Raw genomic sequence first — 120,079 nt, 5'->3', positions numbered from 1 at the left:
CTCAGCCATTTAAAGAAATCATAATCTAACACATACCTAGCTAGATTACTTACTAAAAGTTCTAAGACTCCATTCCTGTTCTGTCCCTGGCAAGAGCAGCATACAGACAGACACAGACCCTTTGTTTTTCTCCCTCCTCCCAGCTTTTGAAAGTATCTTGTCTCCTCATTGGTCATTTTGGTCAGGTGCCAGCGAGGTTACCTTTAGCTTCTTAACCCTTTACAGGTGAGAGGAGCTTTCCCCTGGCCAGGAGGGATTTCAAAGGGGTTTACCCTTCCCTTTATATTTATGACACAGCTGAACTAGCAAAACTGCATTTCTGTCAGTATAGTTTACTCCAGCTAGAAAGAGCAACATAAGCCATATTGGCAGAAGCATGGTTTTTCTGGTATCGCTTTTGCTTTTGCCAGCACAGCTATGTCAGTAAAATACCATATCCCCTCATATCCCTGATTGACATAGACAGCCTTAATCTTTTTGTGTCCTCCTTTATTTCAGCGTCATGGCCATTTTCTGTGTTTAGATATATGTAGCTGTGTTGATCTAATGCAACAGCAAGGCTAAAGCAGAAGAAACAAAAACAACATTGCAAAGATACTATAGACACAAAATACTGATAAAATTTGCAGACAGTCTGCTTGCCTTTCCTGGAGTATAACATCTAATTTAAGAAAACTTTAGCACTTTAGCTGAGTATTTCCAAATTTTCTAATAATCAGGGGTTTTATCTAAATGTTAGTACAACATTCTAATTTAAAATGTTTGTATTTTAATGTGAATTTTGATTCTCTTTATTTTCATTTTTAAATAGTTACAATATTGTAATATATGTAATTACAACCTTAATTTTATCTTAATGATAGGCCATTTCACATGTATACCACCTTCTGTCCAAAATCTGTGTGTAATACTCAGTAAACTATCACTCACCTACATATAAAACAATTAAATTTCACCACTTAAATTATACGTTCTTATTTAGATTGTAGGTTCTTTGGGGCAAGGACGGTCTTTTTGTTCTGTGTTTGTACAGTATCTAGTGCAGTGTGATCCTGGTCCATGACTTGGCTCTGATGTGCTACAATAATACAAATAATAAATAATAATGAGAACAGTTTGCATCTTAGAAGTTATGTTAGGCAGAAACTCTGCCTTCAGCTCCACTCTTGAGGCCTCATCCAAAGCCATAAAGCCATTGGGAGTCTTTTCATTGACTTCAGTGGGCTTTGGATCAGGCTCTTAAAGACCTTAGAAACTCTGCAGGAGTCCCAGCCCCAGCATCTCTCTTTGATCTTGCACAGTGTATAATCTTTGAAGGCTCCCTAGCACTTCTGTCCATGTGGAGCAAAAGGGACACCCAAAAGCTGCCAGGACACAGACTAAGGAGACCCAACAAGACAAGGCAGCCTATAGATTTTATAAATTGTGGTGTAACAGATACACTTTTGCTCCTGGCTGCTCACGGTCTGGAATTTAAAAGACCCACAGGTGGTCGGTCTTTCTGTAGCATTTATAAACCCTGCATAAGTCCCTGCCAGCTACCCTGTATTTAAAAAAATCTGTGGGACACCCTGCAGAGTTATCGCAGGCTAACATTAAAACATAGCAGATAACTAATCCACCAAACATTCTACAAATGATCAAATCAGTTCTCATCAATGACAACAAAACAGACCAAATCTGGGATTTCCAGGCTGTGTCATTTTTGAGATCAGCCATTCTTAAAAAATGTTGTCAAAAGTGAAAAAACCCACAATTTAAAATGGTTGCATTTAACAGATCTCTTGTTGGTTGCCTGCAACATTTCTCAAAAAAACCCAAATCCCTCCTCTGTCAGAAGATTATACATGAGAGACTTCTGGTGGATTGATTTAGATTTGGTAGCTACTAGAATTGGGTGGTATGTGGCTTATCCTTTGCTATGGAAAAACTAGAGTCTCTGGGTTTGTCTACATGGGGAAATTATTCTGGAATAAGGTAAGGTATTAATGTAAACTGCTATCTGTGCAACTTTGAGTCTAAGGAGTCCCAATCCAGTATCCTGTTCCCTAGGCCACACTACCTTTCAAATGAGAAATGATGTAACACTTCTCTCAGCATTTGAAATGAACCTCAATTTTATTAACTGTTTTGTTTGTTTTCATGCACCTCTGCATTTCCTGCACCTCAGGCATGAAGGCATTTGGTTTGTTTTATACTAGGGCTTGATTCCCTTCTGGTGGAGCAGAAGAATATTGCCCTCCTGCATCACCTCAAGCTGGCACTTCATGCCCAGAGGAGGGCAGATGGTGGTTTTGCTGGGGAAGGTCAGTTTTAAATTGTGGTTGAAACCCCATGGAGGCTACCCTAAGGGTAGCAAATTGATTCATCTCACCAGCACCCTAACCACATCCTTCTCTGACATGTACCAGCCATTCTGGGGACTTCAGTGACCAAATCCAGGCCCTTTCAATCAAAGTGGATGTTGTAGGTGTCTTATGCCACCACAATCACCATCTGAGTGGACTGTTTGCTCCTAGGAGCATGGTATGCTGCCTACAGGCTGAATCTAGCTCTGCACGCAGAACTGCTGTGAGAATAGGGGTTTATGTGCCCCTTCCTGAGGTCCTGCCCCTTCCACCCCCTGTCACCTGCTGGAGCCCTGAGCCCTCATGCCCTGCCCCGAACCATCCTGTCCCACCCCCGTGGCTGGAGGAGCTCCAGCCGAACCGCCCCAGGCCACCGGCCAACCCGAGCTTTGGCCCAGCCGCCCTGACCCCTGGCCTGGGTTAGGGGAGGCTTAGCCTTAGCTCTTAACCATTCCTTCAGTTTTCATACCATTGTTAATCTCCCCAGCCTGAATTTCCCCAGTCAGTACATTGCTGTACATCATTTAATGAGACATTTCTCCAGTCATCATTATTCCAGATCAGTGGAAGCAAATCCCTGTCTCCTGACTGCTTTAACTAAGTATCTCACACACGACTGTCTTTCCAGTCTGATCCAGTTTAACAGTCTGGTTTTCTCTTACTACATCCCTAATCTGGGGAGATGGATATAAATCTTGAGCCAAACTCCATAGGGCTTCTCTTGCATGTTCTTTTCACTATTTGTGCAAAGTGTTCTTGAACCAGTTGGTTGTCATTGCCAAGCAAACAGCTTAGAGGTAACACTGAAAAATAGAAAGCAGGCCCAGGGGAGGAAGTTTCAAGACTCCCCCTGGTTCTTGTTCACTTTCTTCATTTGAGAAATTCACAAAGCTAATGAGAGATCATTGCTGGAGGGTACATGTGAATAACCTCTGATCTTTAGGAAACAGTGACAAGCTTTCAAGCCAGGTGATTCTTTGCATCACTTTACATTTTCAAGGCTATCTGCACAAGAAAAAGGCTTAGGAACTTCTTGGTAAAAGTGGAGATTCTCCTTTTCATTTCTAGGCCCTACAAATTGGGCTGGCTGGACTGCGGCTGTGGGATTGGTAGCCTCCTGAAAGACAGGCTCGGAAGATTTTTGTCCTTCAAGGAGTTTACAATCTAAATCAGAAACAGACAATGCAGTTCAGGCAGAGGGCTCAGGTTCAGTTTTACCTAGGTGCAGCTTTTTAAGGAGATCCCCTCCACCCCCCACCTTAAAATGGGATTTGAATGAAGTGAGGTTGTTTGGCACCAGAGACAGGAGAGTGCTTCAAAGACAGGATGGATGGCTTGTAGTGAAAGCACTTGACCGGAACAGAGTAGATGTGAGTTCTGCTACTGACTCTGTCACAGAGTTCATGTGAGACTTGGATCAAATCACTCAGGCCCTGTTCCAGCTAAGCATAGGCTTAACTCTAAGCACGTGAGAAGTCTCACTGATTTAAGTGAGGTTATTCGTGTGCTCAAAGTTAAGTATATGCTTAAATGCTTCGCTGGATCAGGTCTCAATCTCTCTGTGTCTCAAACCCCTTATCTGTAAGATGGGGACCGTGCTTCCCTAGCAAATAGGGGTGTCATGAAGATAAATTAAGTGACATTTGTGAGTAAATACATGAAACAGGTAAAGAGTGAAGGTCATGTGCAAACTGAGAATTTTAATAAAATCTGCTGTTCTCAGCCAATTAAAGTGTTTTGTCCCCTCCGCATTGCGTTATAAAGGTAAAATTTTATTAATGGACTTCAAAAGGGTTGGGATTCACAGTTCTGGGCCAATAGGTAGCCATATCAAACGGAGCAAAAACTGAATTACCTGTATATAGAATTTCACCATTTGTGAACTCTAGTCAAGAGACAGTTTCCTCTCTTGAACTCCAGTCTCTAAAACCCATAAATAATTTCCTATCTGCAGGCACTTCTTGGTATTTAGATGATAAATCCAAAGGCTTCTGTGCTAAGGTGAATATCATTACTTGTTTGGCACATGTATTATACTATATTAGCTCAAACAACAAGAAAGAAAAATATTTACCTTTGTTTTCTCTCCAGCTTGATTTGTGGTATGTCACAGTGCCACCTGGTGGAAAAGAAAATACGTGCTTTAGTAAGGATTTCTCTTACACTGCCAAGTTGTTTCTGGAAACAAAAGCCTTTATTATTACATTTGTATTGCAGTCGTGTATAGAAGACCCAGACAGGGATCAGGGCCTATTGTGCTAGGCACTGTGCATGCGTGTGTGAGCGTACACCCATACAATGTTTCTTTATTGATATTTACATAGATAATTACATTTAAAAAGAAACCTTCAAGTGTATGTCACTGCTTGAAATCATGTACAGAGTTTTATTCCGTCAAAATACAATGGGTCAAATTGATCCCTTGAGTTACACCAGAGGTGAAATTTACTCCGTGTATACAACTCAGTGTATACATCATGCATTGTTTTGTGTTTGTACAGCACCTAACATAATGGGGCACATGTCCATGACTGGGACTCCTAGGTGCCAACGCAATACAAATAATAAATAATAATTCATTAGTATATAAGAATCACCCCATATAAACAAAATATAACTATATTATGGCCTTAAATTTTTTCTCCTGAACTTAGACACTGGTGCGTACCTATGCACCAACTCCCAAGGGCAGGGGCGTGTGCAGGAATTTAAATTTGGATGCTTTTGGATGGGCACATTCTGTGTCCCTGCTGCAGCCCTGCAGGAGCTCGCTCTCCCGGCTGCAGCCCTGGGGCCGGAGAAGTTCTGTGCTCCTGTTGATTACTAGAGGGGAGGAGAGAAGGGAGTGCCCCTGCTTTCCCGCCTTTGTACACAGCCCTGCCTGAGGGGCATACAAGCTCTTTACGCTCATGAAAGGGAGCTCAGCACTGTGACATATTGGAAACTGTATTAAAATGACAGGTTTCAGAGTAACAGCCGTGTTAGTCTGTCTTCGCAAAAAGAAAAGGAGTACTTGTGGCACCTTAGAGACTAACCAATTTATAAATTTCTTTTCTTTTTGTATTAAAACGATAAGCTATTACTTTAGATGTTCCGTTCTTTCCCCTGGTCCTGCTTGCAGGCTAGGGAACTCTGCAGGGAAGTGTGTGAGGTGGGCCTAACAGTAGCAGTCAGTCTGCAAAGAGCAGCTTAGAGTAAGGTGAGTGGGGGAGCTGTCTTTCTTTTAGGAAGCATCCAGCTTCATGTGTCTCTATTTTTGGGTTCTTGTGTATCTGGCTTCTAAAGTCTAAGCAGTAAAGCAGGGTTGTGTTGCAAGCTTCCAGTAAGAGTATTTTATGCTTTGTATCTAATTTCTTGGTGAGGATACTGTGAAGGTAACAAGCACAAGCTTGACCAATGCTGAGGACTTTGATGCTGGCATATTCCAGAACAGCTCCAGGGTCAGGCCGTGAGGAGTTGTTGAAGGGAAGGAGTGAGCTTTGTTCCACAAACGGCTTCAGTTGGTATATTCAGGGTACTCTGTCTCTTTTTAAATTAAATACCACAGCCCTGATTTCTGTCTGGGGCTTCATCAGCCTTTTCCGATATTGTGGACACAAAGTTACAAGTTCAATTGTACCAATTTAGGTGCTCGACTAACAGATTGTGCCGGATTATCTACAAGTTAATTAGATGTCTAAACAGATGACATTGCAGGGATAATTAATTGAATCTGCAATTTTAGACCCCCGGGTTACTGGAGGCCATTTTAGAAAATTGAGCTTCCTAAAATTTAACATCTATTGATCTTCCTTAGAATTTGTTTAAGTAAGCTATTTAGGAAAGGTACTGTGTCTTTGGGCTTGTCCACATGCAGGCTTGCATCAGTTTAATGAAACTGGTTTAGTTAAATCATTGTAAACCCCTGTGTGGATACTCCTATATTAGTCTGATTGGCTTATTTCAGTTTAGTTTAAATATTTTCCTAATAAATATAAGAGAGATCAAAATAAGGCACTCTTAAACTGAAAATGTGTCCATTCAACCTTTTGCAGCAGTACAAAGTCACAGCGTAAGTTAAACTGGTGCAACTTCCCAGTAGGCAAGCCCTTTGTATGTGTTTGTAAAGTACCTAGCAAAATGTATGTTAGGGCTTCCTGGTGCTACCAAATATAGATATTTTTAAAATAGTGATAATTATAACATCAATAATTTTAAAAGTTAATGGGATCAGTAGACAACCTATTGTCATTTCATGTATAGCCTAACCAAGCATTTCAACTCAGATGATATTTTGGGTTTGTATGTGGCTTAGGGTTGCCAACTTTCTAATTGCACAAAACCGAACACCCCTTCCCTGCCCCTTCCCCAAGGCTCCACCCCTTCTCGGAGGCCCCGGCCCCACTTGCTCCATCCCTCCTCACTCCGTCGCTCACTCTACCCAGGATGAGGCGTTTGGGGTGCAGGAGAGTGCTGGGGCGGGGGGTTGGGGTGCAGGGGGGTTGAGGGCTCTGGCTGGGGGTGTAGGCTCTGGGGTGGGGCCCAGGATGAGGGGCTTGGGATACTGGGTCCCAGTGGTGTTTACGGCAGCTCCCAGGAAGCCACCAGGTCCCTGCAGCCCCTAGATGCATGGACAGCCAGGGAGGCTCTGTGCACTGTCCCTGCAGCTCCTATTCATAGTTCCCAGCCAATGGGAGCTGTGGAGCCTCCCTTGGGGCAGGAGCAGCACACGGAGCCTCCCTGGCTGCCCATGCATTTAGGGGCTGCAGGGACCTGGTGGCCCTACCAGGAGCCGCATGGAGCCAGGGCAGGAAGGGAGCCTGCCTTAGCTCTGGGCCCCCGCTGTACCGCCGACCGGACATTCAACGGCCCAGTTGGCAGCCACCAGGGTTCCTTTTTGACCGGGCATTCCAGTCGAAAACTAGACACCTGGCAACCCTTACCAAATTCATGGTCCATTTTGGTCAATTTCACGGTTGTAGGATTTTAAAAATCGTACATTTCATGGTTTCAGAAATTTAAATCTGAAATTTCACCGTGTTGTAATTGTAGGAGGTCCCAAAAAGGAGTTGTGGGGTGGGGGTCACAAGGTTATTGTGTGGGGTTGCAGTACTGCTTCCTTCAGTGGTGCTGCCTTCAGAGCTGGGCAGATGGAGAGCAGTGGCTGCTGGCAGGGACCCCAGCTCTGAAAGCAGAGCTGCCGCCAACAGCAGCACAGAGGTAAGGATGGCATGGTATGGTATTATCACCCTTAATTCCATGCTGCTGCCTTCAGAGCTGGACCCTCAGCCAGCAGCTGCCACTCTCCGGCTGCCCAGCTCTGAAGGCAGCAGTGCAGAAGTAAGGATGGCATAGTATGGTATTGCCATCTTTATTTCTGTGCTTCTGCTCGTGGGGTGCTGCCTTCAAGCTGGGCGCCTGGCCAAAAGCCCTGCTCTCCGGCCATGCAGCTCTGAAGGCAGCTCAGAAATAAGGGTGTCAATACCGCGGCCCCTCCATAAAATAACCTTCCGACCCTCCCACTGCCCTCTTTTGCGTCAGGACCCCCAGTTTGAGAAACACTGGTCTTCCCCCTGTGAAATCTGTATAGTGTAGGGTAAAATCACACAAAAGACCAGATTTCACAGGGGGGAGACCAGATTTCATGGTTCGTGATGTGTTTTTCATGGCCGCGAATTTGGTAGGGCCCTACTTATATGGCCGCATGTACCATATTTGGAAACAGTTATTAAAAACGGTCTCGGCTAACATGGTTGTGCTGGCCAGTGTGGACTATTTGTTAAAGATGTTTTAAGAAAGTTATTCTCCACCACACCAATCAGCACAGCTGTGTTACCTGAAGCCATTTTTAAAAACAGTGATTAAAAATGGTTTCATCATAAGAGAAAATACAAACAGGGCTCCTCTCTCTCTCTCTCTCTCTCTCTCTTTCGCTCTTCCTCATTCACCATAATAGCAGGATAAGATCACTCCACTTAGTTTTCTTTTCAATGATAAGGAGTCATGTGCCCTTTCATTGGTCGGCACCTTTGTCTGAGTGGTTTAATAAGAAACTGTTAAATAGATGTTGTGCAATTTCAAGACAAGTGATCCAGGAAGCCCCAAAGCCATAGAATGGATGGATTATAAACAAGGATTTTATTAACACTTAGAACATAGAAAACTTCCGCATTTCAATCTGGCATCTAAAATCCAAGGAATCTATGAGGCTGAGACAAGAAAAGTAGCAGACTGCCAGATGAAACTATTGTTGAAGCTATGAGGAACTTTAACCTGTGGAAGCCTAAGATAGTCAGTCTTATTTCTGTTTACTGCATATGGATTTCTACAGTATATTGTTCTTTCCTGATTAATTGTCAGAATTTATGTACAGGTGGCCTGGTAAGTTTTGGAAAAAATTATACTTAACTCTTAGATATATGATGGTTGTTACCACAATTAGCATTTTCTAATGCAAACCACTTTATTTGAAATTGTACGTAAAGAATCTATGTGAGCAAAACTGGGGGCTGAAATGATGTTTTTAAAATTGAGTTTGCAGTGGAAAAATGGATATCGTATCTATTAAAGGGGAAACCCAATTAATCATATTCCATCTGAATTTTATTTCCCCTCTGTTACAATGACACATCAGATTATTATAACTAGAAGAGACTACAGGAAAAAAAACAAACAAAAATTATTTTTTTTCAGTTTCTTTTTTAATAGACTATCTAATCTACAGCTTTTGCTGTAAAATTAGCTAGTCAAAATAGCCTTCTATTTGTATGGGTCTTTCAGACAGCAACATGGAAGAATAAAACATTTTAAAAATAGGAAAGTGTAATTGTAAAATCACAACAATTGGCAGGGGACTTAAGTGCAGAAGTGGTATCTAAAACTGTCTAGCTTTCAAGTTGTTGGTGTCCCTTTAAGTAGAAGAGTGGGTTGTTATATCTTTAATCTTATGTTTTTGCAGTGTTCCTTTGGGTAGTGAAGTGGAATTTATTTGTTTTCCTTCTGCTGATGCATAAAGATGATAAGCCCAAACTCTTACTGAAACCTGATCAATAACTATGCTTCAAATTTCATTTTTATTTGGCTTACTATGTTGACTGATCTTGTCTAGAAGACCATGTACTTGTGCTCTGTAGAAATGATTTTGTGTGTCTTCTGACTAATTAGCTCTGTCAGTACTGAAAAATATACTGATTATGGACATGAAATGTACAGGATGGGTGTACCAGGTACACAATCTTATTAAAATGGCCAGTCTTTAAAACCTGTTTCTGATGCATAAAAGAGCCCTGGCAGCAGTGAAAGGGTTACTCATCTTTCCTGCTATGAGCTTAGGATGTAATAATATCCCGAACAAGGATTCTCTGATTAATTTTTAAATAAATTCTTGATGAGAAATGCTCTGTCACTCTTCATAGCACTCTTCTTTAAAAGCCAAACATGTGGCATCCATGTTCCATATGCCACTTAAAAATATTGTGACAGGTACTGAAATGAGAAAAAGCTGGTCTCAAAGTCAGTACAGTTCAAAGTTTCCATTTCCCCATCCAAAGGGTACATGTGTGATCACACCTGCTGTGGGACTGTTTTGCATCAGAGGAGGGTTCTTAACCATTGCCACTCTATACGCCTCTTATCCTGCAAATGCTTGTGCATGTTCAACTTCTCTCATGAGACTAGTCCTATGCTTAGAGTTCAGCACATGCCGTAAGCGTTTGTAGGATCAAGTCCTATGACCCCACATTCACCTACTCAAAGCTGGTTAGATGCATCCCAGAATCATTTGCACTTCTGAAGAGGTGCTAATCTCGCACACTTCAAACTATGTGCTCTGGGAATAGGAACCATAGTTCTGAGGCACTTTTGGTACCAGAAGAGAATCAGTTGCCATGTGATTAGGTACAGCCATTTCAGAAGGAGGCCAGAAGAAAAGCATTTGTTTTAAAGAAACAAAATCTAGAACACGCATTTTGGAGGTCAGACCCAGTTGGACTTGTGCCATTTGTGTTCCAGGTTTGTTTATGAAGCATTTATTATTGTCTCAGTAAATCAGAATAAATCGGAGACCGCTCAGAAAAGAGTCACAAGAATGATTAAAGGATTGGAAAACATGCCTTATAGGGGCTCAATCTATGTAGCTTAGCAAAGACAAGGTTAATCACAGTATATAAATACATAGGGAATGGGAATTTGATAATGGGATCTTTAATTTAGAGACAATAGTATAGCAAGACCCAATAGCTGGAAGTTGAAGCTAGACAAATTCAGACTGGAAATAAGGCATAACATTTTAACACTGAAGATAATTAACCAGTAGAACAATTTACAGAGTGTCCTGGTGGATTCTCCGTCGCTAGCAATTTTTAAATCAAGATTTGAAGTTCTTTTAAAAGATATGCAGTAGTTCAAAAGGAATTATTTTGGGGAAGCTCAGTGGCCTTCAGGAAGTCAGACTGGATGATCAAACTATTCCCTTCTGGCCTTAGAATCTATGAATCAGGAGACAAAGGTCCACATTCCTCCTTGAGATAACTTAATTGGCTCCGGCTGACTCCACCAACTTCCAGATCCTAATGAGTCTATGATTCAAGCAAGCAAGAAGCAATTGACATTTCAATAATGGTTTTAAAAGTTTCATGTGAGGGGGAAAAAAATGGAAGGAAGGAAGGAAAATGCTGCTATTTTGCTATTTTTTTTTTAGTGGAGGAAGTACTGAATATCTAAACTAACTTATAAATACATATATTTTTTCATTTACAGGAAGGAGAGCTTGTCATTAATACTTGCAATGTTAGTGACATCAGTGTAGCTGTGAGTAATGGTTTGCATTGTTACTTATATTATTTCTGTGTAGATAACTAGGGTGCAATGGTCACATTATCTGGTTATAGCTTTGTCAACATGGTGGATCATATTAAGACTTGACGTAAGTGGTGGCAATTCCCTTGATTACAGAGGAGTTACATCTAATTAGTGCAGGCCTGAATTTGGCATATTCTTAAAAAGACAGAGGTTATTTTTTTAAAAGTAAATTTGCCATAGTGGAGCATAGGTGCTCTATTCAGGCTCCTATTTCAATTCAGGGTCTACAAAATTCAGAATGAAGAAATATTTGAGATAAATTGAGTCCCCATCAGAATCAGTGCTTCCATGTATAGGGTGACCATATTTCCTAAAGTACAAATGGGATGGCCCGGGGCTTGCCCGAGCTTGCCCCCCACCTCCACCCTCCCGGCCAGCAGGGCTTTACAGAGCTGCTGCCACTTGGGGCTGGAGCTGACTCCCCCTTTCACCCCCCCATGCCATCCAGGCTGGGGCTGAGCATCCGAGCCCTGTGCTGATGAAGTCTGGGGCTGACCCCCACAAGCTCCATGCCTTCTGTGGCTGGGACTGGGGTTGAGTGGCCAAGCTCCATGCTTCTGGACTCTGGGCCTGGGCCTGGGTCCCGCTGCCTGGCGCCTCGTGTTGCCACCCCCACCCCCAATGTTCCTCTGTGCCCCACTTCCGGTTGCGCTCGACGTTTTTTGTAAACTGAGCATTTGTTCGTTTGCTCTTGCCAATTGATCAGTTTGCAAGAGCAAACTGGACAAATGCCCAAGAAATCAAAGATGTCAAAGAAATCAGGACATCCAGCACGGAACTTAAAAAGGGGACTGTCCCGGCCAAAATGGGAAGTATGGTCACCCCACCCATGAGAGGCACATAATTGTTACTATTGCATTCTGGGTAGTCTAGTGAATTTAAAATAACACACCCATTTTATTTTCTCATAAATCTGACAGGGAGGAAACTGAAAATACTATTTTTAAGATGTTGTGTTAGACTTCTATAGAGCTATAAATGTTTGGGTTTATACTGGAGATCTCTACCAGTTAACACAAACTTTTGATGGGGTGATTTTTGGAAGGAGTAGCAGCCTTCAGGAGAGGTTCCCTTAGAGATCTTGGATCTCTAGCACAGTTCATCTTGATAGCCACAGGCCCCTTAAAGGCTCATTCCCACTTATTTGCTGGATGCATGGAGGATTCAATCATCAGTGTTATCCACAATCTCTAGTGAATTACAGTCTCTCTGCAAATGGCCTCGGGTACGGCTGGGGTTGGGGGTGGGGGGAAAGGGGAGGTGGCAGGGGTCATAGAATCATAGAATATCAGGGTTGGAAGGGACCTCAGAGGTCATCTAGTCCAACCCCCTGCTCAAAGCAGGACCAATCCCCAATTAAATCATCCCAGCCAGGGCTTTGTCAAGCCTGACCTTAAAAACTTCTAAGGAAGGCGATTCCACCACCTCCCTAGGTAATGCATTCCAGTGTTTCACCATACTCCTAATGAAAAAGTTTTTCCTAATAGCCAACCTAAACCTCCTGCACTACAACTTGAGACCATTACTCCTCGTTCTGTCATCTGCTACCACTGAGAACAGTCTAGATCCATCCTCTTTGGAACCCCCTTTCAGGTAGTTGAAAGCAGTTATCAAATTCCCCCTCATTCTTCTCTTCCGCAGACTAAACAATCCCAGTTCTCTCAGCCTCTCCTCATAAGTCATGTGTTCCAGTCCCCTAATCATTTTTGTTGCCCTTCACTGGACGCTTTCCAATTTTTCCACATCCTTCTTGTAGTGTGGGGCCCAAAACTGGACACAGTACTTCAGATGAGGCCTCACCAATGTCGAATAGAGGGAAACGATCACGTCCCTTGATCTGCTGGCAATGCCCCTACTTATACAGCCCAAAATGTCACTGGCCTTCTTGGCAACAACAGCATACTGTTGACTCATATCCAGCTTCTCATCCACTGTAACCCCTAGGTCCTTTTCTGCAGAACTGCTGCCTAGCCATTCAGTCCCTAGTCTGTAGCAGTGCATGGGATTCTTCCGTCCTAAGTGATCATGTGAGCATGAAAAGCTAGATAGTCACAATGTTTACTTGGCCATGCAGCAGTGCCCCCTTACTCACCTAGGTGTCTTTGCTCAGATCGAGAGTTGTCAATTATCATGATTTTCTTACCCTTTGTGATTTTGGTGTTTTTCTTAAAGCCCCAGCTCTTGGAGTCAGGTGATTGTGAAAGAATGTCAACTTTCTTTTTTTTAAAAAAAGGAAGTTTGTAGAGTTCCTGGATGGAGAGAAAAGATTTAAATGTAATTAACACAATTTCAAAACCAGAAGATAATAAAAAAATCCAACATTTATTATTATTTTTTTTAAGTCTCATGATGTTAAGCCAATGTTATGATTTTTGGAGGGTCTGTTTGTGAATGTTTTGGGCTGTTTATGGCAAATTTGTTCCTTCTCTCTCTATCAGTGAGTCAGGAGTAGACTTGAAAGGACCACTTGCTCCACCCTGGCCAGATCAAGGAAAGAGCTTTATGATGGGGGTGAATTAATTAATTTACTTCCTTCCTGGAGCAAAAGAGAAACTGGGGCTCCCTTGGCCAAAATTCATTCTTTGCTTTGTTCCTGGAGCTTTGCAGCAGGTACCATCCCTCTCTCAGGGCAAAGTGTAAAGCTACAGTCTAGACCAAAATGATGGACTTGCACACCAGCCATTACAGTAACCTCAGTCAGGATGGCCGTGGCAAGGTCCTGTCTAGAAGTGGCTGTGTGGATCACTCACACAAACTTCTGTGTTTATTCATTATATTAATTTTTAGGGGAAACTTTCAGGAGTTTTATCTGTCTATCTAGGCCCCATTACCACAGTGTCTAAGCATCTCAAAGTCTTTGACGTATTTATCTTCACGAGGTAGAGAAGTGCTGTTACCCCATTTTACACATGGGGAACTGATGCATAGAAAGTCTACATTTGCCCAAGGTAATATCAGAAGTCTGTGGCAGAGCAAGAAATTGACCCTAGGTTTCCCAGGTTAGCATCCTAACCACTGGACCATCCTTCTTCCTTATTTGTCTGACTGCAGCTTTTTAAAAATACTAACTATTCACTGTCTTTCTTGCAGTGCACACAGGGATGTCGATTTTGGAATGCAACAGTACAAAAAAGCTGCTCACTGCAATGTGTAAGTACTGTATTAGTCATGGTTCCACTTCCTATGCTTTGATTTTGTCTGATAAATTATCCAAAAGTATTCTACCAAACCAGTCTTTTTATAATAAAAAATGTAATAGCCATAATTTTTTCCCCAGTAAGTTGATATGTTTCTTATTGGAATATGTAACATCATATTATTAGTTCAGAAGTCTTTGAAATAGAGTACATTAACTTGGGAACCACTAGTTGTTGGCAAGGGGGTACCTTCACAATACAAACCTGCATTATGTCTGCCACAGTGTGGTGGGAACAGAGAACACTAACATTCAATGAAAATTAAACTCCCCTGCTGGGTTTTCAGTCTGTTAAATTGTCAGTGTTCAACACCTTTCTGCACCAGGCCCTTTTAGACTCCTATCTGTACAATCCATGTTATCACCATGTTTCCTGCTGTTAACCAATAGTATCTGGACAAGAACTAGCACAGGTTCTGGGACAGTTGCCAGGGAAAAGTTTGAAGTCGCTTTCTCTCTGAGGGGAGCTGGGTTCCTTTTCTTGAAAAATCTGGAGTTCAGTCAGACTTGGCGTAATTCAAATGCTGGCCTTCCAGTTTTGAATTTGGATTTTCTTCTTTTTAGCCATTTGTCACTGAAAAGCTTTTGCTGTGTACTCTCTGTGTGTAAGAAATGTCTGATGATACTACCTTATTTGGACTATTGAAGGACTATATTCCTGCTAAGCATATCTCTTTTTGTTTGCTTCTCTACAGAATCAGACCTACGTCAGAGCATGTGAGGTAAGTTAAATACCGATGAGACCAGTATAAACACCCTAAAATGATAACTTCAGTTCACACAGCAGAATGAAACACAGCTAAGATTCCCAAAATTTTAAATCCAGGTGTCTGATTGTGTTGTGCAAACCCTGTGGCATTACATCACTGTTTTCTTGTTAAAAACATAAGATACACAGTGTACATTGGCCCAGAAGTGAAGCTTGAATGTAGATGTGTATGGATGAGATTTTCAAACAGGGGCATAGATTTTCTTTTTAATTTTAAGCCTGTGAAGGAGAAAAGATGGTCTGGTGGCTAAAGACTGGACTGGGACTGAGTTCTGTTCTTGGCTATGCCACAGATTTCCTGTGTGATTTTGGGTAACATGTTAATCTCTGTGGGCCTCAGTGTCCCTTCTGTAAAATGGGGTAATAACTCTTTTCCTCACAGGGACATTATGAGGCTACTTCATTGATGTATGTGAGTTGCTCAGATACTGCCGTGCTGACTGCCATAGAAAATGTCTATAAACAAGCAATGCAATATTCTCACAGCTGTTGAATAGTATCTTTTCCCAAGAGTAGTCCCATTAAAGTTAGTGGGAGCACTAATGGAATAAGGTGCTACTCAACATGAATAAGGGTGCCAGAATCTGGCACTTAAAGGGGGAACTTCCACCAATAAGGATTTCTTGGTTTCATGGGGAATAGATGGCAAATTTGCTTTTAAAAACCTCCAGGGAAATTTTTTTTTTATTATTCTTCTCAGCAAGAGCCAAAATCAGTTTTAGGGCTGTAGCAATTAATGTTCAGTAGGAAAAGGAAGAAGGAAAACATGAAATAAAGAAAAAAGACAGGAAATATGTCTGTTGAATGGAGCACTTTACAGTTTCTTCAAAGCAGTACAAACCAGTTGATGCGCATATGTTTAAAGAGAAGGTGTGCCCATAGCCTAAACATTCTTGACTGTCAATGATTAAGACATTATGTAGACCTGCAGCTGACAGTTTGTAAAGGATCAACACTAGGGTGACCATATTTCCTATGCTGAATACGGGACACCTGGTAAAATTACTCATATTCAAGTGAGTTCAATGGCAATCAATCAGAACTATGCAGTACAAACATTCAAATTCACATCAAGTTGACTGAGCCCCTGTTTAAAAAGAAATACTGCATAGTTGGATTCTTTTTATTTACCTTCTTATCTTTAAGGCTTTAGGGTTCACACGGGGAGGGGTGACCGCCCCACTCCCATACACCTCTCTCACGGGGTGTGGGGGGGCGACAAACCAATCCGACTCTCTCTGCCCTCCATGCCTGGCTGGGCCCCCGGGATGGACCCACCTCTCCTGGTACCTGGTGCTGTATCTTCCTGAGGCAACATGTGGTGCTAGGAGGGGTGGGACACAGGATCACATGCCCCCCTCCCCAGATTTCTGCCAGGTTCACACCAGAATGTGGCCAGCAGCAGCCTTTTGGCACTGTGTGGGAGGGAGGGGACGGGAGCTAGAAGGTATGACCTGGCCCATGTCTTTGCAGCGCTCATCTCTGCTTTCCCGACTTTGTCCGTCCCCGTCCCCCCCCCCGCCCCATATGTGGCTGGAAGCAGCTTGTCCCTTCCTGCCTGCACAGTGTTGAAAGGCAGCTAACACCTCCAGGCTGCTACTGGCCACCGACATATCCCAGCTGCCCTGGCTACAGTGCAGGCTGGAAGGGGTTGAGCCCTAACGATGCATTGTGCACCAGGGCCCAGGGAACCTCACTGCAGGGGCTTCATGGAAACCGGCCAGAGAGGTGACTCAGCAGGGGAGGGTGCCTGGGGCTCTGGGGGCAGGACACAGGGCAGGGGTGGTGGTGGTGAAGAGGATACTATGCCCCTCTCCCAGGGGCTGCTGTGGAGCCTGCAGGTTCGGGGTGGGCACAGGATAGAAATTGCTTCCTCTCCCCCCACCCCCATGCTCCAGAGCTTACCTGAGTGGCAGAGAGGCTTCTCTGTACTGCGCTGTGCGGGGCTTTGCCACATGCAGGGCTTGGCTCCTCCTAGCCAGCACCCTGGGCCAGAGGATCTTGGGCTTTCCCTGGATCTGGCCAGCAGCAGGACTCCCCAGTACTGATGCGGAGGGGGGAGGGGGGAAGAAAATACCAGACAATTTTCCCATTTTTAAGAAAAAGTCTGGACACCTACAAGAGGGCTTAAATATGGGATTGTCCCTTTAAAAATGGGACAACTGGTCACCCAATTCAACGCTGTCCTAGCAGCACACAGAAGCATGACTGCTGGTATTTGTACTGTTTGCTTTTCCTTTACCAAGATATTTCTCTTGGAAACATTGTGCCTTGCTAATAATATTAAAACACAAAGAGCCACTTCTTTAATGCATGAACTTGGGAAATAAACCTCTACTTTGTGCTAGGACAATTTTCTCTTATCAGTTTCAGTGAGCTGCAGGAAGTGTGTACAGTTGAATCTTTGAAAGTTACCAAGACAAACAATGCCACCTAATATAGCACATCACCTTAATGACCCCAAAGTTAATTATTACTTGAGAGTTGTTTGCTGTATGAACAGAGATTATAAAGCTGGGACATTTTATCTTCTTCAGCTTTTGTAAGCCAGACAATCTTGCAGTGTAAATGACCCTAAATAAAATACAGCAAAGCAAATGCATTCTCACGGTGGGGGAGCTTTGTCTGGACTGGCATAAAAAACAGGATAGTAGCTCCTTTAAGGGTTCCCCTCCTTTGGGAATCGGGAGGGGGAGGGGAGAGGAGAAGGCATCACCTGAATTGATGGGCAGGCCGGTGGGACTCAGGTAAGCGATTGGCCCCTGCACACCTGGGGGAATGTATATAAATCCTGCCCCTCCAGCCTGAGCCCCCTCTCATTCCTGACTAGCAGTCAGAAAGGCAAGCTGGAGTTATTGCTTATTTAGTTATTGACTTTCAGTGAGACTCAGGCTTCTATGTGCTTAAGTCACGATTAAAAGTAGGCTTAGGATTGTCGGTCATTTGGGTGCCTTAGAAAGTTTTACCCTCCGCGTCTCAGTTCAGTGGAGCTGTAAAATAGAGCTAATGAGGCTTCCTTTGTCTATCTTCTCTATTTAGATGGTAAGCTCTTTGGGGCAGAGGCTCTCTACTTACGATATACATATTCAGTGTGGGCTGCATTGGGGCTCCGGGGGTGGTTAAGACCTATAGACACAACTATAACACAGACAAAAAATAATAACAAGAAGTTAGATGGTAGATGTGTTTTTAAAGAAACTTCTAATACAGCGTATTGACCAAGAGCAAGAAGCATTTGTGAGAAATAGGTGGAGCAAGAAGGGCTGGGCTCAGTGTTCAGGCCTTCTCATCAATAGTAAGTTAAATGGGCTATATTCTGCTTCCCTTCCTCAGATATTCTCACTGAAGTCTTAAATGTGTAAAGTGAGCAGGAATTGTCCCCAGATTTCTGCATTGCAGCAAATGGGCAATATAGGGAATACAGAGCCTGATCTAATGCCCATTGAAATCAATGGAAAGACTGACAGGTTTCAGAGTAGCAGCCGTGTTAGTCTATATTCGCAAAAAGAAAAGGAGGACTTGTGGCACCTTAGAGACTAACCAATTTATTTGAGCATAAGCTTTCGTGAGCTACAGCTCACTTCATCGGCCGATGAAGTGAGCTGTAGCTCACGAAAGCTTATGCTCAAATAAATTGGTTAGTCTCTAAGGTGCCACAAGTCCTCCTTTTCTTAATGGAAAGACTGCCATTGATGCCAATAGATTTTTGGAATGAGCCTAAGGTGTTAATGTTTTTAGAATGAATATAACTACTTTTGTGGTATTCCTGTGTATTAGAAATGTGTCTGGATGCTTCTAACAAGACATCCCATTGAAGCAATACTAACTGGCAAGCTCTCTGTCTTATACAGAGAGTTTCCTGTAAGTTTGGCTGCAGCTGTGCAGAGGAAGCTTATGGTGCTGAAGTACAAGGTAAGCATGGACATAGTGCTGTGTAGTAACCCAGGGTCTGCTGAACTCATTTCTAGGAGTATCCTTTTGCTTTTGTTATATGATTTTCTTTGAACAGGGCCAGGAAAGTCTTGTTCCTTTTCTGATTCTTACACAGCTAGTGTAGCTTAAAAGTAAAGAGATGGCTGCTGTATTCCAGAAACTTGGGAATTTTTGGATATAAATGCAGAAGTTTATGGTGGGATTTTCAAATGCACTCAGCTATGGCCCAACTCTGCTTCTGTTGAAATTAATGGTAAAAACTCCTTTTGATTTCCATGGGAGTAATTAGGCCAATGCTTAGTGCATTTGAATCCCACCCTGACTGATCTATGTATGAGTGCTGGAACAATTTGTCTCATGGAGGTGCTGAGAGCCACTGAACCAAACTGAAAACCCTGTATTTGTTGGAAACCAATTCAAGCTGGGGGTGCGGCAGCAGCTTCAGCACCCCTAGTTCCAGCACCTATGGATCTACCCGATCTGACTGGAAAAATTTAGGGATTTCCATTCAGCAAAGCTTTATAGTAAAAGCTTTGCTGAGCGCTGTATCATAATAAAAATATATTGAAGCGTTCGCATGCTGCCCATTGCTTTGGGAACTTGATGCCTCACATTCAGTTTCAAAACAAGCATGTATATACTAAATATGGGTGATACCAGGGGAAGAAGATTTATATAAAGTTGCACAGTGAACCCATGCTTTGCCTGAATGGAAATATATTCAAAGGCATGACTGAACAGGTACACTTTACTTTGTGTCCTAATATGATCAAACCCTGTCTCTGACAAGATGTCGGACAGCAAGTGACACAACTGGTTGCATTCTTCTGAAAAGTTTTGCTGTCAGCCCCAGAAAGGTAAATCGGAGGGACTAAAAGCACGAATGCCCCACATCAGATCTTCCCAGCTATGACAGGACATAGGGAGGGAGCCATATTGCGATGGTTTTAAGTTACAGTATAATTCTGGCATTCCACAAATATGCATTGAGAAAAGCAGCCCTGATTTTGTTTATGGACTAGGGACTTCACTTAAACCAAACCAAACCAATTAAGAAAGTATTTCTGATTTTGTCACACATAGTACTTTCATCCTGGTTGCAAAATTCTAAGTAGAATGGTATCAACATTTTAAATGGAAGATGTCCTATTCTTTATTCCGTGTCTAGTTTCTGTAGTGTCTGTCATCTGCAAGTTCATCATTTGACAGGTCATCCAATCATGACCTTCCACAGGATCATTTAAATATTGGTCCCCAATCCAGCAAAACACTAAGCATATGCGATAGTAAAACACTTCACTGGGACTATGCATGTGCTCAAAATTAAACACATGCATTAGTGCTTTGCTGGTTTGGGGACCAGTATTTTAAAACATGTGTTTAACTTTGAGCATCCGAGTAATCCCATTGAAGCATGTACGTGACTGCACACGTGCTTAACCTTAAGCACATGCTTTAATGTTTTGATGGAAGGGATTTCCCTTCAAAGTTCTACCCATCACTGAGTGGAGAAGGAAGTGAGGACAGTAAAGAAATGGACAGATCTCCCAAAGCTTCCAATTAAGGGATATAGCTTAACATAATAGGCCAGATTCACCACTAACATAGATAGGTATATCTCCATTAACTTCAGTATAGCTGCACCCACTTACACCAGTGATGCGTTTGGCCCAGTTAATATTAATATCAATTGTCTTATAACATTACTGTGGTTCATTCTGTAACTCTTTTCCTGATATGCATGTTTTCCATGTTTTTATCAGCTTCACAACTGCTGAATGTGCCAGGTCCCTGGGGCAAGATGCACTTTACTTTTACCCAATGTACTAGGTGTGTCACCACCAAAGTGTATTCCAGCTGAACATCAACCCTTCAGAGAATGCTGCTGCATTCTCCTACTGCCCAGAAGCTGCCACAGAATACCACTGGGAGAGGATTAATGACTTAAGCCCTGTTCATGTTTTATTGGTTTTTCCCCTCAGATTATTTGAACTCACCCACAGCACCATTTGCATCTACCATTGGAAGCCACAACGTGGCACTGAGGTGGAAGTCGGCTAATATCTCTGGGGTGACATATATTATTCAGTGGAAGTACAGTCAGCTCCCTGGAGACTGGAGGTATGCTGAGGTAAGGGAGGACAAAATAAGTTCCAACTTATTTTTTAAATTAATCTTTTAATAAAACAACCTAGTCTAATTTACAATCCAGTCTTGATTCAATTGGAAAGGTGTTCTTCACTTCCTCTCCTCACCTATTCTCTATTATTCTTGTACTCTATAAAATAGTTGCCACATTTCGCACTAGAAGTGGCTCCATTTGAGTGGTGAATGACATGATTCTTGCGTATAATTTTGTTAAGATTGTAAAGCATTGGGGGATTCTTTGTGTATTTTTTTTATGTTGGTGGTGGATTGTTGGGGATGCTTTTTGTTTATTTTTGTTCTTGGATTTATTTGGGTAAAATGACTATTATGTTAAGTTTAAGTGTTTTTGTTAAGTACCCAGAAGCCTGTGGGTGAGTGACAACAATTTAAAATTTACTGATATTAATATATTTAATATTTTACTGTTTTAAGCAATTATTTGCTTAAAATTAGAATATTCTTTAAAATTAATTCAGGCTGGAAATTAGAAGGTTTCTAATGATCAGAGAAGTGAGTTCTGGAGCAATAGGCGTAGTAGGGGCAAACAACCTAACTAGTTTTAAGATGGAGCTTGATAACTTTAGGAGCAGGAGTGTATGTTGGGTCGCCTGCGATAGCACGGGATTTGATCTGACCCAGGGTATCTCTTCCAGGCCTATGTCCTATGTACCTAATATTGTGTTCCATCCATCCAATATTTGATGAAATTTGGCAGTGGGTTTTGAAGGAAGTGTTAAAGGAGGAATCAGTACATACTATTTAAGGAAAATGAATCACCTAGAACTTGTTCTGCTTATAAGAGAGTTAGGTCTGTGACATTCTAATATGTACATATTGTTTTATGTTGTCATATCAGGCTAGACTGACATCCTACATGGTCATTCCAGCTAGAGGAACAGTGATAATGATTATATGTATGTGTATTGATCTAGGTAGTATCTGAGCATTCGTACACAGTGAGTAACCTTCAAGCCTTCACAGAATATGAGTTTCGAGTAGTTTGGATCATCACATCTCAGATGCAGCTCTATTCTCCATCTAGTCCCAGTTACCGGACTCATGCATTTGGAGGTAATTACACTGTTGGTCACAGTTCAAGGGCAGTGCTAAAAAGTTTTAGTTTCTTTTGATGTCATGATTCTAAAGTAGAAAACTACTTACCATTGACTTTCATAAGAACAGCCATACTGTATCCTGTCTCTGACAATGGCCAGTGCCAAATGCTTCAGAGGGAATGAACAGAACAAGGTAATGTTGAGTGATCCATCTCCTGTCATCCAGTACCAGCTTCTGGAAGTGGAAGGTTTAGGGACACTCAGAGTGTAGGGCTGTGTCCCTGACCATCTTGGCTATTGGCCTTTGATGGACCTATCCTTCATGAACTTATCTAACTCTTATCTGAATCATACTTTTGGCCTTCACAACATTTCATGTGGATGAGTTCCACAGGTTGATTGTGTGTTGTGTGAAGAAGTACTTTGTTTTGTTTGTTTTAAATCTGCTGTCTATTAATTTCAATAGCAGAAGAAAACGTAGCAATGGCTGACATGTTAAATGCCTTTTTTGTTTCAGTTTTCACTAGAAAGGTTAGCAGTGATTGCACGATAAACATCAGTGTAAATTGTGTACGATCTGAGGCTAAAATAGGGGAAGAACAAGTTAAGACTTACTTAGACAAGTTAGATGTCTTTAAGTTGTCAGGGCCTGACAAAATACATCATAAAACACTTAAGGAACTGGGTGAGAATCCATGGAGGATGGGAGAGATCCCAGGGGCCTGGAAAAGGCCAAATATAGTACCTATCAATAAAAAGGGGAATAAGGACAACCCAGGGATTTATAGACCAGTCATCTTAACTTGGGTACCCAGAAAGAAAATGGAGCAAATAACCAATCAAGTTGTAAGAACCTAGAAAATAATAAGGTGATAAATAACAGTCAACATGTATTTGTCAAGAACAAATCATACCAAACCAAGCTGATATCCTTCTTTGATAGGGTAACAAGTCTTATGGATGGGGGGAAGCAATAGATGTGATAAATCTTGATTTTTCAGAAAGGCTTTTGATACTGTCTCACATGACCTGCTCATAAGCAAACTAGGGAAATACAGCCTAGACTAACCTACTGTGAGGTGGTACACAACTGGTTGGAAAACCATACTCAGAGAATAGTTATCAAAGGTTTGCAGTCAAGCTGGAAGGGCATATCAAGTGGGGTCCCACAGAGACCTGTCTCATAGATTCTTGAAATAAGCATGCCGAGGGTGCTGCCGCACCCCCTGGTTTGAGGTGGTTTCCATCATATGAAGCGTTTACAGTTTGGTTCAATGGCTCTCAGTAACCCCACTATACAAATTGTTTCAGTACCCCTGATCTGTCCTGGGTCCAGTTCTATTCAATATCTTCATAAATGATTTGGATAATGTCACAGAGAGTACACTGATAAAATTTGTTGATGATACCATGCTGGGAGGGGTTGCAGGCGCTTTGGAGGACAGGATTAGAATTCAAAATGATCTGGACAAACTGGAGAAATGGTCTGAAATAAAGAGGATGCAATTCAACAAGGACAAATGCAAAGTACTCCACTTAGGAAGGGATAATCAATTGCACAAATATAAAATGGGAAAAGACTTCCTAGGAAGGAGTACTGCAGAAAAGGATCTGTTTGTTATAGTGGATCACAAACAAAATATGAATCACCAATATACTACTCTTGCAAAAAAGCAAACATCATTCTGGGATATATTAAATACAAGAGTGTTGTAAGCAAGACATGTAAAGTAATTCTTGCAGTCGACTCAGAACTGTTAAGCCTCAACTGGAGTACTATGTCCAGTTCTGGGCACTATATTCAGGAAAGATGTGGACAAATTGGAGAAAGCTCAAAGGAGAGCAACAAAAATGATGAATGGTCTAGAAAACATGATCTCTGAGGAAAAATTGAAAGATTTGGGTTTCTTTAGTTTGGAGAACAGAAGACTGAGGGGGGACATGTAACCGTCTTCAAGTACATAAATATTGTTATAAAGAAGAGAGCAATAAATTGTTCTCCTTATCCACTGAAGACAGGACAAGAAGTAATGGGTTTTAAATTGCAGCACGGGAGATTTAGGGTAGACATTAGGAAAAACTTCCTAACTATAGGGTGTTTAAGCACTGGAACAAATTACTTAGGGAGGTTGTGGAATGTTTTTAAGAAGAGGCTAGGCAAATACTTGTCTGGGATTGTCTAGATTATATTTAGTTCTGCCTCAGTGCAGGGAACTGGACTACATGACCTGTCAAGGTCCCTTCCAGTCCTATATTTCTATGATTCATGGGTGACCCCAGTGTGATGTTGCACCCCATAATGCTTTATGGGAATATACTTATTCCAGTTATGTCATATATACTTTCATATGTTTTATGCTACATATGCCATGTAACATATCTCTGTAAAGGTTTGGGTCTACGGAATACATTTGTAGACCCCTTAATCATCTCTGGTTTGAGATAAAGAGTCTCAGTCTTTTTAATCTTTCCTCATAGGGAGGCTGTTCCATATCCCTAATCAGTTTCTTTGCCCTTCTCTGAACCTCTGCACCAATATTAATATATCTTGTCTGAGACAGAGTAACCAAACCTGCGTGCAGTGTTCAAGGAGTTGGCATACCATGGATTGATCTAGTGGCATTATGATGTTTTCTGTCTTATCTATCCCTTTCAGAAGCATATATTCATTATATGTTGTAAAATTGCAGACTGTTGGGTAATATTACTAAAGAATCTTTAGCTTAATCTGAAAGAGTTTTGGCTGAATTTTCAGTTATGATTCCTATGAGGACTTGTGGCACCTTAGAGACTAACCAATTTATTTGCGCATAAGCTTTTGTGAGCTACAGCTCACTTAATCGGATGCATTAAGTGGAAAATACAGTGAGGAGATTTATATACACACAGAACATGAAAAAATGGGTGTTATCATACACACTGTAAGGAGAGTGATCACTTAAGATGAGCTATTACCAGCAGGAGAGTGGGGGGCGGGAGGGGTGAGTGGGGAAAGAAAACTTACATCTTAAGTGATCACTCTCCTTACAGTGTGTATGATAACACCCATTTTTTCATGTTCTGTGTGTATATAAATCTCTTCACTGTATTTTCCACTGAATGCATCCGATGAAGTGAGCTGTAGCTCACAAAAGCTTATGCGCAAATAAATTGGTTAGTCTCTAAGGTGCCACAAGTCCTCCTTTTCTTTTTGCGAATACAGACTAACACGGTTGCTACTCTGAAACCAGTGACTTTTAGGTGAGGTTCAGAGCACCAGGGCAGGAGGAAACTATCAATTTAGTAACATTCTTGCTATGGAAAGAAGCAATATTAGTTTAAGCAAATTTCACAATATTTGTCTGCAATTTGGCTTTAAGTAACCATTTAACTTAATGGCTACTTTACCAGTTTGTCATAAAATGGACATAAGAAACGATGCACTAACTGGAGCGTTCAGATAGAACCAGCTTCAGGCTGTGAGCTCTCTTTCTACTAGTGATGTAGACCCTGCTTCACGTTGATAGGAAATATGCTTATATATATATCAATAAGACATAGTGAAGGTACACCTTGTTACTTTTCCAACTCGCATCTAATTGCATGTTAAATCTCATCCTGTGGTAACACTGGAAGTCACCGGAGATTTAAAGTTCCCTGTATTTGCAGAAGTCTTCTTCCTAGGCTATGCACAACATGCTCCAGGTGGCACATGACCAGGATGCATCACAAAAATTTGGTCCGCTGGTTGGATCATTAGCTTCCTTGGCTTGGGTTGGGTACTGACGGGGAGTGCGACATGAACACTGATCTGTGCTCCCCTTTGCAGAAACTGATACTGGTGTTCAGTAGGGGAAAGGAGAAATAGTACTCGTTTTAGGCTTTAGGCTTCAAAGCTCATTGAAATCAATGTGAGTCTTTCCATTCTATTCTCTGGGCTTTGGATAAGGGTAGACCCTTAAGCAACTATAACTAAAGTGTTAGTGCAAACCCTTCGTTTGAGGCATAAAACGAATCTTTGTTCAAGTTCCTTTTTGTTGCATTCACTTGTATTGCGCTGGTTGTGAGCCTGTTATGTAAATCATTAGGTTATATTTATATTAGACGTGGCTGAACCTCAAAAGATTTTAGATGTTTAAGTGGCTAAGTTTCTAAAAGTTTAGACATTAATAGTAATAATGAATTTAGATTTATATAGCGCCTCTTGTGCTGAAGGAAATGGGGAAAAGCTTTCAGAACTAAAGGCAGTGCTATCGAAAATTAGCCAAAGGTGTAGGCTACATTCTGGAGGTAGGATGACAACCAAATGGGTGCACAACACTTTGTACAATGGAGTGGAGGGCAATTTTGGCTAAGGACATGTTCTTACAAAAAGTATCTCAGGATCTATAGTAACTAGTCACAGCAGATAGCCCCATAGTTTTTAAAGTCCCCTCCGAAGCCCCCTCACAGAAAGTTATGTGGTTCTAATTTGTCTACCTCAGAACGATGGAAGGATGGGCTGACTATTGGGATTTTGACCCGTGGCTTCAGGTGATGTGCTGACAAAACAACAAAGGTTCCCGCAAAATTTTCCTTCTTTGGCTTATGATAAACCCTGTGACCCAGGAGTGCATCATACTGCCAAGAGGAGTGTGGGATTGTGTCACGGTTCCTCCCCCACTCTGAACTCTAGGGTACAGATGTGGGGACCTGCATGAAAAACCTCCTAAGCTTATCTTTACCAGCTTAGGTCAAAACTTCCCCAAGGTACAAAATATTACATCCGTTATCCTTGGACTGGCCGCTACCACCACCAAACTAATACTGGTTACTGGGGAAGAGCTGTTTGGACGCGTCCTTCCCCCCAAAATACTTCCCAAAACCTTGCACCCCACTTCCTGGACAAGGTTTGGTAAAAAGCCTCACCAATTTGCCTAGGTGACTACAGACCCAGACCCTTGGATCTTAAGAACAATGAACAATCCTCCCAACACTTGCACCCCCCCTTTCCTGGGAAATGTTGGATAAAAAGCCTCACCAATTTGCATAGGTGACCACAGACCCAAACCCTTGGATCTGAGAACAATGAAAAAACATTCAGTGTTTTACAAGAAGACTTTTAATAAAAAATAGAAGTAAATAGAAATAAAGAAATCCCCCCTGTAAAATCAAGATGGTAGATACCTTACAGGGTAATTAGATTCAAAAACATAGAGAACCCCTCTAGGCAAAACCTTAAGTTACAAAAAAGATACACAGACAGAAATAGTTATTCTATTCAGCACAATTCTTTTCTCAGCCATTTAAAGAAATCATAATCTAACACATACCTAGCTAGATTACTTACTAAAAGTTCTAAGACTCCATTCCTGTTCTGTCCCCGGCCAAGACGACTACAGACAGACACAGACCCTTTGTTTCTCTCCCTCCTCCCAGCTTTTGAAAGTATCTTGTCTCCTCATTGGTCATTTTGGTCAGGTGCCAGCGAGGTTACCTTTAGCTTCTTAACCCTTTACAGGTGAGAGGAGCTTTCCCCTGGCCAGGAGGGATTTCAAAGGGGTTTACCCTTCCCTTTATATTTATGACACGCCCCCCAAATCTCAGCTAGGGTGAAACACTGGCTGGGATTTCTTCCTGGAGCTCTAGGAAAACAGAGTTAATAAGACACATGCATCTCTAAATATACTACCAAGTACATAAAGACTAACAATATTTTCCACATCTCAAGGACGATTTTAACCAGTTGATTCTGGGAAACTTTCACGGGAGAGTGCATCAGCCACTTTGTTAGAAGCTCCTGAGATGTGCTGGATGTCGAAATCAAAATCTTGGAGAGCTAAACTCCACCGAAGAAGTTTTTTGTTAGTTTCTTTGACGGTGTGAAGCCACTTTAGTGCAGCATGGTCGGTTTGCAGGTGGAAACGCCGTCCCCAAACATATGGGCGTAGCTTTTCCAGAGCGTAGACAATGGCATAACATTCTTTTTCAGTGACTGACCAGTTGCTTTCCCTCTCAGACAGTTTTTTGCTGAGAAACACTACAGGGTGGAATTCTTGATCAGGTCCTTTCTGCATTAAAACTGCTCCCACACCACGCTCGGATGCATCTGTGGTTACTAGGAACGGTTTGTCAAAGTCTGGGGCCCTTAGTACAGGGTCAGACATGAGTGTCGCTTTAAGCTTGTTAAAGGCCTTCTGACACTTTCCGGTCCACTGAACAGCATTTGGCTGTTTCTTTTTGGTTAGGTCTGTCAGTGGGGCAGCGATTTGGCTGTAGTGCGGTACAAATCGTCTGTAATAACCGGCCAAGCCTAAGAAGGATTGAACCTGTTTCTTTGACTTTGGGACAGGCCACTTTTGGATAGCATCCACTTTGGCCTGTAGGGGGCTGATAGTTCCTTGACCCACCTGGTGTCCAAGGTAAGTCACTCTGTTTAGGCCTATTTGACACTTCTTAGCCTTAACAGTTAGTCCTGCCTCCCTTATGCGCTCAAGGACTTTTTGTAGATGTTCCAGGTGGTCTGCCCAGGAATCCGAAAATATGGCCACATCGTCAAGGTAGGCGACTGCATATTCTCCTAATCCCGCTAGGAGACCATCTACAAGTCTTTGGAAAGTGGCGGGTGCATTTCGCAGCCCGAAAGGGAGTACATTAAATTCATACAGCCCGAGATGTGTGATGAAGGCTGACCTTTCCTTGGCAGATTCATCTAGCGGTACCTGCCAGTACCCCTTGGTTAAGTCCAAGGTAGAGATGAACTGGGCCCGTCCCAGTTTCTCTAATAGTTCATCAGTGCGTGGCATTGGATAGTTGTCTGGGCGAGTTACAGCATTTAGCTTACGGTAGTCCACGCAAAAACGTATTTCCCCATCTGGTTTGGGAACTAGAACCACTGGAGATGCCCATGCACTTTCAGAGGGGCGGATTACACCCATCTGTAACATATCCTGGATCTCCCGTTCTATAGCAGTTTTAGCTTGAGGAGACACCCGGTAAGGGTGGACCCTAATTGGGTGAGCATTACCTGTGTCAATGGAGTGGTATGCCCGTTCAGTCAGTCCTGGGGTGGCTGAGAACGTTGGCGCATAGCTAGTGCACAGCTCCTGGATCTGCTGTCGCTGCATACGCCCAAGGGTCATGGAGAGGTTCACCTCTTCCACACCACCAGCACATTTCCCTTCGTAATAGACACCTTCAGGCCACTCAGCGTCGTCTCCTCCCTGGACTGTAAACTGACAAACCTTTAATTCTCTGGAATAAAAGGGCTTTAGAGAATTAATATGATACACCTTAGGCTTTCGGTTGGAGGTGGGGAATGCTATGAGATAATTAACAGCTCCCAGGCGCTCCTGGACCACGAATGGCCCTTCCCATGATGCTTCCATTTTATGGGCCTGGAGCGCCTTTAAGACCATGACCTGGTCTCCTACTTTGAAGGAACGCTCTCTGGCATGTTTATCATACCAGGCTTTTTGCTCTTTTTGAGCATCCTGTAAGTTTTCTCTAGCAAGGGCTAAAGAGGTTCGGAGGGTGTTTTGTAGGTTGGTTACAAAGTCCAGAATGTTAGTTCCTGGAGAAGGTGTAAATCCCTCCCATTGCTGCTTCACCAACTGCAATGGCCCCTTAACCTCACGGCCATATACAAGTTCAAATGGGGAAAACCCTAAACTGGGATGTGGTACAGCTCTGTAGGCAAAGAGCAACTGCTGCAATACTAGGTCCCAATCATTGGAGTGCTTATTTACGAATTTACGTATCATGGCCCCCAAAGTTCCATTAAACTTCTCCACCATGCCATTTGTTTGATGATGGTAAGGAGTGGCAACCAAGTGATTTACCCCATGAGCTTCCCAAAGGTTTTTCATAGTTCCTGCCAGGAAATTAGTCCCTGCATCTGTGAGGATGTCGGAGGGCCAACCTACCCTGGCAAAAATGTCTGCTAGTGCCTGGCACACACTTTTAGCCCTGGTGTTGCTTAGAGCTACTGCTTCCGGCCATCGGGTGGCAAAATCCATGAAAGTCAGTATGTACTGCTTTCCTCTGGGTGTCTTTTTCGGAAAAGGACCCAGAATATCCACAGCTACTCGCTGAAATGGAACTTCAATGATGGGGAGTGGCTGGAGAGGAGCTTTGACCTGGTCTTGGGGTTTTCCCACTCTTTGGCACACCTCACAAGACTGGACATAGGTAGAAACATCCTTGCCCATTCCCTCCCAGTGGAATGACCCCCCCAAACGGTCTTTGGTCCTGTTCACCCCAGCATGGCCACTAGGGTGATCATGGGCTAAGCTCAAGAGCTTGGCCCGGTATTTAGTTGGAACTACCAACTGTCTCTGAGGATGCCAGTCTTCCTGGTGTCCCCCAGAAAGAGTTTCCTTGTATAAAAGTCCTCTTTCTACAACAAACCTGGATCGATTAGAAGAGCTGAGAGGCGGTGGGTTGCTCCGTGCCGCCGTCCACGCTCTCTGGAGGCTTTCATCTGCTTCCTGTTCGGTCTGGAACTGTTCCCTTGATGCTGGAGACATCAGTTCCTCATTGGATTGGGGACATAGGCTTGGTCCCTCTGGAAGCGATATAGGGGATGGAGCTGTTTCTGTTGACTGTGAACCGCTCTCCGCTGGTGCACTATGTTGGGATTCAGGCTCCGGCTGAGCCTCTTGTGTAGGGTTATCGGCTGCTGCCAGTTCAGGTTCGGTGGGGCCCTCTGGTGTTGAGGTTGCAAGTACTGGATTCAGTGCTGGCATGGGGTCTGGTGTTGGTTGTTTGGCTGGTTCCGGTTCTGGGACTGGTTCCGTCTGGGTCTCTGGGACTGGATCCACTACTGCTGTTGCAGACAATGGCCTGGGGTCCGGGTCCATCACCTCTGACCGGGCCCTGATAGAAGTTTCCGGAACAGAGCTAGGCCCCACGGCTTGTTTAGCCTGGCTGCGGGTGACCGTTCCCACCCTCTTGGCCTGCTTCACGTGATTGGCCAAGTCTTCCCCCAACAGCATGGGGATGGGATAATCATCATAGACTGCAAAAGTCCACATTCCTGACCAGCCCTTGTACTGGACAGGCAACTTGGCTGTAGGCAAATTGAAAGAGTTGGACTTGAAGGGTTGAATCGTCACTTGGATCTCTGGGTTGATTAAATTGGGATCCACTAAGGAAGCATGGATAGCTGACACTTGTGCTCCGGTGTCCCTCCACGTGGTGACCTTCTTCCCGCCCACACTCACAGTTTCCCTCCGCTCCAAGGGTATCTGGGAGGTATCTGGGCCTGTGGACCTCTGGTGTGATTCCGGTGCAATGAACTGTAATCTGTTGGGGTTCTTGGGGCAGTTGGCCTTTACATGCCCCAGCTCGTTACATTTAAAACATCGTCCAGCTGATGGGTCACCGGGGCGAGGTGGGTTGCTGGAGAACGGGGTGGTGGGACGATAAGGGGTCTGGAGGGTTCTTTGGGAGGTAGGTGGGGCTTTGGGCGGCCCCCGGTAATAGGGTGTGGTCTGGGGTGGTCCCTTCTGGTCTCCACTCCAACTGCGACCAGTTTTCTTCTTCTCTGCCACCTCCACCCATCTGGCTCCAATCTCTCCTGCCTCGATTACAGTTTTGGGTTTCCCATCTAGGATGTATCTTTCTATTTCCTCAGGAACACCCTCTAAGAATTGTTCCATTTGCATTAGGAAGGGCAAATTTACTGGAGATTCAACACTTGCTCCTGATATCCAGGCATCCCAATGTTTCACAATGTGGTAGGCATGTCGGGTAAATGACATGTCTGGTTTCCACCTTAGGGCTCAGAACCTCCGACGAGACTGCTCGGGTGTTATCCCCATTCTGACTCTCGCCTTGGATTTAAACAGTTCATACTTGTTCATATGTTCTTTAGGCATTTCAGCTGCCACCTCAGCTAAGGGTCCACTGAGCTGCGGCCTCAGCTCTACCATGTATTGGTCAGTAGAGATGTTGTACCCAAGGCAGGCCCTTTCGAAGTTTTCTAAGAAGGCCTCAGTATCATCACCTGCCTTGTAGGTGGGGAACTTTCTGGGATGGGAAGTGGTACCTGGAGAAGGATTGCTAGGGTTTGCTGGTATATTCTGCTGGGCCTTTATCCTCTCCATCTCCTCCACATGCTTCCTTGCCTCTGTTTCCCTCTTGTGGGCAGCCACCTGTACCTCCTTCTCCAGCCGCATGAGTTCTATCTGTCTTTCATGTTCCCTTTGTTTTTCCTCAGCCTGAAATTTGGCTAATTCCAGCTGTAGTCGAGCCGAGGATTTGGCCATTCTAACCTCTCTGTTTTTAACTAACTTTACACCCGAGGTTTAGAAATAAACAAACAAAACTTGGCTGTAAAATTTTGCTGTGCTGGAATAGAATACCTATTCTCTGATAGTGATTGTCAGCCTACAGAAAAAGACAATTCCCTTGTCTCTGCTCTGGGCCCAATTTAAAGCAAAAAACCTCCAACTACTTGGAAACCTGCTTACCCAGCCCAAAGAAAAAAAAAATTTCTTTTCAAACCTGTGCTCCTTGTAAAACAAAAAAAAATCAAAATCCTAAAAAAAAACCCTGCCACTTTTGTCTCCAGGCAAATGGGTAGAGCACACACCCCCTATTTACTTTTAGGAAGAAAAGAAAAAAAAAACCTCTGGGTTGGAAGACTGTGAATTTCCCTGCAGGAGTTAAGTACCCTGCCTCCAGGCAAAGAAAACCTGCAATTCACAAGATAATCCCCTTTTGTCTCTGCTTGGCCACAAAGCAGAGAGAAACCAAGCTGCTTTTAGTTTCAAAGCTGCTATCTGGACTTCCTAAAAATTCCTTTTTAAAATCTGTATTTCTAGTTCAAAATATCTCAACTGGATCTCAAAATGATTTCAGGTTAATCCCACCACTGTGCCACCATGTCACGGTTCCTCCCCCACTCTGAACTCTAGGGTACAGATGTGGGGACCTGCATGAAAAACCTCCTAAGCTTATCTTTACCAGCTTAGGTCAAAACTTCCCCAAGGTACAAAATATTACCCCCGTTATCCTTGGACTGGCCGCTACCACCACCAAACTAATACTGGTTACTGGGGAAGAGCTGTTTGGACGCGTCCTTCCCCCCAAAATACTTCCCAAAACCTTGCACCCCACTTCCTGGACAAGGTTTGGTAAAAAGCCTCACCAATTTGCCTAGGTGACTACAGACCCAGACCCTTGGATCTTAAGAACAATGAACAATCCTCCCAACACTTGCACCCCCCCTTTCCTGGGAAATGTTGGATAAAAAGCCTCACCAATTTGCATAGGTGACCACAGACCCAAACCCTTGGATCTGAGAACAATGAAAAAACATTCAGTGTTTTACAAGAAGACTTTTAATAAAAAATAGAAGTAAATAGAAATAAAGAAATCCCCCCTATAAAATCAGGATGGTAGATACCTTACAGGGTAATTAGATTCAAAAACATAGAGAACCCCTCTAGGCAAAACCTTAAGTTACAAAAAAGATACACAGACAGAAATAGTTATTCTATTCAGCACAATTCTTTTCTCAGCCATTTAAAGAAATCATAATCTAACACATACCTAGCTAGATTACTTACTAAAAGTTCTAAGACTCCATTCCTGTTCTGTCCCCGGCCAAGACGACTACAGACAGACACAGACCCTTTGTTTCTCTCCCTCCTCCCAGCTTTTGAAAGTATCTTGTCTCCTCATTGGTCATTTTGGTCAGGTGCCAGCGAGGTTACCTTTAGCTTCTTAACCCTTTACAGGTGAGAGGAGCTTTCCCCTGGCCAGGAGGGATTTCAAAGGGGTTTACCCTTCCCTTTATATTTATGACAGATTGATAAACCTATTCATATGTTTTTCCAATTAAACAGAGATGATTTCTCACAGCCACAGGAAGGGAAGGTGACAAAGAAACAAATCTATACTAAGTACACCTCACTGGAACCTGGTTCTTCATATGTATTTTATAAATCCTAGGGATGAATCATCTGTGAGAGTGATAACTCAACAGTATGCATGAGATCTTAAAAAAAAAAAAAGATGGAAAGTGATTCATTACAGGCAGAGAGATCACCTCAGTCTTTCAGTTTGTTGGCAAGATTAAAAATAGGGGTTCCTGTCAGTGCTCTCCAGAACATCACCGAGTGTAAGCATTCCAGACTTGATGTTTACACTACTGGGGCATCTCCGTGGTTACGTTTGGGTCTTATGATGTATCAGAAACTTGTCTATGGATTATATGAGATTTATTCTCCCCCATTTAGTGCTTTCCTTGCAATACTTTTTTGCTTTCCCCTTGGAGCAAAACTAAGAAACACTGAGACATGTGGGGGAAAACTATGTATGTCTATATAATGTCATAAAAGGTTTGAATGTGCTTTTTGTCCCTAAATGAAATGTTGATGTTTTAATTTTCCTGGGCCAGTTTGCATCCTCCCATGGAAAAACCCACAGGATTTATTTAAAGGAAGGAATAAAACTATGTGAGATGTACTTCATGGAGACTTCTCTACATTGTCCCTTTGGTGGGAGGGACTTTGGGGAGCTGTGGATGTTGGAGGCCAAGCGCCCACCAGACCCCTGGATTTCAGGATCTGTGGGTCTGGGAACCTAAATCTGTGTGGAATCAGAAGCCACCCTGTAGCAATGTGGTTCTTGCCTCCCTTTCCTTTGTGTAGCTGGATCACTCCATAAACATCTGAGAAGGAATCTAAGGGTCCAGCATGGAAAAACAGGCACTGAGCAGAGGCTGGTGCCACATAGAGCTGACCCTTTCCTGCCCCAGTTCCTAGAATTCTGCAGAGCCCCTTTTGCTTGGAACAGTCAGTGAAGGGCAGGCATAAAGGGCCAGGAAAGGGGAAGAATGTCACACAAAATTGGCACTCTCCACCTTCCATGATGCTGCATGGAGGGCATCTTCCATGCATGAAACCCCAGGACATGATCCTGGCCCTACTATTTAACTTCTCAGCAGCGTATAACACCAGCAAGAATGGACTATTATATTAACTCATCCCCCACATCTTCTCCCAGCCATCCCCAAAAAATCACTTCTGAAAAACCATGTCTACAGTAAATGATTTCTGTCTTTTACAGTTCCTGTTTCAGCTCCTATCATTAAAGATATTCAAAGTTCGGGGCCTGAAACCGTGGAAGTCAGTTGGTCTCCACCACTTTTCCCCAGTGGATTGATTGTTGGATATAATTTACTGTTAACCAGTGAAAAGCAGGAACTGCGCACAGCGTCCAGAGGTCAAAGTTTCCAGTTCTACTCCACCTTTCCAAACACCACTTACAGGTACAAAAGAAAAGGTGATCAGCTGGACAGAGTGTGCCCTTGGTGTCATAAAGTGGGCAGTAGAGTTCCTACAATTCAGAAATCTGTGTGTGTATGTGGGGTGAGGGTGGTTCTGACTGACAGAACAGCATGCATGTTAACACTGCTTTTGCAGAATCAGTGGGCAAAATTCTCTTCTCTGTTGTGCTGTTGTGAAAATTGACATATCTCAAATTTAAATTGATGGAGTTGTTTTAGATTTCCTCATGTATAATTGAGATCAGAACTTAGGCAAAAGCAAATCAATTTGGGGAGTGGGGTGACAATCTGATGCAGTGCCAGAATGTGGAATTTTGAATTCAGTAACCTTTATATTCTTATTTTCCCCCTCTTGGTGCACATTTCTGTTATATTCAGAGAATTATAGGGGAGCCCTCTTCTAATTAATTTAGCATTTGTAAATTTCCCTTCAGTTTAGTTAAACTCCAAAGGCCACGTTCTGCTCTCAAAGGTGGCTATAGATCTTCCCTTGAGATGAAACTGAGTTGCCCACATAACTCTGAGGGCAGCAGAGCTATAGCTATAGGGTAGCTATGTAATTTATTAGATTGTGTTACCTTATCTTGCAAAGCTAGTGAGTTCAAATCCTCATGCGATTATATTTGTATTAGAATTTGTCCCTGAATGACTTTATTTCAACAGCTTTTTTCACTGAAGGAGAAACATGATAAAGTACGTGAGACTCCATTGTTCTAGTTGAGAAGGCATTTTTTCGAGTATTTATAATGTTCCGTAAGATCTCTCTTTGATTTACTTTAGGTTTACCATTGTAGCAGTAAATGAGGTTGGTGATGGGCCACCTGCAGAAGCTAATATCACTACTCCAGAACACACAGGTACACATGCAACATATTCCTTATATTTCCTGGTAACTGGTAACTAATTCTGGTTCACCTGGATTATGGGGTGTACAGCAGAATAGAATGATAGTTAGACTGTACGCTCTTTGGGGAAGCAACAGTCTTCTACTCTGGGTTTATACAGCACCTATACAATGGAGCTCTGTTCTTGGTTGGTCTCTAGGCACTATGGTAATAAATGTAGTAACAACAACAGCTTGGTTGTTGGGCACAAAAACACAGGCTGGTACAAGTGACAAAAAGGTGAACCAGTATCAAATGGGTTTAACAGAAGATGCTTTCATTTTCTGGAACACATGGTATCATTGGAGCATGTGGGGAATTCATGTTAATATTAACACTGTGACCAGGGCCACAGGGGAGCCAACTGAGGTCACTCAATTAGGGTGAACTGCAAAGAATGGGGTGGCCAATCCCCAAAACTGGTGGATATTCCAATACTTAGATTTACCAAGCCAGCACAAAACAGCTTCTACAATACCTCACAGGTTACCTAGAAGCCAACAACACAGTTCCCTTACAGTAACCCAGCCTCAGGCCTCCACCCAGATACCCAAGTCAGACACGATGAAGACTACTGAAAACCTTATTCATCATATAAAAAAGTTCTACCAATCCCAAAGGATCGGACATTACCTCCCAGGTTAATGAATATTCCAGATCTTACCCAAATACACGCTTACAGCTAATTCTTATTAACTAAACAAAAATTTATTAAAAAAGAAAAGAGTGAGTATTGGTTAAAAGATCAGTATTCATTCAGACATGAGTACAATTCTTGAGGTTCAGATTCACAGCAGAGATGCTGAGCTTTGTAGTCACAAAATTAGTTCATAGGTTATAGTCCAATATTTATATTCAGGGCGGTCCAGTCAGAACTGGGATCTCAGCTCTATGGCTTGAGCTTCCCTTGCATGAAGCCTCAAGCAGATTGAGATGACAGGATCAGGCCCCAAGGGTCTTATATACAGTTTTAGGCCATCTTGTGACAGTTCTTAGGTGAACAATAGGCACTTATGGGGATTTAGAAGTGGACCCATTTCCTAAGCATCACCAGTAATTATCTACACAGATTAACATAAGGCAATTGTTCGTTTTCCATCATTCTCAGGTGATTTGCTATACATTTCAAAGAGAGATGAATACAGCGATATCTTATGTTCACAGTTCATTTAAATGTTAAGATGTCCTTTTGATCTCTGAATTAACAGAATACAGTATAGACAGGGACTGTTTGATTACATTGTTAACCTCTACCATTATATATGTAAACACACAAAACCACAAACATTATCTACCAATATGTCTTTAAGGGTTGAATTTGAGTCATTTATCCTGCAGGATGCTTAATCCTTTCTGACCAAGCGTCACAAACAAATTTCACATTAGACTTTCAAGTAAAAAATTCCTGAATGATCTCATGCAAAACAACATCAGATCATATCCTTTTTTTTTTTTTTTTGGCTATTTCTCTTCCTTTGTTCTCCCCCCCCCACTAATGGCATTTCACTATACAAAAAACAATACATTATAGCCACCTATCTATCTGAGTCTCGTAAGGTATTTTACAAATATTAATTTATTCCCAGGGAGAAATATATTAAGATAGAGTTATGGATGGACATAAAAGCATTGTTACCAAACTTAAAAAACCTAAATGCTAGGAACTCAGGAAATTTTCCATGAAGGTTACAACAGTAGCCTTAACTCTGTTCCTGTATCCTCACCCACCTTCCACCTTCTGTGGGTTGCAGACACTGAAGCTGTGTCTACATTAGTGTTTTTTAAACTCATGTTAGTTGATTGCCAGTTGACTCAAGTTGGCTAACACACTGGTACATGCTGGACTGGACACTCCACTAACATTTGTTCCAGGGTTAACTGAGCCCTGATCACAAAAATGTGTGTCCTGGAACCAGCATTTGTGGAGTCTCCAGGTTAGGATGCACCAATGGTTTGGTTAACTTGAGTTAAGTGACAACCAATTAATTTTAATTAAAAAAATTTCTAGTGTTAAACAAACCCTCAGTAGCTGCCACATCAGACTGTAGTTTGTCCATTTGCGTATCTGAATTCTAACAATATGTATATGATTTGCATGATGATATAACTTGGACCTCTTCAAGCCTATGTCAAATACAGAATGGTTTTTGGTGCTGCCAGCTATGAGTCTGTCCCAAACCCTTGTGAGGGGCCTGGGCATCCACTAGGGGGCTTCCTCTAGCTTCTCCTGCCCAATTCGCCCCACACCCAGGGCCCAACATAGCTGGTAACTCGTTCACCTGCAGCAGGTGATGCCCTGCAACGGCAATTCCTGACCTTCCTAGAGGCATTGAACAGCGAGTGACAAGCACCCTGTATGTGACCTCATTGGTTTTTGTTACATAAAGGAACATCTCTGAGTACTTAGGATTTGAATCCCATACATTAAAAAGATTGTGTCTGGCCATTGTGCAGGTATATAGGTATGGGGCAGAAGTATAGGGGTTTAACCACCACAAAGGCTGCCTTTCCCTTCAAAACTGCCTGAGAGGACTGTGTTCCTGGGGGATGATGTAGCTGAATAGGTCCAGGTTCCAAATACCAAGCAGTGGGAAGAGAGCATTCTTAGAGTTGGGATGCTGGTTATGGAGCTCTTTGCCAGAAGGAATCAGACTGAGTCCAAGTCTGACTGCATTCAGATCAAACTTCAAAACACGACATTTGATACAGCCCACAGAACTGATACTCTTTAAAAATATTATAATAACAATTCTGAAAGATGCAAACAAACCAAACTACAAACCCTGCAATCACAAAGCCATTCTCCTCTGCTCTGGAAGACTGGAGAGGAAAAAAACCTCCATTTTGGACTTTTGGGCAATTTTGTGTAGTGCTTACATATAATAGTGATAGTTGCTATATAAATCTCACAGAGAAGGAAATTGCTTCCTCCCTGCTCCCAACACAGAAGCCAGGTGCAATTGCTGTCCCTGTGCTTCCCCTTCTCTAATCACTAGGCAACATTTCCTGTATTGGAAGACAGAATTTACCTGTACATGAAGGCATGGGGCCTGATTTCCCCTGTGTTACCCTAGTTTTGAAATGAATTAAATTATACCAGTGTAAAACTAGGTTAACACAGTGGCAAATCAAACCCAAGATCTTTGTTCCTTATTTCACCCACTGCTTCTGATCTAGCTGAAGATCATAGTTTTCATCACAATATTTTCCCCAGCAAGAACCTCATTTCCCTTTCTCTCCCAAGTTCCTGTCTCACTCTCCTGGGTTGCTAGGTAAGGTGAGCTCATTTGAACAACATGTGTTATATCACAGATAAATCCAAAGTTGTACATCTAGTAATAAAGAATGTAGGTTGTTTCTATAAGCTAGGGGACTGTATCCTGGAAATCTGTTACTCTGAAAAGGACTTGGGGGTCATGGTAGATAACCAGTTGAACATAAACTTCCACTGCAGGGTCCAGTCCCTCCTGCTCCAATGACTCTTTAATTATTTATCCACAGTTAACAGCTTCAACAGGAGAGACTGGTGGAGCCCCACATCAAAATATCTCATAGCCCAGTGGTTAGGGATGGTTGCAGATCCCTGTTCAAAGCCCTGTTCCTCCTCAGGCAGAGGGGGGACTTGAACAGGGGTCTTCCACATTCCAAGTTTGTAGCCTAACCACTGGGCTAAAAGTTATGAGGCGGGTTCTCCCCGTCCCGGCTGTTTTGTGTGAACTCTCCTGAAGGGACCAATCCAGTAGGTGTGCTCATAGGGCACCTTCTGGATTGGGCCCCACATACGATTTATGTGGCCAAACGCCTTTTGTCCCCTGTGAATCACTTAAACAGTGATGATAAGCTGCGTAGCAGGAAAGTATATATTTCGCAAAAGTTGTCTAGCCTTAGTAATTTTGCATATTATTGCAGCACTCAGGAATTATGTTTTTGCTGGATGTGGTGGTGGACTGCCTTGTGTCTGTGGATGTGTGTGGGAATGCAAATGGTGAATTGTGGATTAATGATGTACAAGTTAGGAAAATTGCCCTCTGATTTTCATTTCTGTCTTCTAGCTTGATTTTAAAATTGTCTTTTTAATTGTCAGTTAAGGAAAAAGTGAAATGGCTCTTTCTAGCCAGAAACCAATCTCTAAGAAAGAGATCCACGGAATCTTTCTTGGAAGTCGCACAATGCCTTCAGAATGACATCATACACCACAATATTACAGGTCAGTTCTCTCTCTTTCTCTCTCCACCATAGGTATTGATACAGCTCCCACTACTGCATTATGCAAGTGCCTCCCAAACACCAGTGTGAGGTAGGAAGCTTGTCTGAGTCAAAGTGCAGAGTTAACGAAACAGCCTATCAAAAGTGACTTGGGCACTTAGGAGCATAAGTCTCATTGCAAGTCAGTAGAACAAAATCCAAACTCACTTGAGTGCTTTTGAAAATGTTATCTTTGGGAGATTAAGTGGTTTTCCCAAGGTCACCCAAGAGATCTTTGGTGGAACCTTGAACTGAAGTAAGATCTCTTGAATCCCAGTCTCATGCCTTATAACTACAAGACCACCACTCCTCCATGCAGCTGCAGTCTCCTCTTTGTAGCAATGTGGGTGATCTCAAACTCTTACCGGTTTTACCCAGACATTTGAAATGATTTTAGATACCAACTGTATGTATTGAAGGAGTTCAAGGGGCACTAGGAATCTGTTGAATGGCCACAGCCTCCTTTGACCTGGTAGAATGCATGAGGGGGCCTGCACCACCTAGAAATGGTCAGCACTGCTGGGGAAAGGATGTGGCCAGAGCTGGAGAATGTGCTGATTCAGCCCCTTCTGCCTCAGCAGTATATGGCTACGTTGTCGTCACTGCTGGTTAACCAGGAGCTAAGCAATCATGGGTTAGTCTGTGCATGGTAGCATAACTGTTTAGAGCGGAGCCATATTGTTTATAGCTGCACGTTGCTGTAACACCCGTGTGTCCACTGATGCTTTGTCTGGGCATGCGACATAAGACAGGTATCTGGGCTCCTATCCTAACACCGGTGCCAACAGGGCTCCTTGGGATGCTGTACCCAGCAGAAATGAAAACTGCCTCAGGCTGCAGTAATCGCCCATCACATGGTGGTGGTGCAGAGACCGGTAGTTCTCTCTCAGGGGATGAGCCCCCACCTTGGAGCAGAGTGAATTGTGCTTTGTGTGGTGGGATGCAAATTGTGTCTTTGGGCCCCAGGTAGGGTGAATTGCTGTCGATTGGTCTGTCTACCCACTAATTTTGTCTTTCTAGCTAATCTGTTCATTGGTTTTCTGCAGTGCCCACTGTAGTATCGATTCTAAGGGCCGTTGTGTACAATCATGCCCCTTTCAAGGATTGTGGGAAATATTGTATAGTATGGGAATAAATACTAGAAATGAGGGAGAGAAATGTTAATATTTTTTCAGGTCATGTAAGGGTTCAGACTGAGAGCTGCTCATCGCATTCTATGACCTTATTTTTAAAAAGTAATGAAAAATCTAAATGTGTTTCTCATATTAACCGTGTGTATGTGTGTTGTTTTGCTATTTCTAGGGATTTCTGTGAATATTTACCAGCAGGTTGTCTATTTCTCAGAGGGAAATTCGATCTGGGTCAAAGGAGCTGCCAGCATGTCTGAGGTGTCCGATTTAAAGCTCTTTTATGCAGGCCCAGGGAAAATTGCATCAATCTCAGTCGACTGGCTTTACCAGCGGATGTACTTTGTCATGAATGGAAAGGTTGGGCTCCGGAGCTTAATTATTTTCTTAATACTCATGAGCTACGCATGTGTGCCCTATTTTATAGATAGCAATAAAGAGCTCAGGGGTTATGGTAGGGGTGTATGGCATACGGTTGATTATTATAATGTTTTTATTTTTAATGTGATTTTTTTTTTTGGTCAAAGGAATAGAACAAAATAGTAACATCTGCCTCTACTGGGGTCTATAGGCATCTCCGGTCACGTTAAAAGTAAACTGACGTCTTAGAATTCCAGCTTCTTAGCTAATTCTTATCCTCATGAAAGAAAAAGTCATGTCATTTCCGAGACTGACTCCACTCGTGGCTCATGCCTTCGGTGGCAAGTCGTTTAACCTTTAGATCTCAGTTCCTCATGCGTACAGTGCTTTCTTACTGTACCTTGCAGGGCTGTTGCGAGAAGTAGTTAGTTAACAAATAGAATGAAAGTGATACGAGAGATTGAAGTGCTCAGTATTTTCTTGTGATGATGAAAGTGATGCAGGATCACAGCTGTTTTGTCCTGAGAGAAAAAATAGATGGCAGCCCTGCATTTAATTCTTCAGTCTTGAAACTTTAATGACTTTAGTGGTGAGGTCTTGGTTGGCTCCTTTGCTCCTCTCATGCATATGAGACAAAGGGTGAGAAAGCTGCCATAAACAGGGATTCCTTGTGCCAGTGCCATGCCACTCCACTCTCCACTTATTGCCCAGGGTGCTTATAGGTACAGGATGAGATGTGGCCAGAGATGTCTGCACTCTGGTAGCCCTAGGTTAAAACAATGGCTGTAGGAGTCCATTGCAGCTAAGGTAAGTTAAAAAAGTTATGAGGACAAACTCATGTCCCAGGCTGCTCACAGGATCAGCACAAAGGTAGTTGTAAACCACCTCTTCCCCGCCCCTGTCAGGTCCTGCTAAAAGCATAGCTTGGCTGGACCCCAAAATCTGGACCTTCTCCAGCTTGGAGACAGCAAGGTAAGTGCAAAGCGAATGGACAGTTCCTTCATGGTAAGCATTAATGGATGCATTCAGGCTTGGCACAATGAGCAAGCCTTGTAATTGAACGACTGGAAATGCAGGTGCTTGGAAGTGCCTTAGGTTAGTGTCTGTCTCTGTGGTTCCCTGTAGGATGCTCAGGTCATGTTGCTGCTCATCAGTAAACATCCTACTGATACCCAAGAGCCTTTCTCTTTATTCTGATTCCCTAGGTATGTGTCTGTAATTTAGAGAACTGCACTGTAGCTGAAGATATCACTTTTCCTTCCATTACCTCCCCTAAGAAAATTGTAGCTGATCCATATAATGGGTAAGTTTTTTCTCCTTTGATGACTTGGTGTCAGATGTGCTGTTGATCTTTTCAGCAATCATCTTCACTTGGTTAGCTATCCAGTTACTAACTTCTTCAGAAACCGTCCCCACACCGTCCCCTGCCCCAGTCGTACAGACTGCCAAGTTTGCTCCTCTGTTGTTCTTCAGCTTGCTCACTCCTCACCATGTTCGATTTGTTTCAGGGTATGAAGTCTTTCCAATGTGTGAAGGCTTTGAAGGCATTGTTTTTTTTTTAAAAGACATTGAATTCTTTCATCAAAACAATTGTTTGAATTTTAAATATCTGTGTCTAACATTGGAGCTATTATATGAGTGCTCTTTTCATTATTCTTCTCATTATTATTTGTATAACTGTTATCACCTAGGAGCTCTAGTTGTGGATCAGGACCCCATTGTGCTAGGCACTATACAACCACAACAAAAGACAGTCCTGCCCCAATGGGCTTATAATTTAAGAATAAGACAAGAGACAACAGATGGTTACCAACAGAGGGGGGTGGGAGCACAAGGAAACAAGAAGGCAATATTGATCAGCATGATAGGCTCAGCATACCAGCTTGACTGTTGTCAAGTTTTGCTAAGTTTTTCTTATATAAATCAGGGGCCAGACCCTCAGCCAGTGTAAATCAATGTAGTTTTATTTTATATTGGCTGAGAATTGGGCTTCTTGTATTTAATTCTCTTAGGATATAAATAAATATGAACCAAAATACTTCCCCTATATTTTTTTAGAAGGACAGGTGTGTCTCTGAGCCAATAGACCACTAAAATATCAGTGACTCATCTACACTGTGTTCTATGGTGTAACTACTGTGGGCTGTTTTGTTCCATTGCTAGGTATATCTTTTATCTGCTCGAGGATGGAATTTACAGGGCAAACCTCCCAGTCTATCCTGGTCAGGTCCCTGAAGCTTTGCCAATTGTGAGAAGCGACACTCTGAAAGACTTTGTGATAAACTTCCAGTCCAAAAGACTAATTTACTTCAACAAAATCAATCAATCCTTTGTGTCTGGTTTTCTGGATGGCTCAGAATTTAATATCCTGCGACCTCAAGTTTCATTTAGAGACATAGAGAGCTTTGTTTATGAGAATAATACTTTCGTTGTCACAGACGGCAGGGCAGTTTTCCGTGAGGAGTTGTCTCCAACTGGGATCAAAGCCTTTAATGAATTTGTGGTGGATTGCGATTTTACCCAGGCCGATTATTTTGGATACAACAACTTGCTTTCTTATGGTGCGGCAACGCAGCCTTATCCTTTGCCAACTCATCCCCAGCTTGTCACAGTGCTGTTTGGATCAGACCAAGCTGTGGTCTGCTGGAGACCACCTGAACCTACTATTGGAACCAGTAAGTTCAATTACTCCATCCTACAGGTCCAGTCCACGTTCAAGTGTACTTAATGGAAAGATCTTCCTGATTTTCCTTTCCCTAACACTGGTGTAAATCAGAAGTGACTCTACTGAAATCTGTGGAGTTACATCAATATGAAACAGGTGCGAGAGAAAAACCAGGCCCAATAGTTTATCATAAAGCTGCCAAAATTTTAAGCAAAGATTTGCTGATAAAATAAAGAACACACCTGGCCAAATTAATGGAGGCTTACTTGAGTGAGTCACTCACAGTCTTTCTGTCTTGCAAGGTTTAAAAAAGGCTGCATCTTAAATCACGGTGTGTAATGACTGCAGTGTTGACTGCTGCTATCACAGTCCTGTCACACATCTACGGAGAGTCACACATGGTGGCTGCTGGCTGGCAAAGTCTGCTCTCAGCTCTACCACACACGCAAGTGTGTTTGTACCGTGGTGCGTAAAGCACAGCTAGTGCTGTGGAGATTGCCGGTCACTCCCGGTTAGGTTGTTGGGAAGGGCATGCTGTCCCCACGGCACCAGGGACGAAAGTTGTACTCGTTTTTAATTTTCTCCCTGGCTGATATCTCTGATATTGGGAGCTTTGAAATGGGTCTCTAAAACTGCAGTTTTCCTGGCTTCTGTTGAAGTAGTTTCTTGTCCAATAATGTGATTGTCTGCGCCATTCAGGTCCTTCCGCCTGGCAGAACTGGACTTACATTGTGAAGGTATCAGCCCAACATGGTGCTGATGAGGATCGGGTTGTCTCCAGTATCAGTGACACTAGGTTTACAGTGAAAGGGCTGACCTACTCCACAACATACGAGGTGTCAGTGAGAGCTCTATCTCCTGCTGGAGAAGGACCCTGGACAGAGTCTTTTAGGGGCACCACTTTAAAAGAAGGTAAGAACTACTTTATTGAGCAGTAAGGAGAAACTTGTCCTGTGCATACTCTCCACCAGGGGTTCAATCCTCTGCTGTGCCTACTTTCCACATAGTACTTCCTTTGAAGTGACACGAGCAGCTGGGACCTCCTTTAAAGTGCTTGGGGACCAGTGCAAAGGTGGCATCTGAAGACCACCAGTGGCAGGTGGCTGAGCATGGGCGCACCGTCAGAAACAGTTGAGTATCCCCATCACCATGTAATGAATGGGAGAGAGTGGCTTGCTGGGGAAATGCAAAAGGCCCTCGACAAGCATGTGTACAATGGCTGTAACATGTACACTGTTGAAATATTTATTTAAACGTAGTTTATGTAGAATAACATATGTGGAAAGGAAAGGAGGGGTTCGTAGTTAAGAGTGAGGCTCAGGAGGTCTGGGATCAGTTCCTGGCTTCACCACAGATTTTGGGCATTGGGCAAGGCACTTAATCTCTCTGTGCCTCCATTCCCCATCTAAATATGGGTGTCACATACTTCTTTTTTGTCAGCCTTTGTCTCTCTTGCATATTGAGATTTACAGTTCCTAGGGGCAGAGGCTGGTTCTTACTAAGTTTTTGTACAGCCCTTAGCACAATGCGCCTCTGATACTGGTTGCTGGAACAGGAATAATGCATAGTTACAACTTTTTCATTGTTTCTCAGTTGAAGAAGAACCTTATATCTTGGCTGTGGGGGACGACGGACTTTGGAAGCAGCCGTTGGATAGTTTGGGGCCAGGAGAATTTTTCTCTCCTAATATAAGAAATGTCTCAGGTAAATACTGTCCAGGCTGAGTGTTCCTGTAGCGGACCTGTCTGCATTGATCAGAGCTCCTGACAGTGTATGAAAGGCAGTGAAAGACGAGAATCATAGAATCATAGAATATCAAGGAGGGAAGGGACCTCAGGAGGGTCATCTAGTCCTACCCCCTACTCAAAGCAGGACCAATCCCCAACTAAATCATCCCAGCCAGGGTTTTGTCAAGCCTGACCTTAAAAATATCTAAGGAAGGAGATTCCACCACCTCCCTAGCTAACGCATTCCAGTGTTTCACCACCCTCCTAGTGAAAAAGTTTTTCCTAATATCCAACCTAAACCTCCCCCACTGCCACTTGAGACCATTACTCCTTGTTCTGTCATCAGCTACCACTGAGAACAGTCTAGATCCATCCCCTTTGGAATCCCCTTTCAGGTAGTTGAAAGCAGCTATCAAATCCCCCCTCATTCTTCTCTTCTGCAGACTAAACAATCCCAGTTCCCTCAGCCTCTCCTCATAAGTCGTGTGTTCCAGTCCCCTAATCATTTTTGTTGCCCTCCGCTGGACTCTTTCCAATTTTTCCACATCCTTCTTGTAGTGTGGGGCCCAAAACTAGACACAGTACTCCAAATGAGGCCTCACCAATGTCGAATAGAGGGGAAAGATCACGTCCCTCGATCTGCTGTCAATGCCCCTACATATACATTCCAAAATGCCATTGGCCTTCTTGGCAACAAGGGCACACTGTTGACTCATATCCAGCTTCTCGTCTACTGTAACCCCTAGGTCCTTTTCTGCCGAACTGCTGCCGAGCCATTCGGTCCCTAGTCTGTAGCGGTGCATGGGATTCTTCTGTCCTAAGTGCAAGACTCTGCACTTGTCCTTGTTGAACCTCATCAGATTTCTTTTGGCCCAATCCTCTAATTTGTCTAGGGCCCTCTGTATCCTATCCCTACCCTCCAGCATATCTACCTCTCCTCCCAGTTTAGTGTCATCTGCAAATTTGCTGAGAGTGCAATCCACACCATCCTCCAGATCATTTATGAAGATATTGAAAAAAACCGGACCGAGGACTGACCCTTGGGGCAATCCACTTGATACCGGCTGCCAACTAGACATGGAGCCATTGATCACTACCCATTGAGCCCGACAATCTAGCCAACTTTCTATCCACCTTATAGTCCATTCATCCAGCCCATACTTCTTTAACTTGCTGGCAAGAATACTGTGGGAGACCGTGTCAAAAGCTTTGCTAAACAACAAGGAACAACATGTCCACCGCTTTCCCCTCATCCACAGAGCCAGTTATCTCATCATAGAAGGCAATTAGATTAGTCAGGCATGACTTGCCCTTGGTGAATCCATGCTGACTGTTCCTTATCACTTTCCTCTCCTCTAAGTGCTTTAGAATTGATTCCTTGAGGACCTGCTCCATGATTTTTCCAGGGACTGAGGTGAGGCTGACTGGCCTGTAGTTCCCAGGATCCTCCTCCTTCTCTTTTTAAAAGATGGGCACTACATTAGCCTTTTTCCAGTTGTCCGGGACTTCCCCCGATCGCCATGAGTTTTCAAAGATAATGGCCAATGGCTCTGCAATCACATCCGCCAACTCCTTTAGCACTCTCGGATGCAGCGCATCCGGCCCCATGGACTTGTGCTCGTCCAGCTTTTCTAAATAGTCCCGAGCCACTTCTTTCTCCACAGAGGGCTGGTCACCTCCTCCCCATGCTGTGCTGCCCAGTGCAGTAGTCTGGGAGCTGACCTTGTTTGTGAAGACAGAGGCAAAAAAAAGCATTGAGTACATTAGCTTTTTCCACATCCTCTGTCACTAGGTTGCCTCCCTCATTCAGTAAGGGGCCCACACTTTCCTTGACTTTCTTGTTGTTGCCAACATACCTGAAGAAACCCTTCTTGTTACTCTTAACATCTCTTGCTAGCTGCAACTCCAGGTGTGATTTGGCCTTCCTGATTTCACTCCTGCATCCCCGAGCAATATTTTTATACTCTTCCCTGGTCATTTGTCCAATCTTCCACTTCTCGTAAGCTTCTTTTTTTGTGTTTAAGATCAGCAAGATAAGCAAGGATTTCACTGATAAGCCAAGCTGGTCGCCTACCATATTTACTATTTTTTCTACACATCAGGATGGTTTGTCCCTGTAACCTCAATAAGGATTCTTTAAAATACAGCCAACTTTTCTGGACTCCTTTCCCCCTCATGTTATTCTCCCAGGGGATCCTGCCCATCAGTTCCCTGAGGGAGTCAAAGTCTGCTTTTCTGAAGTCCAGGGTCTGTATTCTGCTGCTCTCCTTTCTTCCCTGTGTCAGCACATCACATCTGACTAGACTTGAATGTGCAGTGAAACAGTTTGAACTGAACTGAGTCTTGAGGCAGAAGCTCCTTGCACTCCCTGGGCCAAATTCATCCCTGGTGAAACGCCATGAGTGTGAGTTACAGTAGGGATGAATTAAGCTCTACAGCTGGGTAACCCCAGTGTTACAAAGTAATGCAGTGGTATTGTAATCAGTGGGGCTGCACTCATGAAAATGAGGTCCGTGTAGTAAGGTGATTGCTGTACGTAAGATAGATCATGATGACGATCTCGCAATCAATTGAGTTTTAGAGCTGAGCTGTATCAATCTTTGTACATTGTTCCTGCATTTGTAGCAGGTTTGACCTGTTTCAACCTTAAGGTATACACAATGCCATAAGTGTAGACAGAGGACGGACACTGCACGACCCCTAGCATGGGTATAAATAGCAGTGTAGGCAGTGAGGCACAGCTTGAGTGAGTAAAGACACACCTGTACCCCAGGGTATATACCTTACACAGCTCTCTACATGCCCAAGCAGTGCCTTCCCAATCTACACGGCTATTTTCAGCAGTGTAATGTCCTGCTGCCTACCTGCTGCCAAAGCCTTTCCACACCACAGTGGAAGGCTCCGGCAGCAGAGAAAGGCTCTGGCGGGGGGAGACAGTGGGGAAAGGCTCTGGTAACTCTCTGCCACCAGACTTTTCCCCACTGCGTCCCCCTGCCAGAGCCTTTCACTGCCACATCTAGCTACACACCACACTGTGGATGCAGCCTGCCTTTTACAGTGGCATATAGCAACAGGCATCTTGCATGCAGCAGCTAATGTAGACAAGGTCTTGGTTGGTTGGATATTTTTAATTGTTCTTGAAAAATTGTAGTTTTATTGACGTATTTGAGAAATAGCTGCTAGTGTCCTTTTTCTTGCTTCAAGACATGGACTGGTATAATGATACTCTCTACTGGAGCAACTCAACGGGGGAAGTTCATATGTGGTCATTGACCAGACGAGCTGGTGCCATTGTGAAGTTTCATATATCTGACATCAGAAAAGCAAGGATATTGGCCTTTGATTGGTTGGGTCAGTATTTGTACTGGGCTGGCAAAGCAAATACGGTATGTAAGAGTGTTACACTAAGGATAAACTAAAGTAATAAATAACAAAGATCATTCAGTAATATTTGGGAAGGTGTTTACTATCTCCTATAACTTGAGTTGCTGTTGACCCTTTACTTTTATAGTAGATCAACTTGTAGCAATTACACCTTTCTTTCCATTGAGATATTTCCCTTTCCAGTTATGAAAGGGCTTGAGGTAAAATATAATTATTAATTAAAGCCGGGTTACTGAACTGCAGGTGCAAAATATACAAATAAAATCTACTGACAATAGTTTCATAGTCTTAGTGCTCAGCTAAAGATTGCCAACTGAATCTCAGTTCATGAAGAGATGTACATTTATATTTATCCTTGCATTAGATCCTTGTGTAGCAAATTTTAGGTGTTTTGTTAAATATAGGGGTGGATTTTCAGAAGTCATCTCTGATGTAGTACTTTGATATTTTGTGCCCCCAAACTGTAAATGCACTCTATGCACCCACAAATCAGTTGCTTAGCCATTTCAGTTGTATAAAATAGGTCTGCATTAAAAATGGAGTGCTAATTTATGCAGTGCTATAAAATTGTACCTGTAATTACTGGAGTGCAAAGTTAGAGGCCCTTCTGAAAATGAGAACCGTAGGGTTAGATTCTCCACTACCTTGCGTCCTAATTTACAGCTGTGCTTAGTGAGTGCAAACTGGATGTGAACTCTTATCCGCTCAGAAGGCTGGTGAAACAAGGAACGATAAGAGGGATTAGAAGTTTTAGTTTTTGATTTTGTCCCTTAACAGCAGATCCTAAATACTAATTTTGCATAATTCTTTATGACACTTTAAACACTTGAAATCAATAGCTGTGAAATAGTCATATACATGTATTCAGATGCCTTAGGCTGATAAATAATGTGTGAGGTGTTACGCTATTTTCTCCACCCTCCCCTCCCCAGATCTACAGAAAATCACTGCTGGTAGGACACACAGATGTTGTGGTGCATGTGGTATTCCTGGTGAAGGATCTTGTGGTCGATGCAATCAATGGCTATCTGTACTGGGCTACAACTTACACAGTGGAAAGCACCAGACTGAATGGAGAGCACTACTTTATATTACAAGAGCAGCCACGGTTTTCTGGTAAACAGGTGACTGATCTTTTAAAAGGAGTGTTTTAGTGTCTAGCTGCATAGGATACAGTCACTATTAGTGCTTGTCATATCAAATATAACAATATGGCTTTCATTTGTTAGTTGGTGTAACTTGTACTTGCACCGTAATGGTTAATTCATACAATTATTACTTGATTGAGTAATCATCATGGAGGTACAAGTTTGAATAACTGTATTTAACAATATTTGTGTTAACTGAGTTTTAAATTTCAGTGGCTGCCATTAGAAAGTGATCATTTACCTACTGCTATCACATAGAATGTGTGCTATTTTGCATTTGGACAGAGCTGTGGTATCTCATAGAATCATAGAATATCAGGGTTGGAAGGGACCTTTGGAGGCCATCTAGTCCAACCCGCTGCCCAGAGCAGGACGAATCCCAACTAAATCATCCCAGCCAGGGCTTTGTCAAGCCTGACCTTAAAACTTTCTAAGGAAGGGGATTCCACCACCTCCCTAGGTAACGCATTCCAGTGTTTTACCATCCTCCTAGTGAAAAAGTTTTTCCTAATATCCAACCTAAACCTCCCCCACTGCCACTTGAGATCATTACTCCTTGTCCTGTCATCTTCTACCACTGAGAATAGTCTAGATCCATCCTCTTTGGATCCACCTTTCAGGTAGTTAAAAGCAGCTATCAAATCCCCCCTCATTCTTCTCTTCTGCAGACTAAACAATCCCAGTTCCCTCAGCCTCTCCTCATAAGTCATGTGTTCCAGTCCCCTAATCATTTTTGTTGCTCTTCGCTGGACTCTCTCCAATGAAGGGCAACAAAAATGAAAATAACCTTGTACAAAATAGCCTTGTACAGCAGCAACTGTTGGCAACTATTGACATTTTAATAATGACCACTGTAGATCCTGAAGATCCTCAGCTGGTGTAAATCACCTTGGCTCCATTGAAATCCTGCCCCTGAGTGTTTAAAATGACATTTAGAGCAAAATATTGTATTACTTGTTTCCTGCTAGTCATTTTGCCATCTCTACCCATATTGTACCCACTGTTTGGCTTTTGTGTCACAACCAGTAACTAGGCTATCACTCCCATGAATTTTACCTGTCTGTAAGCAAGAAGATGGACAACGTGGTCTCCAAAGTTTCCCATCTGTTCCAAAATAGAATTACTCTAGTGGTCGGTTTTGACTCTTGCAAACAAATTAGTCTTATCATAGCAAGTTGTTACCTAAAAAGTAGATGAAGATCCCGATTCTCCATTGCATCAAGGCAGCTTTCTGCCATTTCCCCAGCTGATGTATCCAGCCATTTGAGGATTCCTTTTTCTTGAAGGGATTGTCAGTTGATATGGAGCCACAGTAGCCATTTCTGTGTCATCTGCTCTCTCAGCACTGAGGTAGCTGGGGGAAAGGCATTGTGACCCTATACCCTGGGAAAACCCTGTCTGTGGGAATGGATCCTGGGGGACACTGGCAGTCAGTGCAGCCAGAGGACTGGCCCATGCTCGTTACTCCCAAGATTAGGGGAGTGCAAATTTGGCTCAAAGCTACCTTTCCAACCCCGTTCTCAGCTGCATTGGGCACTTTTCAGGAGCAGCCCAGGATATGGGGCAAATCTTTAAATGCATTGTTTTTCCCTATGAAAAGGCTTTGCGAACTAGCAGTCTCATTTAGGTCCAGCACCATGAATATTCATCAGCTGAAAGCTGTCTTCTTTCATGACAGTACTGAATCACTCTCTTGGGAAAAAGTCCCTGTTCTCAGAGCTTGGATTAGTCATAGCCAAATTATCGTTGAAGAGTTCAAGAATACCAAAAAAAGGCAACCTGCTGTAGCATACATCTTAAATGTTTTCTTTAAAATGCATCCCTTCCTGATACAGGTTTTTCCTTAGGATTATACAAGATGTGCTCCCGTCTTACACAGATACTGCTCATTATCAAAGATCCTTTTTGAACTCCAGATGTTTCCAAATCCACTGACTTCTTCCTGCTACCTTCACCACAGTTCCTGGAATCCTTAAAGTTTTAAAAGTATTTTTCTTCTCCATAGAGAGTAACCACTAACCATCAGGGTTTCTAGAATGTAAAACGTAAATACTGAGCAGAATGGGTTTGTCCTTTTAAAAGTGACTAGCAATTCAAAAGGTCAGTTAATCTTATAGGTCTTTTTTGTTACATCCACTCTGTGTAAGAGGTCTCAGCTAGTACATCAAATGGCAAATTCTAATAGTAAAACAACCATATTATAATCCTAAATACTGAAGAATTAAGAAGTTTTTGCCACACAGAAAAATATTTCCATGGTGCAAGGGATCACTGGTCTATCCAGTCACCTGCCTTACACCCCACCTTGGATGCTGGCCAGTGCTGACTTCTTCAATGGAAGATGTCAATTTCCCATGCCTAACTGTATCAGATTTTTCCCTGGTGATCAGCTTCTGCTCTAACGCATAAGGATTGATAATTTCTACATTAAAAATAATCTTTTCCATTTGTTCTGCCCTTATCATCCATTTCTTTGAATTGTTGCAATAGCTTCCCACATCCACTTCAAGCTTCTCATCCTCAACTTCAAGGCCCTTGCCACAACTCTGCAGCTGCCTGCTTAGTTGTTGTCGTGTCACTCCGGTCGCCATTTCTGTGATTGGGGCCTTTGGGTGTTACCGCAATGCAAACAATATAACAGCCAATAAGAATTATTATTGTCCTCTAGCTATTGTAACTGCAGATGGTAAATTTAGTTCTATGAATAACTAATTCTTTGCTGAAATTTACTAAGCTTTTTTAAAAACAAAATTAATAGACTATTAAATAGGTCATTGCAAGATCTTCAACAATCCATAACTATTCACCTTTTGGGCTTTAAACCTGAATCTTGGAGTACATCTCTGATTTGGTATTTCACTGTGCAGGGCTGAGATGGCTAACTATTTTATCCAAAACTTAGCACTTAGGTAACACTTTGTAACCCAGACCCTCAGGTGGTGTATTTTGGCATAGCTCCGTTGACTTCTGACTTACACTGGCTGTGAGGATCTGGCCCAGTATGTTCAAAATGCCATATAAACATTGATTAGCTAATCTTTACAATATGCTTGTGAGGTCAGTAAATTATAAAGGAGCAGCAAAGCATGCTGCATGCAGTATGTGCCAGAACCCTGTTGAGTACTGCCTCATGACATATGGTAAATCAAAGGTTATTTCAAGAGGCTAAATTTATGTTGCATCTTATGATATAGGGTTACATTGCAGGATAACAACTATACATCATGTTCAGAGATTAATGTCTGTCACACCATGGAAAAAATCTGTCTATTTTTGTAGCACATGAAAGGGGAGGTGTTAAATTACTGCATGACCCCTGAATATGAATAGTACACATTTTTCTTTGCTTTAATGTAAGTATTAATGGAGGGAGATGGACAAGCCTGAATTGGTGGAAGAAGGTAGTAGTGGTAAAGAGAAGGAGAGGGGAAAAGAGGAGCCCAAAATGGCTAAAGAACATAGATGTGGGACTGAGGTGCTCATGAGAGACAGGAAGACAAAATTTGATGTAGAACATGTCAGCGAGAGCAGGTAAAAGGAATAATGTATATAATCCTAATCTGACTACACACACTCTCATACCAAAAGTAGTTTTTACAAAGGAAACCTACCAGAGCAATAATTCAAACCTTGATTTTCTGACATGCAATATCAACAGGAATGTGATGGGAATTGCATACGGGCCAACAGAGATCCAAGTACGTGATATGGCATTTGTTTTTCTCTCCCTAATGCCAATATCTTTTGTATCTGATTAGTGAAGAGTAAAAGAATGGATGCTCCATTCACATCCATAGTTAAATCTTAACTTTAAAAAATGAGATAGATCTATTATTTGACAAGAGAGTAGAGGTTGGGAAATGTTGAGGCAAAATTTCAGAGTGGTGTCAACCTAACTTTAATTTTGCACTTGCAATTTTGTACCTGCAACAACATGCAGGCACAATTAGCTGAGGTTTCATATGATAGAATTAATCTACCTAATTTGTGGATGCAAATCTTATTTTCACTCACAAACCAGGTCAGTAGATTCTTATTTCTATCGTTTGTGCATACAGTATTGCACACGCTGTTAATTGCAGATACGAAATTATACGATTTGTTTGGAACTTTTGGTCTAATTTTTAAAAAAACAACAACTTATTTTTCTGCCATGTAGGTGAGAGTAGGGATAAGGGCCAAGAAGAGTACTCTAATGTTTTTTCAGGTTACTACTAAATAAAAATGATGGCACTCTGCTCTAACTGAAAGTTAGCTATTTTGAATGTGAACCTTAGTTAAACATTTTTCAACTAATTAGCATATCATTTTCCATAAATAATGAGATCAGACGCTGTACAAGATGCCCTTCTTTTGATTGCCCAGAAGTGATATAGCCTATGTAAAATCAAATTGTAAAAACACAATCGGAGACTGTGAAATATTACTCTAAAGAGTGATACTGCTTTTCAGATTGGAAACCAACAAACTGTTTTGGACAGAGGACATTAAAATGCCAGAGGTGTTTATGCAACCTTAGGTATGGACGGTTCACTAATTAACTGATAAACTGCTACAGTAATATCTGAGGTCCTCAGGTGCTACAGGGATGCGCAACATAGCAGATGTGTATAAATATAATTAAACACTTTATATAAAATCCTCAGCTGCTGTGAATTGGTGTCACTCTGCTGACCTGAATAGAACGATACTGATTTACACTAACTTATTGTTTATTGTTATCCCCTTTTATATTATGTCTAATTTGGACCGAAAAATCATTGTGATAGAGACTTGTCATTTTTGTTTTCTGGTAAAGAGCCATTCTTTTCATGGTGCTGTATAATATAAACAACAATGATGCAACATATCTTTCAGAATTGAAGGGGTTTTTTCCAGGATGTGTTCATTTTGTTCACTTTGCTGTTTGGATTTTTCTATCTTGTAGGTAGTTGCTCTAACCTTGGATCTCAGTGACGGCTTCCTCTACTGGCTTGTGCAAGACAGCCTGTGCCTAAATCTGTACAGAGTATCACTTTGTGGAGAGAGGTAAAGGTACCTGTGTGTGTGTGTCTCTCTCTCTCTCTCTCTCAAATACATTGAGCAATCAGAATTTCACTGCATCCTTTCTTCTGTGTTTCTGCTTTTTAGACTGTAACTGCCTCGAGGCAGGAACTCTTTATTTTTTGTGTATTGTACTATGCTGAACACATTGTTTGTGCTAAACAAATAATAAACAGGAAGAATTGATGTCACCTGTAGCTAATGGATAACTCTGTGTTGTGTTACCAGGAAGTTATTCATATTTTTCATAGTGATAGAAACAGCATGGATATGGACACTTGATTCAGCTGAGGTCATACTCATCTTCATGTTGGACTTGTAACATTAGAAAATAAGTTGTTACAGTTTTCCATATTATCTTGAATCTGGATCATTTTAAAAACCTGACATTTCTCAAATATCAAGGGCAGCAACTAATACTCCTTGCCCTTGCCCTTGAATCTGCAACCCTTACTCACATGAGCAAGCAGTAGTCATATGGTAGTCCCTTTGACCCCCATGAATATAAGATGGCTGCCTTATTCACAAATGCCAAAGCCACAAGTGAGTTCCATGGAGTACGTCAGACGAGTGTTGGTCAGCCTTTTATATCACTTTATCATGCATTCTGCATGTGCCGTGGATGCACAGGAAAAGTACTTACAAGGGCTGTAAATTATATTCATTCCATATGTAAAGCTTCTCTGAATTACTGCAAGTCCAACTGTACAGGATTCAGAGTGAACCTCTACAAATTTCACGTGGAGTCTTTTATGCTGCAGCTAATCTCCGAGCTAGGGGTGCAAGCCCCCGGATTGTCTATGCATATTCCTGCTAGTTTTCATTGAGCTAGCGAACGTATAAATACCGGCGTGGCTGGGGCAGCGCTGGTAGTGGCCGTGGGAGGCATGGCTGAGCCGTGCCCAGTACAAACCCACCGGAAACCAGCGGGCAAGTACTTGGCACAGCTCAGCTGTGCTTCGGCTGCCCCTACCACGGCTACTGGTGCCATGCTGCTATTTATATTGGCGCTAGCTCCGTGGCCGTTAGCGCACGTACGGGCACGTGAGCAGGAGAATCACAACCCGAGCTTGTGCTGTAGACCCAGCCCTGTATGCAAGCAACTGAATTTTAAGATTGATCCCAGACTCACTGGTGGCCAGTGCACTGTGAACCCCGAACAATCAAAATACATTGATTAGATTGCGTGTGAGGGGCTGTACTTGCAACTCAGTTGTGAACCAACTGCAAGGCTTACATCATCGTCTCTGGCATTCCAGAGCAGAGAGAGTAGGAGCAATCAATCTTAATGGACCAAACAGCATGTCTGAGCCTTTCAAATCTCTTCTGGATAGCACGTGTCAAAGCTGAAAGATATTTCTAAGGTGGTAAAATGATGTGTTGGTAATATATCTAATCTGTTGCCCAGAAGATAAATTGGGATCAGAGAAAACCTAGAAGTCGCATGATAGATCAAATCACCATTAATACAGCTGGAAAGAAAGTTTAATAGATTTTAATAAATAAGAGTAGATTACCCTGAAGACAATCAGGCAAATTCAGCTTTGGGGTCTGATCTTGTTGCCATTGAAGCCAATGGCGTGTTTTCTATTGATTTCAGTGGGAGCAGAATTGGGCTCCTAATGTGAGCGGGAAGTCCATTGTGTCACTGGAACTGTGAGGGAAGGGAGATCAATTTTCAGAATGTTCAGTTCTGCATTTAAGTTCTAAAATGAGCATAGATAGGTACTGATTGGTGTACCATCTGGTGGGACCGAGCTTCTGAATTGGGCTCCCAAGTTTAGAGACTGGGCATAGAGTTGCACTTCTCATACGGAAATAATGTGGCAGGGCACTGGAGATTTTCCAGCAAATTATTTGTGTGGCTGCTGATTGGCTGGTTGCGGATTGCCTGTGAGTTATTTATACTTTTTAGGACTAGGTGAACTTTATTACATCAGCAAGAAAATGAAGAAGAAATTAGTGTCTATGCTAATAAGAGCCTTTCCCAGAGGGCTGAACAAGGTCGATGAGGGACATTTACATCAAGTCTCCATTACCATTGGCCCTAACCCATGCAATGGATATGAAACTGTCTGTGTGACAGAGGAGGTTTGTACTGAGCTACTCTGCCAGGTGCACACACAGATCTTTACAGAAAGCCATGTCTCGTTTGTCCTGAATGGATCATTGTATCTTTAATATTTGTTTTCTCTGCTAGGAGCATGAGAGAGGAAGGGTTGGGAAACTGACCACTCTGTTGTGGCACCAAAAGCCAGGCCTAGTTCAGCAACTTTAGTTAAGTTTTCACTGCTCTTACCCTCTTTCATATTTGTTTGTGGATAACATCATCATCCTGGAGTCATCATGGCCTTCAACTGGGAGGGGAGCCTGCAGTTGGGTTTGAGGAGAATGCAGCATCTTTTGTACCATGCCTGATGTTAGAGTGGACTTCTTCTAGCTAGTGGAGACATCATCCCTTGGCTGGGCTCACTGAGTGGGCATCCGGACTGGTACTTCTGTGTGCTCTGTTGGCAGCAATTATACCAAGTGAGCGAAAGGGAGAACCCCTTCGGCCAGCCTATAGAACAGGGATGGGCAACCTTTTTGGCCCGAGGGCCACATCTGGGTATGGAAATTGTATGGCGGGACATGAATGCTCACGAAATGGGGGGTTAGGGTGTGGAAGGGGGCGAGGGCTCTGGGGTGGGGCCAGAAATTAGGAGTTCAGGGTGTGGGAAGGGGTTCTGGACTGGGGCATGGGGTTGGGGTGTGTGTGGGGGGGTGAGGGCTCCAGCTGGGGGTCAGGCTTTGGGATGGGGGTGCAGGAGGGTGCTCCGGGCTGGGACTGAGAGGCTCAGAGGACAGGAGGGGGATCAGGTCTAGGGCAGAGGGTTGGGGTGCAGGAGAGGGTCAGGGGTGCAGGCTCTGGGTGGCACTTACCTCAAGCAGCTTCTGGAAGCAGTGGCATGTCCCGCCTCAGGCACCTCTGCGTGCTGCCCCAACTGCAGGTGCCACCCCTGCAGCTCCCATTGGCTGCAGTTCCTGGCCAACGGGAGCTGTGGGGGTGGCACTTGAGGCAGGGGCAGTGTGTGGAGCACCCTGGCTGCCCCTATGCATAGGAGCCAGAGGGGGGACATGCCGCTGCTTCTGGGAGCCACGCGGAGCCACGGAGCAGGGCAAGCCCTAGACCCCGCTCCCCAGTGGGATCCTGAGGGCTGGAATAAAATGTCTGAAGGGCCGGATGTGGCCCCCAGGCCACAGTTTGCCCACCCCTGCTATAGGACCAGATCTAACACTCTTTAAACTTGAAGTCACTGTCTGTATATCTTACAAGGCCATCGGGGAATTCCAGTGGAGTGCAAAGGCTGCAGTGCAGAAAATTAAAGGGAGAGAGAAGGACAAGAAAGGTCACCTCTGGACAATGGCACACTAATCTAGAGGCCCCTGTCAATCAAAGTGGGAGAATCGTTTTCAGTTATACAGAAAAACAGGGATATCTTTAATAAATTATAACATACGGTCTCCTTTTGAATAAATTACAATATTTTAGCATAAATGTTTACTTTATTTTAAAGAAAAGGAGTACTTGTGGCACCTTAGAGACTAACCAATTTATTAGAGCATAAGCTTTCGTGAGTTACAGCTCACTTCCTCAGATGCATATATGCATATATGCATATATATATGCATCTGAGGAAGTGAGCTGTAACTCACGAAAGCTTATGCTCTAATAAATTGGTTAGTCTCTAAGGTGCCACAAGTACTCCTTTTCTTTTTGCGAATACGGACTAACACGGCTGTTACTCTGAAACCTGTCTTTATTTTAAAGGTGTCTTCTTATAAGAGCTGAAGAAACAAAGTATTGTGTTTGGTGCTCCAGTGGTGCATCAGACTAAGGAATGTTCAGTGGAGGGGAGGGGCAGGAAATGAAAGAACCTTTTTATTGGTTCTTATTATTTCTGTAGGGGGAAGGAGAACTCGAAGGATAAAGTTTAAGCTATCAAAGTTTATTGCATAGATCCTTTTTTCCTTACAAAGCAAGTTGAGGCTTAGGTAATACCATATTTATTTTCACAGTTGTGGTGATGCTGTAGTCACTGAATTTGCAGAATGGAGTTCTTCAGAAGTATCCCATAGTGCACTGCTGTATTACAGTGGACGGCTGTTCTGGATTAATGGCTACCGGTTCATTACGGCACAAGAAGTCAATCAGAGTGTTAGCATCCCCTTTTCGCAACCAGCAGAGTTTGCAGCTTTTACACTTGCTCAGAGGTCACTTAAACCTCTGCCAGGTATTTGATTTTCTGATCAACAGAACTTTAAAAATGTATCCACTCTCAGCTTGTCATTCTTGGTTATTAACATCTGAGTGGGAAAAGATGTGAATACAAATATCTTGTTAATACAATTATCAGAATAGAGATGGGTAACTTGTAACTAAATAAACCAGTAGAAGCAGAACCAAATGATACTGATGTGGCCTAAACAAACAAAATCATTTTATTATTAATAATATACTAATGGAAGTTAATGGAACTTGTGCTCATAAATCACATAGGCAGATTTGTAAATTCTACCCATTGTTCATAATTCTTATTTTTTTCCTCATTTTCTGGACCACAGGAAACTTTTCATTTCCACCCAAAGTGATTCCAGATTCAATTCTGGAGTCTTCCTTTAGGATTGAAGGGAATTCTTCACATTTTCACATCCTTTGGAAGGCTTCCACAACTGTGGAATGGGGCACTGTCTTCTACTGTGTGGAGTCCAAGGTTCTACAGACCAGGGTATTCATGAGATTCCTTCCCATTATCTAAAATTATTGCTCCTAGACACTGACAGTTTTAAAAATTAGACATATAGTCTGTGTTCTTTTATGCCATATTGTGCCTTTGTGTTTCTTTTATAGATATATGGACAGTTCTTCTAACTCTTCTGAAGTTTGCTTGTATGACTTTGATTTAACAATCAATCAATGTCGACCATAATATGTCTTTGACCACCTGAACCATAGTTATAAACTTCATCTGCACTTGATTTTAGCCCATTTGATAAACTATTGTTACATTTGATTCAAAGGGGCAGATCCTCAGGTGGTGTAAATGGTCACAAGTCCATAAAAATCAGTGGAGCTATGAAAATTCAAAACAAATTTATTCTCATTTTGGTATGGGTTTTTTGGAAAATCAAAGTTAAAGATCAGGAATGTTTACAAAGTTTTTTTTCTGAGAGGAGAAAAATGTTTTGTGCTTATTTTAGTTTGTGGATAGTGAACGGTGCCTGCCTCCTTGGAATCTGACTGTAGCATCCTACAAAGTTGAAGGGCTGGAGCCCTATATGCAGTTTGATTTTATTGTGACTCCTTATACGTACTGGGGGGAGGGACCTACGACATCCATATCCCTTCGAGCCCCTGAAGAAGGTACCGGACTTTCAAATCTCATTCCTAATATTTAATGGGTGCAGTAAGGCCTACTTTATTTCAGGAGGTTGGGCCTTTCTTAAGAGGTGTTAAGCTGCTTGCAGGGCTGGCTCACTGTGAGTTGAGACGAATCACAGAGAATGCAGATACACATTCTTGAATGTCTTTGACAATCCACTGTCACATGTGCATACATGCAGACATTTGAACAGACAATACATGGTGATATCCACTCCCCTTCCTGTGATTTTTAAGATTGATTAACTGAAATTTATTATGAAATGAGCAGTAAAATCCTGCATATAATACTTTAGACGGTTATTTGGGTTTTTAGAAATGGTACTTATTTTTTACTTCATAGGTGTCTTATTTTACTCAGGTCAGATCAAAGATGAATCAGTTAAATGGACACCGCAATATAATTACTGTAGAATTAACGCATCTAAACAAAGCACAGGGAAAAACTGTTTGGTGCAATATGCCAGTTTCACAGAGTTTGAAAGACTGTGGGACAAATGCTCTGCTCTGTGTAAGTGACGTAAATAACGACAGCTCCACTGACATTAGCTGAGTTCCATTGTATCGAGTAGTGTCAGTTGTGTGGGTTTTTGATGATCAAGCTAAAATCAAATACACAAGTGACAAGGAAAAACACATAGCCATCACCGTCATAGCTTGGGAGTTTTGGAAGTAGCCAGTGGAACCATCTTACCATTAGAACACACACTCATGCCTTCACATACCTATTTATTTAATGAAATATTCACATTTCTACCTTAAAATCAAATTGTTTTTAAAGGACAATTTTAGGCTGAAGAATGAATTAATACAACTCTGAATGTTTTATTTTCTCTTTTTAAAAGCCTAGGTGCCATAAACTAACTGTAGAGCCCAGGCTCAGGGGTAAAAGCAGGGGCTATCAAACATCATATTTTAACACAAGTTCTCTGCTATGTTTGTGTGTATTTTTAATACAGTTCCTTCAGCCCCTGCAAATCCCAGAATATATGTGTCACATAATGGTACATATGGCGGCAAAGAGAGAGCCGTAGTGGAATTTAGGTGGAATAAACCTAGGAGAGAAAACGGAGCGTTAACAAAGTTCAGAATTTACTATCAAATAGTAAATCAAAGTGGCACCAATGAGACTTTTACAGAATGGACTATAAGCAACATTGCACCCTCTCTGATGTCCTTTTCGCTCAAGGATGTGCTTCCCAGGTTGACAGTGAGGTTTCAGGTATGGAAAATTAATAAGGTGATGATCTGGTTCTTTGGTGTTATAACCATGACAAGATGGAGTGCTTTGTTGTGCCTGTCAGTGTGATGTGGACAGCAATAGTGTTTTACCTCTCATAACTATTCCACAGGCGTGGAGTGGCCTTAAGGAAAATTTCCCATTTTCCAAAGCCCCTGGTAGCAGCAGCAGGTTAGGTACAGATCCTATTGTAGCTCTGAATCCTGGGCTGGCTGAGAGTCAAAGACCCAACAGAACTTAGTTCCACAGATCAAGGACAGCCCCACCACGGAAGAAGTGTGAGGATTCAGGTGACGCCTGGTACCAGCTGGCCTCTGATGACTCATGTTTCAATCTAGCGTGGCATTGTGGTTTTCATTATGAGGTGAGAACGGAGACCCCCCCCCCCATAATGCACAGAGCTGGTAATGCATTAAATTCAAAATACCAGGCGCCAGGCGAGCTGTGCTGCATGCTAGTCCAAGAATGAAGCAGCTGGGCCTGCTGCAGAATTACAACATGAAGCAGCAGGAGAGAAATACTTCCTGACCTCTCTCTGAAATGAGAAAAGCCTGTCTCCTTTACTTGGGGATCTAGAAGTGGTTGGTAGACACACGATGAACTATCATTGCCCAGACCACCTTTGGAAGCCCCCCTCCACTTAGGCCCTGATCCAGCAAAGCACTTAAACACATGTTTAAATTTAAACATGTGAGCGGTCAGAGAAACTACTCATGTTCTTATCATTAAGCACATGCTTAAGTGATTTCTGAACTGGGGCCTTAGTGGACATTTCTCCTGAACATTTCTCCTGTTCCATTTATCTCCAGGTGCAAGCCTTCACATCGGCAGGTCCAGGACCGCTATCTAATATAGCAGAAGCTAACTCCTCAGGTATCAATATTCAGCTACCACCCCTTGCAATGCAAATGCTATTGCATGGTGGACTCAATAATACACGTGTTTGGTAATGAGATATTGAGCCTTTTACTACTAGGATGACGGTTCAAATATAGCTCAGATTGGCCGTGGCCATGGATGATTTGTTCAAACAACCACAAATTTACATTCTGTGTATGAAGGCAAATGTCACATACTGAGTCCTGGCCACTTCCCATTGTAACAAACTAGGACAATTATTTGAACTTTTCACTGGGCTGTTGTAAAAAAATCCATAGCTGCAAACAACAGACACTTTGCCAGTTTAATAGCATGTATGCAGTGTGGGGCATTAGAACCCATGACCCGCATCAAAAATCCTAAATCTCTACCCTTTGAGCGAACAGAGATTATCCATGAGCTGTAGCTAGTATCATGGCTTACATCCACTTGTACACAGTCCACTAAAGAATGACATAATCACAAACAATGAGCAGCTGGGAGCACTCCATCCAGTAAAAGGCAGTATAATACACACACCAGTCAGCACATTATACTGTGTTGAAACTAATATAAATGTTACCTTGAATGGCACCTTTGTGTACTTGCAGCTCTCAGCTGTAAAAGTTCCTGTGTAGATATTGTTATTCATTTAGTCCCAGTTCTCCTTCTGGTTGAAATTATGCAAGCAACAATTGTGTTAAACTCCAGAGTGGTTAGGGCAGTTCTCACAGTTTCCCTGGACACTGTGAATTGGGATGCTTTTCTGAGAACTGTACTAGCTGAATGACATTCTAGGCTATCTCCTGAAGTAGTCTAGGAAATTATTGTAGAACATGGTTCTTAGGGTGGGGGGATGGCCATGATGCGAAACTATGATAAAAATATGCTTTATAATGATGAATGAATGTTATTGTTTGAGAGTTTGGTATCAGTTGTTCTGTATCATTTTCTCCTCCAGATCTTTTTCCAGTTCCAGGTCTTATAACTATTTCTGCCAACAAGATGGTCTTTACTGACATAGACAGAAATCAGACCATCCAGAGTCTTTCAGCAAAAGGAGATATAAAGGGTGTCTGTTACACTGCTAATGATGAGACAATGTATTATAGCCAGGAAGATTCCCTTTTTCTTCTGAACATACAGAATAATTCCAGGCTTCAGGTATTCTATTGTGTATTTCCTTGTTTGAAAGGCGCATGTAAAATATGCATATTATTGCAGTTATTTTGGGGCCAGCTATGTCATGAATTAAAGCCCAATTATAGTTTAAAAACTGAAAAGAAAAGCCTGACAAACAAATCACTTCTAATGGGGAAAACAGCGTTAGAAACATGGCCCATTCTGCTTTAATTATTGCCAGCTTGTATGAGATGCTTAGTTCAAGTTGTAGATGACTGGGTTATTTGATTTCTAGTAATATGATAAAAATCCTCATCCAGTCTGGAAAAATCCATTTTATCTGTAGCTGTTAGAGCTTGTTGAAAAGTTTTATGTGGAAAGTTTTCCTATAGAAAATATGGCTTTGTTGAAACAAAGTTTTTCCCTGGAAAATATCAACGCTGATAAAAAAGATTAGTTTTCCAACAAGAGATGTCCTGATGACAATTTTCATTTTGTATCGACATTTTGAAATAAAACAAATGTTCATTTCAACATAAAATGGCATTTATTTTTTTTATTTTATTTTATTTTTTGATTTAAGAAAACCAAAACAACATGTTATGTTGAAATGTTGATTTGAAATGACAATTTTTGCTTCTGTCAAAGAAGTCAAAATTTCTCATTTGATGATTTTTTGGTATTTTGACTTTTTGTTATGAAATGAAACAGAAACTAATTTCTAAATGTCTACATTTCCCAGGGGATTAAAAATACTACTTTCTGAATTGCTATACTAACTGTTTTCTTATTTCCCTTAAGCTTTTCAAACATGGATTTCTCCGCAATGTCACAGGTCTTGCAATTGACTGGATTGCAAGACACCTCTTTGTTGCCTTGAAAACATCACAGAAAGGAACTCAAATATTTATTATGGATCTAGAACTCAAAGCAAAATCCCTTAAAACTTTGAACATACAGTCAAGTAACCAATACTTGACTATATCATTTCTCTCAACATATCCTTTCTTAAGGTATGGTATGAAATGACTGATAACTTTTGTTTTTAATTGAGTTGAAATACAGCAATTTAAATAAATTAATAGGTTTTTAAAGCCAGAAGGGAACATTGTGATGATCTAGTGTGACCTCCTGCATAACACAGGCCATAGGAATTACTGGGTGAAACTCTGTCTCCACAACTTCTGGTTGAGCTAAAGTATACCTTTTAGAAAGACATCCATTCTTGATTTAAAGACTTCAAGTGATGGCTATACTGACATGAAAATCCATTTACAGTGAAACAAAATGGAAGTCGGTAGCTAAATTAAAATTTTCTGCAATCTGCACATTGCAGTTCTGGTCATAGAGGACCTCTGTTTAAAGATGTTCTGTTTAAAAACGAATAAAACAAACCCAAAAACAAATAGACAAAAACCAACAAAAAAACCTGACACCACTCTGAGGGAATTGCATTTACCCTACAATAACTTTAATGATTCTATGGCTGTATTAATTCATAAGACTATATTTAAGGTAGGTTGCCTGGAGCAAGGTTTTCTATTGTAAATGATACATTTTATTTGATAGTCGTCTGTACTGGATGGAAGCCTTTGATTCAGGCTGCTGGATATTTTATTATGATATCGTGAATAATACCATGCACCACATTTTGGGACACACACCTTTACAACATCAGACAAGAAGAAGCTACTGCAGTTGCAATGTGACAGAAACAGACCTCGGAAGAGCAATGACTATAGATATGTCTGACTCCAAGAAGTCTCAGATTTTCTTTATCAAAGGAAGGGATGAAATCTGGGCCTCAGATTTAGACGGATGCCACTGCTGGAGGGTTATCAATGTTCCTAGTCTTCAAGGTGAGATTGCTCTGATGCTTTTTTTTTAATTCTCAGTCTGTCCCATACTTTTCACTGTTCCAAAGAATTTACTTTTCAGCAAAAATAATGCAATACTTATCATGGATTTTCTCCACAACATTAACCACTTTGAAGTGAAGACAGAAAAAAGAAGTCTACGTCTGAGTATTATATATGCTTGCCATTGAAACAGAGCAGGGGAAGGAACAGTGTGGGATATTTGCAGGAATTATTGTTTCCCGTTAAATCATCAGTCAGATAGACACAGTGTTGCATCAACTCCTGCTGCTTTTCAATGGATGCCACTGTATCTACCACATTGTCACATTACATAGAGAGGGTTTAATATTGGAAATATCTATTTGTTGATAGGATTTGTGTGTCTCCTTCCCACAACCAAAAAGATATGCCAGAGGGTAATACAGGCCTTAGTGTCTCCCTTCTCCCCATCAGGGGAATGGCTTGAATGTGGTGAAGGTGTTCCATGCACAAAAAGTCTTATAGGATGACTCATACCCTGATAACGCTATAATGGTAATCCAGGCTCTGTTTTCAGCCTGGTCCTAGACACTGTAGCCAGAGAGACTTGGCTAAAACTGTCCTATTACAAAAGGATCTATGGGATGTGTAGTGTTCTTGCTGCACAGAGCAGGTGCTGGTTTTTAACATCTCATCTCAGAAGTGAGGGGTCATCTCCTCCTTAAGTAAGGGTTTCCATTCAAGGTGAATGATAATCTACAATTTTGTGTTCTATAATTACTGGGGTTTATCATCATTGAATTACACTTCCTGTAATTAATCTTAACCATAATAATTGGATAAGAAGAGAAGACATCAAATCTACAGTTTGTTAAAGAGGGAAATGTTTCACCTTTATGAGACATGTCAGAAAATGTCAGAAGTCTTTTTTTTTTTTCAGGAGGAGCTTTCCAAAGACTCAGATGCCAGTTAAATGCTCAACTCATTTTGATGTTCAGTGGGACTGGGTATCTAACTGCACTTTTGCCTTTGAAAATCACCCCCTTAATTTTTATTCTGAAACTTAACTCTGTAATATTTTTCTACAGATATGACCATTGGTAGTTTGGCTGTCGACAGACAGTTTATATACTGGAGTGTTGTAACAAAGGACTACATGACAATTTATCAAGGAAATAAAGAAAGCAAAATCCTCTTCTTTCAGGAAAGAGCACATAAACAGGTGCAAATCTTAGCCTACAGCACAGCCATGCAGCCCTACCCAGGTAGCAGGTTTTTAAAATTTTAACACATCTTTTTAAAATAATTTATTTGGATTGTAAATTATTCTAAAAGTGTTTATCTAAAATTTACCAGCTGACTGCAGATGGATTTCAGAGGAAAATGATTTAGATAGGGCAGTGCAATAGACTGTAATACAATGCCAATTTTAGAAGGCAGAATGAAAGCTAAGAACTGGCCTCATGTTATATCGTGTTAGAGTGCATCAAGATAATAGATGCTGCATACATTCCATGAGCATGGGATGTGAGTTGTGGACAATACCTCTTTAAAAGAATTTGGAACCTGAATGTCATACGAAAAGAGGTGATTTACAGTGGAACCACAGGAAACCTGTAAGTGTGGCATCCTGAAGACAGTATGATGACTCAAAGTAGAATTGTGAGAGTTAATTTGCGAGCATGAACATTGCTAGTGAGCAGAGGGATGAAAAAAGGTAGTGTGAAAAAACATCACTGAAAATGAAAATGAGATTTTGCATGGCAGCTCTTCTGCTATGACAGGCAAATTCAGTCTAATCTAGCTATAGTGCACTCGTAACTAAGGGCCAGTTGTTCAAAGGTATTTAGGTTTCTGTTGGAATTATTATTTATGCAGGGTATTGCCACGACACTAATTTAACCATAAATTTTTTTATTAAATCCTAAGGCTACAATTGCTCTAAACAAGCCTAAAAAGCTAAATAATAAGCAATTTACTGCATCCAAGCAGTAACAAAACATTTATAAGCATTTGATCAAGATACTTACAAAAGGGCTGATCCAGGGTGCTTAGCCCCATGTTGGCTGGCTCCAGCTTGGTCAGGCAGGTGTTAGTAATGAACCTTGAAAGGGTTTACTTTTTTTATACCCTTTAACAAACAAGTGAAGTCATTGCCAGTTATTAGACCTTAGCTGAGGCCAGATGAAGGAATTTCTTATGTAGCCAATTATTTACTGCACCTGGTACCCAGTTAATTGTGTTTTATTTCTATTACTTCAGCTCAAAACTGACATAAAATAACACAGGTATTCTGAAGGCTCTCTACAACTTCAACACAACAATTATTCTTTCTCAGGATCATATTCTCTTTGGTCAAATGCTTTGGGCCTATTGCTCATGCTAATATCCCAACTCAATTTAATACTATTGTTCACCCAAATCTAATGTGGGTCTATATTCCTACAGTGCCTAAGGATGCACCTAAATACATTTAGAAATCTGTCCTTGAGTAACTTACAAGAAAATAAACAAATCCTTCACTTTGAAAAAATTTACTTTTACTGGCTGCAAAAAATGAACCCAAACTATTAAATTCAGACTTTTTTTCTTTATCTGTTTATGAAACCAGTGAAAAGATAGTATTTGCTACTTATACTTTCTGTTGCTAAAGGCAGTAGGATCACATCTAAAATCTGGAATGTCCCTACAGCTGTTATACTTCAGAATGTTTTCCCTCCCATCCCTTCTAGATAAAGGATGCCTGACTCTAGCTTCAAATGCTGAGAAACCTACTATCCTTAATATTACGAACACCAGTTTTACAGTAAGCTTAGCACCTGTCAAAACACAACTTCTGTGCACTGGCATAACCCTCCCTACTTCAACGTACCTGGTGTACTACGGAAAAGTTACTAATGATGGCAGGAGCTCAGCCCGCTGTTTGTCTGGCCTACATTGTACAGTAATGGTAAGACTATTTTGGAGCAAAAACTTGCATGCCATCGTTTATGAAAAGGTGATTCCATGACACTTCTAAGTATTTGATATTGCATTATGAAACCTTGTTTCCACAGACAGACACTACTATGTGTTAATTTCCCACTCCATAAAACCATGCTACCCTTTCTGTATGACTCTTCTTGCCATAAATGGCAGCTTCCCTGGCTTTCTGTAGCATATTTTGCACACAAGATGATTCTCTGATATTCTACTTTCTTAACATTTCCTTGCTAAAGCTCATTTGAAGGGACCCTTCAGTTTCTACTCCTGAAAAGTAGGTTGTGGCTCTTATTAATCTATTTAAATAACCATTGAGACCAGTTTGATTTCGTATCTTTGTGTGCATCCCATAGGAAATGAGTGTCCTTTTGCTCTTACTTTTTTTCTTTTTTTTTTGCAGTTGCTATTTCTAATCCCTCTGACAGTGGCTGAACAATATGGTTTTGTAACTGTAATTACTGCACCTAGCTCTTGGGCCAGTGCCTGCTGAAATCAGTGAAAAGATTTCCATTTACTTCAGTGGAGGCTGGATAATCCCTAGCTCACATCCTTATAATACCATGAAAATGACAAAACATTTTGTGGGATGGAAGAAGTTCATTTTCTGTGCATAAAACGATACAGTTTGATTATTCCTTGGTACTTTACATGAAATGAGTTGCAGATCTCAGTTACAAAAATATCATTACACTTGGTACTAATTAACTGAAATCCTTGTTGGCAATCTCAGTAGAGAGGCCAGGGATTAAAATGGCACAAAAACAGACATACCCTACTTCATTCCTAGAAGTGACCCACCAAAATCAGGATTAAAGTACATTGGTCAGTTGCAGGACCATGACCTGTCTTGTGCCTGATCTGTTAGAGATGTTAACATTCTAATGTGGTCAATCTGGCACCTTTCATGATCATTAAATTTACTTTTTGGAAAAAGTACTGCGATATTTTGATTTTTTTCCTATGTAATTAAATCATATGTTCCCATTTCATTGCCAGATGCCTGTTTGGACATCCAGTGCTTTATTTTCTAAAAGTATTTATTGTCTGTGATTCTGCCTCTTAATTACAGGAACTTCAGGAAAATACAGCACTTATTGAAGGCCTACAGCCATTTTCAAGTTATGTGATACAAGCTGCTGTGAAAAACTATTATTCAGATTCTTCTGAGCAGCCACCTTTGGGAAAAGAGACCATTGGCACAACTCTTTATGGAGGTGAGTTTTAGGCTCTACTCTGACTTTTGGGCCTAAATCTAATCTCACTTAGGCAAATGTAACTCTATTGACTTCAGTTAGAGTTATTTCTGAATTACACCAATGTAAGCTAGAGCAGAATCAGGCCTTTTATCTTTAATTATGTATCATCTGTTAGAGAGTTTGGAAGTGTCCGTCATAATTTAATCTACTCAGACCTGCACAAAAGCCTGGAGGCCTAACAGTATAAATAGGGTTTCTGATTTTCCGTTTTAACCAATAAACAGAGATAAAACACACTGCTATAACAACAGTAAAAAAACAAAATCGGTGTTTACCCAATAGACACCGGGAATGGTTACTTGGATCTAAGGGCTTGTCTACATAAAGCAGTACTGTGAGCTAAGGGGATGTAATTTCCAAAGTGCATGAACATTAATTGGTCTGTGTCGACTCTGCTGGTAAGCACTAAAGATTCTTTTGAGTGCTTTAATGTAGTACTGCTTTAAGCAGTATACTATGTAAAAGCACACTATGGAACATTACAAATGGATTACTTATTTTGGTATGTACCACTGTAATGAGTAATATATATAATTACTCATTGTGGCATATACAAGAGAAAGTCCTCAAAACCCCGATTTGTGGACATCTACATAAAACTAAAAAGTTGCTCAAACAAAAAACCCTTGAAAAATGAAATTAATAAACCCTGAAAAACTGAAGCCCTAAATATAAACCTGTGAAAGATCTGAGTCCATAGGGAGTGATCTGGCTTGTTGACTTCCTGAGAAGGCATAAAGCAATAGCTAAGAAACGGCAGTGATTCTTTTTGACTGAGGCAGCATTTCAAAATAATTTTATGTGTGCGCAATATGAAGTCTCCTCCCTCCCCCCGGCATCTAACTTCTACACTGCTGTTGGAATGTGTATGTTTCCTGACTTTTGTTCTCTTAGTTTTCTGCATGTGATTAACGGTTTTATTAAAGCTTGGAATTAAATCGGCTGCTGTCAAAGCTTCTTCGTGTTCCTAGCTTATTTAACAACGCATCAGAACTTTTGTGGATCCTCTCTGTCTTCCCATTGTTTCTGTGTCAAAATGAGCAAAGCTTGAATCAACCTTTACATCTCTTCATATATAGAAGAGCAGGGAGAATCAAACAAAATAGGGCTAAGAAAAATAAATGCTTTGGTCTTGCCACTGAGTGTCACTCTTACTCCACATATTGCTTAGCAGGAAATCTGTTTTCCTTATCAACACAACTCATGCAAATTTCACTTGAATAATCTATGATATTGCAGCCAAAACATTAGTGTACTTTAGGGAAAAATACATATAAAATTAAGTAAACCATAGAAGTAAATGATGATGATTTACAAAGCACATCCTCCTCATTCTGATGTGTTTGGGACTCTACCTTGTTATAAACCTAATATGGACATTTGCCTGTCTAGTTCTCCATTTATAAAATTATTTTCCTGTTGAATCTGTATGGACATATCATATATCAGTTCAAAGCTTATCTGTAAATGTCAAAAGAGGATTTAGTTTTTCAAAATGGTCATCAAGTAACCAACTGACATGGATAGGAAAGGAAGTGGAGGAGAAATCTGTAAGCTTGGCTGTAATAAACTTATTTAAAGATGTTATTGAATATTCACAGAAAAATATATACAACGACCACACAGCTCTAGTTACAATTCTATGTGCATCCATATTAATATTAAAATGCCCATATTCTATTATTTGAAATGGCTTGGAATGGATTCCATAGTGTGAAGGTATAGCTGGGAGAAATGGAATGAAATCAAAATAAGCAATATAGAAAACACATTATGGAAAACTTCCTAACAGTTTGATCTATTGGATTAAGAAACCATTTCTCAAGAGAAATGGTGAAAGCCTCATTGTTTGATAAACTTAAAACTGGGCAGAACAAAGCACTGGAAAATATATTGTAGGAAACAATACTAGATGGAAAGGAACTTGGTTAGCCTAACAATCCTTTCCATGTCTAAGTGTTATGATTCCATGACTTATGAGCTGATATTTTATTTATGTTTCTTTTACAAATTAGCTAATTGTTCATTTGAATGAGATGCAAGAATATGGTGGTTTTCACTAAAGAAAATATCAGTGCAGCGCATCTGCTCAGTTTAAAATCTCATTGTATATAAACCTACGAAAGATCTGAGTCCATAGGGAGTGATCCCTATGTGTGTGCAATATGAAGTCTTTTTTCTCCCAGGCATCTAACTTCTACACTGCTGTTGGAATGTGTATGTTTCCTGACTTTTGTTCTCTTAGTTTTCTGCATGTGATTACCGGTTTTATTAAAGCTTGGAATTAAATCAGCTGCTATCAAAGCTTCTTCGTGTTCCTAGCTTATTTAACAACGCATCAGAACTTTTGTGGATCCTCTCTGTCTTCCCATTGTTTCTATGTCAAAATGAGCGAATGAGTAGGATGACTGATACATTATTAAATATTTCTCCTTATATATGGATGGCTGTGCTTCTCTTGGCAGATCATGAACAGAGTATCATTTCATATGTTCATAGGATATGTGCCAAAGGCCAACTCAAGATCACAAGAGGCAACATTCTTGTACTTTAAGAAAAATCTATAGTGCTTCAAAGCATCTGACATTTTGCTCTGTTTTTTAAAAAAAAGAGAGAGAGAGACAGAGTAACAAAACAAGAGATGTACAGAAACTGTATCTTCTTTAATGTGGAACCTGTCAAACACAGACATCCCTAAAACCAGGCTTTCTAGATCTTGCTATCCTTGCATGAAGCCTCATTCTAACTTTCTAGCTTTTAGATCAAGCAAAGCAAAATTAAAACAGCATTTGACTCCCGGGGTAAATATGCACACTTTATAAAATTTAAGCTATTGAACTTTCTTTCTTCAAACTTGACTTACTCCTTATATTTCAAGAAGATCAACTTAACAAGCCGAACTTTCACATTTCTACCTTCAGACATTGTTGAATTATCAGTGTGCAACATTTCTGATTTCAGTATATGGACTTTTTTTTCTAATGCATGCCTCGAGTAAATTGCGTATCTGAGATCCCAGGTAGGAGTCTAGCAAAGAGCATGAATTCTACAGCAACACTGCCAGGCTGGCAAAGAAGAACAGTTGTAAGTGTACCTGCTGGGACTGTGGCATAGCCAAAGACATATTAAGCACTTCAAAATATTTTTGAGTCAGTGCACAGTTTTTGATGTACAAGAATGTAGATTTTATGTGTATGGTTTGTAGGGATAGAGTGTAACTATTAAAAATGGATCACACGTCGCATGTTTTTGTGTATATTTAAAGCCTTTTATACTGATACTTTCTTCTTGATTTCTCTGAAAATAACCCTTGCCCCCCAAATCTACAAGATTTTTGTTTTTCCCTTTTGTTTCAGTACCAGAGGCAGTTAACCTCATTGAGATACTGGTTATGTCTGATAACACCATCAATATATCTTGGAGTGAGCCTTCACAGCCAAATGGACCCATAGACTCTGTCCGCTATCAAATTACTGTCAACTTTTTACCCCCAATTCCTGCAGCTCCTTGGAGAAAAAATGAATTTCCAAATGGATCACTTGCCTGGTCTATTAACGGCCTCAATGGTGGAACAAAGAACATATTCAAGGTATAGTTATAAGTGACTTTGTCTACTCAAGAAGCCTGAAAATATGATATACTTATTACCCAACAAGTGACCAAGCCACTGTTTTGTAAAGTAAAAGCATACTTACACTTTGTAAACATGGGTTCAGACCCTTGGCAGAGTTGTCTCGGTCCTTCAGCTTTCTGAGGAAGATAAATCAAACTTCATCCATTTCTCCTTGTGTGGATCTTTCAGATGAGATCTTAAAAACTGAGCTCTGGGGCCTTTCTGTTTTGTGTGGATACTTAAGACCCCATGCATATGTGTAATGCTCGGCTGTGATATCTTTAGCCAGTACTTCTCCTCTTGGCACTGTAATACAGCATGCTGTGAGTTGATCGGATGGCTGCCAACCTTCCCCCTGCAACGTAGAGTTTTTCAGTCCTATTGTATATGCAGCAGTTTGAGTTCAAATGGGATAAATGGAGCTATATAAATGTAAAATGTTATTGGTTCAAATCGTGAAGTCCCACTGCAAAACTTCCATCCTGATCCATTGAGGTCAATGGGAGACTTTCCATTAACTCCACTGGCAGTAGGGTCAGGTCTTTGGCCTATTATTAGTATTATTGTTATTATTATTAAAATATTTTTTATTCAATGAAAAATGGAAAATTTCTAGTTCTTCCAAAAAGCTGTTTGATCCAGATCTACCGAGGTACTTACCAAGAACTCCAGGCTTAGGTGCCTGTGTCTGACATTTAGGCTCTACTGAGATCCAGAAAACTTCTGCCTAATGCTGTAGGTGCTAAACTCACTTGATGCCTAAATTGTCAGGGTAAAAGTTCCCTTGGTGCCTGAGTTCCTCCCCAGCATGCACTCTGCTGCCTCAATCTAGGCATTTGGAAGCCTGTTTCCCGCCTAAACCCAGGACGATCCATGACTGGGAGGGAGATAAATGAAGGATAAGTGTGTGGTGCCTGATTTGGTAGGCATGCTCAGAGGCTGCCTGCAGGGTTGGAACCCTTTCAAAATCTGGTCGGTGGTGGTACTCACCTTGCAGCTTTTAGCTCCCTGGCCAAAGCACTCACCTGGGAGATGGGAGACCTGAGTTCCATTCCCACCTCTGCCTTTGGGGGGAAAAAGGATTTGAACAGGGGTCTCCCACACATCTCAGGTGAGTGCTCTAACAGTTGAACTGTGGGATATCATGATATAGCACTCCCTCAGTCTCTCCTGTTGACGCTCTTCCACTGTGTGTAAGTAAAGTCACTGCAGCAGTGGGACTGGATCCTAGGTCTTCCATATGCATGCCCTCACCACCAGGCTACAGAATCATTCTCTCGCGCTCTCTCTCTGGCCCAATAGCTCTTTCATTATTTAATCCACTTTGGTACAGCTTCAACAGAGAGACTGAGAAAGCCCCACATCAGAATATCCCATAGCTCAATGGTTAGTGCACTGTCCTGAACGGTGTGGGAGGCTCCTTTTCCCCAATCAGACAGAAGAATGAATTAAACCTGGGTCTCCCCACCCCAGGTGAGTGCTCCAATGACTGGGGTAAAAGGTGTCACCAGACCTCCCCATGCATTTTGTGTGGAGTGAAGCAGGTGTCTGTCTCACTCTCACAAAAAATGACTTAGGTGGCTACGCTGCCTGACTCTAGGAGAGGGTTCTTGGCTGTGGATCACTAAGCAGAAAGCTTATGCTCAAATAGATTTGTTAGTCTCTAAGGTGCCACAAGTCCTCCTTTTCTTTAAGCAGAGATAGGTGCCTCCCTGCAGCATGAACTAAAAGCCTATCTCGGAGAGAAGGGCAGGGCTTTAGGGCATACCCCTCTCCACAGCATCTCCTACAGGCTTGCTAAGGCAGCTCCCCACTTAGCATGCTGGCTTTTGAGGCTCTCATTGTAAGGTGCTTGTCTCTTCACACATATTAGCCTACACACCTAATTCAGGCTTTGTGCATCATGGTGTTGTTGCTGTGATTTTTTTAGTCACCTAAACGTTAAGCATTGGGAAGCTGAGCATCGCAATGCCTCAGTCCCTTTGTGGCATCCAGGGTTTTCTGTTTTTTTCCATAGAACTATACTTGATTATTTCACTGAAAGTTGACAGACACATAAAAGTGGATTCCACCTTTCAGCAGTTTATAAAATTTAAAGCATACTGCAACTGGAGGAACAATACACAAATTCTGGTATTTCTTTAGTATTAGCAAGGACAGGTTAACAAGGGTCTTAAAAATGCATGCAGCGCGTTGGCTGTTTGGTGGGTTTTAGGAGAAAAACGTCTCTCAAATTAGGATGTGCCTCAGAGAGAGGAGCGCAGGGAATGGTCCTTAACATCTAGTTGGTAAAAATGCCGCAATTCCTTGTGGCTCATTGAATTCCACTGAAGTGTGATGCTATTCATGATACTGTCCAGGCAGGCTGCAGACAAAGGAAGGAGACCTATATGGACAGAATAGGTGATATTTTAATTGGTGATTTTAAACCTAAGGAGAAGACTCGGTGGGTGTCAAAGCGCCATCCAAAGGTTTGCGTGAATGCTTGTGTCCCTCAAGGAAAGAATAGGAAGGGAGCAGTTCTGTGGGAAAGATGAACTGGGGAGTTAAGAAGAGTCTGGTGGATGGGGCTCGTGGCCAAGAGGAGTTTTGTCTCAGGATCCCCAGAGTGTTAGTGGGAAGGCCCAGAATGTTTGGATTCAGGCCAGACATAGTCTTAATCTTCCCCTGAGTATCAACGTTGTTTAAAGCAGTTAAGTAATGTTCCAAGGTACTTGAATGATGGAAGGGAGCATTCATACTGCCATAACAACAGCCACCAAAACCAAATCAAATGCAGTTTTCAGAGTGGCTTGAGACTGTATGTTTCATTGTTTCTCCTGTTAGGTTCTTGCTTTTCATCCAGAGAAGAACTGGTTTTCTGAGAGTGCCCCTGTGTTTGCAGCAACGTTTGAGACTCCACCTGTCCCAGTGAATATAATTGCCCGAAACACCAGTTGTCAGTTAGAATGGAGGTCTCCTTTGCATGGCAACATAACCAAATTCTGGTTTGAAGTGCAGAAGGTAAAAAATACCCTTTTTGGATTAAAGGCCAGATTCTGTCCAGCCTTGTAGAGGGTGGGGAACTAGGGAAGGCTGCAGGGAGTCCCACTGGGTAATTCAGGCACCATAATATCACTGCCAGTAGTAGTACCCCAACAAGGGGCCAGGTGAAGGCAGCACTGGCCAGGAACAAGGGAGAACTGCCACTGCAGCAGGCATTCTTCAGGAGATCCAAAAGATTTTTGGCTGAGTCATCCAGAACCTCTTGGGAAGGAATAGCCTCCTTATGCACTCTCCAGTGTGTGCCATGGTTAGAAAGAAATAGGTGGGCTTCAATTTTTTTTAAATGTTGAAATAATTTTTTTAAAACAGTCTATGAATTTTATTTTCATCTGCTACCTGGGGCAGGCCTAGAAAGAAACTGCTGGGGAAACAAATCAGTCTGGCAGCGTGCACTATGAAGTAAATGCTACAACGGTAGCAATCTACATGGCAACTTCGGGTTTAATGTCTGAACCACGATAGTCAGAAAATAACATAGGCGCTACTAGACTGCATGAATGTCTTAACAGAGCTGATCATAATCGCGAAGGCTTCACTTAGGATCAGCCTGGCAAGCAAAGCTCACAGCAAGCCAAAGGTACTGGCCAAACACAGGTGTGGAAGGGGCAGGCTGCTTATGGTCTCTCCAGCACTGGCATACCTATGCAGATGCCACCCACTCTGTTGTCCCATGTGATTTCTAGGCCTTGTAGATCTCAGAAGAATAACATCAAATTTCTGGGTGGCCTTGGTCTGTCGGAAGAGGGTTTGTAGTTCATGCTCTCCAGCCTCAAGAGCCTCTCAATACTTATGTTTGTATACACACTTCTTTAAGGGCCCCATGCCAAGGCCACTGAAGTCAATAGAAAGACTCTGTTGGTTGCAATGGACTTTGGATCAGGCCCTCACAGAGTGAGACTATTGACTCAGATGATATTTTATTTTTCTAGTGGCAAACAAAAAACGGCTGGTTTTGTCCTGCAAATATTACGTGTACGGAAGGTCCCGTGTATAAATGTCATCTCACGGGAGTTCGTCCTGACACCAACTACTTTGTGCGAGCAGCAGTCATTTACATAACCGGAGCAAAAAGCACCTCACCTCCAGGAAGCTTTAAAACTAGGGGTAAGCCCTTAAAATCATCTGATCCTAGATTAACACTATTCTGAGGGTGAAAGTAAACATTTTCAGGGTGCTTTATATTTGCCACATAATAATCATCTTATAAGAATCACTGATTTCTCTCTGTGTGAACTCAAAAAAAAAAAGGCACAAAATAAATATCTGCCAAAAATAAAATTGGAGGACTCTTTCAAAGGTGGGAGACGGGGAAGAAGAGAGTGGAATTGAAATGAACTACTTTAATGTTATAAGAACTCATGAATCCAAGCAGAAGTCTGAGTGTGTGTGAAAGAACCTTATGAAGTTTTCCATCATGAATAAAAGTCCAAAGGTTCCTTTTCCATGAGTAGCCTTTTAGACCAGAGTCTGCAAATCTTCAGTTCCTTCCCATGTCTCAACACCCCGGTGCATGTTTAAGTTTTGCTCTAGCCCTTGCTCGTGTCACTTTTTTCTCAGAATATGAAATGTGTGTAGTAAAATACTGTCTTTTCAGAATTCTCCATTTTCTCACTTTGCACAATAGCTGGAGTTCCAAGTAAACCAGGAATCCCCAAAATAGCAGAGGAGAATAAAAATTTTGTACAGTGGGAAAAAGCTGAAGACAATGGAAGCAATCTTACCTACCACATTTTAGAAAGCAGGTAAGTGAATTGCAGAGCACGCTCCTGCTAGCAAATGATCGATGGTTCATTTGTATATAGGTATCCAGCAGAATGTTTTACAGTAACAAAGTAGGAAATAGGTTCAGATTAAATACTAATGAACCTACATTCCGGCCCAAATCCCAAATTGAACTCAAGCCATTTTAGAAATTTCTAAATGTTTAATATCCTTGGTTTTGAAATTGTATTTACATGCCCCTGCACATCTTGTTTTCAGGTAAGATGGGAAGGAAGATCACCCATATGATTTGTGGCTGAAGGGGGGAATTCGGGCTTTCAGCTTATTCCTAACCTGTGCTTACTAATAGAAGAGGTAGGCTGAGGAGCTCATGATGAGATTCCAAATTTTCCAAAGTGACTAGAAATGTTAGGTCCCTCAATTTTTTGGGTACTCAACTTGACACAGTTTTAAGGGATCTGATTTTCAGAGGGCTGCTGCTCAATTCATTATGGAAATCACCCCCTCTGAGGTGTCTCAGGCTTCCAAAAATTAAAATGTCCTAAAACACTCAAAATCAATTTTGAAAATTTAGGCCAGAGACCCAAGGAGCTTTTAGTTTTTCTTATGGCTAAGTCTTCCTTATGTATGTGAAGATAATATTGAAATAATAGAATCATAGAAGTATAGGACTGGAAGGGACCTCGAGAGGTCATCTAGTCCAGTCCCCTGCACTCAAGGCAGGACTAAGTGATAACTAGACATTTCCTGACAGGTGTTTGTCTAACCTGCTCTTAAAAACCTCCAATGACAGAGATTCCATAGGTAATTTGTTTCAGTGCTTAACTACCCTGACATTTAGGAAGTATTTACTAATGTCCAGCGTAAACCTCCCTTGCTGCAATTTAAGCCCATTGCTTCTTGTCCTGTCTTCGAGGTTAATGAGAATAATTTTTTCACCCTCCTCCTTGTAACAACCTTTTATGTACTTGAAACCGTTATCATGTCCCCTCTCAGTTTTCTCTTCTTCAGACAAAACAAATCCAGTTTTTTCAATCTTCCCTCACAGGTCATGTTTTCTAGACCTTTAATCATTCTGGTGCTCTCCTCAGGACTTTCTCCAGTTTGTCCACATCTTTCCTGAAATGTGGCACCTAGAACTGTACACAATACTCCAGCTGAGGTCTTATCAGCTCAGGGTGGAAGGATTACTTCTCATGTTTTTCTTGCAACACCTCTGCTAATGTCCCAGAATGTTGTTTGCTTTTTTTGCAACAGTCTTACACTGTTAACTTATATTTACCTTATGATCCTCTATGCCCCACATCCCTTTCCACAGTACTCCTTCCTAGGCAGCCATTTCCCATTTTGTATGTGTGCAATTGATTTTTCCTTCCTAAGTGGAGTACTTTGCATTTGTCTTTATTAAATTTCATCCTGTTTACTTCAGACAGTTTCTTCAGTTTGTCCAGATCATTTTGAATTTTAATCCTATCCTCCAAGGCACTTGCAACTCCTCCCAGCTTAATGTCATCTGCAAACTTTATAAGTGTACTCTGTATGCCATTATCTAAATCATTGATGAAGAACAGAACAGAACCAGGACTAATCCCTGTGGGACCCACTTGATATGACCTTCCAGTTTGACTGTGAACCACTAACAACTACTCTCTGGGAATGGTTTTCCAACCAAATATGCACCCACCTTATAGTAGCTCCATCTAGGTTGTATTTCTATAGTTTATGAGAAGGTCATGTAAGACAGCATCAAAAGCCTTACTAAAGTCAAGATATACCTCATCTAATGCTTCACCCCATCCACAAGGTTTGTTACTCTGTCAAAGAAGGTTATTAGGTTGCTTTGACATGATTTGTTCTTGAAAAATCCATGTTGACTGTTACTTATTACCTTATATCTTTTTGGTGTTTGCAAATTGATTGCTTGATTATTTGCTCCTTTATATTTCCAGGTAATGAAGTTAAGCTGACTGGTCTGCAATTCCCCAGGTTGTCCTTATTCCCCTTTTTATAGATGGGCACTAAATTTGTCCTTTTCCAGTCCTCTGGAATCTGTCCCATATTCTATTAGTATTGGAAGATAATCTCTAATGGCTCTAATATCTCCTCAGTCAGCTCCTTGAGGCTTAAGAAATGTCTTAGGAATGGCTATCCTCTCAGTATTTCTGACTCTGATAAACTCAGACAAAACCAGAAAGCTCTAGAAATCTCATAAGAAAACTAGTTCTAATAAGATTTTCAGGCCATTTCCCAGATACATAGATCTGTTTGGATAAACTGGTTAATCAGATGAAGTTTTGGACGCTTTTCCAAATCAAACCTCTGAATCAATTAATGCATATTCATCACTAATTAAAGTATAGATACCTCATTATCCAGAGGAATCTGGGGGGAAATGTTAATTAGTTGTCAGACAAGGGCATTAAATGTTCCAGGCTACTGGGAACTCCTTGAATTAATCCTCTTGCAAATGGTTAGCTTTAGTGAACATGTCTATCTATACTCATAGGCATCTACACAGCAGTAGCTAAAACTTTAAAAAGTCTTGTTCTGGGATCAGATGGGCTAATTGTATAGCCTAGGATATTTTTTGTAGGAAGAGTTGTCTTTGGTTCTTCCAATTCCTGATAAGGAATCTGGAGGGGAATCTTGTCAGGGCATTCCAGAGTCAATGTAAGTATTAAATCTCCTGAATATTAATAGATTGCATAATATCAAAGGGGTTTCTTCTGCTGGGATATTTCTCTGACATTTTGTAGATTAGAGGTTAGGGAAAGAACCAAAAAATAAAACTCAGTGCATTGTTTTTCCCAAGTTAATTTTGTGCTCATGATAGCGAAAAACTGACAGCACTGCCAGAGGCTGGCATACTTCAGCAGCATAAGCTTTCACCCAGGCATATCTTCCTGGTGTTGTAAGCTTCTACCACAGTTCTGTGAGTACACGGCAGGACTGAACTGCATACGATAACTGAGATAGATGAGACCTGAAGATTTTGATCTGCTAAAGGCCAGATTGCACCTGACCCATGTGTGGGAGTCCAAGGTGAGGAAAGGCATGATGAGGAACCTTATCTCATGTAAGGGTTATGCACAGTCACAAGCTTTGTATTCTCCTGGCTCCAAAGCAGCCCATAATCAATCCACAATTCATTTTTGATTTTTCATCAGTTCTGTGAAATTTACTTTTCTCATGTGGTTTTGATGTAAAACCAGGAGAAAGTCAATGGTTTCAACTGAGTTTTGCAATGTGTCCAAGGTTCATTTGAACCCAGTTAGGTAACTGTGAACCCAGCTAATCAATACCAAAGAAACTATTTGCATAATATCCTTGAGGATACCCATTGATTTTCACAGAGCTCTGTCAATAACATGAATAACCCAATAACATATACATTTAGCTTTCACGTGGCTTTCTGGGCTAGAAGTTTTTGTTCTGTTGTTCTGCTTTAGAGTGAGTTGTGGGGTTTGTTGGCATACAGTACAAGGCCATTTCACATGAAGTATACCTGTATCATGTAACATGAAATGACGATTCAGACATGCCCTACAAATCTAATGTATGCTCCTCCTTCAGATGATGTATAATCTGCTCTGAATTTGTGTTAAGTGATCCAATCAAAGCCAACTTAAAAAGGAAGCAATATGCCCGGCAGCCAGCAGATACTGTGGGAAACTGGCTAGCTAAAGGATTGTGTCTTCCCTGCCAATGACATGCTTTCTTTATTAGCTTGTGAAACCTGATCCACAAGGGGCACTGAACTGCTCTAGGCCCGAGAGAACTAAAACCTCTAATAGTACAAAGAATAAATGAAGAGTTTTGCCTAAAATGAAATAACAATGTTTTGAGATCCTAGCTATGAGCTGCATATTAAAACAGCAGAAAGGATGCCCTCGCCATGTATGTCCAAAACATGCTGGCATTTCATTTTCTATGCCAGGCTAAAGAGGTGTCATCTCCTGCGTTACTGGAACGGCATGTTAATATCACTGTGTTTCTGCAGCCAAACCCACGTGCATGGAATGGTACTGAATGTGGAACATGTGCACGAAGAGAGTCTTCACGTAGGCCATGCTGTTGAAATGATGTATGGCAGAAGCTGTAAATAACACAAACTAGCTAATATATCTCTCTTGTTTTGCTGTGCGCTTTGTAGGAAGGGGTCCCGGAACACAAGCGAAATGAAGCCTTCTTGGGAGGTGGTTTACAATGGCTCTTGCAGCAATATATGCACATGGAAGGCCAAGAACCTAGTAGGAACTTACCAGTTTCGAGCAGCAGCTGCAAATATGCTGGGACTGGGTGCATACAGTGGCATCAGTGACGAGGTAGTGTTGGTTAAAGGTATGTGCTGTACTTTTTAGTTGGTTAATAAGCTAACATTGAAATGGTCGATCACCAACACAAATCATTGTTAGTCAGGGCAATCCCAATGATTTATGAACAGAGACAACTATTTGTATGAAGATGTTGTCGCATCTATAGTGTACAATGTGTACGTGGCAATTAATAGCAGTGTTTCTGTGAAGATTCCCGATTGGTAGTGCTAGGGCTAACTTTCTTCTCAAAGAAACACTGGGGCCGAATTCTCTCTGCACTTGTTATCACTGGGTTGGATATGTTTCTCTACACTGTCTGGAGATGCCGCGGGATATGGAATGAAGTAAGGGTGGTGTTCAGAGGAGCTCAGCGTTTGCTCAATTCTGCTCCCATTGACTTCAGTGGGAGCAGACATAGGAATGCACTGAGGCTTTTGAAAATCCCATCCTAACTGTTCAACGGCTCAGCACTCGTCTTTCATTTACGACAGTCGGAGGGGTAGAGGAATGGCACAGAGCAGGAGTTCTAACAGGCTCTGTCTACACTGCACACCTTACAACGGCATGTCTGTGCCGCTGCAGCCGCACCGTTGTAAGGTGCACAGTATAGCCGCCCTTTGTCGCCAGGAGAGAGCTCTCCCGGCAACAAAATCAAATGACCCTGAACAAGGGGCAGTAGCTTCATTGACAGGAGGGCGGCTCCCGCTGACAAAGCGCTGTCTAAACAAGCGCTTTTTGTCATTAAAACTTTTGTCATTTTTCACGAAAGTGCAGTGTAGAAAAAGTCACAGTTTTGCTTAGCTGAGTACTGCTCACCCACATTGCATTGTCTGTGAACGACTCGTTTCTTCCTTAACAGATGCTGTGCCCCACCCAGAGGCAACTATTACCACAGCTGTTGTGACTGGAGTGATTGCGTTCATCTTCATTGTGATTGCACTGTTTGCTTTTGGTACGTGATTACGAAGTTTAATACATCTTGTGGGTCTGCCAGACCACAACAAAAGGAAACAAATCAGAAATGTAAGAGAAGGACCAGCTGGTATTTTAGAGCTAGATCTTGTGAGGTGCCAAGCAATCACTGGAGCATGTTTCATGGTCTTAGCCCTGGCTGATTCCAATACTCAGCGCAGTACGAACTTGGATCACTGCTAGGTGGTGCTGTATAGCCCCATGCAGAAGACCTGGGGCTAGAAGGGACCTGGTAATGCTCATGTTTTGGGTCACCAGAGATTACCAGTTATGCTCACAGGGGCAAGTTTCGTTGTAATGATTTTAGTTCTCTGCAGGGAGAGTAGAGGGACACTGAGGGTGTAGTTGCGTTCTTGCATTGTAAACTCACACTGGTATGGTTAATAATCGTTTTGTCAGGTATGTCACTGATCATATGTATAAACCCAAATGCAGGAAAGGGACTAGAAAAGGGTCTATGATATAGAGGAAAAACAAATGTAATTATTCAGTTTACTTGTGTAAAAGGATGTCAAAGTGCAGTCTCCTGTGTTCTGCTTTTCCCTTCCAGTCTGGCACAGAATATGGAAGTTCAGAAAGTCTGCGCAGAATGGGCAGATAGTGCTCGTCAGGGAAGATAAAGAATTAGATCAACTTAGGGGGCTGGCTGATGCTGTGGGATTGTCTAATGCTTGCTATGCTGTGAGGTATGTAATTGTGACGTGTAAAAGCTACTTACAGAGCAGAAAATTTAGCCGACCTTCGTGGGCCCGATTTTCACAGATGCTGAGTGCCTAAAACTATGAGTGAAGGCAGTGAGATCTGTGGGTGCTCAGCACTCAGAGAATCAGGCCCAGAGAAAGTGACTCAATGCCAACAAATGGGGCCAGATTTTTAAAAGAGTTCAGCTTCCATCTAGGCACCTAGATAAGGTCCAGCTTTTCAAAAGAGCGTAGGACCCAGCTGCTCCCATTGGGACACCGTGAAATATCAGTCCATGAATTCTCAGCATTTTCTGTGCTGTGACGTGTATAAATCTGGCTCTAGGTACACAAGAGGTGTAATTCCCTCCTCTGCAGAGGGCATGCAAAAATCCTGTGCATCACTTTAGTCTTTTGTGAACTGTGTTTGAGACAAACTGTACCAAATTTGTTTAAGGCAAAATGTTGAGAATATTCCTCAACCACATATTTATTTGAATGATTGTTTATTCTGAAAGCTATAACAAGCCATACTGTTTTGTAGCACTCTCCCCACTAGGGCTGAGATTGAATGCTTGCCAGCCTTTCCTCGGGACAAACTGAATTTGCATAATCTGCTGGGAAGTGGAGCCTTTGGAGAGGTGTACGAGGGGACTGCGGTAGATACCACAGGAGCTGGAAGTGGGGAATCCAAAGTGGCAGTGAAGGTAATTTCAGCTGTGTAGCCCCCTAGCAACAGCATGGTCTAAGGTGGGCAAACATGGCTTTGTGGTTAGGCCATAGGAATGGAGGTCAAGAAACATGGGTTTTATTTCTGTCCCTGCCACTAATTCACTCATGACCTTGTGGAAATCACTAAGGGCTGAGCTCCCCTCCATAACACTTGTTAGTGTCCAGTCTTGGGCCTTTCCTTAACTGAGACAGTCAATCACGTTAAACATTTTAACATATTTAAATTCTGGATCACCCTCCTTTAGGGACTCAACTAAGACAAAATCTACATTCAGTTGCAAATCTTGGAATGCGAGACGAACTCACTAGGCAACCCACGGCATGTCTACCCTGCAGCTGGGAGTGTGCCTCCCAGACGGGGTAGACAGACTCACTAACTCTACTCAAGCAAGCACACCAAAAATGGCAGTGTGCATGCCGTGGCACGGATGGCGGCTTGGGCTAATCACCTGAGGCCCCTGGATCAGTCCTTGGGTGGCTAGCTTGAGCCTCCACCCATGCTGCAGCATCCACACTGCTGTTTTTAGTGCGCTAGCTCAAGCAAACCTAGTGTAAGCCTGTCTACCCAGGCTAGGAGGTGGGCTTTCGACTGCAGTGTAGATATACCCCAGTAATGTGACTTGACAGAATGATCCAATCTCCCTCCTGTTTAACTGTCAGTCGAAGCAAGAACTGGGGAGCAGGGAGGTGTAATAGCATGTTCAGGAACACTGAATATGTAGCTTTACCTTTATCAAGAGCATTTTGAACAGCCGCAGAAGAGGAAAGCTGAAAACAAACGGGATGCATCTGAAAACACGGTTAAAACCGTCTTGCGCAACTATAGGCAACTCCTTTCAGCTGAACACAGTTTTCCTAAGTGTCTTTAGCCTCAGCTGTTACCCCCCTTCCCCATACTCTGCTCTCGGTTTACTAGTCTGTCCTTACACTGTGAGCTCCTCAGAGTAGGAAGAGGGCATAGATGCCTACTTCTGTTTAGAAAGTGCCTATTACATTGTAGCCACTCCTGGAAATAGAGATTAGGAAAAGTGTGTGTGTGTGTGAGAAGAGGAAAGCAGCCCATTGAATTTTTTCTGATATAAATGCTACATGGGTTACACTGGCAGTGATCGAATTGTGCCAACTACTTGTTTTGGCCTTGTGTTGCATAGACTTTGAAGAAGGGTGCGACAGACTATGAGAAGAGTGAGTTCCTGAAGGAGGCACACTTGATGAGGTAATGCTGGATTTGCCACAAAATTTCTTTCAAGAATGATCTAAATGAAGGCTCTGGCCTTCAGGAGGGATTAGGGAATCACTTTCATCTGAATGGGGTTTGTGGGTATCTTTTGTGTCCCTTATTTTTGCTAAAGAATTAAAGCATCCCCAATGAATCATACCAAAATGAAGCTGCAAAATTTGTTTGCAGAGTAGATGGAGATTGAAAGTTTATTGCACTAATTTCATGGATTGACTGGACCTTTGGACTGGGATGTTTCAGACTCGCTGCTCCTCCCTCTGAGCCAATTAATATAATAATAACAATAGTAATAATTAGTAAACAATAGTAAACAATAGTAATAATAATAATAATTAATAATGACAGTCCCAGTTTATCAAGATAAGAATAGGCCCCAAAGTTTTAATTCCTTGTTGAAAGTTGGTTTTAATATGTGGACATTCACCAGTAGAGGTTGCCACATATCTTTACCTATTCAGGGCGCAAATATATGATATATGTACATGTCCTCTGAGAATGAATTTACATGAAGACGTCAGTGTTTGAGCTGGAAATCCAGGTTCTCTGGAGTCCTCAGTGAATGTGCCATGATTTGAGATAAAAACTTCACTTAGGAGCATAAGAATATGAATAAGGCTTAATTTTCAGAGGTGCACTTGCAATTCTCTGACTTTAAATTTGGGCACTCACAATAAGAAGCCAGTATTGAAAATTTGAATTTAATTTCCCATACTGAAAATATAATATTATTGAATTATAATAGACAGATAGCAATTATAGTGTGTGCATACTCCCTCTTTGCTTCTGTTTCCAGAAGTTTTTTAAAAATCAGTGTCACATTTCCTTTGCTCATTTGCTGAATCGAGCATGGAATGAGACAGGGCTCCTATGAAAATACTTATATGTGATTACGTAATTAAAGACTATCAAAATGCAGTTTCATAAAGGAGAGGAGTAAAGGTTTTATGTGCATTTCCTGACTTTTGAATGCATCCTTTCCCTTCTTCTTTGAGTGTTGGTCCCTCTGAGTGTGGGTGTGCCTCTTCGGTTTGTCTTCTACTGCCTGTGGTCTGGGACAGAATCCACCTGTATTCTTTTCTTTCACTTGATGTTTTACCTGTAAATAATTGTAAATAGTTGTTTCATTCTTACGTTTACATAGTTGGTTAGCTTAAATCTAGTTTAGTTAGTTAGTTAGAGTTGGGGAGGTTCCTTCCCCCAACCTGTCTCCCCTATGCCCAGGGTTCCTCGCTTCAACTCTGCCTTGTCTGTCCCTAAATCTCCTTCTGAGTGACCCTCACAATACCAGCCCCCACTGCTTCAGGGAGTCATGTATTCTATCCACTTGTCTCCCCCTGTACCAGGCAGGCTCTGGGAGTTCCAGGTCTGCCAACCTCTTTTGGAGCTAACCATGAGACCTAGATCAGATCCAGGTTCTCCAACTCTTCACCTGAATCACTGAGCATGGCTCCACTGGCACTGGCAGATTGTCCCACCAAGCCGAAAGACCAAGTGGAAGCATGACAAGGGTAAGAAGCACAAAAGAGCAGAGAAGTCTGTTCATAGGTCCTCAGACAGGAAAGCAGTTTCACTCCTTCTCTCAGGTTTGGACAAGACTCTGTGCCCCATACAGGGTTCACCTAGAACTCATGGTGAGATTGGGCAGGCATCGATGATACCAGCAGCTTCTGCTGTTCCAAAACTGTCCTCTAGTGGCGCAAAGATAGTAAGCAGTGCACACCCTCTACGCTGGCAGTGTCATACTGTGTGCCTAAGCCTGCACCATCGGTCCCGAAACCAAAGACTCCAGCCAGTTCTCTTACAGCTCAACTGAGATGCGCCCTTCAAGATGTTCTGGCAACCTACCTGGATCCAGAGTCCCTGGTCCTCATGTAACCAGTATTAGTATAGGACATTTGTAACCCATGCACCTCCTGAGCGTGGTGTTCTGTCCCCTCTTGTGGCACCAAGACCACTTAAAGGTTAATGAGTCTGCTTTACAGCCTTAGCTAAGGGCCAGTTGGCTTTTAGCTTATGCGGTAGAGGCTCATGCACTAATCTCCAGAGGCCCCAGGTTTGATCCTCTCTGCCGACGACCGGAGTCTGTCGGTGTTACACATTGAAACACCATCTATTCCCCAACCCCACCTCCAACAGAGCTATGATATCAGGATGCTGTCTCTGTCCCACCTCCAGCCACACCACCCTCACCCAGGTGACACCATGGCACTACCTCCTGAATCAGAGAAATTCTACTCCGAGAGCAAGAGATGGTAAACCAGTTATAACAAGGGCTTCCCTATAAGAGTTTAGACCTGACAGGGCTTCATGGGGACCCTCCCCTGCCCAGGACCCATATTCACCCCCAAAGGAGTACTGGTACCAACATATGGTCCACCTCCCTACCCATATGACCCTATGTGGTCACATTAGGGTGCATGGAACCCTTGCCACTGGGCCCAGAATCGTAATACTTCAGATACCAACCTCAGCCTCCAGCGTTTAGAGTGAAAGCGCTGGCAGAATATCAAGAGACACAGCTGGAGCAGCTGGTATGGCCAGAACCCTCTACGGCTTCATCCTCGTCCCAAGATGAGGCGGTATTGCCAATCTTCCCCCCTCTGCCTGACAATTACAGGCTATACCAAGAACTGCTTAGGAGGATAGCTGACACCCTCCAGATCCCATTGAAGGAAGTGCAGGACCTACATGCAAAGCTTTTAGCCATCCTCCACTCTGCAGCTCCTGCCAAGATGTCCTTATCCATGAATGAAGCCATCTTGGACCCGGTTAAGGCCATTTGGAGGACCTTGGCCACCTGAGAGAGAGAGAGAGAGAGAGCGAGCCAAGAATAGATGTTTTGTCCCCTCTGGGGACAAAATATTTATATTATCACCCAAACTTGCTGGTAGTCCGGATAGCCCCTGAATGCAGTAGACCCCATCACCCAAAAATCCAACCCCTCAGAGAAAGAGGCTGAGAGGCTGGACCATTGGTACGAAGAACTTCTCTTCAGTCAGCTTGCTTTTCAGGATTCTGAATGACCATAATGTCCATATTGAGTAAGCCTCAATTTCAGGCTGGACCTGGTGAGGGGAAGGCCAGGTCATCATTAGTGGACATGGCATCCTGCTCAATAGCAACCTTGCTGGTCATGAGATGAGCTTACTGGTTACAGACATCTGGGTTCCCTAAGATACAAACAACAGAGGAGGCCCTCCCTTTAGAAGGGAACACCCTCTTCAGCAAGAAGATGTATGAAGAACTCCACACACTGAAAGATTCTCATGACTGCAACAAGGCAGATACACTGCTCCATTAATATCTTCCCTCCAAACTCATCAGCCCTCTAAAACGGTGCTTTTATGGATTGCTCAAGAGCCATTAACCAGTTGTTCTGTCACCACCATCACCCCCATTTGGCACTCACCTAACCCATTTCCTTCCATGATGGTCATTCTGAACCTTTGGCAAATGGGTTGTGGACATTATTTCCATGGGCTAGATCGCTCTGCAGGGACATGGTACAGCTATAGAACTGGTGCATCCATCACATCACCCTCTCCGCAATGCACCTTCTGGGATTCATGAATTCCCTGGCAGATCAGATCAGCAGGCAGTTCAACAAGGACTATGAGTGGGAGCTCAACTCTTCAGTGCTTCAGCAAATCTTCCACCAATGGGGGTACCCATTCTGGGACCTCTTTGCCACCCAAGAAAACAAGAAATGGCAAACTATTGCTCTTTCAATGGCCAGGGTCTGGACTCTAGAGGGGATACCTTCCTGCTTCCATGGTCAAAACCATTAATGTATAACTTCCCTCCCATTCCCCTCATACCTCATGTTCTCTGGAAAATACAGAATGACAGAGCAACAGTAATTATAATAGCCTATGATGGCCCTACAAATGACCCCACATATATGCATTCACTTACAATCATCCCCAACACTTCTCTCTCAGTATGGGGGCAGAACCAACTATTCCAGCCAGAAAAAAAGGAGTACTTGTGGCACCTTAGAGACTAACAAATTTATTTGAGCTTGAGCTTTTGTGAGCTACAGCTCACTTTATTGGATGCATGCATCCGATGAAGTGAGCTGTAGCTCACGAAAGCTTATGCTCAAATAAATTTGTTAGTCTGTATCCGCAAAAAGAAAAAGAGCACTTGTGGCATCTTAGAGACTAACATGGCTGCTACTCTGAAACCTATCCCAGCCAGGCTTCCCTCCAGCTCCCAGCCTGGTTTTTAGTGATTGGGTGACAGACTTTGAATGAACCTGCTCAAAAGAAGTGCAATATATCTTGCTTAATATTAGAAAACCTTTTACACTGAAGTGTTATGCTGCTAAATGGAAGTGCTTTTCCTTGTGGTACCAGCAACATCACCTCTCTCTGGAAAAGTCCTAACTTTCCAGTATCCTGCATGACTTCCTCTCCCTAAAGATATCAAGATTTCCAGTCAACTCACTGAGAGTGCATCTCGCGGCTATCAGTGCATTTCACCCTCCAAGAGAGAGTTACTCAGTTTGCACTTATCTCATGACAGTGCAGTCCTTAAAGGCTTTGTTAACATTTCCCCTCTGGTATCTTGCTCTCTCTGGGATCTGAATTTAGTACTAGAAGCACTTATGAGGCTGTCCTTTGAGCCCTTGGCTTCATGCTTCTTCCTGTATTTATTGCTGACGGTGGCCTAGATCCTGTGTTTGTTCTTATGATCCTGTCGGATTTCCATCTGAGTCAAATGATTCATCTACCTGTATTTCACCCGAAGCCCCATCTGAGAGATGAAAGGAGATGACATGCTTTAGATGAAAGTCTCTCCCTGGCTTTCTACTTGGATTGGACAAAGCCATTTTGAGGAGCTTCTCGACTATACATTTCATTTGCTGGAATGAAGGGCAAGGCCATATCTTCCCACAGATTCTTGAGGTGAATCTCTGGCTGCACCCTCCTTTGTTATCAGCCTGAAGAAATTCCTCCTCCTCCTCCATGTTGTACCAAAGGTCACTCACATAGGGCACAGGCTGCCCCAGTAGTATCACTGCAAGGTGTCCCTCTTTCCAAAATCTGCAGGGCAACTACTTGGAGCTCTGTCAGTACATTGACTTGGCACTACTCTCTGACTTATGCCTTGGCAGATGATGCATCCTTTGGTTCAGCAGTCCCAGAGTCTGTGGTGCCAGGTACCTTCTTGCACCCTTCTCCAAAATAAACATGGTTTGGGAATCGCCCATAGTTAATACAGTACCAATGTTCCCTCTAATTTTTTCCATCCATGTGCGGAATAAATTTTGTTATATGCACCAAAGTATGTGTGGATGTGCACCACCAGTAGAAACCAAAAACCTAGATAAAATACATAGTTTTAAAAAGTTACCATAGGGATAATTACTCCAGCCAGCACAGGTTAGGCATTTTAGAACTCACTACTCAAAGAATTACATTTAAGTGTAAGAGAGAAATAAAAGTGATGAAATGCATAGACCAGTCAAAAAACTCAAATAACACACTTTGAAAAAATAAAATTACAGAGAATATCTGTGCATTGCAGGAAGTACCAAGAAGTAACCACAACAATAATACAAGTATGTGTTGGGAGGTGAGGGTGAAAGACTGTGTGTGTGTGTGAGAGAGACACACACACACACACAGACAGACAGACAGACAGACAGACAGACAGACAGTGTGTGTGCTGGCTACTAGGGAAGTCTCTGAGAGACACCGTGCACTGTCTCTTTAAGGTACCCTCACTGACCGTGGGAAGGCTCATTCAGACCTCAGACCACAGCAGCTCTCCTGCTTCGGAGCACTGCCCTCCTCCCCTGCTCTGTGGAGATGGGGTACATGGGCAGGGGGGAGGGGAGAGACTCTCTGTGTGTGTGTGTGAAGGTTCCTTCCCCACTCTGAACTCTAGGGTACAGATGTGGGGACCTGCATGAAAGACCCCCTAAGCTCATTTTTACCAGCTTAGGTTAAAACTTCCCCAAGGTACAAACTATTTTGCCTTTTGCCCTTGGACTTTATTGCTGCCATCACCAAGCGTCTAACAGATATATAACCAGGAAAGAACCTGCTTTCTCCCCAAATGTCTTTCCCCCCAAAATCCTCCCCAAACCCTACACCCCCTTTCCTGGGGAAGGCTTGATAAAAATCCTCACCAATTTGCATAGGTGAACACAGACCCAAACCCTTGGATCTTAAGAACAATGAAAAAGCAATCAGGTTCTTAAAAGAAGAATTTTAATAGAAGAAAAAGTAAAAGAATCACCTCTGTAAAATCAGGATGGTAAATACCTTACAGGGTAATCAGAGTCAAAACATAGAGAATCCCTCTAGGCAAAACCTTAAGTTACAAAAAGAGACAAAAACAGGAATATACATTCCATTCAGCACAGCTATTTTATCAGCCATTTAAACAAAAAAAAATCTAATGCATAGCTAGCTAGATTACTTACTAAGTTCTAAGACTCCATTCCTTTTCTGTTCCCGCATCACACAGACACAGAGAACCTTTGTTTCCCCCCCCCCCCTCCAGCTTTGAAAATATCTTGTCTCCTCATTGGTCATTTTGGTCAGGTGCCAGCGAGGTTATCCTAGTTTCTTAACCCTTTACAGGTGAAAGGGTTTTTCCTCCGGCCAGGAGGGATTTTAAAGGTGTTTACCCTTCCCTTTATATTTATGACTCTGTGTGTGTGTGTGTGTGTGTGCTGGCTGCTGGGGACATCTCTGAGAGACCATGGGCTGTCTTTTTAAGGCACTCACTCACCGCCTGGAAGGCTCGTTCAGATCTCAGACTGCAGCAGCTCTCCTGCTCCCGATCCCTGTCCCCACTCCCCTGCTCTGCAGAGATGGGGTACAAGGGCAGGGGGAGGGGGACACCCTGGCATCAGTGCCTCCCCCTTCCCCCCACTCTGCACAGCCTGCAGCTGGCCAGGGGCTCCAAGGGCAGGGGGAGGGGGACACCCTGACATCAGTGCCTCCTCCTTCCCCCCACTCTGCACAGCCTGCAGCTGGCCAGGGGCTCCAAGGGGCTCCAACATGGCTGCAAAGTAGCAGGGGGAGGGGTACCTGAATACATGCTGCCAGATGTGTGCAGCTCTGCTAATCAAGTGCATGGCACTTGAATCACTCCTGGTCAGCCACCCAATCGTGCAGCTTAGCGGGAACACAGATGGGGACCAGCACTAGAAGAAGCAAGGAAGGTTACTTACCTTATAACAACTGGATTCCTTTGAGATGTGTGGTACTTGTGGGTATTCCTGACCTGCTCTCCTTCCCCTCTGATTTGGATCCTCACGTGATTCGCTGTGGAATAGGAACTGAAGGGGCAGACTGTTGGCACCACCATTTATGCCCTCGGTTTGTGGCATGAGGAGGAATAGCATTGCAGATATGGACCAATGGAAAAAGGGGTAAACAGTGAGGTGGCAACATTTGCAGGTGATACAAAACTACTCAATATAGTTAAGTCCAAAGCAGACTGTGAAGAGTTACAGGGGATCTCACAAAACTGGTTGACTGGGCACCAAAACGGCGGATGAAATTCAGTGTTGATAAATGCAAAGTACTGCACATTGGAAAACATAATCCCAACTGTACATATAAAAGATGGGCCTAAATTAGCTGTTACCACTCAAGAAAGAGATCTTGGAGTCATTGTGGATAGTTCTCCGAGAACATCCACTCAATGTGCAGCAGCAGTCAAAAAAGCTAACAGAATGTTGGGAATCATTAGGAAAGGGATTAGACAGAATGTATCATATTGCCTCTGTATAAATCCATGGTATGCCCACATCTTGAATACTGCATGCAGATGTGATCACCTCATCTCAAAAAAGATATATTGGAATTGGAAAAGGTACAGAAAAGGGCAACAAAAATGATTAGGGGTATGGAACAGCTTCCATATGAGGAAAGATAAGACTGGAACTTTTCAGCTTGGAAAAGAGATGACTAAGGGGGATATGATAGAGGTGAATAAAATCATGACTGGTGGGGAGAAAGTAAATAAGGAAGTGTTATGTACTCCTTCTTATAACACAGGAACTAGGGGTCACCAAATGAAATTAATAGGCAGCAGGTTTAAAACAAACAAAAGGAAGTGTTTCTTCACACAACGCACAGCCAACCTGTGGAACTCTTTGTCAGAGGATGTTGTGTTTTTGAAGGGGTTCAAAAAAGAACTAGATAAATTCAGAGGATAGGTCCATCAATAGCTGTTAGCCAGGATGGTCAAAGATGGTGTCCCTAGCCTCTGTTTGCCAGAAGCTGGGAATGGGCGACAGGGGATGGATCACTTGATTACCTGTTCTGTTCATTCCCTCTGGGGCACCTGGAATTGGCCACTGTTGGAAGACAGGATACTGGGCTAGATGGACCTTTGGTCTAACCCAGTATGGCCGTTCTTATGTTCTTACATAACTGACACTGTGATTGAAGAATTTCTGGTCCTAGGCGCACATAGCGGATGCACACCCTACAGCAAATACCCACAGGGAGAACACATCTCTAAGAACTCCACTTACTGTAAGGTAAGTAGCCTTCCCTTTGCGACCTTAAGTTCCAGCTACATTGTGCTATAGAATAAGTTCTCCAAAAAGTGTGACAACTCTTCACTTCCTGGAGGACTTTAGGAAAGTTTGTAACCTTAGTTTTATACATCGTTACTGTTCCTAGTAAGAGTTTAACTTAAAATCAGTCTGCTTGTCACTAAGATACTACAAACATATATTTTTCTAGGTAAAATGAATATGGTATATATCTGTAGACAAAATATTTTATGCATCCCTACTTACTGCATTATTTCTTACAGATAAATAATTTAAACACAAAATTCCTGGAAATAGAGACCCCTGAAAATTAGTACAATTAAATTTACACACACGAACACACACAATGGGACTTAGAGATAGGCAGAATATGAAACAAAAATTAAAAATTCATTGTTCCCATTAACCTTCACTAAACCAGGAACTTTTTCATGTGTTTCATTTGTTACTGAATTTTCATGTGAGGCACTTACCAAAATGGGAGATATTTTCATTAGCTGTCAAGAAGGTCTAATGGTAGATGCTTGATATTTATCTGTTAGGTCTCATAAATTATTGAAGCTGAGGACTGACTGGGCAACATAATTGCAGCTGTTTAAAAAATCCTGATGTGCTTTTTATCTAAATATAATCTTTCTGTTGCTTGTCTGTCTAAATGAATATTGCAATGCAGACTGTAATGCTATGCACACTGTTGTGTTTAAACAAGGAATATACATTGCTTCTGTTACTATTATTATGCACCAGTGATAAAATACTTGGGTTACATTCTGTTTTCAAACAATCATTTGATATTGGATATTGGTAACTGAGTCTCTTGTGTTCAAAAATATATTGCAAAATCTCAGGAGATAAAGAATGACAAGTCTGTGGAGAAACTGTTGGAGACTTGTAAGGGAAGTACCAGGTGCTCCTACTCTTACTATTGTTCTTGAGAGCCAAAGTTTATGTATGATTGAGAGGTATGTGCCAGGCGGGGGAAGGGAACTGTCAACTTAAAAATCACACTTCTCACGGAAAAGTTTTTACCTACTATTGTTACAAGCAACACCTAAGATTCCTGGAACTGAAAGAGGTTAGAGGAAAAAAGTTTCTCCGTTTTATTTGTTTGTTTATATTTGACAGCACTTTGACTAAAGTCAGTTTCACTCTATCCCCTGGATAGTTTCCCAGATTGTTTAGAATCTTTCATGCAGCAGTGGGGAGAAAAAAACATTTTAAATCATAAGAAATTGTGATTGTAGAAACACAGAAACGGACAGAATCTGGAACTGCTTTTAATTCCTTCTTTGAAATGTACTAGATTTTAGAGAGTCCCTATAATATCCCTATTTGTTTGGACACATAAAAGTCTGTTTAATGGGTTTATGCATGCAAACAGATGTGATTGCAAGTATTCTTCACACAGTTTTAGATTTCCCTTGAAAATGTACTATAGGAAGCAATACTGCATAAGCAAGTGGTTGGGCTGGGTAACCTAATAGGTCTTTTACATCTCTAACTCTCATGAATCTATGGTCATTTGCCCCTAAAAACTATATGATGGCAACCATCTGTTTCAAAAAGTGATGGTGTAAGTGCCAAAAAAGTTCAGTTACTGTGTGTCATTCGGCAGCATCACAAGTGGCTAAAAATTCCAATTCTTGAGTGACAGTCCTTGCCTCAGATAACGCAGGCGTAAGGTACAGGGCCAGAGGAAGAAGTCAGCTCATTACTAGCGCTTGAGAACTGCTGCACTTTGCTATTCGCTCTCTTCACTTTCCTCTCTCACAACCACTCCCTTCAGCTCTTTGACTCTCTGCTAAAGTGCAGGCCTCTAGAGCAGCCTGTTGCTAGCTGCACCTTTCCCAGCTTATGGTGTCAATGTTGAAAGTTTTCAAGTCCCTCTTGCAAACGTCCTTGTACCTGACCCTAGGTCAGTCTAGTGGCCTCAGGGTATTTATAAGTTCTCCATGCAGGAAATCCTTTGGACTATGTTCATCTTCCATTGGGTGTAGATGACCAAGCCAACGGAGACATCTGTGTTCGAGAAGAGTGATTAGACTTGGCAATGTTGCTTTCTCAAGTGTCAGGAACTTTGGTTTCCCACTTGATATTTAGAATACGGGAAAGGCAGCAGGTGTGTGAAAGATGTTTAGCCTTCTTTCATGTCTGTGGTAGGTGGTCCAGGCCTCGCCACCCAACAGCAATGTGCTCAAAATGCAGGTCTGCTAGATGTGTATCTTGGTGTTCAGTGTTAGTTTCCTGTTATCTCACATGCCCTTGGTTAGTTGGCTGAATATGGCGGCTGCTGATGCAAGAATTAAGCTTGTCATCTCGCAATAAGTTCTCTAGTACAGATGATCCTAGATAGCAGAACTTGTGCACAATATCTAGTATGGTTTTAGCTATTGAAACCTCTGGTGCAGCCAACACACCCTGTGCCATAATCAGAGTCTTCTTTAGACTGTTTGTTAGTCGAAATTCATGACAAGCTAACGTAACCCACACACCTCCTGGGTGTGGTGTTCTGTCTCATCTAGTGGCACCAAGACCACTTTAAGAGAGAAAGTTAAATGCATTTGCTCTACAGCCTTAGCTAAGAGCCAGTTGACCCAGGTCAACAGTTGACTCCAGAGGCCCCAAGTTCGATCTCGCTCGCCCATGACCGGGGTATGTTGGCGTTACAAGTGGGGGCTCATCCATGATTCCAACTGGGAAGTCTCTGAAGCTCAGGATGCACTTCCTTGGCTAGGGGAAGTATGTAACCCACACACCTCCAGGTTATGGTGTTATGTCCCATCTAGTGGCACCGAGACCATTTAAAGCGAGAGAGAGAAAAACGAGTCTGCTCTACAGCCTTAGCTAACAGCCAGTTAGCTTTTCATTCATGTGGTAGAGGCTCATGCACTAAGCTCCAGAGGCTGCAGGTTCGATCCTGCCTGCTGACGACCGGGGTCTGTCAGCGTTACACGAGCACAAAGCTATGGCAAAGCTGCTGAAGCTCCTCTGCACTAAGATGATATGTTGCCCCACAGACTATATGATGGAATGGATTTCTCTGGGTGAGTCATTCCACTCTAATAATAGTAATTGTAAAATGTCCTCTTTTTTCTCATTTAATGTTATGTTGCAGAAAACACTATAAATGTAGTAAATCTCCAGAATATCAAGGACAGATTGCAGTTCGTATTAACTTCAACCAAGAGGAGACAATCACATGGGTATTCTTCCTCTGCACAGTTCCTTTTTTTCTAGGAACACTAGGGTGACTGGATAGCAAGTGTGAAAAATCAGGACAGGACATTGGGGGGGTAATAGGCGCCTCTATAAGACAAAGCCCTGAATATTGGGACTGTCCCTAGAAAATCAGGACATCTGGTCACCCTAAGGAACACTCTGAAGTCCATGCCTAACCACCCTACCCCATAGAATAACATAAAGCTACATTTTTGGTATATATATTCTTGAGCTCTCTTTAAGGTTGAGGAGATACAGAACTTTGCAAGTGTCAAAAGCCTGCAATTGGTACAGACAGGATTTTAGAGATGAAACACTTAGTACAGTACTGGTAGCAGGAAATGGGTGCAAGTCCAGTTAGGTAGTAAAGTCCATGATTTTTGTTGGATTTTTCCTCCTACGTATGTTTTGTTTTTTTCAGCAAATTTGATCATCCCCACATCCTGAAGTTACTTGGAGTTTGTCTGTTGAATGAACCCCAGTACATTATCCTGGAACTGATGGAAGGAGGAGATCTACTCAGCTATTTACGAGGAGCCAGAGGGCAAAAGGTAGGCAGTGGACTCCAAAAGGTATGTTTTATTTTTAGCTGCTGGTGGCATTCCTGAAGGATCCCACTGTTTTCCTCTTTTACCCTTGATGAAAGGCCCTGTGTCTGTCCAACCCTTTTTTCCATCTGAAGGTCTCTGAACTGGCTTCTTCATAGCAGCCCAGGAACTCAACATTGAGCTCATAACCAACTTCAGGTCTCTTGTGTGGCAATAGCTTGATCTGCCAATAGGCCTAGGACTATATTTTCAAAAAACATTTTTAGTCCTAAAATGCCCATTGAATTTACCTAGTAAAATCATGTACCCCAAATAGGCATAAATAAGGCTGATAATATAATATTTTCTCTTTTTATGATTTGTATTGCAGAAGCATCTATAATGGAAAGGCAGTTCTCAGACATATAGGAAAATGCTGTCCCTGTCTCAAAGAGTTTATATGCTAGTGGAGATCTACCAACTAATGAAGGGTTGGGGAGGAGGGATAAATCTCTTACTTGGGTGATTCATATTTAGTATGTGGAATAATAACATGGATTATAAAGTCACTGGCAAGGATGACTTAAAGCCAGGATTTTATGGCATTGTAGCAATAACCTAATTCACCGCCATTCCTATGCCTAGTCCAGATCCAGTGTACTGATCTTAGCTATTGATCCATACTACAGAAAGTTTGCTTGTCTCTGGCCTGATGAGAGTGTTTAGTGATTAACTCTTGAGTAATTAGCCTGTCCTCAATAATGCCTTAAAGGTGGGGGATAATTTCCAGGGGCCCAATTCTCCCACTACATGGTACATATATCTCCCATTGACATCAGTAAGTATTATGTTTACTCTGAAGTCGGCAAATAGGGTTTGTTTTGCTATCTCTCACTGATATTACTTAGATAATAGAGAATCCTCTTGTTCTTGAATCATGAATACCCAGAGTTGTCTGTCCTGGTAATATACAGAGATTTTTCACCTACCTGCTTTTTGCACTTTTGAAAATCTCTGGTAATCTCAAAAGGAGACAAGCAATAAATTTTGTCATAACAAGTGGTCTTTTTTGTTTTGCCTTTGTAAAGATGGAAGACATTGCTAATCACAGCCTCTCTTTCTTTTAGTTCTGCGGTCCTTTGCTAAAAGTGGCTGACCTTCTGGCTATCTGTCTGGATATTTGCAAAGGTTGTGTCTATTTAGAGAAAATGCACTTCATTCATAGGTACAGGGTTAATTTCCTTGTAGCTCTTACATGTTGTTACCTACACTTTGTAGGAGCAAATAAACTAAACTGAAAATGATTGCCTGGCAAAAACTATTACAATTCCATCATTGTTTATGCTTGTATATTAGGGACCTGGCAGCTCGTAATTGCCTTGTGTCAGTGAAGGAATACACCAACCTCTCCCGAATAGTGAAGATTGGGGATTTTGGACTTGCCAGGGATGTCTATAAAAACGATTATTACAGGAAAAGAGGAGAAGGGCTTCTCCCTGTGAGATGGATGGCACCTGAAAGTCTTATTGATGGTGTGTTTACTAACCGATCTGATGTATGGTAAGTTCCTGGGGGTACAAAGAGGTGGGAAAAATAATAAATAGTAAAGCAGGGAAAAATCAGTTTGCAGTAGCAATGGTGTGTTATTTATAGTGCCATCTCTGGTCATTTTTATACTGAGGGAAATAATGTCTGCTTGTTGATGTTTTCCTGAGTTGATAAAAGGTCCCGCCTTCTGACAAATACCTGCATGTATATATTTCATTATTTAAAGCCATGGAGTCTCACTTCAGTCCAGCTGGAAGTAACTAGGGTCACATGACCAAAACAAATTTATATGTATGTCCACAAAGTGTCTATTTTGCTTTTTTTTGTCAATGAACTGACTGCTGACATCACATTCTTCCCACTCCACTTTCCATTAGACCAAATGGTGCATCCTCCACAGAGGCAAACCTTTTCTCCTTAGCACTATTTCCCCAAGCTCCTCAATGACCTTAAGTTTTTAATACACTTCTTTAGACCTTTGTCCCAGTCTGGATCCTAGCATCAGCACAGTTAGAATTTTCAACAGTACTTCACTGCAGCCATTTAATTTTCACTCTTTTTATTTACATAAGGGAAATGTATAGTGCTTCAAGTCCAGGCCCCAGATTGTAGGTGCTGACTGCCTCCCGAGTGATATTAAGCAAGTGTAACTCCCAGTGACGCCACTAGAGGCTGCTTAAATAAATATGATACAATTGTATATTACAAGGTGTCAGTGGAGGGTGAGGGTGCTCAGTTCCTTACAGGATTGATCCCAACGTGCGTGAAGGATAGGTGGCATAATAGGTTACTTCCTGTAGTTTTTTCTAGGAGCTCTAGAGACCTGGTTAAGAATGTATGAACTGGTTCATATGAAATTAAAACCCTTTAGCTCTGTTTTTTCTTATTTAGAGGTTAGCGAAAATTAAGTTAAATAACAGTAGACATAATTGCCTATTTATGACATCCATTAAGCTCATTAAAATTCTCCCTTTGCCTTCCTTAGGGCTTTTGGAGTCTTGGTTTGGGAAACTTTAACTCTGGGTCATCAGCCATATCCAGGTTACTCCAATCTTGATGTTTTACATCATGTACAATCAGGAGGCAGGCTGGAGTTGCCAAACAATTGTCCGGATGATCTGTAAGTTAATTTTGTTTGAATAGAATCATGAACATTAATGAGATACTGAGGGCCACATGTCCACCTGCACATCATTTTGCATGGGAACTTTTGCACATGCAGTAGCTTTCCCCTGCAGCATTCAGTGTGTTCTCTTTTTGGCAGACAAAATAATCTGCATTTGCATGCCCCAGCTGGCTAGCTACTCATCCAATGGCCCAGTTTGTGAGTGTAGAGCTTTGGTTGTGGCTGAAAATTCAGCCCTAAAATTAAATGGTGTGTATTTGTTGTTGTACATGCAGGAACCAAGATATAATTTGGACATTCAGCGTTGGGAATGAATCTTGTAGCAAGAGATGTATCTAATCAAATTCAGTGGTAATTTCAGAGAGTTCATCTTCTGTCCCTTAAATTTAACCACTTGAGTGCAGAAGTTGGGTTTTCTCAGTCTGTGCATTATATTGCCACTCACAGAATGTATCACATCCAAGCAGTTAAACATAAGATGTGTGGACTGGTAATGGCCTAGGTAGCCTTCACTTATATAGGTCACAGGTTTGACTGCAGCCAGTTCAGTAGTCAAGAGAAGTCATGATGGCTTTAAGAATTTTAGTCTCAGTCTAGTTCCTAGTGTACAGGTGCCTATGTAACCATCATGGTTAGCACCCTTGTTGGCAATTTCAGAAAACCAGCCATAGATGGAATGTGTTTGGAGACCAGGCACCCCCTCACCCTAGAAGTACTCTCTACAGAGAAAGGTTGAGGCAAAGTGAGAAGTTTATTCTTCTTCTGATTGTTCTGTACATATCTGTGGATAAAAACAGCACCTTTCCGGGCTATCTTAAGCACTACATTAAAATGAAATTTTTTAAAAAGACTGATGTGCAGAATGGCTCAATATGCCTGTCGCTTGAGGGAGATGGAGCAAACCCATTTCACCCTTTAAACTCTCTGAGGAGGACTTATATTTGAAGTTGCTATTATCATCTAAGTAGTCACAGCAGGGCATTTGGCATTCAGTCCAAAAAATGGAAAGAGAGACCAGTTGACATGCAAGATCCCTGCTGGTGTAAAAGTCCCACAAATGTCTGCTTTATAGAAGTGGCTTGGGAAGAATTGGTGAGCCCTGCCCTCTACGGCAGGGGGTTAGTGAGTAGCAGCATTAGTTTCATGGATCATTGCTGGAGAGTATTTAACAAATACATCACATGAAATTTATTTCTAGTAGGAAGCTATTCAAGGCTCTGTGTTGCCTTGATAAAGATTAAGTAGACCTTCAAAAGGAACAAGGAAAATCTGTTTTAGCTGAAATAACCCGCTAAGGCTTCAGTCCTGCAATTTACAATGTGCAGGTGGACCCCTGCAGAGATCCATACTTCAGGGGGACTGCACGGAGGTGGTGGGGGTCATTCACACGTTGTAACTTGTAGGATGAGGGCCTAAGATCAATAACCTGATCTTTAAAAGCTAGGAGTCTGAATTAGCTCTTTAAGTCTTGTACCTTCATTTATCTCATTGGCCAACCACTCAGCACCTGCACGCCGATTCTGTCAGTAAAGTAAATCGCTTGTTGCTGCTTTGCTCAGTTATTAATGGAATGCCTAGATTCTTGGCATTCCTGCTTCCCAATTGAACCTGCACTGGACATCAGCAGTCATTAATCGTCTCCTCTGCACTTCAGCTCGCTCACTGTCATTTTACAAAACAAACGGTCACCGATAGGAAGAGGGTTCAAAGGCCAAACAACTTCAATTAAGAAGTGTTTAGGAATTTGTGGTAGGCTTTCACTGCAGGGACAAGTAGAACTCACATGAAGCCTAGGACATAAAAGGCCTTGAAGGGGCAGGGACTGTATTGGTAGGGAGGAGGATGTGAATGCCCTCCCCCGCCCCACACACACCATTTGTTTATCAAAATGTTAATCCAGGAAGATAATAATCCACTTTCCCTGTAGGAGTGGAGGGGGTAAATTCTAGTACTGAGTTGGGACAGGGTCTATGTGATCTACAAGCATTTACACTTAAGTAAATATTGACTTTATCAACACTTAAACCCTGATATAGTAATTGATGGCCATCAGTTGGCATAACTACACTGGTGTGAACCCCTAAGTGTAGACAAAGGCAAACCAAAGTTTGAACAATTGAGCTAAATCAATGCAAACCCCAAAAGGCTCTTGTCTACATGTAGGAGTGTGTACCAGCACAGCTACCCCAATAACTGAATTATGGTGGTCCCTGAATGTAGATGAGACCATCGTTTCCACACATAACCCCTCGCTATCCATGAAAGTTCTGCTGCTGAGTTTGGTGAAGAAACATTTTTGATTATATGTGTAGCTAAGCAGTTGTACTTGTAACACTGGCCAATATTGAGAGTTCCTCCCCAGTAAAAAGCTTGATTAAATAAAAAACAGACAGAGAGATTAACTGTCTTGAGTAATTTTGTATCGTCTGCACATTTTGGCACCTCACTGTTTACCCCCTTTTCCAGATCATTTCTGAATATGTTTAATAGCACTGGTCCTAGTACAGATCTTTGGTGGGGACCCCACTATGTACCTCTCTCCACTGTGAAAACTGGCCATTTATTCCTACCCTTTGTTTCCTATCTTTTAACCAGTTACTGATCCATGAGAGGACCTTCCCTCTTATCCCATGACTCCTTACTTTTACTTATAAACCTTTCGTGAGAGACTTTGTAAAAGTCCAAGTACACTATATCCATTGGACCACCCTTGTCCACATGCTTGTTGACACCCTTAGAGAATTCTAATAGATTAGTGAGGCATGATTTTGCTTTATAAAAGCCGTGTTGACTCTTCCCCAGCCTATCGTGTTCATCTATGTGTTCATTAATGAAACATTCTAGTGTAAGTCACCATAGACTCATTAAAGTCAATGGAGATATGCCAGTTTACCTCAGCTGAAAATCTGGCCCTCAAAGCTATTGGTGGTGAGGATTTAATGATCCACTAACATAGCTTCATTATAATGGTGGCTATAATTACATTAGAATTAATTATTTTATTTTATCATTTATTTTTTTCTAGACGGGATTTAATGACAAAATGCTGGGCCCAAGAACCTCACAATAGGCCTACGTTCTGTTATATTCAGGACCAACTGCAAGAACTGAGAAACTCTCCGATGTGCTGCACTCTCCAGCTTGAGGACAGAATGCTTTCTACTGGAGTCCTCAACCATGCCTTTGAAGGTGAGTTTGAGTCAATGCCTTCAGTCCCACTTGTTTCCCCTGTTGACAAGGTACAGGATAATTTAAAGTAGGCAACATTGTAGTTCAGCTTTTCCTTCTGTTCTTTCATTATCATGTCTTGGTTCCATATTATTTACAACTTAGCTTTTAGTTAGTAGCTTATCACTCTCTCTATAACTGGCATTCTGTGTATGATTATACAAAGCAGAATAGGTAAATGCTCTTGTAGCTGTAAAATAGTGATGTAGTTACAAAACATAATGTTGCAGGTGTTTTAGACATGAAAAATATTTTGTTTAAATGGGCCACATAGCAATCTCACATTGGTACAAATTTGGGGTAACTCCGTTGGCATCAAGGGAGTTACTCCAGATTTCATCTAGTGTAAATGAGATTGGGTTGTGGCCCAACAAGTCTGTCAGCCAGAAAATACTATCTCACATGAAACAAGTGTCCAAGGTTATGAGCAGTGGGAGAACAGCATGTTCTAATGCTCTGAGAAAAGGAATAGGATTCAGGAATTCATTGTCATACAAATTCAGACGGACAGACACTGATACCCTTAGTGATTTCTTTACCTCAAATTCACCAGTGACAAAATGGGAACAGTACTACTTATCTCCCTCACAGTGGGCTTGTGGACATTAATTGGATGATATTTGTAAACTGCAGAGGAGATCACCAAAAGAAAGGGTGAGGTATTCTTGTTATTGCGATCGTTACCATAGTCATACTGCATACTCACAAGAGGGATGAATTAAGGTTGCACAGACGAAATGGCTCATCCATTTTGGCTGAAATGTTCCAAAACAATTCAGCCTGAGGCAGACACCCAGCATAGAAAATTTCAGCCCAAACAGTTGAAGTCTGGCAAAATTATATGCCGCTGAAAAACGGTCTTATTGGGAGAAGTGTCGGGCAACCTTAATAATAGGTGGTGCTACCAGTCTTGGCTAAAATATATGTTGAAATCAGTGGGAACTGTGACTGCTCAGCACCTTTGTGAAGGAGGTCACTAACATTTTAAGTCGTTTTACACTATCTTTTGGGGGGAAATCTTCCACTACTGTGCAACCAGCATTGCAGCTCCATTGGTGGGTAGCAATGGTGGAAGTACAAGTGTAGGCAGGGCACTAGTGACAGTAAGCAGCTTTATTGGGTCATCTTTCCTGTTCTGAGTTGGGTTAGACACCCCGATGGTAAAAATGCCAGTGCCCTGTGTACACAAGTGCATCCTCTCTTGCTACCTGCTGGTGGAGCTGCACCCGTGTTAGTGCACTGGTGGAGATCCTAGAAAATCTAGTGTGCCTTAGTTGGACCATCTATAAAATGGAGATACTAACTCTTACCTACCTCCTGGGGTGTTGGGAGAATCAGTTAGGTAAGAATTCTAGAGCATTTGGAAGATGTAAATGCCAAGTAAGGCTAGGTATTATTATTATTAGGCCTATCACTTCACTTCCCTCGGCATGTGACTCTTTCTCTTGGAACCAAATCTCTTGGTGACAGTGAGCATTTCTTGGCTGGAGATTTGTAACAGGAGTTTCATTACACACAAAGGCCAACGGTCATGTAACATTTTTGGAAAACAGGTCTCGGATAATTCGTCATGGAACAGACCTTTGGTTTATTTGATTTGGCCTTGGTCTTACCAGTGCTAACATAAATGTGCTTAATTTAGTCACAGCTAAAATGATAGCATGTGTAAACTCAGGATTATTCTTATTAAAAATCACTTCGATATTATGGAGCGTTTGACATTCATAGACTGAGACACTTTCCCTGCCCAAAACAATTTACAACAGAGTAATTAAGGAGTGCTCATTTTAGTTCAGGATCCCGAATTGAATTGCCACCTCTTGCTTAAATCAGCCCCACATATGGAGGCAATATTTGGGTGAATGCTATTTCAGGGGATTTACACTGCAGACAGATAACTGTTTGAACTGACCTTGGGCACAGAGATCCATGGAAAATCAGGAGACCTACTTGCACATTGCATTGACAGGAGAACTTATCTTTGAAGTTGTAATGACACTACATCAACCCTACAGCCGGGGCTGTGGAGGGAAGCTCATGTGAATGTACCCATACTAGATGCACAAACAAATATGTATCCAGGGTGTCAGGAGGATTAGTGCAGCCCATGCTGAAGCCTGGGCTGTGACATCCTTACTTCTATTTTTAGTGAGCTAACTAAAGTACAGCTAGAGCAGGTATATCTAAACAACCTGCCATTCCCAGCCCTGGCTGCAATGCACCATATACCCTAAGGACATTGAGGACATTAGGCATGCAGGTACCACAGTGAAGGGCACAGTGTAGGATCTAAAGAGAAGCCTGCTGTTGGGGAAGGAGATAGATGAGTGCTACTTTATAACCCCTGACTCTTAGGAGAAATAAGAATGTATGTAATAGAGAAGTGTGAATGACATAAAGACCCCAGCAAATATCCAGCCTCTTAAAATACAACTATACAGAAGGATGATATCTAAAACAGACACGTTCAGGAGACAAGGTTCTATGCCAAAGTTCCCCAATCTGCAGGGCAAGAAATTAATTAGGAGAGGGGGAGAAAGGAGAGTTCAAAGAAGAGGAGCAGTGAGGAAGAGGATAGCTGTTGGACGCCTGATCTCTCTCCCAGTCCAACTGTATAAATGTCTCCACACCTGCAGAAAAAGCGGCTTGTAGCTCCTGGAAAGCTAGCCACTTTACCTGCCTGCCTCACTGGTGACCGCCAGCTATTGTACACGCAACCTGTCCTTTTTTACATGTCACACAACATCCTATTGGTGACACCAAAATATTGATGTGAGCATGGCAGTGATGCACCAAGAACAATGACCAAATACCATGGGTTGTTCTTCAGAGGGGAACATGAATCTGTAGAATATCCAACTCTAGAGTAAGCACAGCAGTGTGAACATTATAAAGGTGCAGAAGAGAGAACTTCTTTCTGCTCCATTACTCTGAGATTCAGCCTTTAGTCTGTAGCCTTTCGCTGATCATCCACAACCAAAGTCTTTGTGTTCTTCCCAACAACTACTGCGAGTGCACTGCACTGTGGCAGTTTCGATAATTTAACCAATGTGAGTGTATAGCTTTCCTCCCACAGTTGTTATTTCTATGGTTTTTATCACTGTAGTTTCTGAGTGCCCACAAACAATGAATTTATCCTCAGAACACCCTTGTGAGACAGGGAAGCACGGTTATCCCATTGGACTGGGGAACTGAGGTACAGAGTAAAATAAGTGAATTGCCCCAGGTCACATAGGCACAGCCAGGATCAAACCCCAAATTTTCTGAGACCCAGTTCAGTGCCTGAAACATAAGAGCATCCTTCCTCCAATTTCAAAAAGCCTAAATGAAAAGTATCACTAACTACCATGTTAACATTAAGGCCCCAAATTTCTGTCAGCCTCCAGAAATGTACCTGTAGAATTGTCAGGTTTATCCAGGTTTCTACAGAACAACCCTCTGCATTTGCACATGCAAGCTGGGTGTTTGGTTGTGCCATTCCCAGACTGCTTCATTTGTGGATGCAAACATGGAGTTTATACCTACAAGTGCAATTGTAGGTTTGCCAATGTCTCAGTCTGCTGGATTGGATATTTAGCAAAGCTGAGGGAGCTGATCAGCTCCCTGCCTTTTAGACCTGGCAGGACTAGTTGGGTATTTATTTATTTGGGACATTTTAACAAGTTCACAAATCCTTTCCAGAAACAAAACAATCATTACAAGAGTTGGCTTTTCTTTATAGAGACCCTGTACTGGAATATGGTCAGCAGATCTATTTTATGGGGCGTTACCATATTACAGACTGAGCATCATTACACCCCCTAGGTCTTTTCTAGTGATTTTATTAAATGGAGTGAAAGCTCTGTGTACCCACTGAACAGACCAGGCGTGTCTACCAAATGTTAATGTTCAAAAATATTGGACAGATGTGCTGGGCTCTTTTTGCAGCTGAATGTACTTTGTCTGAGGAGTATTGAATAGAAGGTAATCGAATATCTAAGTATTTGTCTGTCTGCTGGGCAGCACTAGTTTTGATCAGTGCTCTACTCAGCGCCCACTTCTTGCTCCAGCTGGATGTATCAGGCAAATCTCTAGTTGCTCAAAGTGCCAGTCTGAGCCTCTGCTACTCTGTCCCATCTAGAAATGGTCCTTCCAGACAGATCAGACACAAGGGTGGGGAAGTTTGAAGAAGGCAGCAGTGCCACTGTCCATGGTAAATTATTTTGTGGCTATATTATTTTCTGTCTTTAGAGCTGGCAAGCCACCACCATTCTTAAATGTTCAATTCACATTTTGAAAAAAAAAAAAAAAAGAGTAATAAACTAACCTGCAGGGTGTATGTCATGAGTCTTTTTTCTGCTGAATTCTCTGTTGCTCAGAGGAGTGATCAGATCTATTTAAACTTCTCTGCAGTGTTAAAATCTGGGATTAGAGAGCATAGCATCTGCTGGATGACGAGTAATGGTTTTCAACTCATGTACCTTGTTAAAACCAATCACTCTTACCTGCTATTCTGCACACCTGCCTGTGTTTAAGTAAATCACTTAGACAAGCAGAAGTTTCTCTAAAACAGGTGTGCTGATAAACTACATCACCTAAACTTTGTATCTGGCCTTCTGTGCAGGCTTCTGAAATTCCATTATCCTCTGTTCTATTTAGTTCAGTTAGTGTCTGACCTAAAGTCAAACGAAGTCAATGGAAGGATTCCCATTGATTTCAGTAGGCTTTTATTTCAAGCCCTTTTGCTGTAGAGGTGGATGGCTACAAAACTGCACGCAAAAACAGTACAGCACAGAACAGTCATTTCATCTCTGTTTCCTTGCCAATTACTCTTTCATTTCAGAGAGAACAAATAATGGGTACTACTTGGTTAGGGAAACAACAGTCACATCTTCCTTTAGATTTTGAAAAAATACAAAAAGTAATAATTACAATAAGTCATTATAAAGCAGGAGAAGAAATTGTCTTCTGCATTACAGGTATGTACAGTGCCTAGCACAATGGGGCCCTGATCCTTGCTAGGAATTCTTAGATGACAATACATTTTAGTCTAACAAACCAGTCTGCATCTATCCCTGCTTTGACTGTGGCCCACATTGTGTTTACCAAGAGTGCTTCTTGCATACAGAGGTTTCTCTTGATAAACATCTCTTTGAAAAATGGACTTTAACTTTTTAAGTGTTGCTTTTATTTTTTAAACACTATATAAATGGGTGCACAGCACAGTTGTCCCTTGGCTAAGCAAAATTCTCACTTTTAGCATCCTTAGGATGACAGAATAGCAAAGCTTAGTGAGTCATCCTAAAAACATGTGAGATGATATGCTTGATTAGACAGGAGACACAGATGGATCTCCACTGATATATAATACAGTGTGAAGTATTATAACAGATATATTTTTGTTCTGTTAATACTTGTTACTGAAATACAGTACCTGCACCTCCAGGTAGTCGATAGGTATCAGCATAATACTTTATCTGTAGGAAATACTCCCTCATACTATCATACATGTCTGAGACCGAGAAATCCAAGGTCCCGTAACCAAATTCTTACCCTTAATATTCCTTGAATAAAGATATGTAACTGAATACTTGTCTGGAATATACTCAACTTTATGCTCTCTCCAGAAACATCTCTTGCTCCCCAACATATGAATAGTTTGGTGTGCATAGAGGTGGTGGGCGAGAGATGTCATCTCAAATAATTATTAAAAAGAAAATAGGAAAGTAACTTTCAATTAGGGAAACAGTGCTAATCAACATATAAAAACTGTACGATATCAGACAGCTTGTGTTGCGTCTTTATTACAAAATCATTAACATCTAGGGCTAGATACTTAGCTGGTGTAAATTGATATAGCTGCACTGATTTTGCTGGTGCTGCACTGATTTGCACCAGCTCAGGATCTGGCCCCTAAAAATAGTTTCAATGGAAAAAGTAACATTTCTAGGCCAGCTTTAAAAATGTTCTGTTTGCTCCTTCGTCACCAATCACCACTTCTGCTGATTGATTTCCTCTTATAATTTTGTCATCTCTGAAAATAAAGGATATCAAAAGTTTCTTTAAATAAAACTATACTGAAAGTACACAGAAGATATTTATATAAACTTTATAACTATTTGCACCTTTCCACACCAGATCTCGGAACATTTACTTACATGAACTAATTGCATAACACCCACAAGGTAGTTAGGGAATATGCCTAGCGATTGCTTCTCCCACCACTGTGGTGGAATGCAGTAGCTATTTAACAGCACTGAACAACACTGCATATCAATTTAGAACAGGAGGTAACTGAAGAATACTGCAGAAATTTGGCAGTGGAAAGTGCAGGGTGAATTAGGAGAGGCCCAGTGTAATTAATTCAGCTGCAGTTTGGCCAGGGCGTTGCATTTAACAATGCTTTTCTTGGGAAAAGTGCTAAGGGAGTAAGCGCCCACTGGTGAATCACCCACACCACTGCATATAGCATTCAGACGTTGCTTGGAGGTCTCCGATTTGAGTGTTTAACTGGCTCAACCAGGCTTTGCATGTGAAATCTGAAGCGATCACAAAACAAAATTTAATGGCTGCATCTACTCACATATAACCTAGCCTGGGTATAAATCAAACATCTAATGTTAACAATGTTGAAACTAACAACAAAATCTGACAAGACCCAGGTATAAACCAGCTCCCACCCATATGTCCCTCCCTCTTTGTTCGCTTGAGAACCTAGCAGTTTTCTTTTGCCTCCCAAGGCTTATCCAAACTCAGCTCAGATGCTGGTCTATGGCTTTTCTGGCCTTTAGTGCTGCTTCGGGTGCTCACAGCCTTTTCTCTAATTTCCTGAGGCTTTCCTAACCAGCCATGACTTTTCTGTAATTGTTCATCTGTGTATCCTCTACTGGTCTGTTGGTGCTGTAATGATCCAGGTTAGCTTTTCTTGCCTTGCTAAGCTCACCTATGCAAAAGGTGACCGCTGGACTCAGTAACTTGACATCTTAGCATATATTTCTCAGCTTGTACATTAGTGTATAAGGTGCAAAGTTTTCATTGGTGTCTTCACCTGGAATGTTATGCCAACAGAAGAATAAATAGAGGCAAATGGAAAGAGCATACACATTTAACCATGTGTAAAACTTCAATGTGTAAAACATCAGTTCTGTAGTGGTTTTGTAACTAGTTGCTGTCATGATATAAAGTAAGGTATATTTAACAGGGTTGTATTGTTTCCCTGGCTTTGTACACTATATTGAATGCTTCTGCAAAATAGTGTTTCTTCTTATTTTGTCTCCAAAGCTAAAAGATTAAAAACAAGGCAAGAAGTTAGTTGCAAGATGTCTTTTTTTTTTCTTTAATGGGAGTCACAGTGGCATGTCAGCTAAGGAGAAAATTATATTTTGTATGTTCTGTGATCCTTCAGGACTGATGGGGAAAGAATTAGTAATGTATCTATATATCTGGTAAAAATATCCCAGTGACTTCATGCTCACATTTCTGTAACCATCACCTCATCAGCTCCAGATACTTATACAGGAAACAAATCCAAATGCTCCTCTAGTGTTCTATACTTAGGCTGGTCAGCCGGCATATGTCTGGTCCGTAAATACCTGGTTGTACTTGGAAGTCCTTATTTTAAGGTTTCCCTCTTAAGAGTTTGTTGAGAATATGCCCTCAGTGTGTAGCCAACATGCCTATTCCAGGGCAGCTTGCCCCTGAGGGTTTCCATTAGGTGCTCTATTAAGCAAAAAACCAAATACAAAGAAGAGCCACGTTGGTGAGTGAAATCTCAATAAGGATTGGCTTACTAAATATTGCCATAATGACCCTGAACTGACAAAGAGTGTATCAAATGATTGTTCTTAGCTGTCAGTCATCACAGTACATCAACATAGTTTGATCTGTCTCCAAACTTCCCTCCTCTCAATAGGGTTCTTAAATTAAACTTCTTTTTTCTGATAATCTTTCCGAATTGACTGTATCATGTGGACCCAACTCACTTCTGAGTTCTTCATAGTACAGAGAAGGATTAAAAAAAAGCTGGTGAATCAACATGAATAATTAAATGTTATCTGGGTAGAACAGCGCAATGCTTGTGGTTCTGAAGTGTAGATAAACCTGGATGTCACATGCTTCATTTTCATATAGATGAACCTGGGTGTCATATGCTTTATTTTCCAGTAATGAAATAAAGTAAGTAGGTATCTAATAAAAAAAGGTATGTGTTACTAAGAATAAATACCCAGAATAACAGCAATGATAACTCAAGCCTTTTAGTTATTCAGTTATTTTTCAGGTTTTAAAGGATATGCCCATTCCCGGTTCTGGGCACATGTGCAAATGTTAAGCAATACAAAGTTGGAATAAAAACTGTAAATTAAAGTAATCAGAAATGGACAAAACCTATTAAGTTATATGTTTCTTCCCCTAGAAGCTCAGTAGAGAATGCATCAATCTATACTTTACTTGACCTTTTGCCAGTAGGGAAGAACCTGCCTAAATGGTGGGACAGTTTTGGTTAGAAGTAGGGTCCAAGAGGTTACGAACATTCTTGCCATATGCACACAGTCTTTCCTACCAGGAAAGGCAAATCACTTATTTATAACTGTATTACTGTCCTTTTCAGCATGAGTAGTGATGAATTTTATGTTTCAGGATATAATCCAGGCATGCTGCAGTAGAGAATAAATGCAAGCTGTCACTCCTTCTGTGGTCACTAGATTCACTTTCTCTACCTGCTGCTTGACTCTCTTTGCCTTCTAATGGTGCATTTGAATTGGTAGTAAAACAGCAGCCTTTCTTTCAGATGCAGATGATGATGCTCCGTGTACAGATTCGGAAAGTACTCTTTCAGCTGCATTAATGGAAACCAGGAACATCGAAGGCTTAAACTATTTGGTACTAGTCACAGAAAACAAACCAGATCAAGAAAACAGAGATTCAAATGAGCTGGGTGAAATCTGATTCCTTCAGTCTGAGGAAAGAAGAGAAGGCACCAGTGCAGATGAAGAAATAAGCAAAGGAAAATATCCTGCACTCCGCCATACTTTCAGCAGTCCTGAAGGTGTGAACTATGCCTCTGATAATGATGAGTGATCTGATAGGTTTATTTTCAGGTTAAGTACCTTGCAAGCATGTGTCTCTTGTCAAAATTAGAGATATCATCTGGGGTTTTATTTAAAAAACTGTAACGACTAAAAATACTGGAAAATATTGCAAAGGAATTAATGATATATAACAGAATAGTAATCCGGTGACATAGGAGTTCTTGGATCAAGAATTCCTGAATTTTATGGCCCCTTGGGTATTTCATATGAACTAGGTTAATTGGACATGTAATCAAATGAGAAGTGATTTTAAAATGAAATTTTGGCACACATGCAATCATGCTCGAAAGAGAGCAATGATGTGCTATTTCATATATTACAGGAGTGGCCATCTGCAGCTTACGAGACACATTTGGCTCTTTTACAGTTAAAGTGTGGCTTATACAGCCCCCCTCCCCCATAGCTCCCATTCTCAGTTTACCAGACTGGGAAAGTGGAGCTCAGGGCTTCTCCCCTGTGGTGGGGTGGGGGGACTAAAGGCTTCTGCCCAGTGGAGAGGGGGTCCTAAGGGCTTCAGCATGGCAGGAGGTGCCTGCTGGGGGTCGGGGCTTCAACCCTGAAGGAGGCACCTTCCAGCAGCAGCGGGATTGAAGCCCATAGCCTCACCACCCTGCTGCAGAGCGGAAGCCCTGAGCCCTGGCAGGTGCACCTGGCTCTCAGCTATCTGAGGTTTATCGTATGCAGCTCAGAGGGTCAGTAAGTTTGGCCACCCCGATATATTATAAAGCTGGTTCTCGCTGGCTTATGGCTTATGGCAACAATATTGCCTGAAATTTGGCCCACATTTAGATTTTTGTAAAAACAAGCTTTTGCAAAATATAAGAAAAATGTCATTGTTTTTATTTATTTTTTTCAAATTCCAGTTGAAACAGCTGCAATCAGAGATCAGCCCACTGGCTGTGCATCATTGGGTATAGCTTAGTTTATTTCTTAATTTAAAAGAAAAGACTTTGGAACCATTAAGTTGTGCAAAAGTTTTTCTGTGAATCTACATGATCCTATTTTTGTTACCTCCTCCTTTTGTTTGTCACAATTAGTGTGTCTTGTTTCATGTCTGGTTGTAAGCTCTTCAGGACAGAGGCTGTCTCTTACAATGTGTTTGTACTATGGATAGCACCAATGGGGTATGCAGGGACTGGGACAATGCAGGGGTACAACAGATCAGGTTAACAGACCCTGATGCAAGACCTTAGATCAGAAGATGTCAATATCCTTTTCTGTATTTGGAAATCAAACCAAACTGTTTGACAAGTTTTCCAAATGGAATGTACTGACTAAAAGGTATGGATAGTCAATTGGGACCATAATTATAATTGAATGAGTTAGACAGAGTTATTAAATGGCATCTCTTGCATTATTTATCTATTAGCGGTTACAATATCCTGTTTTCATGCAAATATATTTAGTAATAAAGGACACAGGAGAGAAATAAAGAAAACATGGTATATGGGCAGAGTTCTTTTGAAACAAAGAGTCAAATCCTCAGCTAGTGTGTAACTCCATTGAAGTCTGGCCCAAAATGTTTGTTAAGTGAGTAGAATAAGGTGTTAAAATTCTGGCCTTCTAAGAGATTATTACAAAATAAATACAGAAAATCTATTTTTAAAGTACATGTCAAATCCCCTATAAATGATCGTTAAGAGTAGGTGATTACAACTAAACTTGAAACCCTGACCTGGTGATGCTGACAGAAAACTGTAAAACTTCTAGCACTTTTTTCCAGATTATGTTCACAGGATAAGAAAAGTGTATATTTTGCTTTCTCTTAATATGTTGGCTGATGAGCATTTTATATACATTGCTCCCATTTGGATAACCTTGAAATAATAAGTAATAGAATCTTTACATTAGGATTCTAAAGTGTAGACAGCGAGTCCCCCGCCGCCATTCCTGCTAACACATATGGGTAACTTAACGCCCAGGAATAACTCCCTTTCATTCAATAGCATCACTCAAATGCAGCAAGGGCCTGCCTGAGCCAAAGATCATTGAAATTGATGGAAAAAATCTCCCATTGATGTCAGTGGGTTTTGCTTCAGGCCCAAAGTTATTCACAAATATGGCATTCGCAGGATTGGGGGGCTTGGTTTGGAGGAGCAGGGCTTGACCCTACCAGTGGTGCAGGACACTGCCAGGGGTACCACTACACAGATGGGATCCTCAGAAGCACTGAGCATGGTGTGGTGACCCTATCACTGAGGATCCCTAGTTGCCCCTGGTGTGGAGAGCTATGCACACTTGACCACCCCCCAACCTGCTCTGCAGGAGTGCTCAGAGGACAGAAGGGTCGGGGCAAGAGGGTAGAGGCAGGACATGGAACCATACCCCCTGCAGGCACTGTGATCCAGGAGGTGGCAGCTACTCCCCACCCACCATCCAAAATCAAATTCCCCTGTGCTTACTGGCTGCAAGTGTAGGGGCCAACCATACAGTCAGGGAACTGCAGGAACCCAGCTGTTGCACCCGAGCACCATGGCCCCAAGCCCCGGTAACTCTGCTGGAGAAGAAGTGTATCTGAAGGTTGGCCAACCAATGGTGTGTCTATCTCAGCCAGATGGAGCGGTGACCCCAGACACAATCCCCCTTGCTGCACTGTTTTGAAGCCATGTGCCTCTCTGTGGCATGGGCATCAGTACACAATGGGGCCCTGTCCGCTGCTGTGTGGGCAGATCCTTGTGTGCAGGCTGTCTTTGGACTGCATGCTGGCCTGCTGGCTGCTCATCTCACTCCCACGGGTGTCCACTTGGTTGGTGATGCCCTAGGACCTATGCAGCAGCAGGATTAATTCCCAAACCAGTGCAGGATTAGGTGACAAGAAGTTGTGCTGCACAGCCTTGAGCAAGTCACTTCACTTCTCTTTCCCTCACTTCTCCCATCTGTAAAATGTGAATAATAAAACTGAACTATTTCACAGTGATGTGATGAGGTTTTATTCCTTGATATTTATACAGGGCTTTGAACATGTGACGTGTTACAGAAACGCAGATCGATAGGCGGCATAGGGAGTTTGTGTAGTGCACATTTTCAGTAGAGTAAAGCAAAAATTCTGAGAAGAGGTGCAGAAGAATGGATTTTCTTTGAATGAAGCTGGAAAGAAAGATCTATAACCAATAATCCATGGTTCTGCGTGTCCTAGCAGATGAAAATGTCTTCTCAGTGCCATTTTCCCCAACGGTACAGTGTGCTGCTTCAAATCTAGCGAATGTCTGTTGGGACTGAAAATCACTGCTGCTGGGTGACTGGTCAGTGGCCTATGCAAACTAAATTGGTGGTTCAATCCCGTTCGTACAGCATAGCTAGCTACATTACAAAGACACTATAGACTGCGTTGGTGACAAGCATCAGCGGGGCAAAGAGCATAATTTATCTTCTTAGCTTTAGAGCCACACTCCTGGCTTGTTATCTGAGTGCGGAGGGAACTGCCACTTGTCTCCGAACTGTATCACCTCCAGCTGTGAGAGAGGAAGGTAACAATGGAGTAGACACCTCAACCCTAAACGTATTGGGTTTTGAGGCTAGAAATCAAAACGTCAAAGTAAGTTTAAGTGTGTTAATGAGCTTTTAAGCAAATGATATTTTTGAAGGAGGAAAAGAATCCTCCATGGCACATATGAGATGCTTGTTATCTAAGTTAGAAAGGAACTGGAATAGCCATTATGTGCATGCTGTAGTGGTAGAAGAGGTTCAGTCTCCAAACACAAATTACTGTTTCTCTTGACCTCCTCTGTTTAAGACACTCCAGTGTGCTTGGCATAAAACACAATATCCACAGTAGAAATTACATTATGGAGAAGTACTTGATGAACATATGTAGTTCCCACTTTCTTTGACTTTCAATATCTGGGCTGTTTTAGATAGTAGACCACTTTATGGACTAAGGGGCAGATTTCTAATGAGGCACCTAATTCCCATTCATTTCAATGGATGACTTCCTTCCTAAGTCTTCTCTTCTTGAGACTAAACATGCTCAGTTTTGTTTAACCCCCAGAGCAGATTTTTCTCAACCTTTTGTTATTTTTGTTGCTCTCCTCTGGACTCTCTCTAATTTGTCTACATCTTTCCTAAAATGTGGCACCTAGAATTGGACACAATATTCTTGCTGAGGCCTCACCCATGCCAAGTAGAGCAGGACAATTACCTCCTGTGTCTTACATACAATACGCCTGTTAATGCACCCCAGAATGATATCAGGTTTTTTTGTAGCTGCATCATATTATTGACTCTCATTCAAACTGTAATTCACTGTAACCCCCAGATCCTTTTCAGCAGTACTACCAGCTAGCCAGTTTTTCCCTGTCTTGTATTCCCTTGTATGTCTATGGGCAGTGTTTTGGACTTATCTTTACTGAATTTCATCTCGAATTCAGACCAATTCTCCCATTTGTCAAGGTCTTTTTAAATTCTAATCTTGTCCTCTAAAGTGCTTGCTACCATTCCCAGCTTGGTGTCAACTGAAAATTTTATAAACATATTCTCCATTCCAGAACAGGGCTATGGTTGGGTGGCTATTTCCTGGTGTTGGCTGTTGCTGTCCTGGTTAGGAAAGGGATTTGGGCCTGACTGCTTTTTGCTATGGCTGGTTGGACTTCTGGCCCCTAGCTGGGTGTCTAGTTCTGGCTGCTCCTTGCCCCTTGGTGGGAGGACTTTGTAGTCAGGCCATTGCTCCCAAGCTGATGAGGGGGAGCACCTCTGGGTCTAGCACTTCTAGGTCCCTGCAGTCAGGAGAGCACTGTCTAGTGTTGCTTTAGCCAGGGTTGTATGGAAATAGGAGGTTAATCCTCCTGGGTGGGTGTCTGTGATTAGAGTCTTCACCATAGAGATCAGGCCTAAAGCAGCTGTAGTCATCCAGAGACAGCTTGAAGTGTCTCCTCAGTTCTCCAGATCAGGAGTGTGAACCTCCCGATCAGAATAGGAGACTTCAGAGATCTGGTTAAGTGGTCTGACAAGTACAGTACAGGTTGTCCCCTTGTGGGTGGACAGCACTTGTGTGAGCTCTTGCAGACAAATTACCCCATGACACCATTAACATTGTCTCATTTCTAATGAGCAAATACCCTAAAAATTATTTGTTGAGTAGGAAATTCCAAAAGCAGCTACCCTCCCTTCACACCCCAGCCGAGCAATTTCAGTACTTTAGACTGCAGTTGGGGTCCTGCAACATGAGGCCTGGTCCAAAGAGGTGCTAAGCACCCAAAACATCTGCACCCTAAAGCAGTCTGCATTAGTAGCAAGACTCACTTGACACCAACACCCTCGCCTCTGACAGAGGTCAACTGCAGCCATGTCCAGTATGCTGCAGGATGAAGATCTCCCCTTCCTCTGACACCAGTAGCAGACATGGGCATATTTCCATAAGAGGAAAAAGAGGATTTAAAAACAATCACCAGTGATATTTTTTAAAAAAGTTTTGCCTATAATTCTGCTTCATAGATTTGTAGATATTAAAGCCAGAAGAAACCAATTAGATCATCTAGTCTGATCTCCTGCATAACATGGGTCACAGAATTTCATCCAGCTACCCTTTACTGAGCCCAATAACTTGTCTTTAACTAAAACATATCTTTCATAAATGATCTGGAAAAAGGGGTAAATAGTGAAGTGGCAAAATTTGCAGATGATACAAAACTACTCAAGATAATTAAGTGCCAGGCAGACTGCGAAGAGCTA

General features: G+C 42.0%; 1 protein-coding gene and 1 long non-coding RNA gene across 2 annotated transcripts; one reads left to right on the top strand and one right to left on the bottom strand.

The window, feature by feature from the left end:
- Positions 1 to 8,585: 8,585 nt before the first annotated feature.
- ROS1 (ROS proto-oncogene 1, receptor tyrosine kinase) lies at positions 8,586 to 114,478 on the top strand (the record flags this gene model as incomplete). The annotated part of the gene is made up of 44 exons (XM_084624929.1): positions 8,586 to 8,708; positions 11,085 to 11,135; positions 14,277 to 14,336; positions 15,078 to 15,104; positions 19,003 to 19,063; positions 21,067 to 21,215; positions 22,165 to 22,303; positions 35,326 to 35,527; positions 36,326 to 36,402; positions 40,514 to 40,636; positions 41,977 to 42,161; positions 43,367 to 43,464; positions 44,325 to 44,836; positions 45,526 to 45,738; positions 46,420 to 46,530; positions 49,758 to 49,939; positions 50,870 to 51,061; positions 56,013 to 56,113; positions 60,188 to 60,402; positions 60,734 to 60,897; positions 61,370 to 61,532; positions 62,510 to 62,772; positions 63,600 to 63,663; positions 64,610 to 64,812; positions 65,572 to 65,783; positions 66,340 to 66,629; positions 67,697 to 67,873; positions 69,341 to 69,558; positions 70,660 to 70,804; positions 74,203 to 74,435; positions 77,286 to 77,462; positions 78,434 to 78,608; positions 79,129 to 79,246; positions 83,380 to 83,567; positions 84,402 to 84,494; positions 85,065 to 85,200; positions 85,739 to 85,901; positions 87,078 to 87,142; positions 99,337 to 99,466; positions 100,570 to 100,667; positions 100,799 to 101,002; positions 101,976 to 102,110; positions 105,142 to 105,305; positions 114,112 to 114,478. 44 exons carry the CDS (start codon positions 8,586 to 8,588, stop codon positions 114,267 to 114,269), a joined length of 6,957 nt encoding a protein of 2,318 aa, XP_084481055.1. The 3' UTR covers positions 114,270 to 114,478.
- Positions 87,880 to 93,654, bottom strand: LOC311518564. Its single transcript, XR_014711023.1, has 3 exons — positions 93,603 to 93,654; positions 89,855 to 89,963; positions 87,880 to 88,262 (listed from the first exon to the last, which is right to left on the bottom strand). It is a non-coding gene; the product is annotated as an uncharacterized lncRNA (long non-coding RNA).
- Positions 114,479 to 120,079: the final 5,601 nt, after the last annotated feature.

This window comes from Lepidochelys olivacea (assembly GCF_965140295.1).
Source record: "Lepidochelys olivacea isolate rLepOli2 genome assembly, chromosome: 3".
NCBI classification, from domain to species: Eukaryota; Metazoa; Chordata; order Testudines; family Cheloniidae; genus Lepidochelys; species Lepidochelys olivacea.
Note: the sequence above shows the minus strand (reverse complement) of the source record. Positions and strands in the feature narration are given on the sequence as shown.